At 45.8% G+C, this 144,179-nt stretch overlaps 1 protein-coding gene across 16 annotated transcripts; it reads left to right on the forward strand.

Moving 5' to 3' along the window:
• The first annotated feature begins 6,688 nt into the window (after positions 1–6,688).
• On the forward strand, positions 6,689–103,248 carry PAX2 (paired box 2). Of its 16 annotated transcripts, XM_057425693.1 has the most exons (13): positions 6,693–6,884; positions 7,106–7,254; positions 18,962–19,072; positions 22,808–22,976; positions 24,180–24,377; positions 52,762–52,847; positions 54,965–55,084; positions 76,902–77,077; positions 78,897–79,023; positions 91,253–91,462; positions 95,174–95,275; positions 101,214–101,300; positions 102,797–103,248. In XM_057425693.1, exons 2-13 carry the CDS (start codon positions 7,230–7,232, stop codon positions 102,916–102,918), a joined length of 1,533 nt encoding a protein of 510 aa, XP_057281676.1. In that variant the 5' UTR covers positions 6,693–6,884; positions 7,106–7,229; the 3' UTR covers positions 102,919–103,248. The 16 variants fall into 16 exon arrangements, with proteins under 16 accessions (XP_057281685.1, XP_057281676.1, XP_057281679.1 ...); XM_057425696.1 differs by lacking the exon at positions 18,962–19,072; XM_057425697.1 differs by lacking the exon at positions 18,962–19,072 and having other exon boundaries at positions 22,811–22,976.
• The last annotated feature ends 40,931 nt before the right edge of the window (positions 103,249–144,179 follow it).

The raw sequence follows: 144,179 nt of genomic DNA on the forward strand, positions 1-144,179 counted from the left end.
CTCAGCCCTGGAGCCGCCAGGCAGGTAAACGGGACAGACCTGCGCTCTCCCGGACAGTTTTTCTTTATGCTGCCCTTAAACCTCTCCCTGGCAGGACTCGGCAAATATGTATGTGTCCCGCTTTCCCATGGGCATTCCTCGATGACAAAACTTTCTTAGGAAACTCGTGGGAAGACCTAGCTCTTGGCAATCAGCTGCCAGAGTTGTCCCTTGACATCACCCTTCCGCAACACTTTCCACTTCCAAAACCAGCTTTCCAGGCTGCCCGTCTCCCCCTCCGTTAGTTTTAACTGCAAATCATTAATGCTTTTGAGCCAGAATCTGCGTTCGTTGGCCAGCTTGGAGGCAAGGCTGAGCAGCTGAGGGGATGGTGGGGAGGGAAAGTTACTGACATGGGTGGGACAAGGCAGGGGCGACTGCGGCCCTCTGCACCCACCCGCTGGAGTGACAGGACTGTGTCCCGCTCGGGAGATAATGCCCCGATCACGGCGGGCAGTGTACGACGGTGTGGGGGAAGAAAGCAGGGAAAAGGAGTCTCAGGCCAATTCGTCAGTTATCAAAGGACTCTTCCTGGACCTACAGACCTCAGGGGCATTCCTCATCTCAACTCCAAATAGGAGAGAAAAAAAAAAAAATGTAGTCAGCTATCTTTGACTCGAGGGCACATTTCACATCATCTCTCAAATCTGCATTTTTTATGAAGTGGCCAAAACGTGTGCTGTGTGCCTAATTTTCTCTCCCTTATAGGCAGTAAGAAGAGTAATGAGAAATCGGCTGGAAATTAACTTGCTTCTGCCCCTGCAGCCTTCTCCCCTCATGAGAGACTGGAACTTTTATCCCCCTCGCACACACTTTTATATCAACCGGTTCGAGCCCGGGGGCTGCCGGCGTGGCAGAGGGAGGGGGGCACAGCGGCGTGCGGAGACAGACCTGCAAACTTCCTTTTCTCCGCAGCTCCCAGACCATAACGGAGATTCTTGTCACAAGGACAATGGCTGTGTTCCCGGGATAAGGTGATAGGCACACGAGTTACATCTCCCCCATCTTTTACTCCTCCCGTCAATATTCCTCTCCCAAACCTCCCCGCCCCCCTAAACACTCTGAACACTCAGCGGGTCCCAGAGATCGGGTGACCGGGGAAGCACCGGGTGTAGGAGATCATTCATTTACTAGATTTTAATATAAGGAAAAGCATTATCATTGCTATCATTATTGTTCCGCTTATCATTGTTAGTGCCTGGAGTATCGGAGTTTTCCACCGAGGTTTGGAGTTTTCCACCGACGTGGAGGCCGCGTGTGAGGACAGGCTGCCTGGGAAGGGACAGCCACTTCGTTTCCTCAGTCTTGCGCACCTTGAGGTCTCTCTTTTGTTGTTCCCGCAGCCGTTCCCCAGCTCCCGCCCGGCAAAGAGCTGTAGAGCCCGGCAGCCTGGACCCGGGGCCGGCTTCCCCCTCCCCGGCCCTGGGACGCCGTGCCCCGGGTCAAGAGCGGTTCCTTCCCCTCCCTCGACGTGTGGGGGAACTGTTGCTCCCTCCCGCCGGGAACCGCGGGACCCCCGGGGCAGAAGGGCCGGAGCTGCTGCGTTCCTGGGCGCACAGGGGTGAACCTGGTGCCAGCGGCCGGCCTGGAGGCACTTGCTGTACGAGCGGCGTGCGAAGCCCAGGGTCGCTGCTCCCCTGCTCCGGCGGGCCGCGGTGGAAACGGGAAGTGAACCTAAAAAAGAAAAGTGCGGGGAAAATAATTCTTACAGTTCAGCACAGCGCTAGGCTGAGATTTAGGAGCTCCATAAAATGCCAATGGGGAAATCACCTCTGCGCGGGCTGCCATAAATGTTTCTGCTTTTCTGTTCTAATTCTGATGTCTACCAACTGTTTGACAGCTCTTTAAAACCTTTCTCATCTTTTCTCCTTTCTTTTCTTTTGCACTTTCATTTTCTTTTATTTCCTTTTCCCCTCATTCCCTTCTTTCTGTCCATGAACAGTAGAAAGGGGCTTTTTCCCCTAATTTTCTTTTCCTCTTTTTTTCATATTTTCTTTTTTTTTGCATTAAAATTTAATTTCTATTCTGTCCGTCCATCCTTTCATCTTCAAATTATGTCTCCTTCTTTATTCGGCCCTTTTTCCCGCTAATATTAGTAAAAAGTCAATGTCTGTCTATCTATTCAGTCATCCTGATTTCCATCATCTCGCCTAGTTCCAGCCTTCTTTTATTTACCCCTTCTTTTTAGTACAGGGCGGGCTCTGTGTCTCCAGCTTCTAGGCTTTTTAACGTGATTTTCCATTTTCCCCTTCCCTTCCTTCAGTTCTGGCAAAGGCGACCGCGTGTCCCCCCGCCTGCGTGCCCTTATCCCTTCTCGTTCCCCACATCCCCAAGGCCTGGAGCAGCCCCTGATCCCTCTTAACCCGGACTGTCCCCAAGCACAGGGCACCCGCTGCCGGCTCCCCTCCTCGCTATAACTTGTGTTGAACTACGCGGGGAAGGAAGAAGTGACCCCACCGACGTCACCTGAACCCGGGGAGAGCGCTCTTGCTGCCGCCCTGCCTCGGGGCCGAGCCGGACCAGCGCAGGGGCTGCGGTAGCCCAAACCCCGGGAGACCTTGCCCGGTGGCCGGGGAGACGGGCCGGGAGCGTGTAAACGTCGTGGGAAGCGCTCTTGAATGTGAGCCTCACCACAGCGCAACGACCGGCTCGAACTCCCGCTGCATCGCTGCGGCTGGGGCAGAACTCCCTGCCCGGGCAGAGGCCGGAGCCCCGTAAGCCTCGCTCCCGGCGGGGCCCGGCACTGCCGATCTGCACTGCCCCCTCTGGCGGGACGCGCGGCCCGGCAGCCCCGCCAGGAACGGGAGGAGGGCCGGGGCCGCCCCGCTGCGGGGACGCCGGGACCCTCGGACCCGCGAGGGTGAGCACACACGCAACACCCCCCCGCTCCCTTCGTGCCGGTGCCGGGGACCGGGTTCCACGCAGATGCCTGCCTTGGTACCCCTGGCCGGCCCCGAGCCGCCCGCACAGCCCGTTCCTCTCAACGCCGCGTCCCGCCCTGGTCCCGCTGGCAGCTCTGGCGGCTGCCCCGTGCCCTTCCTCCCTTTCCTCCTGCCAGCACCTCGATACCCCGCCGGAGAGACCCGAAGGCGGGGGAGCCCCCGCGGTGCCTCCCGCGGGCAGCCCGTTGGGTCCCGTCCGGCCACGGCCACGGCCTTTCCAGGCTCTGCGCCCACCACACAGTCTTCGCAATCCCCTTCCCACAGCACTGCTCTACCCCAGCCCAGCCCCCAGAGAGGAAGCCTCTGCCTGTGCCAGCAGCATCCCTCCAAATTCGGTGGTTCGAGGTTTTCCTGTCCATCCCACAGCCTCTGCAGAGAGCCCCGAGCCCGCGAGGAAGCCCGCTCCTTCCCCTGAGTCTCTCCCTTGTGTTCTCCCCAGCTTCATCATCACCGCCACAGGGCACCAGGTACCCCAGCACTAAGGCACCAGCAGGGACATCCCGCACCTCTGAGATCACCCCGAAACCCTCGGAATAGCCGGGTCTGCCCGAGCTCGGCCTGTGGATCCCCCTCGCAGCAGGTCCCCTCTTTAGTATCCTCTCTGTCCTTCTCAACTCACCCTGCCTCGGAGAAAGGGAGAAAAGACGCCGGACGAAGGGGAAGGCACCCACTTCCTCACTTCCCACTTCAAGCCAAACAGCCAAGCAGCGTGCGTTTCCCCTCGGCCCTGAAAAGCTGCCCTACTCCCCGGGTCGCTGGTGTCTGCCCTATTACCTGTTGCAGCCACTTTCTGCCTCGGTCTATGGGGAAAGAGCCTGCCTTCCTCCTGCATCCCCCAACCCCATCTGAAGTGTATTCCTTAAAACACCCGGTTCCGGTTGCTTTCCCCAAACTCGGAAGGCAGCGGAGCCCCGAGCCCTCGGCGGAGGGGCCGAATGCTGCCCCGGGGGTGTCGTGGCCGGGGAGAGGGGTGAGGCCGGGGCTCTCCTTGCTCCTCCGCCTCCCCATTTCCCTGGGAACTTTCTACTCCGAAGTTAACTATTAACTGCAGGAAAGCAGGCAATTTTCTTCGGAATGTGAACTATTTCCTTTATCCAGCAGATAGATGGTGTGATTAATTAATATGGAAATTGATATTAAAATATGGGTCGTAGGCAGGAACACTTTCCCTGTAGTCACAGCCACACGGCTACAGCTGCACGGAGGAACCGGCGCTCAGGGCAAGCAACGCACCCAGCTACTGCCCAGTGTCTCTTCCTGATTGTCCAAGAAAGGCTTTAATTGTGAAATACGTGCTGATATAATTATAGCAGCTCACGTTAATACGTTCTGAACAGTGACGAGTGAACAGGCACACGAGGGAGGTACAGGAGCACTCACCCAGAGGGAGCAACGCCGGGGGTCCCACCACAGGCCAGAGAGGTGTTGGGATAATGCTGTGGTCACCTCGGAAGCAAAGGCGGGGTGTGGGTCCCACATGCTGGTGGGGTCCCTGCATAAAGCGAAGAGAGTGCTGTATATAAAGATGCTGTATAGCCAAACAGGTACCTATAGCCAACTGTACGGTACCAGCCTGTTGCGAGGGAGAAACAAAAAACTACAGTAGGAAAGTCTGTAATTCTAGGCTCGAGTTAGGTAATGCTTCAGCACGGCTCTAAGGTAGGAAGAGATGTGTGTCCGAAAACGGACCCACAAGCCCTCCCTCCTTAATCGTTCGCTCCTTTTATTTGCGGCAGCACTTGTGCTCCTTGGTTAAGGGTCGCAGACTGACACCAAAAGGAACTGTTACACCCCGGCAAGGCGGGAGAAGCCCGCTTCTCGTTTAACCCGGCCCCACCATGTGTTGCTGTTTCCCCTCGATCAGCCCTGTGATCGGGCCCCTCTTTTAATTAAGAGGAGGACTCCCTCTGTGCGACCCCCGGCTCTGTCCCCCTGCCGGGCGGGGACCCGCAGCCGGCCCCGGCCCTGTTGGCCGCAGGGGTGCCTGGCACGGGCTCCTGCTCCTCCCGGCCAGCCCGGCTCAGCCTCCTGGACAGATTTTTCACCCTTCCCCCTCTCTGCCCATCCACATCTTATGTTTTTTGGTGGATCCTCCCCCCTTCCCCTCTCTTTATTGGGGGGGGGGGGAGGGAAGGGGGGAGGAATTTTCCAGCCTCCTTTGCTGCTTTTCCCTCTTCTCTGGTCTTGCCCCTCTCCCGCTTTTCCTCCGTTTCCCGGCCCCTCCCCCCCCCCCCCCCCCCCCCCCCCCCCCGCCGGCGTTTGTTTGTCCCGGTGCCGGGACGATCATCGCTGTGTATGAAGTTCTAACTGGTTTGTGTCAGCCAGCTCTCTCTAAGCAGCCTGGCGTGACGGATTAAACATCAACTAGTTAAATAAAAATTAATATCAACTGCCTCCTAACTTCTAATGTCATGTTGTTTATAACTAATGAACTGATTAGGGGATAAACACATCAGGAAGACATTTCTGCTTCCCTGCTCTTTCGAGAGAGATTTGCAGAATTCGAAGTAAATCTCCCAGAGTCCCTCCTGGGTTTTTCCCACATGGGTCTGGGAGGGAGGAGGGGGATTCCGTGGAGCTTCTCGGGGTTAGGTCGGAGGAAGCCGGTGCGCGTCTGAGGGTCAGCTGGACTTATTCAAACATCTCCCCGTGGAAGCAGGTTTCCAAGCGGCAGGAGCAGGGCTCGGGCTGCAGCGGGGCGAGCAGCCACTCCAGATAGATCCGGCGGCTGCTGCAGAGCGGGCTGGAGACCACGTCTTAGAAAAATACTCCTTGCTGCCATTATTGACTTTTGCCGTCCCATTTTAATATTTAAAATTAAACTTCTTTTTTTTCTCCCTTTGCTTGAAGCGACAATCGATGATTTTTAAGTGTTATGAAGGAAAGCGCTCCCTCCACCTTCTTTATTTTCGCAGTGCTCCTCTTGTCCGGGGCATCCTTTTCTCCAGTCCGCGTTGTTAACATTTTCCTAAACACTTTAGAAAAAACAGCACATGCCCAACAAACCCCCCAACAGCCTCATCTTGGAGAGATCCCAAGCTTTTAAATACTGTTTGCCCAGCACCGCCGGCTCTGACAAGACAATAATAACAGGGGAAGCTTTTTAAAACCAATTTAGCAAATGCAGAAATGTAATTTTAATGAAGAATCGATAGCAGAATGGTTCATTTTTCCTGGGACTCCTTGTTGGAGCTGAGAGAGACTTTCAATCAATGGGGAGATGGAAGAGGGGGGTTAGAAAGAGAGAAAGAAAAATATTCGCTCAGTGATGTCTTTAGCACTGGGAATTTTTCTTCTTTGGAGCTTTTTTTTATGGTTTTGTTTGTTGGTTTGGTTTGGTTTTTTGGTTTTTGTTGTGTTTTTTTTTTTTTTGTCGCAAAACCTTTACCAAAAACGCACCCGTAGAAGGGAGAAAGAGACGAGTGAACAGATAAATGCATGGGCAGATAGATAATTTCGCAGAAGCACAAAGCCAGGCTCTCACAGGGCAGACTTCACAGGACTGCCCCCCGCAGCCTCAAAAGTAAACGCCAGAGTCCCCGGCCCCGCCACCCCACCCGGAGGCTGCCAGGTCCCGGAGGCTGCCAGGTCCCGGCGGCTGCGAACCCCCCCGGCTATACCCCCCCGCCCCGGCCCGCTTCCCCCGCAGCAAGAGCCCACCGCCTCCCTTTTCAACTTGGAGGAAGTTCCTCCTCTGTCCCGCGTCCTCCCTCTCCGAGCACATTTTTATGGTAATAAGACAACAAATTAATCTGCTGTTGCAACAAGACTTCCCTACAGGTAGCCAGTTTGCGGGAGGGGGCAAGGGGAAGCAGAATCAAAGTCCAGACGCTGCCCCCCTGCCAAGATCCCCCTCCCCAGCCCCATTCCTCCCCAACTGCACAGCCCTGTACATTGGAGCAGGTGAGCCCCTCTCCACTTTTATAAGCAGCATTTGCTTTGCAAACGCGCTGCATTTGCTTTGATTGTTATTTATTTTCCCCTCCTTTTAGCCTGTCCCGGCTCAGTAGAGCGGCGTTTCTTTCTCTGTGGCTTTTTTTTTTTTTTTTTTTTGTGGTGGTGGTGGTGCTCTGGTGTGTGTGTGTTGTTATCTAAACCGTTTAGTTTTGGGTGGTTGCGCCTAGATCTCGAAAGTCAGCGGGGGAAAGCAAGACACCCAAGCGGGGAGGAGAGAAGCGAAGAAAAGGCCGCGGTGGATCTACTGTTTTGCAGCCGTCCCGGGGAGACGGGCCATTAGGCAGGGGAGCCATGGCTCAGAGCTCAGGGAGAGCAGGTAAGGGGGGCGGGGGGGGGCGCTGAATATTCAGCAGGGAGGGATGAGACCGTCACCCCCAACTCCCTCCTTTGGCAGGAGGCAGCCTGCTTCTGCTCTCCTCCACACTCACCCTCCTCGCCTCGCCAGATTCCCCTCTCTAACACTTGCCATCTCACCTGCTAAATACCCCCCTTCCTAACGGGTGCCTCCTCCAGCCTCCCTCGAAGGGCCGGTCCCCACCGTGGTCACCCTGCGAAGTTCGCAGGGACCCTCAGCGGAGCCTCCAGCCGAGAGCGGGCCCTGGGCCGAGTCCCGGGTCCCCTGTCCCCGCCGCCCCGGCCGCTCTGCCTCACCGTCCCCCGCCGCTCGGCCCGGCCGCGCAAGCCGCCGCCACCCGCCCTCAGCCGGATTCACGCTCCGGTTTTGGCTATTTGCCTCATCCCCGGAGCTCCCTCCCGTCAGCAGAGAGTTCAGGGCAACGCCTAAACTCTTCTCCCACCGCCTCCCTCCCCATCCCGTGGAGTTTTGCTCGCTCCGGTGGCTCTTTCGCTCCGGCCCCGCTGCAGGTCTCTCTGGCAGCCCGCGTCTGGCCGGTGTCGGCGGGGCCGGGGCCGCGCCGGTGGCTCTGCGCCCCCAGCCCTGCCCCGCCGGCGGACGGAGCTCCGGGTCGACCCCCTCTCCCCGTCGTCAATTTTATGATTTGCAAACAAAGCTTCAAACGAACCCCGCCGGAGAGGACAGGTTTGGTTTTCCGCGGCGTCTGCCGCTCGCGGTATAAAGGCACAATTACGCGGTTTGGTTCTCTCAAATTACGTATAGAAACGGAGCTTTTAATTTGGGAGACAAAAGGCACATGGAGATTTAAAATGCAAGCCTCGCCGAGTGTCAGCACAGAGCAGTGCTGCTGCCAAGCGCTTGCTGAAGGGGAGGCTTGGAAATAAAAGCTCCGGCGGCGCTGGGCACCGGGCTTGCAGCTCTGGTTTTCCTTTGTCAGCTCTGGCGGAGTAACAGGGAGAAATATTCCCGATCTAGAGGTGATTGAGGTGCACAAATAGGGACACACAGGGGAGTCAAGTGAAAACACCCGCCCTTCAGAAAAACACCTCTCTTTTCTGTCGATACATTCCCCGTATATGAGTGTGCACCACACCCGTAAATCTTAATATTAAATACGTTGTGTGCATGTGTGTGCATATATGTGCATATACACACGTACACGTGGGAGCGTATATTTTCATCATCGAATCAATTAAATCTATTATATATGCTATATATTATACATATATATTACAAAGATTCAGCAAAGCATAAGGGGAAAATATAAAGGCAACCGAAAAGGCTTCCTAAAAGAAAAGGCCACAGCAGCTTTTTTTCACTGTTCTGCACCAAAAATCTTCTAAGTCGAAACCGAAAAAAACATCACAAAGTTTGCAACCCCCTCTGTTCCTTTTCCCTTCTGTGTTTTTAAAGGATCTGCCGAAGTCCCTTTGCATCTGAGGTTTAAATAGGGAGATCAATAGAAAACAGTTGTAATGATCTAATTAATTATGGCAAAATTAAAAGCGAGTAGAAAATCAATCTCTGATGGTGTTGAAGATGGAATTAAATTGATAGTCCATCTGTTCACCTCCTAGACCGTATAAATATGCAACCCAAGGACGGAGCTAATGGGATCAAGCTGCCTGTGAGACTCTCTCTCAATCTCTCTTCTTTTCACTTGGTTCCTCCCGAAGTTGGGCCCTCAAGCCCCGGCAGTCCGTGCCCCCCTCGCAGCGCCGTGTTTGCCCAGCGCTGCCCCACTCGCTCAGATACGCACAAGGCGCTTGTGCCGAGCCGCCCAAACCGCCAGCACAGCCGCAGATCCGAGAGTAAAACCCGTGTGTCTGGGTTGGGGGGGAAGAAGAGGCTGAGGAGACAGCGTTCAGCGACAGCGTGTTCCCTCTCGTGCTGGGTTTAAATCAAGCAGACAGGCTTGATGATGATGATGGCTACGGAGAAGTTTGAAGATGCTCTCCCATCCTCCGAGCTTCTTTTCTACGTCTCTAGGGGTTTCAGAAGGCAGGGAGGCGACACCTTGATTTAGTTTTGTATGTCTGTTTTTTCTGACTCTGGGAACCTCTAAGGGCAGAGACCCAGTGGGAAGACCCCGGTGCACCTTGTCCCGTCGCCGGCCCCGGGCTTCCCCGACCAGCGCCTACCCGCCGCGCTGGTGCTCTTCTGAACAACCAGTAAGAACGAAGGAGAATCGGTGTCATTGCTAAATTAGAGGGAGACCACGGAATCCCTGTATTTTCCCGTTAAGAACTACAAAAAATAGTAATAAAGAAATCCCCTTTCCCTTCCAGTTCCCGCTGGTCTGCAGGTGTAGGGCGCTTGCCAGCAGCAGAGAGCCAGGAGGAGCTGTCAGTCTGGAGGAGTCTCCCCACCCCCGGCCCCTTTTCAATTGTGAAAAATGAAAGCTGGGTGCTGTGGTTCCCTAGAAAACAACCGAAAAAAACCATGATAGTTCCTGCCCTAGTTAGAGCTGCATGGGGCGGGATGGAGCGTGGGGAGGGGGGTGTCGTTTAGAGTGAAGCCTAAATATAAATCAGCTAAGACGGGGGGTCCCAGGCCCGGCTCTAACCGCGTGTGCGCCCCCCCACCGACGCACCGGGCCGTGCCTCTGGCACGACTATACCTCACCAGGTTGTGTTAATTTACCTCTGCCAGAGCCCGAGAGCCGACGGGGAGAGTCCCGCCGGCTTCGCCTGCAGCCCCCAGCGCCGAGGCTGGAGCCGGTCCCGGAGCCCAGCGCAGGGCCGGAGGAGGAGGAAAGGGGGGCGCCGGGCCGAGAGCTGCCAGCGGGGACTTCCCGGCCAAAGTTTGCTTTCCCTTCACACTTCCCCATCCGGCCAGAAAGAGTGCCCGGGGGGAGAAGCCTGCAGCACCAATCGGATTTATTAATTGATGTATTGAGAAGGATTGATTGACATCTCCTAATGGAAATTACAGACCCGCTTTCCTGCTGCACGCTGCCCTCCCGGCTATCCCTTCATAAATAAACCCTCGAGGCGAAAGGTAGATTTTAATTTAAAGTGCCCCCGTCCTCAGTTTCACAGATTAGATACATTTTAAACACAGACACACATATTGCAAATTAGAAGCTAATTTAATTATAAATCAAAACTGGGCATAAATCTGCACTCACCACAAAGGATCCATTTAGCAGAATGCAACCACCTCCCCTAACCCTGGAAAACTGCCTTGCAGAAATAACACTGTACATACACATTGCCAAAGTTATGGATTGTGCACAGTTCAAAGAGATCCACGGGAGATGATTTTTCCCCACGCTGGGGGAGGGGTATAGCCCCGCGTGTCAGAAATTAGCCGATCACATGGTGACAATTCCTCTTTCTCCCAGAGAAAGGTATTCTCCGACAAATAAAAGTTTGCATAGATGTAGAAGGTTGTAATTCTGAACTTACAGGCTGGGAGGGAGTCTGAAGCGGCAGATTTTTGAAGTCCAGCAGGTCAGGATCAACAAACACGCTCCCACACACGCACGCACACACACACGCACCCACAGAGCCGGGGGTCGTATTGATTGGTGACGTTGGCTTTGCAAACCTCAGAGAGGAGAGAAGGAGGGAAAGGACCGAGGTGCGAGAGAGGAGAAGGCGAGAAAGGCAGCCAGGAAAAGCGCTCCGCGGCTCGGAAGAGCTCCCTGCCTCCTTCCATCCCTCCCTCCATCCCCTTATCCCGGCTCCGCTCATCTCTCCTTTGCTGCCTGCCACTGTCCCTCCCAGCTGCTCCCCGGTTACGCTGCTCTCCGAACCCGCCCGGCTGAGGCAGCCAAGGCAACCGGAGGGGAAATGTGGTGTCGGCTCACAGTGCAATCCTTCCCCACCCCCTCCACCTTAGAGATCCTCTTTTTAAGGCAAAATTCTCCCTTTCCGTCCTTCCTTTAATCTCTCCTTCTGATCCTCCACCATGCTTAAAAGACCCCCCACTTCTGTCGGCCCCTCCGTTTCCCCACAAGCTCCATCCCCCTGCCTCTCCCCGTGAGACTTCCTCCTCAGATGCACTAAACTCCGAGGCCATTAACTGCTGATGTTAAAGAGGAATGACTCTTCCTGCCACTCTTTCTAATTAGGCGCCGAACTTGGGCTTTCCCGGCTCCCAGCCAGGGAAGGGAATGAATGAGTGCCCTTATGCTGAGGGGATATGCGGAGAGAGAACTGAAATCGCCGGTTTTCCAGCTTCCTCAGAAAGAGGGGAGGAGGAAGAAAGTTTCCTCACCAACTTAGGACCTGTTCCTTCTGAAGCGCCGCATACAGCTTCCCCCCCCGCCCCCCCGCCGCCTCAAGTAGTGCCTTACAAGCTGACCTCCCTCTCCTGGCCGGGCAAGCCCCTGCCCTCACCTGCGGCTCTCGCTCCGGGCGAAGGGGCCGCGTCGGATCCTTTGCTGGTGCGTTTCCAGCCTTTGTTTATCGGTGGAAACGAGTCTGCCTTCCCTACCCGGCTCCCGGGGCATCCCCCCGGCCCGAAGAACCGGCCGTGGGGGGGGCAAGAGGGGCAGAGGCTGGGCTCTCACAGGACCTTGGGGACCGCTGTCAGAAACGCGAGCGGGGCAACTTGCTCTGGGGAGGTGGATTCGTGTGTGTATGGAAATTGTCCGGGCTCAGCTTGGCTGGGATGAAAGATAAGAAGGGAAGGGGAGAGGGAAAGGAAGAAAGTTGGAGAGAGGGAAAGGGAAAGGGAAAGGGAAAGAAAGGAAAGGAAAGGAAAGGAAAGGAAAGGAAAGGAAAGGAAAGGAAAGGAAAGGAAAGGAAAGGAAAGGAAAGGAAAGGAAAGGAAAGGAAAGGAAAGGAAAGGAAAGGAAAGGGAGGCGAGGAAGAGAGGAAGAGAGGAGGAGAGGAAGGAGGGAAGGACGGAAGGAGGGAAGAAAGGAAGGAGGGAAAGAAGGAAGGGAGGAAGAAAGGAAGGAGGGAAGGAAGGAAGGACGGAAGGAGGGAAGAAAGGAAGGAGGGAAAGAAGGAAGGGAGGAAGAAAGGAAGGAGGGAAGGAAGGAAGGAAGGAAGGAAGGAAGGAAGGAAGGAGTGGAAGGGGAGGAGACGAAAGAGAGAAAGCAAGAGAAAAAGAGCGAAAGAAGAATAAGTGAGACTCGAGGCGTATCTATCACTTTCTAATGCTTTTGAGAAGTCTCTCTCAACTTCCCCCTCCGGCCGTGAGAAGGGAGCGGAGCGCAGCGGCAGCCCCTCTCCCTGCAGGTCCCTTTGTGCGATAGGTTTTGGAGATGCGAATCCCAGGCAGTCATTACCACACTTTGCCCCTCTGACTGCTGGAATTACCCTTTCCGGGGACTGTAATGGGCAAGCCATAGGGTTTTTCGCTGATCCGCAGCAGTTTTCGCTCCCTCCCCGTTTTTATGGGTGTATTATAGTTAGGGGTTATATAAATGTTTTTGCGTGTGATAACTGTAAATCCTAACATTTGCAAATCGCCCGGAGGCAAACTAACCTTGGACGGGCAGAGAGAGGGAGGGAGGGAGTGAGGGTCTCCCACTACTGCTGATTAAAAGGAGACTTTAATAAGCGTCTAATTCACTCATCGGGAGTTTTATGGAGAAATTAGAGTAGGACAAAAAAAAAAGACATCTTCAGTGCAGGGGGAGGAGGCAGCAGAAGGTGTGGGGGGGCTCTACCCCAGCGGCAGCCCAGGGCAAAAGGCAGAGGCAGCTGGGCCTCGCCAGTGCCACAGCCTCACAGCACGGAAGGGGCAGGAGGGTTCACATCTGGGCCAGCTCCTCTGCTCCCAAGGAGCAGCAGCATGGTGCCCCTTGCCCTCACCACCCCCCATCCCCGACTCCACCGCTCCGGGGAAAAGCAATGAGCAGGCAGAGGGGCGGAGGGTCCCGGCGGCCGGAGGACATACAAAAGGACAGAGACGTGGCGGGGGTTTTGCGGCGAGCGGGCGATGCCGGCTTGCTGGGAGCCGGGTCCGGGTCTCCGCTTGCAGCGAAGGCTCCCAGGCCCGGGGGCAGGGGCTGGACCGCGGCCCTGCCTGGCACCGGTAGCCCCGGGCCTGCTGCCCCTTGGCTTGCCCGGGCAGGAAGGGAGCTCGGGCGGCCTGCGCCAGGCTGTGCACGTCCCCGTGTGCCTGTGGCCCGGGGGGGCTGGAGACTCGGCCCAGGGCCGTCCGGCCCGGTGCGCTAAGAGGCGGCTTTGTTGCAGAAGTGTCTCTTCACATTGTTGGCTTTTCCTCGCTCGCTCTTCCTTTTTTTTTTTCTTCCCTTTTTTTTTTTTCCCCCTTCCCCTCAATGAGGCTGCAAAAGGTCTCCGGCTTGTCTCGTTTTTGCGGCAAACGCTCTCTTGTAAAGAGGAGAGGTTAAAGTGTCGGTGACTGAATAAAGAGCAGCACACGTGGGCTATTACCATTCAGGGCAAACAAATGCAGAGAAGGGAAAAGCCAGCAGCGGGCAGGGCAGGGGGAGCGCGGCCCCCCTGGCGCACACGGCCCCCGCCCCGCTGGCAGGGCCCGTTCGTCGGCCTCCTCACGGCCCCGGCGTCCCCCAGACATGCAACCCACCCATGGCTCACAAAAGAGCGAGAGAAAGAGAGAGGGGGAGACATGAGGGGGTCTTAGATGGGAAAAAAAGAAAGTAGCTTTAGGGGGAATGTGCTGTGGAGTGTGAAATTGCAGCCCGTGGTGCTCCATATTGTACCAGAAGCTCTCCAAAAACTCATCCTCCAACGTGACCAGAGGTGCTTAGAGGGGGAGAGAAAGGGGGAGAGGGGCTCGGAAACATAGGGGGAGGGGAAGGATGGGGGTCTTCTTTTCGCGCTCTTTCTTATTAATTGTTCGTTTAAACCTAACTTTGTGTTTATTTGCGTTTATTTGTTAAACTCGGCCACCAAGAGCAATCCCGGGTCTCCTGGGCAGAGCGGCTGGGGGAGCAGCGAGCGGCGGAGGGGCCCTGTTTGCTTCCCCTCGCCCTGCCCGGCCCAGGCAGCTTTGACCCCGCTCCCTCATCTTCACGCGGAAGCCCCGCACCTCGGCCCTGCCCTACAGCCCTCTGCCCTATGGGAAGATAAGACCTCGGAATCCCTACAGCCCAAGGAGTCATCCTGGTCTGGACACTCTTTTCCCCCGGATTCTCCCTAGGGAGAGGCAGTGGGATGTACTCAGACAAAGCACCCCAAAAGTTGCCCGGGAAGGTTTTATCAAAGCGCGCCTTTCCTCACAGACCCCTCTCACACACACGCTGACTCCTTCCCTTAAATGCTCACATCCCTGGGCTTGGTTTGGGAGGATTTTGTTTGTTTGTTTATCTTTTTATAACCATGGATTTCGCCCCCGACTTTCCCAGGCGAGGTTAAATTAGTTGTCGCAGGTCAGCAAAATACATATAGAAGGTCAGCGCAGATTTATCCTATAAATATGGTGCTGGGGATTATTAACAGCAGATCTAAACCCCCTTAAAACTACCAACATTTAGGCTGCCAGCGCTCGCCCGCTTGGCAAGGGGAAAAAGAGCGGCGGTGTGCGAGAAGAGGAGGTAGCGGCACCTCGATGTGTTGTTATAAAAATACAAAACATAAATATAACCACAAAACTTCCGGCCCCGCAGCAGGCAGCAGGTCGCCTTTAACTGGTTCCCAGCGCCACCAGAGACAGACAACCCATAGGAAACTGGGAGCCAACGTTCATGCAAGTCCTAGCTCTGTAGCCAAGGACTATCGCAGACAGCACAGTCCCGGGGCTCCTTCCCCGGCGGGCAGCCGAGGTGAGGAGGCAGCTGCCGCCAGAAGCGGTTGTTTGGCCAGCGCCCCGGAGACGTGGCGAGCCCGGCGAGGTGCGGGGGAACCAAACACACCTCGGAGACCTCGCGGTTATGTGTATTGGGGCCGGGGGTGGGAAATGGGATCAATGGAGAAGATTTAGGCTTGATCAGCTGGAGAAAGCCGTCTAATGAAGCAGATCGAGAGATGGCTATCGCCGCAACTCCCCCGAAAGTTTATTTTTCTTGAAATTTCCGCAGAGAGGCGGCCGCCTCTTTTGAAGTGTAAATGTTTCCAGCTTAAAGGAGGGAGGCTGGGTTAGCGAAGAAGGGGGAGATCCTCAGATCCTCTTTGAGAAAGAGTATAAGAAAAGGAGAGAGGGGAAAAAAAAGGAAAGGAAAACGAAAAAGTGTGAAAAAAAGGAAAAAAAAAAAACAAAAGATAAAAGGAAAGAAAAGGAGAGAGAAAGGGTCGTTTAAAGTGGGACAGGGAAAAAACCACCCAGGGCTGGTGAAGTGGGGCAGGCTGGGGAGCTGCGTGTGGAGCCGTGGCAGTGGTCTCGGCCTCGCCCGGTCGGGCTGGGCACACGGACCAGGCCGGGGCCGTGGGGCAAGGCCTGTGTTTCTAATCGGGGCAGGCAGAAATTGTTCTGTGGATTTAAATGTTGACAAAGCAATTCTTCCAGGAAGTATGGTGTGGGAAGGGGCACCAGGTGATACTGTGGTATGTGTGGTGGGGGAAGGGGACAGCGAGCGGGGAGCTCTTTCCTTCTTTTTCCTTATTTTCTTTTCGCTTTCATTTAATTTTCCTTTCTCTTTTTCCTTTCCTTTTTCCTTTTTCCTTTCCTTTCCTTTCCTTTCCTTTCCTTTCCTTTCCTTTCCTTTCCTTTCCTTTCCTTTCCTTTCCTTTCTCCCTTTCCTTTCCTTTCCTTTCCTTTCCATTTCCATTTCCTTTCCTTTCTTCTTACTTTCCTTTCTCTTTCCTTCCCTTTTCCCCCTCCCTTTCTCAAGAAAATGGTCTTGTTCTGCCAGGCTCAGGGCTTCCTCATTTTCACTGGTGCCCTCCGTGCCGTGGGACCCAAGCTTCGCCTTGCAGAGAGCTCCCGTTGTGTATTTCTTGAGTCTGTCATTCCTGCTTTCCTCTTCACTGAAACAAGGAAAAGTGCAACAGGGAGTGAGGAAACTACGGCAACACACATTCCGGGGAGGGGATTTGTGGTCCCCCGGCTCCCCCAGCCACGCTATCTCCTCGCCGTACAATCAACAGTTATAAAGGCCCAGAGCATCTCTGGCAGAAGACAAAGTGAACTCCCGAGTGTTTCTGATGGCCCAGGGCGGGAGGCAGTGAGGAAGTTGCCTGGAAGCCGGGGTGGCTGGGGAAGGCAGGTACGGGGCCAGGAGATACACTTTCCACCGGGCACTGCTGGGGCTGTCACCCTCTCAGCCCTGACTCTGCCGTCGCCGTTCGTCTCAGCCCGATCCAGAAGGCGCGGGGCGACCGGGGCTGCCTGGGGTGGGAGGCGAGGAAACGCTGCAAGGCGAGGAGCGACCGACCCCGGTCTGCGGAGGGCAGTTGCGAAGGGTGGTTTCCAGGCACGGGGGGTACCGGAGCGGCGGCCGTGACAGCGGCCGAGGGAGCGGTGCCGCTGCGGGACCTAGCGGCCGCCGAGCCCCGCCGGCAGGCGCGCGCGCGGGGACAGGGCTCGCGGGGGCCCGCCGCCGCCGAGCGCCCGCCGCCGCCTAGCCGACCGGAGGGCGCCATCTAGGGGCCGCGGAGAGGCGCGCCGCCACCGCCCCGCACCTGCGCCCGGCCGCCCCTCGGCCCCTCCGCGGGGCCTGCGCCGGGCTGGCGGGGAAGGGGGGGGGGGGGGGGCGGCTGATAAGAGACCGGGCGGCCGGGCGCAGGTGCGGACACCGGTGGGCGAGTTGCGGGCGGCGGTGATGGGGCACCCGGGCCGGCGGCGGGGCTGCCCGCGGCCGCTCGCAAACTTGGCGTCCGGAGGGAGCTCCGCGGGAGGCGGGGAGGGGAGAAGCGAAGAGAGGAGAACTGGCTTCTCCAGATGGGAGGCAGCGAGGGCGGCTCCTGGCAGAGGCGGAGAGCCCCTACTCCGGTGGAAAAGTCACCCTGCGTGGAGAGCTGTCAGGGGCTGAGCTTGCATTTCGGCGGTGCCCGGGGAGCTGAGAGCTGCCCCTCGTGACATGTAACCCTCGGCGGCGTTAAAACCGAGATTCTTTTTTGTTCTTCAAAATCATCCTTTTTGCACACAAGGGAAAGAGAGAGGAGAGAGGGGGGAGAGAAAGATAAAACATCAGCTGAAGTGCCAGAGTGATTTATGAGACAGTGGAAAATATTTCATAAAGATGTCTCGGAGATTCTTCACTTAAACCGGTTACAAAACAAAGGGGCTGGTGACAGATAGGCAGAGGGATAAGGAAGGAGGAAAAGAGGAGAAAAGTATATTCCAGGTGATGGTAAACTTAGTCCGAAAACCAAATCTAAGCTCAGAACAATTTCAACCCCGTGTCTTTACCCCCGGTTATCACCCTCTGAAGGCACTACTCCCACGCTCTGTTACTCTGCCACATTTATTTTAGCTGTAGTCGTACCTGTGAAATAATTTTAAAATCCCGATCTAGCATTGAGAGTAAAAAAAAAGGCAGCAGAGATGTGGAGTGAGGTTGGATTCGCTGTTATTTCCCCAACTGTGTGCGAGGGAAAACTTTGCCATGACTAAAGTGGGCCCAAGCTACCGGGTCAGAGAGAGGCGTAAAGCTCTCTTGTTCTCTTTCGTTCTTTCTCCCTCTCTCGGTCTCTCCAGCGTCCATTTATTTTCCTTTCTTTTTCTTGTATGTCTTTCCCTCTCGAGCTCTCCCTACTCTCCCTCTCCCCGTTTACTCTTTCCCCCCTCACTCCCTTTCTCTCCCGCCCGGCTCTCACCCCTGCTGCACACCACGAAGCCCTAGTGTGTATCGCTCCCATTTCATCCCGAGTAAAGTCTCCGTAGAAGAGAGCGGGGCGTGCGAAGGGACATGAAACTGCCGAGCCGCGTGTGTGTGCGTGTGCGGATGTTAAACACAGGAGTTAAAGGTCTAGAGCCACAAGGGACAACAAAGCAGGGCTCTGGTCCTCTCTCGCGGGCCGAGCAGACACGCGTGGCCAGGGGCGCTTGGGGCGCGGTGCCGGGGCTCCCCTGCCACCAGGTCCGAAGGCGACGCCCCCCCGCGCCGAGCGCCGCCGGCCCGGCCCTCCTCTCCCCTCTCTTCTCTTTTCCTCTCTCCTCTCCTCTCCTGGCCGCTCTCGGCTCGGCGCGCTGGCGAATCAGAGAGTGTCGGAATCTATTGCCTTTGTCTGACAAGTCATCCATCTCCGGGGAGGCGGGCGGGGGGCTGAGGGCGCTGCGGCTTTTAGAGAGACACACACCGGGAGCGGAGGCTCCAGTCTCCGGCCCCGGCTCCTCGCAAGCACTTCCCACCTCGGGCGAAAGTCCGCCGGGCGCCGGATCCTCCGCCCGGCCGAGAGGAGGGGGCGCGCCGCCGCTCGCAGCTTTCCCGGGGATTGCTACTCCGCTTTGAACTTAAATGAACTAGCCCCCGACCGCGGGAGGAGGAGGGAGAGCCGCGTCCTCCTGCGCCTTCTGCCGCCCGGCCGTCAGCCGGCCCTTGCCCCGGCACCCCCTCCCCGCCGCCGGGGATGCTCCGGGCCCCCCCAGCCATGACACCCACCTGCCCCCCGGCGCCGCCAGCCGCCCGCTCCCACGGACTCTGCTGACTCCGCCGGCCGGCCCCAAAGCACCCCGGAAAGTACTTCTCGCCCCACTCCGCCGGGCAGGGGGGCCAGCGCTCCCCAGCGCTCCCATCCTCTCCTCTCCTCTCCTTGTGTGTTTTTGTTGGGTTTTTTTTTGTTTGTTTGTTTGGTTTGTTTTTTTTGTTTGGTTTGTTTTTTTATTTTTTTTCTCCCCTAAGTATTGAAGTTGAGTTTTAGAGGCGACACGGCGGCTTCAGCCGATTTCTTCCCCTTCCTTTGCCTCCCCATGGATATGCACTGCAAGGCAGACCCCTTCTCAGCAATGCACCGTGAGTACTGGAGCCCGGCTCCTTCCGCTGCTTCCCTTTTCTCATCCCTCCATTCTTCCTTCCCCAACCATTCTTTCTCACCTGATCCTCCTCCAGGTCCATCCCTTCACCGCCAACCTCCCCTTCCCTGGCCGAACCCCGGCTTAGAGAGAAGGCAGGACGGGCATTCGCCGGCCAAGCGATGGTGCTGGTCAGCCCGGGCCGGGAGCAGCAATCCTTGCCGCGCCGCGCCGTGCCGGGGCAGGGGCCGTGGCCGGGACGCCCATCCCGGGCCAGAGAGCTACCTGCTGCTCTCCCCGTGCCGCGGGTGTGCGGAGCCCTCCGAACCAGACCTCTCCTCCGCAGCGGCACTTTCCCCATTGCCCCTCAGCCAGAACGAGTTTATTCAGACTCGTGTCAGTCCCCTGGCCGTACCCTGTCGCTGTCCCTGCCCCAGCTGACCAGGGCTTCCCGCAGTCCTGCGCGGCCCTGTACCCCCGGTTACTCCGCGATCCGATGCTATTCACTTTGGTTTCGAGAGGCAGTGACAGAGAGGGGAGACGTCAGGTTCAAATTAATGGCGGGTTGGTCGGTGGCGGTTCCGTGCTTTGGTCTGGTTTGGTCTGGTGAAAGGCTGAACTGCGGGAAAAATAGGACAATTGTATGGCTGGGAGATCTGGTGGCTTCGGAGGCTCCCAAGAAGTCACCGTCCCTCCTGGTTTATTTGCCAGATCCCCGGTGTGCATTTTAAACGCATTCCTGGCAGAGAGGGGAGTGCATTCGTGATATATTTTCACTTTAAAGAGCCTTTCTCTAAAAGGGGAACCGAGGAAAGCGAAAAGACGCCTTTGCCAGGGACTGTAACGAGGAATTTTCAGGGACTTTAATTTCATCGCAAGGAGGGAAAATATTTCCGAGATTTAAATTAAAGAAAAAAAATACAAATAGAAAGCTGAGATTGGGAGCCAGCTTCTCGGGTCAGGAAATGAATAATTAAGAGCAATTTGTAACTTTTGACACCGAAACTTTTGAGGACACGCCCTGCCCGCTGCAGCAAACCCAACCGAAAAATGGAAATGCTGGAAGTTTAAAAAATCCCGATTTTTGCCGTGAGAAGGAAGGCGCAGAAACACAAACCCATCCTCAGATCCCCAGACGGGGGTGTAGGCAACTGTCTTCCTGTTTCCAAATGAATGATTTCCAGGATACAATGCTTAAAACGTAGTGTTTAATTTTCCAAGACCTTTACCGGAAAACAGCTTCGTGCATTAGACATGATTTTTAATTTCCAGCGGTGCGACCCGCTTCCAGCCGCGATGGCAGTAATTCTGCCTCCGGTACGATCGGAACATGCAGCCGAAAGAGGCTTCTCACTGCCGCTGCTTTCAAAATAAAACTCCAGTTTTATTTTATTTTGGGTTCCGATTAAAAAAATTAGTAACAAAATCAACGTTCGATTTGTTCCATGAAGTGTATTTGTAGAGCGACAGACTGAGATATTAGTGAGCAATTAAAATACACGCAGGCACGAGCTCCTCACACACAGAACACCATCTGTATGGGAGAGGGTGTGTGTGTGCAGAGACATCGGCACTCACAGGCATATAAATACACACAAATATCTCGCTGCTCCGATAGAAATAACCTTAGAAAACCACGGGACAGAGCAAAACAAACTCGTGAAAAATATCTGGGCTGCGAGAATGTGAATTATTCATTTTTAATCTTTTTTGCATCTGTTGCCTTTTAATACTTTGTAATGCGAGTTATAAAAGGTGCCTTGAATTATTTATCATGGAGTTGCCGAAGAAATTGCTGTCCTGTAACTTTAGAGGCAACATGTGCAGAAGGGGTTCTGAACAAATGAAGAAAACACACGGCAACATACACCTGCGGGTTTCAGGACGATAAATATCCCTCCTCCCCACTGAACCCCTAAACATGTTTTAAGAAAGACTAACAAAAGAGTGCAGCGAATAAGCCCTGCTCCTGGGGAAAGGACGCGGAAGGCAGCCGGGGCCCGGCAGAGGCAGCTGGGAGGGTGTATGTGGAGGTGTTACTGCAGGGGTGAGGGAGAAGGAAAAAACTCTATTTGTGAGAAAAGGACTTGGATCGATCGCAGGGCAATGAGAGTTTCCACTAAGTTCAGAGCCAATAAGTCAGTGTCAGAAGCAGGGGAGAGAGGAAAAAAAAGAAAACCCCAGGGAAAAAAAAAACAAAAAACCTTAGCGAAAATACAAACAGACCATTTTTCAGCAAACTGCAAAACGAACAAAGATCTCTTCGCGAGGAAGATGCAGAAGTGCAGAAGGTTAGGGTTGTGTGAAAAGAAAGCTTTAATACAGTGTGCGCTCCACAGCTATATCAGCTGGCTCTTCGGAGATAGAGACGCGCAGGTAGCAGTGTTAGCGAAGCTGCACCGCTGCGAGCGAGCATACATCCATCCATCCATCCATCCATTCATGCATCCCTCCCGCCCGGGCAGGGCGAACCGCTCCCGTCCCTACCGCTGATCGCCCCGGTGGTGGTCCCGCCGAGCCCCCACAGGAGGTATTTCTCTTTATTCCCTCGCTCCGTTCCCCTGCCCGCGCTGAGCAGGTGCACACTTATTTTTTTCCCCCAAGTCATTTCTCGAAATGGAGAAAGATCGGAAAAAGGCGATCATAGCAGTTTTAGATGAGAGAAAGCGGGGTTTTGCCTGGAAAGGGGGAACAGAGGAAAAAGGAGCATTTTTAAAATTCTCTCTGAATTAGGTTTGTGTGAGGGAAAAAAAGAAAAAGAAAAAAGACAGACCAGCACGAGTGTGTTAGAATTATAATTTATTTTTACCGAAGGATTTTTCCTTTCAAGCTCGCAAGCTGGGTGAGGAGAGTGGGGGTCTGTTTGTGAACGAACACCGGCCGCGGGACACAAAATATTTTCTCTCTCCCTCCCACTCTCTACATTTCTTTCCCTTTCTCTTTCTCTCTCTGAATCCCTTCAACTCGCATCCCAAAATAACGGGAGAGGACGCGGTGCATGGGGGACATGCCGCGGGGTGAGGGAGGGCGGGGTTCGCCAGTAACTCTAATTGACAACGTGATAGAAAATCGTGAAAGAAAATGAAAAGAGAGAGGAAAAGCCCGGGAGCAGAGAGCAGGGGCTGCGGCGGGGCCGCCTGCGCCGCCGAGCAGCAGAGCTCGGGAGTTGGGGCGCACATCTATCCCCAGCCCTTGGGAGAGGAGCCGCCGGGGCGCTCACCCCCCTCGCCTGCCGCTCCGGGCCAAGCAACCGCCGCTCCGGCGGGGGCCGCGAGAGGGACACGGGCTCTCCCGCCCAGGGAGGGAGGGAGGCGGCGTTCGGCGGACAATCCCCGGCTCGTGAAATCCACTCTGCCTTCTCTTTCCTTCCCATATTTCCTCCTTTCTTCCCCTTTCTCTCTTGCTCACTCTCCTTTCTTCTTTTTTCTTTGCCTTGTCTCTTTACATTTCCTTCTCTTTACGTCTTTCCTTCTCTCTTTCTTGTTCTCGTTATCTATTTCTTCCCTCATTCTCTGTCTCTTATTCTCCCTGTTTTTCCCTCTTCCTTTCTCTCTTTCTTCCTATTTCTCTTCTTCTCTCTCTCCTCCATGTCCTGTTCCTTCAACCCCCTGCCATTACCCCCATCCATCTGTAGTGGCTGGAGATTTTGCAGTTATGAGTGGTGAAGAGCCCACGACTAACGGTGTGTTTCTGGTGTGCGTGGGTTGTTGTGTTTTTTTTATTTCTCTTTCCCCAGCAGGGCACGGGGGTGTGAACCAGCTCGGGGGGGTGTTTGTGAACGGCAGGCCCCTACCTGACGTGGTGAGACAAAGGATAGTGGAGCTGGCTCACCAGGGGGTGCGACCCTGTGACATTTCCAGGCAGCTGCGGGTCAGCCACGGTTGTGTCAGCAAGATCCTGGGCAGGTAAGGACAGAGGCAGCTCCTTCTCCTCCCCTGGGACGGCAACCGTGGGTCCCTTCCCCGCTCCGCTGTGACCTCCCTCCCCTTCCCGAGCGGCCCCAGCACCTCCGCACAGCTGGAGCCCGGGGCTGAGAAGGGCCCCGGCCTCCAGCCGCCGAAGACGGGCTTCCCCCTCCCCGTTTGTGTTTGGAAACTCTTGGGAAGACAGACAATTTGCGAGGGGTGGGCGGAAGGGCGGAAAAAAGAAAGGGGGGGGGGGGGGGGGGGGGGGGGGAAGAGAGAGAAAAAAAACGAAAGAAGGAAAAAAAAATCCACAACAACAACAAAAATCCACAACTCGCAACAATCCGCTAGCGGCCTTAGCAAACACACGGGTAAATAAACACACAACGGGGCAAATAAATAAATAAACACCCGCGGTAACCGATCGGCGCCAAATGTGGTGTGAAATAATCCGCAGAGCAGGCTGGGGGGGGCTGGCGGCCCGGGCCCTGCGGCCGGGATCCGGAGCCGTGTCAGCAGGCAGCAGAGCCCCGGGCGCTGCGTGCGGCTTCCAAGGGCCGGCCAGAGCCGCGGGCAGAGCTGGTGGACACGGAGAGATAGGCTGCAGCTGCCCGTTACGGGTCACGAGGAGGGCTGGGGATGGATAAACCGTGCTCCCGACTCACAGCCCTGCCAGCGCCCCGAGACGGGAAAGCTTGGCTGGGGAGGAGGTGTGAGCCCGGCACTGCTTGTGCTCCCTCCCCTGCCTCCCGTCCCGTCCCAGCGGTCAGCGGGCCTCGCCTACGGCCAGCTGCACCGGGGAGAGGGTTTCTATTTTGTTTCCCGATGCCTGGGCCTGAAACTAGTGTGTGCGTGTAAGGCGGGGGAAGGGAGAGGCAGCGAACAGCCCAGCGCCCCTCGCTTCTCACACATAGGGGAAAAAAAGAGGGAGAAAAAAGGTGGGCGGAGGGGAAGGAGAGTGGGAGCGAGCCCTGCAGAGAAGGGACCTCCCCAGCTTCAGCCCAGGAGGCCCGGCACCCCGCTGAGCTGCGCTATGCGGCCCCCGAGACGCCGCGGCCCGACGCCGCTCTCCGGCGGGCCGAAGCCAAGGTGGGGAGCAGGACCGGGGGCCGCGGGGAGCTCCTTGGGGCGGGCGGGCACCGGGTGCCAGGGGGCGGCGGGGCTGTTCCGAGCACGGCAGGTCACTGACCGTCCTTTGCGCAGGTATTACGAGACGGGGAGCATCAAGCCTGGCGTGATCGGAGGGTCCAAACCCAAAGTAGCGACCCCCAAAGTAGTGGATAAAATCGCCGAGTACAAGAGACAAAACCCGACAATGTTCGCCTGGGAGATCCGGGACAGGTTACTGGCCGAGGGCATCTGCGACAACGACACGGTCCCCAGCGTCTCCTCCATAAACAGGTAAGGGCAACCCCGCAGCCCTTCTCGCGGCTCAATCGCCTCTTTACGGCCCCATAAACCCCCTATCAACAGCGCAGACAGCCTGACCCTTCCTCGGCCAGGTTAGATCCAGACTGCTCCAGCCCCCCGGCCCGCAGCGGGAGCGCTGGCCATGGCCCGCCAGACCCTGGCCCCGTCCTACCGGGTGCTGCCTGGCCCCGCCAGGAGCCCCGAGCCCAGGCCCGGGCAGCTGTGAAGCAGTTCTGCCCAGGGGCTCGCTGCTCCTGCCGCAGGGCTGCGGCTTGCGGCTCCCGCACGGGCCGAGCAGGCGGCAGTGCGGCGGGAGCAGTAATCTCCCGGCCGAGCAACCGGCGGCGCCGCAAGGCCGGGGGGCATTTCGGGGTGACGGGTGCTGGAGCCAGGTTTTCCCCTGTCCCTTTTAACACCCCTCTCTGGAGGTCAGTGACCGCCAGCCTTGCCGCGGTATCAGGGCTCTGAACGAGCAGCTGCCCTTACCCGCTGCCAAGCCGTGCCTACAGCCCCGAGCCGCTGAGCGCTGGAGGGGGAAGGATTTCCTTGCACCCTCTCCCCCGTTTCACACCTCATCTCTATCCCGAGGGAACGGCTCGGCAGGCACAGTGGCCCCTTCTCCCGGCGGGGAGCGCTGCTCCCTGCGCTGCTGCGGCTCCGGCCGATCCCGGCCCTCGCAGCGCGCTAGGAAGCAGCAGAATCGATTCAGCCCTGGAGAACAATTTCCCCCCATGTTCTTTCCCAGGTGTTAGGGTGCGACTTTTGCTGGTGGAGGGACTGAGATTTGGTCTCAGGTTTGAGGTGACAAAAATAACCATATGACAGGCAAAAAAAAAAAAAAAAAGGAGGGTCGATGGTGGAGAGAAAGGCCGGTGATAGCTGTAATTAGGTACTAACACACGGCAGGGCTGTCCACATGTCTGCACATGCAGAAGCGGCATACATCGGATCTTCATACTCTGGCAACACATACACACAGTAAAAGTAATCACGCTGGTTTAGTGCAATGTAATGTACAGATACCTCGGCTATGCCCTCAGAAATACAACCTCCAGAAACAGGGTAACACAAGGGTATTTGCAAAAGGTACATACATAGGCATGGAATACCTCACCAACTGAGCAAGAACACACAAAAATTTGCATGCAATCCCAAATATACAGTGCTTCCCACTCAAATTAATGTATATGGGGTGTCGGTAAATATGCACGCATGCTCTTGTAGTGTCCGCATAGATAAAACTGCACAAGTCAGTATATTGGCCCTTTTGATATATAACAAGTTTAGCCAGTTCTTTTTTTAAAACCTGGTGTATTTATAGCAAGGGAAGCAAAAATTAAATAGCCAGGAAAACATGGTGGTATTTTTTGTCTTGCACTTTTCATGGCAGATTTATCAAAATATGTCTAATAACTCAGACTGTGTATTTCTAAATCTGGCATCCTATATAAATGGGTTTTAATATTTTGCAAATGATATGGAATTATCCCAAATCATCTTGAAAACAGCAGGTAGAATTAGCTAGTGGAATGTACCTTGGCTAAGAAAGATTCCCTCAGACATACTGTCTCTGTAATATACTGCTAGGCTACCCTAGGAAATTATCCCTGTGTGTGCCATCTGTATTAAAATGGTTATTAAGTTATGAACAGGGTAACATAATACTGATCGGCTAATTATACACCCTCCTAAAAAACCTCCAGGTCTCTGTTACTCTCTCAGTCAGGTTTTGAAATAATAACAGTTTGACATTCAGACACCTTACAAAGGCAGCTGTGGAAGGACAGCCAGCTATCCCTGAGAGGAATTCAGCTGGTGGTACAGAAGTCCAGAAGAATGGCTCTGGGCTCTTCAGAGGAAGAGCATATTACAGACCCAATGCATGTGCATACTTCAGCCAGCTCAAGTGATGTTAGCAGCCAAATGTTGCTGAAGTCCCAGCCTCGTGACTGGGTTGCAATGTCCCAGGCAGAAGGCTGACTGCAGGTTTTGTTTCCACCTTTGCTACCAGTTTGCGGCTGGGCTTTGGGTTTCTGTACCTCAGTTTCCCCGCCCTGTAACTGAAAACTGATCCTTCTCAGAAGCAGGTGGGAACAGATGTCAGATTGTGCTTATAAAATGCTTTGAGAAGGACAAGAACTTTGTAGCTACTAAGAGTTATTACATTGAAGAGGCTCAGCTGTGACCCACCATGTTTGAGTCATACTGTGATGGAATTTGAGTGTGTGGTCACCAAGGCACAAGAACATTTTGGCTTCCTGTGAGTAAGTCTCCATTTCTTTTAAAAATTCAGGCCCCTGCTTTGTGTGGGGCTCCTCAAAACTCACATCTATGAGAAAGTGAGCCCATCATATCACAGGTCATAACGTTTGCAAGTCTGTGTGTCGTGGTGCTGAATCCAGGACATTATGCTAGGCAAGAACAGGACAGCGAATCAGGAAAAAATTCAGTGGAATAGGAAAGAGCAAGCATATAAGGGCCCAATCCTGGTGCCGCGGAGAGTAGTATGAGCTTCATCACTCCAGTGACTTTTGTGACTCCAGTTCACAAAAACCACAAAACACAAAGACGGTCTAAGTTCATGATTTAAATACACATTTTCTCTCTCTCCCGTTGTCAAAATAGACATACAGAATTGGGTGAATCTCTTGTAACAGCACATCCCTTACCAGTACTACAATCATATATTGGAGTTAATCTAACACTCCAAGTCTCTGAGCAGTTTTGGATAGATGACAATTTAAAATCCCAACCTTCTAGAAATATCTGTCATCTTATTTTTGCAAAATATGGAATTTCCAAAGCAAAATCTGCATTGGTCCAGTGTCCAGAACTATTACTGCTCATCTGCGAACAGTTTAACTTCTTGAAACCGTAAGTGAGGCATTTATAGAAATACAAGTTACCTGTGTCCTCAGATAGACCATGAATATTGTACTTCAAAATGGAGATCCTTGTACACACTAACAAAATACTTTTGGTTATGCTAAGATTTTCTGAAAGTGTATTAATTACATTTTATTTTCTTTCTGGGGATCCATCTAACATTACTAAAGGCTTTCGGGACAGTGCCTGCAAAACAGTGCATTTTCAATTCCACTTTTAGAGTCTCCCTAAAACATTTAAAAAATCTATTTTCTACTAATTATTTTTGTGATATATAAATTCTGTGTGCCTGTGTTGCACTTATCTGCCAGTATTGCACTGAGAATATCAGGAAGCATTTGGGACTGCATGTAATTCAGTACTGAGATTTATCAAACACTTGCTCATACCAAACTCAGGCAGATAAAGTCTAGATGCAAACTCTAGTGAAAACCATGACTTAACTACCCTGTCAAGAGTCAGGAAAAAAAATTTAAGTCTGCTATGCAGTAATTTTCCTTAATTATGGCAAAAAAGTCTAGAGAGTATACTACTTAATAAGGAAAGCACATCAGAACTGACAGGATCAAGAGAAAAGAGTTATCTCTGCACTGGGAGCTTTCCTGTTCCCACTTCATACATTTGATACGATACAGTATAAGCCTGTTGTGTGTGTGTAGGTACACACATGTATACACACATACATGCACTATGTAAACACACATATACATAGCGCATGCAATTGAGAAGCATGCAAGTGACAAGCACTTAATTCCCTGGTAAGCAATTCACGCTTACTTTAAATCACTTGAGCATCTTTCTTCTTGAGCACCCTGCCAAACTTTTCCATTTGTCATATGAATGTAATAAATGAGTTATCTTTGGTCACTTTGGGTTAGAATATTTCAACTGGACTTAGGCACTGCTGTGAGCCTTGCGGCGGTCTCCTAAGTATGAACTTGGAGGCAGAAGTTAGTGAGAATTTTCCCTTTGTTTTGCAGCATGTACAGTTAGTCTAAGAATACAGGTTTCCTGAGATAATAATCACCCCACAAAAATCTTTTGAATTAGGTGGTGTACTTTAGTGGGAACAGGATGGAACACATCATGACATGCGCTCACGGTTATGCAGCAAGTGATGCAATTGTAGTTTAAGCATTATTTCCTGCTTCTTCTAAATTAATGAATTCTTTATAGGCCCAGAAGGGCAAACTCCCCCCACCCCCTCCACCCCAATTTGTCCCTCTATCTCAGCTCTTCTGTGGCTGGGTTCCGTCCTGGAGAGCCCCGGTTTGTCCTTATCCAAGAAATGTCAAAGCCAAAGTACTGCGGAAGCCAGTCAGCTGAATTAATACACTTTGGACTCTGAGTTCCTGAGAGTAACCCTAATTAATACCCCACAACAGAGAATAGAGTTTAGTGGATATATTATCTCAGTCAAGCTGTTAGGTGTTTTTCAGTCTTCACTTAGGTATTGGATATACATTAAATTTCTGGTGTTAAGTGCTTGGTTTGGGGAGATGTTTTTCTTTCATTATATAACAATCAGCTAATGATTCCTAGTTAAAGTCTCCGATAATGATGTGCTTTTTAAAAACACATGTGGGAAGACACACACACACACACACACTGATTCAGGTTGTAATGACCAATGAAATGTACATTGAAGTGCTACTGCTCATGTGGCCAATTCGGTAGCTGTGGGCAGGACTGTAGTTTAGGGCAAAGAATGGCGTATGAGGAGAATGGATTTCTCTTACCACTAACTTTCTGGTTGATCTTGGGCTGGTCACACGGACTCCTTATGAGGCTGCTTTGCCAGCTGTAAAATAAAAATAACAGCATTTAGCTACCTTTGTAAAACTCAATGTGACTTTTCACTAAAAATGCCCATGGAGTTTAACATGTAATGAGAAAAGGTTCAAAACTGGACCCAGGGTTGTTCTACATCAGCTGAGGTTCTAGCCCATGCAAGAATTGAACAGAACCTCAATTCAGGTAAACATAACATCTCAAGACAATCAATTGAGTCTGGCAAAAAGCAAGTGATTTAGGGCAGGGGCTGTGTCACATGCGGAAGAAATCAATGTTATGCAAACAGCTTTCTGAGTCACTCTTGCTAGCCTCCCTTGAGAATTTTCCCAAAGGACACCCTGGCCAAAGTCACTTGTGAATTTCACCGTCTTTCCCACAAAAAAATGGAATTCCTGGGGGACAGGTAACGAGTCTAGGGAGAAGCTGAAAGAGTACAGAGTATCTCTAATAGCACCTCGTTCATAGGGACCAAAACCAGTGACAGCTGCATGGCCCACAGTGAACACAGGGTGAATCACAGAGTTTTAAGTGGCAAGTGTGTGTGCGTGTGCAAGTGTCACAAAAACTTACCACCACCATCAGTATTTAGTAGCTACAAGTCAGCTCAGTAGAGAGGCCAAGAATTAGACTGGCCATGTAGACTGGATTAGCCTCTGACTGACCATGTGTTTGTTGGTGTAAGGCAGGGGTGAAGAAAACTTGTCTGACACTACTCAACAGAGTTCAGCAGGCCTCATAACATGGCTCTTCCTAGCACACACAGAAGAAACTTGGGATTCTATCAGGATTCCTCTCCCTTAGCTGATGCTGAGTTTAAAGTTCCCATGCTGTTTTCTGTATCAGGGCACGCTCTCAAGGTACAACACCTCTACTGCCAGCTGCTCTCAGCTGAGCAAAGAAAGCGTTCGGATCACACAGGTCATCATTACAGGGAATATGCTCCTTTAAATTCAGATTCTTTTCCATCAGACACAAACCTGGCATTATCTTCTTTTTATCATTGCAAATAAAGGACAGGCTCATAAAGCAGAGGTTACAGACAATGTTACTGCAGCTGAAAGAGTAAATGAATGCTCACAGCATTTCTCTTTGTCTTATTCCTCATATCTGGCCACTGGAAGGTTGCATGGTGGGAACTACAATAAGCTAGACGCATTTTTTTCTGGTTTTCATATTGCAGAGATATTAGCCCAACAGAGGTAGTTAGCAAGTAAAATTGGTTGTGCCTGGAAAGTTTTGAGCTTTCTGTTCTGTGAACCTTGAAGTTCAGAACCACATTGGTCCCTTTATCACCTGAAAATCCCATCCCTTCTTTTTTTGCATAGATGTAGAGAAAGCTTGATTTTTGTTGGAAGTTAAACATTTTCAAGCTTTTGCATCTAGTGAGTGATTGCTGCATTCTGCCACAGAGGTAGCTGTATTTCAGTGCTGGGTGAGTGAGTGTTATGGAGCTAAACCTCATTTACCAGAATTGCTATTATGTAAAAAAACTCATTTGACTTTGGTAGAAAAGAAGAGAAAATATAAGTGGCTTGGCCAAGCAATGATGAAGTGGTGAGAACAACACAGTGATCTGAAGGACACAGTTCCTCTAACAGGAAAGGAATTATTAGTGTTTAAACAAAGCAGCATTGCCAGGAGTGAAGGGAGGGAAATAAGAAAGGAAACATTTAAATGGTAGCAGAAGGTATCCCCTGATAGGGATGTCCATTAAGTTGTGGAATTGCATCCCATAGGAATTCCTGATTTCTTGGAATATATATGGCATATATAGATGGCATTAATAACAAGCAAACATACAATAAGCAATAATCTTGTGTTGGCTAAAGAGATAGATAATGCTCTAGCAGACCAGCTAGACCATTTATGATATGATGACATGATGCATACAAAACAAAATCATGTTTTCAGTTGTACATCAAATATCCTAGAAAACCTGTCTCTGATCCTAAAGCCCATTCAAACAAAAGATTTCCATATTACTTGAATAAAAAGACATGACTTCTAAACAGTTGGACAAGGCTGAGCTTCGCTTATATTCCATGGTCTTCAAATTCAGGCATGTTGAAATTCAAATGGAGTTTAGGCTCTCTACTTACAGTTGGCAAAATACTCAGGGATCCCACTTTTAGGGAGGGTCTCTATAAATGCAAAGGTAGAGACTTCCAAAAGTGTTTGTCACTAGCCTGACATCTGCACAGCTAACTAGGGCTTTAGGAAATCCCATCTGTGTGTAAATGGCTCAGATGATGAATACTACTCATGAAAGGATCAGAGAGGTTTGATTTTTTCTCAAAAAAAAAATATTCTTTAAACAGAGAGCTAAGAGGAATGAGGATTTTTCCACTGTAATCCCAATTAATCTATTCGACCCCATACATGCATGGCCGTGTTTACCACTCCCAACTGTTTAAAAATGCCAAGGCAGTGCCTAAATCATGCAATTGGCATAAAAATCACTAGTAGTTGTAATACAGTGTGGGTTTGTTTTTGTTTTCTGTTTTCTACCCTAAATTTTAAAAGGGATTTGGATATCCGACTCCCATTAAACAATTTTAAAAACACCTTAACTATGCAGCCCTTTGAGTCTCCAGAGAGCTGACAGGCCCCTTTTCAAGCCCCCCCGAGCACTGGAACATACTTTATTAAATGAGAACTGAAATTCTCCCGCTATCACTTGACTAGAGGAGCTGAAAAACCCACAACAAATACCGTTAGGCTTGTGATGAAATACTAGACAGTAGGATATTCAGCACTAGCCTCCAATTTTCTCTAGTGCCAGTAACTGAGAGCTGATTTTGTAGCACTTATATGGCTATCTACCCAGCTGAAAATCACAAATCTAATCACTCCGTTTCCAAACTCCTCAGAGTGCACTTACAAATATTCATTTCCAATCAATTTGCACCTGCTAATATTTCTCAACGCTCACATGTGATGACAGAGTCAGAAGCAATGCCAGTGCTTACTATTTCTATTGCAATAGCATAAAGAAGCTCTGTGCATAGATCACAGCCCATTGTCCAAAACAGGCATGGCATAAATAGGAATTCCTTTCAAGAGGATCTTTTAGGAAATCTCTATATACACACATCTTTCTTTACACCATTGCCTTAGCTTCTACCAGGCTCATAATTCAGGCAGTCCTCAAGGTTTCAGGGATCCTGAAACAAACATCTTTGTTGTAGGAAATGAGACATCTGGCCAGGGCTCACCCACCAAGCCCAAGTCTAGGTAAAAGGCAGAGCAAAACTGGAGAGCCCTTTTCTTTGGGCTCGTACCTGACAAGACAGAGGCTGAACACGAGCCAGACTGCAACGGCCTCCCCCCTCTTCCCCGATAAGTAGGCATATAAATAAATAAATAAACGGCATCCTAACTGCACTGAGAACTCAATAAAACAATCACATCAAATATGAGGAGGTATAAATCTCATGTCTGCACAGGTAACCCACTCAATTGCTTTTATTATGGCTCAGCCTGACTCCATTTATTACCATCTGTGGCCTGGGTGAAGGATGTTTGCATGGAGGGTGGTCTCCTGGTGAAATCCTATCCCTGAAGCAGTGACAATCAGCCCATATAGAGGTGGATTTTGGTGGGGAGACCAAAGGCAGATCCATCTGTCTGCATGAAAACCAATCAATAACCCTGTAACTAGACCCCTTGTCACTGGGAAATGGACAACACAATAGTTCAATCTGGAGCCACAGGAGAGGAATAGCTGTGGTAGAGGTGTGAAGAATGACAGGATGTGCACATGAAGTGTTTGAGACATATGGACAGAATATGTCTGTCCATATAGACATTGAGAGGAAGTGATGGAGTAGGAGGAGCATAGAAGGTACATTTATATATATAGTAACCAAATCTGAAAAGTTGATGTGCTCAGAGGAGGGTATGGGGAAGGTAAAAGCAGAGTTATACTGCATTTTTTTATAGGACATTTATAGGAGGACTGTGAACGCAATGCAGATAGGCGCCTTTGGGGAACTGTGCCTGATGGTTGGAGACTACACATGAGTGGATCAGTATATGGCAGGGAGTGTGTCTCTGGGTAGGTACATAGACAGTGACACAAAATGCTGGTAGGCTAAAGGAAGCATATGTGGGAGTTTGATGTGGTTGGGGAAGGATATTCCTTTGTCTGGCTTGGGATTTATGTGTGTACTAGTTTTGACAGAGAGGAGGCAGAGTGATGTGCCAAAAGGCTGAATTAACAGACTGTGAGTTCACAGATAGGCTTCCCAGAGAATGCTATGTATGAAACATTTACCCAAACCTCACTGTTAAATCAGGAAGGGAGATTCTGGTGGCTTGTCTCTGCCTGTATGAAAAACAGGACATTTCTTGCTGCTGTCATCCCTTAGCTCTGCAGTTCCTGTAGCTTTTCTAAAATCTGCACAGCGTACTGATCCCCAGGCTTCTAGCAACTCCCCCAACACACGCACACATGCATATATACAGAGAAATCTTGACTTTGCCTCTATTAATTGTTCCTGCCTGAGGCCAATTTAGTTTTTATTCTTCTGGCTCCATTTTGAACAGTTCCTCCTCCTTCCAAGATAAGCACCCTTCCATCTCTGCAGGGTCCAAGGCACAGAGTTAAACATCCATCTCTGGCTGGGAGGCAAATTACATCAGGAATTGCTATCAGCTCTGCTCAAAATGCCCATCACTGTAGTTCAGTTGAGAGGGTGGCATCCACGTTTTGCAAGACAGATTAATGTCTGTTCATTAGTTTATAAAAGGAAAAACAGAGACTCTGACGAGAAGACAAAATCACAAAAGAAACCCTCACATACCTGTCAGACAGGACGCCCTGCACCACCTCTAGTTTCAGGGTAGTTTAGAGGGTTCCGGTAACAACCCAGTCCCTCTTTGGTCATGGACTTTTTCCAGCCCTTCAATTCCTCAACCTAGTCCTCGTTTTCTTCAAGCTGAGCTGAAATATGAGGGCAACCTCATTGCCCCACTGCCCATTTTCAAGCTTTCACTTAAAAATTGTGGAAGTCTTTGGGAACTAACATTTGGGCACCTCTTCAAGGGTCTATTGCCTTTCAACATACTCATATTTCTCTAAAACTTCTTTTAAGAACAATTTTTGGTCATCTGCCTTAAAAAAGTAAGACCACAGAACAATGTAGCTATGTAATAGCTCCTACTTTAATATTTTCTTAAATTTAGTCCCTTTGTTGGTTGTTTAAATGTAGATTTTTGAGCTTGAAAAAATGTACATTAATACATAAATCATACATACACAAAAAATATATACACATTAATAAAATCAATATGGAAGGGAGGAGATGCAGAAGAGGAAAGGAAGGAATATGATTTCTGAAGAGAAGGACATGATGTTTGCATACTAAGGGCATGGGGGAAGCATATTTCTGGGACGTGCGATGTACAAATGGGCCAAACGAGCAGAGTGGAAACTGCACAATGTCACAAATTCGCTCTCTCTACGGAACAAACAGCAAATGCAGAGTTTTAAAGAGGCGGTATTTGCGATGCTGAAGGAGGAGAGAGCAGGAGGAGAGCTGGGTGGAGTTGGGGGAGGAAAGGATAAGGATGGAGTGAAAGGCTAAAGCAGATTTTACTTGGATACTGTTGAAACCAGACAGCTGCATTTTTACATGAGGCAGCCTTGGCCACTGTGCCAAATAAGATGCAGAGTCATCCAGTACTGACATCCAACTCCCTTAAGTGGCTTTAACAACTTTGGGCTCTGCCTGTGCCTGTGTCAAGGGTCTGCGCATATGAAGGCAGCCAGGATGGGGACACAGGAAGTATATCTGGCTGTGTGCCAATTCTTGTGAGGTGCACAAGCTGGAAAGCAAGGAGGAACTTCAGGGTGATGGTGTATGCACATGAGAGCATATGTATGAATTTGTAGAGATGACTGCCATAATTCTAACCCCTTTTGCAGATGACATGAATTTCTGTGACCTCCAAGTATTTAAAGAAAAATATATGCCTATGGGTGACTCCCTCATGGGTCTTGGTGCCCATCAGGCAAAACTGGTGGGGCTAGTGGGACAAGAAGACATGGAATGGAAGGGAATGTGGCCCATTTCAGGTGGATATGTATACAAGGAAATGCCTGTGGCACAGTGAAAGGCAGTGTATAAAGTGATCCTGGGAAATCCAGTCTTTAGAAGAGTGTGAGAGGAGGGTGTCAGCCCTGTAAGTGAAGCCCTTGTGCAGCTCAGAGCACCACCTTTCCAAAACGAAAGTGCCTTCTGCACCACTTGCATGTGCTTTGGAATCACTCTGGGCACAGTGAGGTAATTTGAGCATGGAAACCTGGGTGCATTTGTGCAGATAGGCCTCTGAGTCTCTATCGTTCCACCAGACAATCTTCTCTGTAATAGATATTTGGGCGAGACATGCCCTATATCCCATGACATGTGTATGAGGAGGAGCATGGGCCTATCACTAGGGCAACATGTCCAGTTGAGAGTATAGACTTATAGCAAGTAGGTATTATTGGTCTGTGTAGCAACTAAGAAAAGTCTTATCCATGGAAACAACATCGTAACTCCATAGTTACATGCAGGGAGTCATAGAGGTGAGCAAAGGCACGACAATACATGTCTTGGAAGCCTGTCTTTGTGGGGCTCTGCACAGGATTCTGCGTGACTGCTTCCTGATGGCAAGGCAGTCACATGAATGTACTGATGAACTGTGGCTGTGATCAGATGATTGGGGGGGGGCTAGCAGTGCTCCTCTCTTTTTGTCAGCAGTTCTTTTGGTTAGACCTGGGGATAAGGTGCTATGGCAGGCATACCATCAATGTGCTGAGGAGAATGTAGCTGGTGAGATGGGCAGCGTTAGTCATATAAATGTGTGTGAGTGTGCGTACAGCAGGGTGGCATCTGCTGAGGTGTGTGAACACAGGAGGTGTGTGGCAGGATGGGTACAGATACATATACACACAGACATCATGTACAAATGCTGGAACATGTGCCTGTGGGGGTACCTAGCGCATCTGAGGGAATGGGGGGTGTATATGGCATGATATATTTGTCAGGGACTGGATGTGTCCTAGTTCATCTGACACCCAGGGATAGTGGGGGCAGAGGGGTTATGCTAAAGGAGGCATTTCTAATGACAGCCATAGTTTAATGCACTGGACTCTGCCCTCCCTTCCTCTTCCCTCCCCTCCCTTCATACTCTTCTCCTCATTACCCAGGTTATCTTGTTTGGGTTAAGAGGCCAATTTCAACAGACTATAATTGAAGAGTGAAGAGAATCTGATAAGATAAGGAAGGGACATCATTCCTCAAGGGATCAATAGAGGTTTCATGTTCCTCTTTCCCCTGCTGTGTCCCTAACATGCTAACACTCTGTGTCCATGGGCCTGGTTTATTTGCTCTTCTTGTCTGCAAGCGCAGAAAGGAAGCGTGGGAGCAGGGGGGGCTGTAGCCTCATCTGTCACACAGCCAAAGCAGGGGCAGGGGCAGAAGCAAGGGACAATGGGGACACTGGTGGTGATACTGTCCCCTCCACCTCTGGGGGCCAGGAGGAGGCAGGGAAGTGACAAGCCTGATGGCCTCCTGGCTCTGTCAGAGGTATGGGCTCACAGACGAGTGTTCACCTTTGGCCTTTTATCTCGGCATTGCAAGGGAAGGATATTGATAATTTGTCTAGATTTAGACTTGCTTTTCCTAGAATCCCCGTGCAGACAAGCCCAAAGCTTTCTGTAAACACTCATGGGGTGACCTCTTAGGGCCCCGCAGGGTAAGGGAGATATAATTATCCCTACCACAAGGAAGGTGGTAGCTGCTCCTGATTAGGTTTATGTTAGGATCTGAGGTTCAGGCTTGACAGCCCCAGTATCTTACAAACCACATTTAGTAGTTTTTTGGACCAAACCAGCATTAGAGGATCCCCTTAAGAAACATGGAACTGCCTCAGCAGTGAATAGAAGTCCCTTCATGACAGGGCTCCCACGCTGCACAAGCAGTTTGCTCCACTCCTGTGTCATGCTTCTCAGCAGGAAGATGCGCACTTCACACAAGTAGTGTGAGGTCCACACGAACCCATGCGCAGGGAGCAGTGCTGCCTGGGTCAGTACAAAGACATCTCTCCGGGAGGCCCAGCCTCTCACATCAGGCAAGCACTGCGGGTGCTTCCCTGTCCCCACAGCCAGCATAGGGATGTTTGGCCATGGGGAGATGAGCTGACAGGTTAGTAAAGTGCAGGATCCAATCCAGATCCCATACAACAGGGCTGGGCAAGTTTCTGGAGAGCCTGAGACACAGAGGGGTCTGGGGCTCAGATATCTTCTTCCAGCTGATTTCTCTTTTATTTTTTAACACCCAGAGAAACAGATGCTGAGAGCAAGTCAGTCATGCAGTGAGCATTTGGCAGAGTTGGGAATACAACCCAGATCCCCTGACTCCCAACCTCAGGCTTTAACCACTAGACCATGCTTCCCTCTAAGCCACCTTGAACTTTCCTCAGTGAGGATGGGGGCTACTAAGCCTCTGTGGGCTGCAGTTTACCAAGCTGTCAGGAGTGTGCTCACTGGACCGCCTCACCAGAGACAGCCTTCCTCACGCATGCTAAAAAAGTTGAAAAGAAATTCATTTCATGGCCGGTGGTTGCTTAAAAAAGGCGATTCCAGCATATGTATGTGATAAATGTTAACTGTGCATTAATCGCATTAAAGAGGACCCTATAAACTTTTCATTTCTAATTAAATTCTGGCCGGTGATTCCGGCGAAGCCAGCACACTCCAGGCCTTTGTTTATGTGGAAAATTAAAATGCAAATACAATGGAATTTATTTCCATTACTAGAGTGATATGCTGGGCTCCTCTGTTTAACAGCCTCCAATTATTCTCAAACAGGTCTCTCTCCCTCTCTCCCCACCTCTCTTCCTTCCTCATTCCCTCATTTTTTCCTCCCCTTATTACCCTGATTCTGCTGCCCCAGTGTGGGAGCTGGTAAAGCAGTGGGTGGCCAAAGGATGGTGTCATCTGTTCAAGGTCAAAATGCAGGCAGGAATACCAAGGAGGATGGGGGGGGAAAGAGTGGGAGAGCACAAGCAAGGGGGTAGGGGAAGTAACAAGGCTTGAGCTAATAGAAGGAGGAGTAAGGAGTGACCTGTTAGCAACCTCAATGAGAAATACAAGCTGAACTTACTGGCTTGCTAAATCACAGCTATATAGATGTCCTGGCCGAGAGAGGTCATGGATCTTTCCCTGATGGGATATTTTGGTGAGAGGGTACAGATGAGAGCTTGTTCTGGAAGTTTCCTGGATCTTTCACAGCCTTTTTTGTAGATTTTGTCTGGATGTGTCTGCTGCTGATGGCTGAGGAAGCACAGAACAGGCCCAATGCCAGACACATTGCCTGCTCAGAGCAAATAAATCCATGCGGCAATGACACATAATCATCAGCTGAAAAATAACTGAACTATCTTGTTCATTTCCAAGGGACCAAATGTACTACACTGTCTTAGGGCATTAGCATACAATATCCACACAAGTCAGAAGCCATTGCACAAACCAAGAGATTCATTGTACATTTAAAATTTCTTAGCACATATATTTACCGGTAAATGCTGCTGACACAGAGACCTATTCTTTCTTACATATATAAGAGACCCAGGTCAGTTCAGACATGGGAACACTGCCAGACAGTCAAACACAGATCAGAGGCATCTGCTAACTGACACAGCTGCCCTTCTATGCATCAATATAGAAAGTCACACAGAAGACCCTTGCAAAGGCAAGTGTGCACTTCACTGTAGACATATGTTGTCATTTACAGATCCCTTCACACACACAGTCAGATCTATCTGAAACTGCACAGTATAATCTACTCTTGGACATATTTGTGGAGAAACCCAGCATATGGAGACTTATCCAAAAACATAACTGAAAAGTCTTATCAAAACCCCTGAGTGCACCAGAATGTGCACACACATGTAAACATGTTCACATAGCCTTAGCTATATGCTGACACACAAGAAAGTGGTCATTTGAGGCATGTGGCTGAGAACCAGCCAGATGTGCCACCCTGTGTGTCACACACACACATGAGCAGTGCATCCTCAGCACATCCCGCTGGCAGGGAGAGCTCGGGAGCCAAAGGGATATTCTTTTAGTGCATGTGAGCATCTTAAGGAATCACCCAGTGTAAATGATCCTGCCCCAGCCTAGACAGGGAAACAGGAGAAGGACACATTCACTTACAAGACTGAAAAGAGGCCATTACCCAGTCAAACAACCCAATGCCTGACATCATTATTCAATACACAGGAGCCCTGAAATGCACACTAACTCAATCACAAAGACACATGATTACAAAATAATACTAATGGAATCAATGAGACAGACATGTGGTCATACAAAGCACACCCACCCTGGTGTTAATACATAATAACAGCCACCCAACAAGCAAATATAAACCAGCCATTCACGACCACAGTGGCAAAACACGGGCCTGCATTCTCAAAGGAGATTTGAAAACACTGTCACCAAAACCCACCCTTGCCAGGTCTTTGAGCAAAACTTGAGGTGTGGGCAAAATCTGGCTGTTGTCAGCCTAGTGAGTGACAAAGAGTAAAAGCATCGGCGAGGAGAACACTGAGCACACTCATGTCTTAGTGAGGCTGGTGAGCACCCAGGGCACTCAGGACCATGCAGGACTGCACCCATAGCTTTCGAAATAGGCTGGTTCAGTGAAGAGACACCTTTGCTCAGTGACCAAAAGCATCATGCAGTCGCTTTTAACCACAGGGATGCATGACTCACCGTAACACAAACCAGCGTAAGAAAGTGAAACCTGCTGAATATCAGAAACATAACACATCCATGCTATGGATGGATGCAAACGCAGTTCAGCACCCAAAGCCACAGAACCATCTCACAACATGCCTTTGCAAAACAGTCCAATCCTCTTCCCAGACCACAGCAACACACCCAAAAGACACAGCACTAGTGTCTTTCCCCTTCTGGAAGAAAAAAAAGCAAAGTGCCACATAAAACTTGCTCATAACGGCACAAATAGTCGACCTTCCTTGCACTTGCAAACTATGCCAGAGCATGCTAACCCAAGTACTTAGCACAAGGCCCAAATGGCTGGCTACTGCAAATCCTGCATGATCTTCTTGGGAGGGAGACAGGGAAACTGGACTCCAAGACCTTTCCCTGGCGCAGGAGGCATCAGCACATACCACACTGTGTGCACAAGAACATGCCATTATTGAAAAAGCCAGCAAGGCTGGGAAAGACCGCTGTGGTTGTGTGTACTTGTGTGCGTTGTGTATACAGGAATTCCCCTTCCTCTGCCGAGTGCCAGTGCTTGTGGCCATTAAAAAGCCTAGGTCCTCATGCTGGGTGTTCAGTGAGTATTGATTCAGTCTGCAAGCAATTTTAATATTTCTTCAGGGACTTTCCAGCAACAGCACAAGTCATTAATTCACCCTCCCAAATTGCTTATTCAATAGCAGGAACATGGCTCCTGAATAAAGTCCCAGAATTTATGTGACTCACATGAGTCAGGAGGTCAAACAACTGTTATGGAGCGAAGTTAAAAATCCAAATAAAATATTGACACTTTTTTGGGGAGTGAGAGGAGGGGGAAGGGGGAAGGGAAAGAAAAGGTATTTAAAATAGGGTTTTGTTGCAATGCCCCCAGGATAAAGAACAGAAAGAGATTGAAGACAAGTTGGAGTTTGTAAAATCAATGGGATTTATTGCATATCCGCTTGGCATTTAATAACTCCTTCCTTTCCACCTCCCCCTGCTCTGTATGTACATGAAGGAGATAAACTCTTCAACAAAACTACAAATAGCCAGCCACAGTGTGCACAGATGGACACCCAAACAACAACACTTGAAGGCAGGCATGCAGGGATAGGTATTACTGTAAGGCAGGGGCAGAGCATCAGCAGATCTTCTCAGGACCCAGGGTTTTGACTGAGCTAGACAGAGCCCACCACACACGGCATTACATATGCCCATATAGTGGCAGACAATCTACATCCACAGTCTTTGTAAAAGAAAGATGAGAGGGAAAACTGAGGCACAGAGTGGATTAAAAGAGCCCACCATCAGGGTGGCTTGATCAGGATCCAGGTCTCCCAATGTTCAATTCGTGTTTTTCACGGTGAAGGACTCTGCCTTTTCCGGGAATGAAAGCACACACAGTGACCGAGATCAGACCACAAGAATGCATCTATCTCACAGGAGGGTCACGCAAACCACACAAGAATAAACGCACCCACAGACACCACAAGCCCATCCGTATGCAGATAGACACACACACTGATACAAATACATACACGCTTTTACTGAACTCATTGCTATTCGGAGAGCACCACAGCCAGATTACACACACAAGTAGAAACATACCTGCAGCCAGACATATGCACAAATGCCTGCCTACAAATGCACAAGCACATACATGCACACTGATATATTGGTATAGCCTCATACAGCTGTATATCCACACTGAAAAGGTCATGCAAACTGGTGTGTTGCTACAAACCTAGATTTTACTTACAGTTGTATCTTTCTAGCTAGCCACACATAAATGGGTGCCCCCCCCCCCCAAGGCATTCTGCACAAGCATATTAACGTATAGGTTTGACTCCTTATTATATTATACTGGTAGCTGTTCCAGTGAACCTATGCTGATTTTCTACCAGTCAAAGATCTGAGACTATAGTAGCCATCAAACAACATTTATTCATTAGCACTAACTCCATAAAACCAAGCACACAAAAATATAGCCTAACCATCTAGTCAAATATTACTTGATGGCTTGGGATGTTTAAGTGGGCTTTCTTTGATTTATTTGGGCTTTTGTTTAGCTGGTTGACTTTTCAGCAAAGATTTAGGGCAGGTGCTTTCTCTGAGCTGAGATTTTCTAAAAGGCAATTTTTCAAGGGCTTTTTTTGCATTGTGATAAAAATAGTGTTTGACAGTATTTTCCCCCTGTCCTTTCCTAATATGTCTTTTGACCAAATACACAGTGTGGTTTTACAATTAAACAAGGTGATGAAAACTTAGGAATTTCCACAATGATGGTTAAAAAGGATTACTATTTTTGCATTTAAAATATGGTTCTGTGTTATTTCTATGATTGTTTTTTTTCATTATTGATTTTGCAAATGCCCTTTAAAAATGGGAAGATAGACTCTTTGGGCCACTTTATGCTACCTCCTGTCTTCTTAAACTACAATTTATTCAAGAAAAAATGTAAAGATAGTATATGTTCGTAAATACCACTGCCCTTGTTCCCCTGTACTCCTCAACCTATGAATCCTCATTGCATCTGATCTTGCCCAATCTAAGTTAGATCAAAAAATGAAATACATGCTAATTTACACCTGGAGGTATTCCAATTCATTAGGCGAACAAGCACTTAATTTGAATGAAGGGGACAATGTTTTGAAATAATGGAACTAGATAAATCACTAAAATTCTCTAGAATACTGTGATTTTCAGAAAGAAGATCTTGAATTTGAAATACAGTATTGCACTGCAAAAGCCTAAACTGAAAATCTTCCACAATTAATTATTTATAACTCAGGTTTTCAAATAGTGTTAAAAAACTGCTGGACCTCTTCTCTGCTTACCCCAGCTAGCGCCTGGCTCAGAGTGTCAAGCTCTGGACAAATCAGTCTTAAAGATCACTAAAACTCACAGGGAGAAAAGTTGCCTGCATGGGGATGTAGGGATGAGGAAACACTTGCGTGTGGGAGGATCATTTAAACTGCTGCTCTTGGGAGTTGGTTGTCAATTTGGTGTTGCTGAAGGAGTCTCAGCTGAGACAATTTCATTGACAGGGAATAGGAAACAGGCTTGTTTCCATGGGCAAGTGAGAAAATTAATCTGAATTAACTTTGCCTGTTCATTGGTTAAAAGCATTAAAACATTGTTCGGATGCTCATTCAAAATTTGAGTGTCCTAAATTGAATTTAGTTTACTCCATTTCCAAAGTGAATTAAGCTAAACTAAATTAAAGCTGCCTTAATTCTAAACAAGGGAGTCAGAGGTGTAATGTAGTTTAACTAGACCACTCTAATTTCATGCATTCAGTTAATTCACATTAGTTATTTTGCGCAGCCGTACGTAGGCAAACCCTTAGACTGCTAGCTCCTATGGACAAGGACAGTATTTAATACAGAAGCCAGGAAAAGGGGATCCAAATGTCCAGTGTATTCAATCAGCCATTGTGATAGTGACAGAACAAGATAGATATTACGGGTTGCTGAAGGCCCACAGAAACCCACAGCTCTGCAGCTAATCGGGTCAGTACCAGATACGAGATTTAGAAATAGAGCAGATCTGCACTCACAAACTTATACAACTATGCAAATATACACACAGGATGAGCCTCATAATACAGCAAGGTTCCGCATTAATTATGTATCAGTGTTCAGATATGTTAGATATTACATCAGGGATATTACAGCCTCGTTATGGATGAGTTCTAGGTGGTTATGACTTACTATTTGTAATAACTTTGCTTGGTGCTGTACAAAAACATCCAAATAGCTAGCTGGTGACGGTCACAAGCCACAGATCTGAATAGCCTATTTGCCTATTAAACTCTGTTAAAAACTGTAATGGTTGAATAAATATTTATTAATTCTTCATGGGGTCTGAATATATAATATGTGACCCACATGTCTAACTCCATATAGCCACAATTATAAATGCAGACCTATAGCCAGAGATAAACAAGTATGTACATTATGTGATAAATTAAAACATACTAAGAGATAAATGCTATTGCGTTTGCAAACACATTATAGATACATAAGCAAACATATAGCTCATATTCTCTAAGCATGAGACATGATAGTGACTTACATGAGCCAAGCAGACTGGCTACAGATTCGGCTTTTCATTATAAAAGATGGTTTTGTCCTATAAATATGAAAACTAGATTGTCTTCGGCAGAGATGGGCACCAACTTTATGCTGGGAGCCTATGGGGCACCCACACCCTGAAGTGCACTCCTGTGTCTGACTCCTTTGGGCAGCGTAATAAAGCAAGAAATAAATACGAAGAGCAGTGAGGACTAGAACATAAAAGATTCAGGTTCTCTGTGGAAATTTTTCAACTTCTCAACATGTTTTGAATCAGAACTTTAATAAAATTCTACAGGTACATTTCAGAGTAGTTGGAACCTGCTGTTTCAATAAAATCTAAATATATTATTCTATTTTTTATTTTTTTATCACAGTCTCTCATTCACCCTAAAAAAGTAATTTTAAAGGGAAAAAATACTTTCCATTCTGCTAAGGCTTGAATTCTCACAATTTTGTTAATTTCTATAAAACCCAAGTTTAAAATAAGATTAGATCTAAACTGACACATTTGCAGCAGAGTTTTTCTTTTGATTTTGGGAAAACATGTTCTACTTGTATGGGTCCACCATGAAATTTCACCAGTTCTGACAAAGGTAAAGGAGGCACACACAGCACCACCCCCATAAAGGGAAAAATTTACTTACCCAAAACACATAAGTGTATACTGCAGTGCAAGATAGAGATAATACACAGTTAATACACAATGCTGCCAACGCCAGCAGTTAAAAAGTTTTGAGTCAATACCCTCCAAAAGGAAGAGATTGGCATAAAACTCACAAGGCTGTAACTAAGAATGTATTTGGGTTTCGTTCCTTTGTCTCCAGTTCTGGCCCCTTGGGAGGCAGCCAGGTCCCACTTCCACCTGGTCTTTGCAGCCATGAAAGCCAGAAATACCTTGGTATTAAATGAAAACTGAAATAATTGCTTATCCTCAAGATCTGAGGTTCTACACAAAATACCAGCTATGGCATAACTTGCAAGAGAGTTGAGAATGTTATCTACATTTATCTAATTCCTCCTAGTTCAAGACTCCTTTCCTAGTACACACATGTCTTCTGTTAATCAAAATGAATGTCCACAAGGAATTCAGCACAGACTCCTGAATTTTAATAACTGGAAATGGGCTCAAAGCAAAGCTTTCAATTAAAAGTTCCCTTACTCCAGATTAAGATATTTAACCCTGGAAAGCCCATGTGTTTCTGTAGGTCTTCCTTACTCACCTGCTGGCACAACTGCTGTTGTGACAGCTCCTGTCCATGCTGCGTGGCAGTCACCAGTGTCCTGGCAGCTCATGGGGCTGTACCCTTCACCAGCTCCATGACGCTGCAGCAGTGCTGCTAGCAGGAAGCAAGCTGTCCAGCCTGCAGGTTACAGAAGATGTCACTTTGAACTGCAGTCATTGTGTAGGTGTACTCTGAGGAAATGATTAATTCCTAAGAGCTCAAAAATTTCTGGGCATTTTGTGCAGAAATCTCTTGCCAGTGAAGGGGACCCAGCCACCAGCAATGCTTCTCTCCTGATTTCTTGATGTGGTTTGTCATTTTTGAAGCTTTTTGGTCTTTTGTTGCAGAGTTTATGAGTTTGTTGATGGGAAATGGCAAGAATGTAGCTGCTGGGCTGGATACTTTCATGGGTGCTGTGAGCTGAATGTCTGTTTTACGGTTGCTTATAATAGCAGAATTTGGACTTCATGATGGTGGTTCCTTCAAGACCAGCAGAACACTTTTTGTCCTTTAAGATTTCCTTGATTTACCTTAAACCTGGGATGTCAAGCATCTACACCCAGAATCAAGTTTGCTTCTAATATTTTGTAGATCGTATGACATCCTCTAGATGTTTGGGTTTTAATGAATTTCTGTCTTTCCTGACTGCAAAAAAAAAGCCTTCCAAATGCGAACTGAGTGTAATAAAAGTAGAAACACCTGCCTGAGGACATTTCTATGCTGCAGTCACTGCTTGTCTGCAGCTCATGTAGATATACTTTAACCAGCTTTAAGCCAGCCAGCCTGGCTCTTGATTGCTCTGTAGCCCCAGCGTTGCACAGCACAACAACTATTCAAGCACACCTTCTGTTTCCCAGGTGGGGTTTGAACCTTAATACAAATCCACTCGAATGAATGGGGAAAATGCTTCATGAAACCTAATACCAGGAGTTCAGAATAAACAATCAATACACACGGGGCTGACCACTGCCAACCCCATCAATACCAGTGGCATGAAGTTGTCTGTTACTGCCCAGAAAAATGTGTTAGCAGGCCAGCTCCTGCCTGGCAGATCTCCTCCCTCCCAGAAGGCAAACATCTTCACCTTTATTTCCTGCCACCCCTCTTTCTTACGTCTGGACTTGTACTGCGTAGCACAGCAGAACCAGAATGGCCAAAGATATGCTAGGAGCCGAACGTTAATGCTTTGCTCAAATTAAATGAAATAAAACCATATGGTGTCATCATGGGTCACTGATTTAAAACAACAACAAAAAATCGTAGCTCCTCTCTAAGCCCTTCTGATAGTAAAGCTGCTGCTGTGAATTCTGCCTCTCCTCAGAGTGCACCCAAGAAATGCAGTGAGAGAAAAGGGCAGGACTGGGCTTTCTCTTGTGTTTGGAGTGAGCAGGCTGACCTGGATCAAAGTGACACTTTTTTCTCCATGTCTTTAGGCATGATGTCCGTGTAGTTCCAGTGAAGTTGATGGAACTACACAGATTAGGAGCAGATAAGGAGTCAAATCTTCTCAGGGAGTGCTAGGATTGTGTTTTGAGATATGAAAAGCAGTTCCATTTTGACCTCTCATGTATTTGAAAGCTTCATGAAAATAGATCTCTCTTCAGGCACCTTTTAGGACTATCGATCTACCTAACCAATCTAATTAATCTGTTGTAGTTGTTCTTATACACTAATGTAGCACAAGATCACCCTTCTCCTCTCTACCTTTCCAAAAGGTAGGGAGAAGGAAATGCAATTTTCATAGAAGGAGAGAGTCTGAATGTGTGAGTATTGCTCGTGGCCCCTGAATATGGCAGTTTGAAGGCATTCTGCTGTGTTGGCAGGGAGCACCAGAGCCTCAGGCCAGCTAGCAAGGAATCTGAGTCTGCTGCTCCTGCCAGTGTCAGCTGTTGTTCTGAGGGTTGCAAGTGTTGTGGTAGGTTTTGAGAGCAGTAGGAGAAGCTACTGCCCCCCCCCCCCCCCAGTGGAAATTATGTTGTAGCTTTTGCGGGGGCAACTGCATCTCTGATCTTCCCAACTGCATCTGCAAATTCAAACGCAACCACCAAAGCCAGTGCAGCTGAAATACAGCCTCTGTTGCCTTTGCCTACCTTCCCCTCACGTACAGCCACTGTCAGCAGGGTACATGTCACTTCTGCTTCAAGCAGGAGAATGAAGCCAATACTGTGCTACAGCTCGCTGAAGCACTTACTTGGCCCCTGTTATTAGTGAGTCTGAGCCCTTCACTCCTCCTTCCAGCTGTCCTCATTGTGCCCCAGGTGGCATGGCAATGCTCCTATCTTCACACTTCAGGCAGGAAACAGAGCACAGAGAGAAATGCTATTTGTCCAAAGTCTTGAGAGGTCCATGACAGAGCAAGGAACTGAAGCCCTTTCCCTGAGTCGGATTAAGCTCTAACTATCAGACTTATATTTCCCTCCCTTCACTCCCCAAATCCCTTGGTTGTTTTTCCTCACCATGCTATGAAGCTTGCTTTGTGCAGAGAAGACTTTTTATTCCTCTCTTGCTCAACTGTGAATTCAGCTGCATCTTGACCCATGCAGAGAAACATAGGACTCTCTCCTATTTGTCCAGAGCTCTTTTTGCCTGCACAGCGCTAATTTGCAGGTGGGATATCGTTGGCACCATAGGGGCTGTCACCAAGGAGCCCAAAGCTGCCTCTTTGCATCCCATGCTCTCCCTTTTTTCCTCGGGCATGCTTTGGCACTAGCATCATTGGGGTGGTCATGAGCCCTTTTGAAGGAAGCAATCTGACACAGGGGAGGCATCACTGTCTCACTTAGCCCCGCACGAAGTCCCCTGTGGGCTGCCTTGTCTCTGCCGCTGGCACAGCCTGTGGGTCAGCAGTGCAGCCCTGCGCCAATTAAGCCATGCAGCACAGCAGGGTGTGTGTGCCTTGGCCATCACAGCCTCCCTTGGACACTGCAGAGAAAAGGCTGAGGCTTCGCAATGTTAGCCTTCCAAGAACCACTTTAATTGCCCAGTAATGCACACCCTGGGGTCTTGTAATGTGCTTCTAATATGGAGCATTTAAAATATGAATAACGTCAAAACAATTACAAGGAGTTTGGTGCTCTGCTGAGTGTATCCTTCCACTCCAAAAAATAACCCATGACAAATACGATCAAAGTGAGGATACCAGGGCTTTCTGAAACCTGGCAGGGTCTCTCTGTGGCAGCAGGACTCAACACTCTTTCACTTAGTGCAACTTTACTCTGTTCTTCCAGGATTAAAAGAATCACTAGATTTGGGCTCCAGATGGTTCAGACCTACCTTATCTCCCTCTGATCAGCCCTAGCATAATTTTGTTTAATTTGGGATATTGTCTAAAGACTCTGCCAGCAATAGTAAGAAAGGAGAAACCACAGAATATGTCAGGCTGTAAGAGAGTTTGGATAGAAATGTCAGAGAAGCAAGGGGCATTTCCTATGATCTGTTATTCTTTCAGCAAATAATTTTTGGATAGGTTTAGAAGTGATTTTTTTAGTTGCTTATTTATAAAGAGTGAAAGAAAGTTCTGCTTCTCAGGAAGGACTATGGCTTAGCTAATTTATCTTCTAGTGTTTCTCTACATTCTTAACCAAATTTGATTAGAGCTTGTTACAACTGTCATACTAGGAGAGATGTTTTTTGTCTGTCCATCTGTATTCAGAATCAGCAAAAAGAATTGCATTAAAACTGCTGAAAATGATGAAATAGAAATAAAAAAACTGAAATTCATGATCTAATGCTGAACGTTTAAGAAAGTTGAAGGCATTTGGAAACAGGCAGTTTCAGCTGGAGCTGTATGCAGTATTAACTCTAGAAAGAGTTACTACAAGCCAACTATGGTAACTCATGTATTTCAGAAATGGATTTATAATTCACAGTATGATACTCTGTACTGTAATGACATTATATGCCATTACTTAAGATAATATTGCATATTAAATTCAGATTGTGAAATGAAGTTCAGTTGCTTTACTGCAATAGAAGATCTATAAATGTCCTGTTGCTGAAACCTCAGAAATATTGTGTTAAATCTGTGTATATTCTCTGAAACTCAAAGTAGACAACCTGTGCAAAAACCTCCCCCTGGAAATGAAAAATGTGAATTTGCAGTAAGTGCCAGTTTGTGCCCCTAATTAAACACAAATGTGGTTGTTGGAGTCACTGACTGTGATGGAATTAGAGCAGGGATGAATTTAGTACTAAGTGACAATTTCTTTTGGAGAAAAAAAAAGCGGTTTGAAATACTGGCATTTACCTCAAGAAATCAGCACTGCTGACTGGTGTTCCAGGATCTGTGTGCCTAATGCTTTTGGGAAGGGCTGAGGAAGCTTTCTTCAGAAATGCTTGTCTTTCTCAAGTGTCTGGATGCAAGAAGCCATCAAAGGCAGCAAGAGATGAGCAAGGCTTTGCTCTCTCTTGCACAGCAGTAATCCAGAAATCCAAGGTTTGAGGCAGCAGAGCTGGGTTAGTGTGTATTTCAGTCTCCAGTGAGGGTGAGAAGCTTTCAGAAATCCCCAAGTTTAAAGACAGCATTATTATGCTGTGTCTGTTGCTACAGGACCAGGTCAGCTCTGTTCATCTTTCATCTGCTGTTTCATTAGGTGGTCTCTTATAGGACAGACACACTAGAAGCCTCTTAAAGCAGCAGCAGTGATGCCTAGCTATTCTGCTGTTTATCGCTGCTCCTAAATGAATTGATCCAGAGGGATGCACTGCTATATTCCATACTGAGTGTTAGGGTCCTGAAATTTTTTGTACTTCCTTACAACACTAGAGTTCAGTCACAACTATAGGGCAAAGGAGAATCACTGGAGAGAGCCTCTTCATGACCTGCCTCTTCTTTTAGTCATAGGAAATACCTTCTACCTGAGACTTCATTAGATTTGCTGTGCATTTGATGCCAAGAATTATTTGACCTAAGACACTGGAGGTTGCGCAACCAGAACTGCTCCCCTTTGCTCACTGTTTCCAGAAACTTCCTCTTGACATAAAACCAGATTAATTCTTGGGAGGGGAACGTTTTTGAGCAGAGCCTTTCACCTCTGGGTCACTAGATGAAATCTGGCCCTGGTCAGTAGTGACTGAAAATCATTACCAGCTGACGGCTACTTGGGGAAATGAGATGGTGAGTCTCATTCCAGTTCCTAATGGACACATCTCAGCAAACACAGTCACAACTGGCACTAACTGGCATTCTCAGCTGAGAGACCACAAACTAAACAGCGAAGGAAATTGAACCTTCCTCTTCATCCCTTGCCTGGGTTTCAGAAGCATTATGGACATGCTTTCTATACCACCATTGTTTCACAGGCTGGGTTTACTCTAAATGGCTTTTCAAAACCTTGTCATTTTTGTGCAGCATGATTCAGCACAGCCTGGTCAGCTATCCCAATATAATTAGGCTCATGTATGGCTCCCCTCAGTAGAAGCTGAGCTGCCTGATGCCACCTACCAGTACGAATGGCAAATCTGATGTCATATCTCAGTATGAACGGAACTGTCTGATGTCACCTCAGTGCTAATGGGACATTTTATAATATGACATCTAAGGCTGCAGGGGAGATCTTCTAATCCATTCACTGTGCCACACTACACTAGAACATAACACAGTATAATGTGTAGGTTAACTTAGGAACCCTCAGGCAAATTTTGGATAGATGGACAGATGGATGGATGGATACATTTATACAAAGTATACATACATTATATCACTCTATTGATTTTTAAAAAGTTCCAGGTCTGCCTGGCTATAATGAGATTTTTGAACTTTGTGTTACGATCAATGAGGGGAATATTATTGGCCTGGAGAATTGATATACCCGCTCTCTGTGGCTTGTTCTGCTCCTGGACTGCCCCTGCCCCCAAGGTGTACGATTCCATCAGACACTTAACCTCTTTTACAGTGTCATCAGGCTAAAAGGAATCTAATAGTGACACGGGACTTGTGCTCAGCACTCTGGCACTATTGCTTTCCTGTCACAAATAATTTATAGCTTTCTATTTCCATCCCTTTGCCTGCACCCCATCCCCTTTTTCTGTTTCTCTGGGCTGGGGGAAATCAATAAACTCACACAACCAGAGTGGCACTTCAGGGGGTTTTAGGGGGAATGTGAGAAAAGAGAAAAGAAAAGAAAAAATCAGAAAAGAAGAAAAAAGTTGTATTATTTGCCCCAGCACAGACTTCTCAGATAAGTTCCTCAGCTAGTGCAAATCAGCATGACCTCAGAATCTGGCCCTGTGAGGTTCTCAGACACCTTCTGTATAGGTCCTCAGCAGCTCTAGATTAGGGACCCTCATACCACTGACCTATATAGGGTGAGGACCTGGACCTCCATCCCCAGCTAGAACCTTGATATTCCCTGTCTCCAGCTATGTCCCAGGCAGCCTCTCTGCCACTCCAACAACTGCCCAGGCTTCATTATGTGTGTACCAGAGTTTTGTAACATACTGATATGATACGCTCTAAAATACCTTTCTTCTCCCAAGAAGGTTTCGCTCTCAGGAGTTGTGCCCTCTCAACATCTCTGCCTATCTAGCCACTAGCCACAGATGTGCTCTTTGAAGTTTTGCCAACTTATTCTTTAGAATGAATCTTTAAGGGAAGCTCTCTCTTTGGTGGAAAGGAGTAATTTGTTTTCACTTTCTGGAGAGATTTTGGGGGAGAGTTTAAAGCTAATATAATGCAGGGCTGAGAGTTCCAGAAACTCAGGCTGAAGAACATCTGCAGTGTTCACCCTAATTGGAAAGGCTCGTTTTAATCTCAAAGGAATTTGGTCTCAATGGTCTTTGCAGGTCATGGCTTATTTGCAAAGTTCCTTGGTGAGGCTCCTGAGTCACAGATACCCACACCTGCCAGCAGGCAGGGACCTTGACAGTCAAGTACTAGGTGCTAGTGATTTTCTTTCACCACTGACCTCAGCTGGGTTTAAATCAGTGACCTAGAGGTGAAAGATTTAATGTAACAAGAAATAGAGCACTGACAATTACAGTTTATTTTCATTCTTGAGCTTTGTGTGATTCACTGAGACATCTACCTGAGTTCCCATGCTGAGATCATTCACCTCCTGATAAAGACCAATTTTTGCCCTCTTTGCTGAAGCTTCTTTTTCCTGGTTAACTATATCCCATCACCACTTCCTACGGATGCCTTCTGCTCCCACCTTCTCATTTATGAAGGGCAAGGGCTTTGGGCAAGCCTTCCACCAGTTCAAAGCATTCAGCATTCAGTTCTATGCCAGAAAGGTATTTTTTAAGTCCACAACAAAATTAAATCTACACCACTTGTAAATCCAGCAGTGGCTCTATTATCTGCAAAGACTGCCTTGTGTTCATGCTGGCAGATCAGGTCCTAAATGATAATGCAGTTGCTAAAACACAGGACATCCTAGCTTGTTACCTGAGCACCAGTTTTGCAGTGAATACCCAGGTTTCGGGGAAAGATGACAGAGCAGAGCAAGGACAATCTCCTGAGAACTGGACCATTGAAGCAGTAGAGTCAGGACTGTGAGAAGGCAAATGAAGTGACTCTGCTGCATGCAGAGCTCAGGCCAGATCTTCAGGTTCTCAGCTGGGATCGCAGGTATGCAAAGGCACATGGAGAAATTGCAGTAGAGTTCTGAACGTGTTCTGCTCTTTTTCAGGATCATCAGAACCAAAGTTCAGCAACCTTTTCACCCAACACCAGATGGGAGTGGGACAGGTGTGACTGCACCAGGACATACTATCGGTAAGGAGACTGGCACGAGGGGTGGTGACAGGACAAGTGGAAATGAGGATGATGCTTAGTTGAGGGAACAAAGTCTGACAAGCGGATGCTAAGCAGAGCAAAAGCGAGGAGGGGTGGGGGTGAGGGGGGTAGGGAGGAAGGAACCTCAATGGACATCAGAGGTTTCTGTTCTTTATTTCCCTCCTTACATTGCAGAGAAGGGAACTGTGGCAGAGAAACCAGCCCAGGGTAGGGGTTTGCTCTGCCTTAACATCCATTTCATGTTCACACTCTTTCCTTAGCTTCCCTAGGGAGAAGCATTTGCTGCTACCCTGTTTAAGCATCAGTCTTCAACAGTTGTCTCCTTACTCTGACTCTCTTTTCCCCCCTCTCTCCCAATTTCTTTTCTCTCTCTTTGCTGGAACTGGTCCATTTCTTAGAGCTAGTAAAAACAGACATGGGTAAGATATTCCTGATGCCTCATAACTGAGTTCTTCATTGTTCTGGCTCTGCAGCCAGGTATCCTATGGGTGTATTTCACAGAGAAAATGCATTTTCTGCTGGGGGAAATGGGTTTTTCAAGGTGAGCAGAAGATGGAGGCTGTAATAAAGTGACCAAATATTGTGTTTAAAGGTACTGTGCTAGATGTGCGATCAGGTACTTTTCACTCTGTGGGCTGTATGGTGCATATATTGTTGTAGCTTTATACAGTAATAATTCAGAGCAGGAAAAAACATGCAATATTTTGGGATACTGTGATATACAGTGGCCTAAGACACTTTCTGAAATACTGTTGGTTACCAAGAATTAGCTGCTATACAAAGATTTACTGGAGAATACAAAGATTGACTGGAAAGTGATGGTCTACATGGGACAGAGCTGGCAGATACAATTCTGTACATGAATTGTGTTCTGGAGCACAGTGGAATTTATGGGCCAGTATGGAAGAGCATTTCTGGATGCCCTTTTAATCCGGACTTGCTCATTGGACTGGGAATCACTAACTACAACAGATGGAGCTGGCAGATACTATTCCTTCTTGGAAAAGTAGTGGATGTCTAGGGAAAGCATTGGTTGAGCTGGGATAGGAATTGCAAGTGCTGCTACTGGAGTGTTTTATTGCTCTGGGATGTACTGGGAAGTGTGGGTCTACATGGGATACTGTTGACAGGTTTTGCTCCACCCTGGAAGGCTTGTATTGGAGGCATTGATTTCTTCAGGACAGTGCTTTATGAGTTGAATGATGGGTAGTGGCCTGCAAGAAACTTGGGATATTCTCTCCATTACTGGGACATGCTGGGACATAAGGGGCATGCCTACTGGATGCATAGCTCTGCTTGTTCTGTACTCGAAAGCCCTGATTATCATGAAGTGATCATTTCTAACCTGTATGACTTGTCATTTCTGAGATATTGGAAACTCATGAGCAGTCTTGGACAGCCCTGAGTGGCAGGAGGAGTCTGCCTGTTGACATTGGTTAGTACAGGAAGGAGACACTAGATTTTTATTAATCTGTTCGTTAGTACAAGAATGATACACTATATTTTTATTAATTTGGGTTGGAGTCTGTATCCCCAACTCACCATTTGGTCCAGTAGGGAACTGAATTTATTGGGCCAATACTGAAGTGCTTCTAATCCTATGCTAAGAATGTAATTTCTCAATGAGTGTTTGGATGGACATGTGAGAGGCTGGTCTGGCTAAGACAGAACATGTGCACTCCTGGTGGAAAAACGCTGAGAGGAAATGATCTGGCAAAATATGGATGTACTAGGAAGCCACTGGAGAATGTGGGCTATGCACCATTGCACTCCGTTACTATGGCACGCACTGGAAAGCCTGCTCTGAACTGGGATGTAACAACAAGGTTTAGTTAGCTTCTTGATGGAATATACTTGCTTGTTATTAATGGCCCTGTACTGGAAGGCTGTTGAGCTATGGTATAGGAATGACAAAGCTGGGATGCAGTAATGTTAGCAGTAGAACGAGTATGAGTCTTTCAGTGTGAGGGACTGGAAGTCTACTTAGTGCCCAGGCTTTCCTATGAGACTGGTGGCATGTGTAGCTTTCAGCTGTGGGATCCCTGAGTGCTGTGCTGCTCTCCTCATGGCCCTTTTTCCCTTTTCCTTTTGTCCAGTGCCCAGCACAGCATCCCCTCCCGTCTCCAGTGCCTCCAATGATCCAGTGGGCTCTTACTCCATTAACGGGATCCTGGGGATTCCTCGGTCGAATGGCGAGAAGAGGAAACGTGATGAAGGTAGGGGGAGGGGAGAAGTTCATCCTCCCTTTTATATTCTTTGTCCCCATGTACAGGCTCCAATTTCAGGCCAAGGTTTGCAGCTGCTGCAGGGGCTAGATCAGTTTTAGCAACAGAGACCAGTTCCCCACCACTGCCCTGCTGGCTTGGAATTCTCTTCTTCCGAGGCCCTTTCATGACAGGCTGCATCTCCAGACATCTGCTCAACAGGCAGAGAGCCGTCTCCATTGCTGGAGCTGATCCCAAGTTCATTCACTGCTGGAAATGGCTGGAACTGAACTCCCCAGGTGCCAGCAGGTGCCCGGACTTTGAACTGCGGGTAAACATGGTTTCCCCGACTCACTCGTTTAAAAAAAAAAATGCTGTCTTGGAGAAGCACCAGCAATGTAGGAATTATTTACCATTCCCCTTGCAAACAAGTTCCTGCCCTGTGAAGTGCCATGAGCTACATTAGGTGGTGATTATAAGGGCACAGTTTTCAATGGATGGCATCTACCGCAGCAGTACTGCCATGCTTGCAACAGTCTGAAAGCAGAACAGGAGGTCTTCCGAGTACTGTGGCCCTAAAGCTGTTATCTAAGAATTTCAATAGGGCTCTAAGGAATTAGGATTAAGCCATCTCCCTTTCCTTCCTACCTGCTGGGAAGGACTCAGAGCAAAGTGAAATGAATCAAAAGTTGGAGCCTCAGGTATAGACAGACTGAGTCAGGATGGGTGGGTGAGGTCTTGGTGCTCTTACGGTGGCTTTGTAAACTTTTTTTCCTTAAATCTTGTTCTTTTAATTTGATGCATTCAAAAATTCAGGATAGTGACCTTTTCTAAGAGTAGTGCCTGACCAGTTTGTTCAGTACAGCCCTGCCTCCAGTATGTTGTTTTCCACTGTTGCCTGTTGCATGGGGACAACCTCTTAGCAGCACTGGTGGGTCAGTGTACTGTGTGTGCTGTAAGCCCCAGACTGCGTGGTACAAGAGAGCATGAGGGTTCTTTGTGTGATATGTGGTGAGAAGAGAAAGTTCTTCTGAGAGAGATGCTGTATTTTGGGAGTTTGCTAGTGATTTTCTCAGCATTGGTTCTGGTGAGGTTTACATATGCAAGTTTTTGATCCAAATAAGCACAGTAATTCTAAGGAAAAAAAAAAAGAAGGCAGTGATCGTGACCCCTTTCTTCCTAATACAAGGTGAAACTAGAGGCAAGGACCCAATCTAGCTCCTGTTAAATGGGAAGATTTTTGCTGATGTCATTGAAAATTGGATCAGGCCCCAGAGGAAGATCCATTTCCCAGCTAGATGGCAGTAGGGCCCAGCTAAGAGAAAAGTGTAGCAATGGAAGGGCTGAGTCAATGCATCAAAGTCAAAAAATGTCAGGAATAAGAGAGTGCAAACATTACAAACCCCTCCAGCATTTCCCATCATTACATATACAGCAAATAGTGACATTTCAAACTCAGTGACAAGTTTCTTTAATGTTTGTGCAAATCTCTTGGCAGTTATTTGGAGTTTTATTGAACCCCACCTCTCACACAGTCCAGAGTGGTGATCACCAGCTCTCAACATGGGGCCTCCATATCTCATTTTGAAATGAAGCAGTTCATTTGGCTTTGGTGACCATTCTTTCCAAATACCTGCAAAGATCATGTCACTTTAGATGCAGCCACACAGTCGCTTTCAGCCTCAGAACCTGAGCTTTTCTGGAGCAGTACAATTAAACACAGAAACAATAGAGCAGCTATCTAAGACTGTGACAATTCACAATAATATACTGACAGTAGGAACAACTCTCTGCTGTTGTCTGTCCTTAATTCATCCCAGATTTGATTTATGAAGGGCAAGCAATATTCTGCAACTCTCTGCTGTTGGCCAAGGGCCCATATATCGGAATCAAAACAGTATCAGACAATCCTGGAGACGTTGCTTGTCTTTAGCTCTCCAGAGTTTTAGGCAGCAGTTACATGACAAAGCTGCAAGCACATTAGAGAACAGGCTTCCTCTTGCCATCCCAGGTACCTCCTTCAAGGAGATAGCGCACTCCTGTCCCAGAGAAACCTCGCATGAGAACCCCTGCCAGCTGCTGAACACCCCTAGCCAAGGGTTGAGTTATCTGGGCTCACACTGGCCTTAAGAAATGCTGAAAGACATCATCACTTTGCAGGGTTGGGTCCTAAGGCTAGAAGGGTCCATGGGGGCATTTGCATAACCAGAGACCTGCACTCACTCCTGGGAAATCTCCCCTATAGCAGTGATGACTCTTGTTGCTCCTAGCTGAGAAGGGGATTAGCAAAGCCTGGCAAGAAATCCAGTGCAGGTATTTCTTTCATGCTCTTGCTGAATACATACACCTCCTCAGTATTTCCCAGAGCTTCTGAGCACTGTTCTGTTCCAGTTTCTTAACTGCAGGGTTTATCCTCATGTTGAAAAGCCCTTATGCGCTCCCAACACACATCTGCTTCCCAGCATTTTGGGGATGGCTCTTCCCTAAAGAAGGCAGAAGAACCAGCACTGCTGTCTCTTTTCTTTCCGCTCTGTTGGACCAGCTCTGCTTCAAGGATTCCTCTGTGAGGAATGCAGTTCAGCAGAAAGGGGGAAGTACCAAGCTGCTCCTGAATCCCTGGTTCTGAAAACCTTGTTAGCAACCTCTGTGATGGCTGAGGCGAACAGGGTGGGAGAAAGACAGAGGAGCCTCTATCTGAGCACACCCCCTCCCCCAGGTCCTCCTTGCTGCAGCTGGTGCCTACATTAGACAGTAGCTCAAATGATTAAGAAGAGGAAAGATAATTATGTGTCAAGATGATGTAGCAGAACTCCCGAGTTGGACAGAAGGAGCCAGACAGATGCATGAGGTGGGCTCAGCGATGGACGTTGACAGCCAGGTGTGAACCTCACAGGGAGTTAGAGGGAAAAGAGAAAATCCCAACCTACCAAATCTGCTGGTTACAACTGCAAGGGTAGCCTGGGAAGACTATGGCAGTGAGAGAGCTAGCAGGAAGGTAGCTCTGAGTGTCTACTAGTCACAATAGGGAACTGTCAGATCACAAGTCTTCCCCCAGAACTCAGTGTGTCTTCCTCAGGTGAGTGCCTAGGAAGGATGGTCAGGATTTGCCCTGTTGAGCCTATGCATTCCTTTTGTTTCCATTTTTGATGAGTGGTTGTAAACCCTCTGACTTCCAGACAAAGCAGAGAGTTGGTCTCCTATGGTTATAAAAATAATTTGGCTGAAAAAGTTCACCACCACTTGTCTAGCACAGCGTGTGCCACTTCATGCAGTCTATGAGCGCTGCCAATACTGATGTTATTTCCCTCTGACCTTTCCCACCATTTACACACACCATCTTCTAGAGGCAGAAGTGGCCCTGCAGCATGTAATGACTTTCCCAAGACCACCAGGTCTTGCTGCAGCTGGAAACAGGAATTCCTGGCTCTTCACAATCCTAACGTTGTAATATGCTGTGATAGCAAGCTAAGCTCAGCAGGGTCACTGTCAGACTAAGGAGCAGCAATAAGAAATCCAGAAGAATAAAGGAGAAAAATAATATGCAAATATTTCTGTTGTTGCATAACCCCGTATCCTTTAGTTGATAGCTAAAAGGAGGAGAACGGGGATAGCTTGGAAGCACTAACAAAAAATAAATATCATTCATACTGTAGTCTTGAGTACTGTGTAAGGAGAAAAAGGGAGAGATGAAGAGAAAGAGAAGAATGGATAGATAGATGGACAGATAGATGGACAGATAATTAGAAAATATGAAAACAGTAAAACAGTATTTCAAACTGTCTTTGCACGCCACAGGATCTCCAGCTGGGTGAAGCTTGGGATCTTTACAAAACACTCTTGCTAGAGATTAGAGATAGCTCTTTCTCTCCATACCAGTCTACAGACTTCCTCTATAGACCCAAATTCTCATTTGGGATTCGTCTTCCAGTGAGGCTGGTGCTGTAACATTCTCAGCATCATTAATCTTGGTCCCTGACAGTATCTGAAGTATTTGACAGCATTACTGGCAATAATATCTGCAGTGCTGACAATGGCAGAGATAATATCCCCCAGTATTATTGGCATTAGCAGGGATCATATCTGCAGCCTGTTATTGGTGGGAGCAGACATAATGTGTCCAGTATTATTAGTATCAGTAGTAATAAAACTCATAGGCTTGTTAATACGATCAGTGCTAATATCAGCAGTAGGTTTGTGGGAGAGGAGGGGATGGAGTGATTGCTACTGTAAATGGCAATAATACTCGGGCTGTTTGCAGTAAAGGAATCCCCAGTGGAGATGGGGGAGCAAATGTGAGAAAGCAAAAGTTCCTCCTTTCCTTTCTTCACCTGGGGATCTGATGATCAGACTGATTTACACTGAAGTAAGCGATGCGGACTACGTCAGTGCAGGAGGACAGTAAATGGTCACCAACATTTTGTCAGGTCTGTGATGGTGATGTTTTCCAAAGAGTGTTAGTTCTATCAGTGCAAGTAGTTCACTGTACACTTCAAAAAGGGGTTGAGCTATGCAGAATAGGGTGCTGCCTACTAGCACTGGGAGCACTTACACTGTTAGTCATGTAGCTGCAGGACAGTCAGCATAACTGCCCTTCTCATTGGTGCTACACACACAATTTTCTGCCATTACCACAACACCTCTACTGAGAAGCACTGCTTTTGTTATAGGTGGCTTTCTCTTCCCTCACTCCAGATGGGAGGGCAGGGGTTTGGCAGTGTTCAGCTTGGGAATTCTCCTGCCTGGCCATGATCTCATTTTCCTACAAGGAAAGCAGAAATGTCTCCTTCAGGTGGAGCGTGAGGCAGGGAGATCTACAGCAGTCCCAGTACCGAAAGTCATGTTTTTCTAAATACTGCCCCAGGATATATATTGTCTTGAAGAAATTCAGTTGTTTAAGTGAAAAGTAGTGCAGAAAGATGTGTAATGTGTTTAAGAAGGTCTGAAGTTGTGAGCAGATACACAGCAGCTGTCACATCACTGCAACTATGATCCTATTTGTGCTGTTCAGAGTGCCAATGATAATAAAATTTCAGAGATGTAGGTGTGACATTTCAGGTGACTTTGTGTCATTGTCAGTGCCATCAGTATATGTTTGCAGGCAGTGTGGCTGTGGTTATCATATTGTAACTGTACCACTACAGGTTGGGGGTTTGTGATACTAACGATGAGATTAACTGTATCAGTGCTTGCTATGCTGCCCCATTACACTCGAGGCCATTTCACTCTTCACAGGTGGTTGTGAATTGTTTCTGGTGGTATGCCTGCATCATTGCAGACAGTAATGTTGTTTTGATGTAATTGTTGGTACACTGGTGCAGGCTGTACTGTGTTGTGATTGCAATTCATATAGTTGTTACTGCAGCTGACATAATGTATTGATGACAACGGACTGTCACCTGGCCACGAGTGAAGTCAATACAGCTATGTCACTGCAGTGCTGCGTTGAGAACTGTGTGTTTTCACAAAGTATGACCATACTGTTCCACAGCATACTGGGGTTGTTTCAGGACATACAGTATGCTTATGCTGTCATCTGCAGGACGATGATGCTTTACCAGTGCTGTAGTTGTACTAGGGCAGAGAGGTCTAGCCCTTAACTGTCCTGTAGGGAAATACACTCATTTTCTCGTGCTGTCTGCATACATTCACAAAGAGTATGAGTGAGTTATTTCACTTGACTGTATCATGGCACCTGATGTATGTTCATCTCTGGGCATATTAGATTTATAATTGTTCTCCCAATTGTTGCATTGTTGAAGACAAGAGAATGTGTTTGGACCCCCTCAGGTAACACAACAGCACTGCTGTCTGTGCTGTGTCTGCGTTGTTCCATGCTGTGATTTCTTGTCACCACAGCTGATCTGTTTGCGTTATTCTATATGATTGCTTTATTGCAGGTCAGCCATAGTCTTAATGACACTGGAGACACATGCAGTTACATTGCTCCAGGTGCTAACCCCATGTTCCAACCATCACACGCATGGTTGTAGGGTGTGCACCCAGCAGTTTATGGCTGTGCACATGGAGTGAGCCGTTTCTGGAGTGCTTCATGCTCCCACAGTGTCTTCCTCCTACTTTCCCTGGGACTGTGTTGTTGCATGCAGTGTAGCTGAGTTTCCAGCATGCAGTGATGGTGTATCACTGCAAAGCAGTGGTCACAGGGGCCATCCAGTCTCACTGTGACTATACACATAAATGTGGGTAACACTCCTTCAGTTCTAGATGAAAATGTAAATTGAAGAGGGACTTTATTCTCAGCAGCCACTCACTTCTCCCTCTGGAGGGTCTTTGGCTGGTGAGACTCCTAGAAGCACATAAGAGAGGTACCTGCTACTCATCCTGCACCTCTCTAAATAAACTGCAGGAGGATGGTAAGAAAAGGGAGAGTATGTGTGGGAAAAGAGAGGAGGGGGAAACCAGATAAAAGAGAGGATGATGAATAAGCAGCACAGCACTCTCAGAAATGTGGGCTGGAGGTCAATCTGTAAGCAAGAGAAACCGTATGTATGTGCGTCTGCACACATCCTGGGAGTTTGGGGGTACGCATTGCTCAGTAGCACTTCAGGTAAGGGAGAGTTAACAGCTTACATCACAGAAAGCAGTTTGGACAGAATGCTCTGCTTCTAAAGCTTACAGTGCTGCTTAGTTTGGCAGGGTTTGGTACTAACTGAAGACAAGCTGGTCTGGCTTCAGCTGCATTTGTGTGCATCTCTGCTTATGTATTTGTGTCTCTAGAAATGCATGCCTCTTTGTTTTTGTATTTCTGTGTTAGAATCCCTTATCTGTGCTTATATACTGGAGTGAGTGGCAGGTTGGACCCATATTTTTGTGCATGCCTATGGAGACCTGGAAAATGTGTATGTTAAGCTGTGTATAATATTGCCTAGTAGAAGAATACATTCTGTGGATCATATGGATGTCTGGGCATGTATGGCTCAGTATTAGTGCTATGTATTTTGATGAATGCCAGGTATTTGTATTCACATTTGGAGTATATATGTGAATGTTGTATATTTGTATGTATATTCTGTGTGTATGTGTTGTTACATACTTGGAGTATCACTGTATCTTTGTGGTTGCTGGATATGAATATGTAGCCTGTTAGTGCTGTGCACTTCTGTATATAGTTTGTACAGATGTGTATTTGCATTGGGGTTATATATTTATGTGTTTGTTGTATATATATATATATATCTTGGTTGTTCTTGCTTGTGACAAGGTTGTTTATTTATGTAAATAGTGTGTATTTGTTCACATAATTTAATTTTTTATCTGTGAATTTAAGGAATTGACTTGAAGTTCCAGGTTTTTGTTTAGTTAGTGTCTGTATATTTTTGTAAGTTATTTATTTATTCAGAAATTACATGTAATTGACACACACCTGCATTAGTACCTCCTTGTGTCCCAGTCCACATTCTTGTGTCTTTAAATGTTATTGGCTAGATTGCATGAGTCTTACCTATGCACAGAGCTTTCCTTTAAGTTTATTTGGGTGAGTGCCACGAATGTGTGCTTGTCTGACTGTTTATTTATAGATATTTAATTTGTGGTTAGATCTTCCACTTTGACTCATTTCTGAGAGGGGCTGCTGCAGCTAATGTGTCAGCAGGAGTCAGGCAGCGACAGCTCCTCACAGTGCCTCTGCCTATTCTGCTTTCCACCTGAGCAGAACCTGCTCCAGAGCTTGGCTGGTGCCTGTCTCTCTGCATCCTCTTGCTCACTCTAGATGAGTTGTACACTGGGTCTTTCTCACATTCAGGGAGGTGACTTGCATTTTTGCATGGTTGTAAAGAGCATGGGAGTAGGAGGGAGCATGGTGCCTGGGTCCTTGAGGATCCCAGGTTAATGCACAGTGGATGACAGAATAAACTGCTAAAAGGATCAGGAATAGCTAGCAGTGTGCAGGCAAATGGTATTTTAGAGGGTTGTTGGTGGCTGGTATAACAGTGCATCAGGGTGCCATGACAGAGGAAGACAGGGATGACACTATTTTGAGGTCAAATGACATGGCAATGAGACATAAAGGCAATACTGCTATGAAATTCAGGTGACATGGCACTGAGGCACAACAGGGACCAAGGTGACATGCCGAAGACCCAGGCTGATCTATTAGAACAGGGAAGGCTGTGAAACCTCCACTGAGACTCAGCTGAATGAGGCACAGGAGAACAGGAGGAGCAGGGTGAAAAGATCGAAGGCAAATCAGTGGCCTGTACCATGGCTGTAGGAGCCAGGTCACTGGCAGTGTGGGACATGCAGTGTCTCCACAAGGAGATCAGCTGCATCACAAAATCACAGAACTGCTAGGATTGGAAGGGACCTCTGGAGATCATCTAGTCCAACCCCTGCATCCTGGTGTGAAGAGTTGGGGCAGTCTGTTAGCAGTGGCTGTTCACATCACAGTGATGGAGAGCAGGGATAACACAGTGATGACATCAAGTGATGGACATATCCTGTGATGGTAGCCATGGACCATAGGGACTGTGTGGGCAGGGGCACTATTCCCAGTTGTTGGAAAAACAAAGAACCTAACGGGCAGTAAAACAAAAACAAAGGAGACTTGGAAGCACCTGACAGCACTAATTCATCACAGCCCAAGATTTTTTTTTCCCCCTCATGTTCCCATTATATTTGTTTGTAAAAGTGGAAATCAATTTTGAAGGTAATTTTCTGGAAAGAATGGAAGGGAGGTGGGAGGGCCGGATAAGGCAGAGATGGCAAGAGGAAAAAAAAATTTAGGCCAGGCACAGCCCAGGGGCAGCTCTTGGCAAGGTGAAAGAAAATTGCATATTCAATCTCCATCCATGAATCTCCCTCGCTGCTGCCCGCCTCCTGCTCGAAAACAATGAAGGCTTTCTCCCCTGCGCTGCACAACGCCCGAGTATCAGCGCTCACTTTAACTTCAGGGTCATTAATTCACCTGATTATTGCAGGAGAGGAGAGGGTTGCAGAGGCATCCGTTCTAAAGAGCCCTCCCTTAGCTCATCCTTTGATTAGTTTGGGGTGGGGGGAGTTGAGATAATGTGTTGTCTTGGACTCAGTTTTAAATGGGAGGGGTCGAAGAGGGGGTGGAAGGAGGTAGAGGTGGAAAGGGAAAGATGTGGCCCGGCTTGCAGTGGAAGGGAGGGTTGGAAAGCAGTCATTCTTGCATCCCTCTGCTGTGGTGTTATTGCAAATTAAAAGTAGCATGTTCCACTCCGTAGCTATCTTTCATGGAGGGGAGGGGCATGGGTATATGTCGGCATGGGGATTGGGGGGGGAATCTTATCATTGCTTCTTCAGCAGCCCAGCGTAGTGTCACCCTGTGAGGTGACATTTGAATTTACAATTCCGCTGAGAAAAGCCATTAATTCACAAATTAACATTTCTCCCTCTCTCTCTCTAGCTCTCTCTCTCTTCCTCTCTCTCTCTCTCATGGATGTGCAAGCAATTGAAAAGACAAAGGAAATAGCCTTAAGGAAGAGACTTTACTGCTACTCTGTGCAGAGATTGCTACTACTGCTTCTAGATAGATAAACCAATTACCTGAGCTGCTCTGCTCATGGCAGCCTGCTATTACCTCCTTTTGTAGAGCTGACTCCATTGCTGGATTACACTCTGTGTATCTCATTAATGTAAACCAGCACAATACTGGGTACTGTCCCTGACCCTTCTTGCCAGAGCCCATTGCTCTACAGTGGAAGAGGGAAGTGCGAGAGGAGTGAAGAGCAGAGGTGATGGTAGGCACAATGTACTTCCTAATGCACAGGGACCAGGCCACACAGAGAACCTGCTTAGAAATACCTGTGTTGAGCTTAAAAGAGAGATGGGAGCTTCCCTTTTATAGAGGAGACAGCATGACATTAACCCTGGTCTCTTCCATGTCTTGGTGAGTGGTGAGCTCTGAGAGTGATGCACAAGAGCACCAGGTATGGGCAGCCACTTACAGACCAATTCTCAGCATTACTCTGAGTATGAAATCGAAATATGCATAATGGTAGACAGATGCGGAAGTGTGAGTATAAATGCTGTGTACACATAGCTATAGGCAGATGTAGCTGACTGCACCCAGGAGCTGACTCACAGAGGTATGCAACAAACCTCAGAAAAAGAAGCAAAAGTAAGCACTCTATCTTACAGACTGAGAGGGTCAGATTTCTCTGTAGTGCAACACCACTGCAAGCCAGTCAGTGATGCCTGTGGAGATGTTCTTGTCAAAGCCTGGATGCTACTTCCACACAGCCGCCAGTCCTGTTCTGATTCCCTTTTGTTGCACTCTCTTGCCATGTTCTTTCTCACATGCTTCTGCTGTCACTGCTGCTATGGGTGCTTGGACAGCACATGTGTACAGTACACACACAAAGGCACTCAGCTGCTTGCTGATGTCAGCCCAGGCACACATGTGTGTCACTAGCAGCCCTGCCTGTGTATATTCACACCCCTGTGAATGGCTCCAAGCCTGCCTGCTGGGGTGCACACTGGCCAGCAGCTTTCTGAGCACCTTCTGGTCCTCTCTGCAGACAGCCTTGTAGGAATATGCCTGATTACTCCTGTCCTTTAGCTGGGTCACACAGCTATGTGTGTTTAGGGAGAAAATGTCCTAGCAGTGTGGTTTACGTAAAGGCTCGCATGTTCGTCTTTGCTCACAAAGCATCCTACCTATATTGAATTGAACAGAAATGTTCACCAACAGGTTTTTCACCCCGTAAGGGTTCATTAGGCCCTGTTCAATCCATTCTCCTGGCTTTCATGAAGGGCAGAATCTTACAGGGGGCATTTCTCTGTGTAGAAGAAAAGATCAGAACTGCTGTTTCTAGAAACCTGGTCTCCACATGCTCAGCACATGGAGTACAAGTCTTTCCTCAGCACTGCCTCAACTTCTTAAACCTTCCAAAAAAATTATCCTCTTAACAACAGCATCTGCCTCTCTTGCAGTCCCTGTGCCCCACACCGTGCACAGCACATGGCTGGGAGCAGCATCCTGCAGCCAGTGCTGGAAGACGGATCATGATCAGTGGAGGAATCGGCAGGCAGTGCCAGTAATTCAAACCATCCTGACCGTTCAGTGAACCCGAACCTGCTGACCTTGACAGCACTACACAGCAGCGGCCTCAGGAATCCCAACCTTTAGAGAGTCACTGGTGGAGGATGGCTTCTGCTCCCTCCCTTTCCTTCTCTCTGTCTCTCTTTACAATCACATCCTAGCAGCCAAGGGGGCCAAACAGTCAACCCCCAGTGCACCAATTAGCTCCTAATTTGGCTATCTCTGCACTCCCATGTCTATGTCAATGTAATGTTAAGCATCGCTTGCTGCTCATAGATGTAAATCATTCCTGTAGAGGAGTGTCTTCCTGTGCTAAAGGAAAACTCAAAGCACCTTGTTCTCAGTCTGGGCCAGAGAGAAACCCATCCTTCTCCCAGAATGAGGGCTGCTGCTGCTTGGAAGAAAAGCAGGAGCTCTTTGCTTCCCTAAGTGATAGCATCAGATCCTCCAGCCTTGCTTCACTGGATCCCAGGGGGGAAGCAACAAGATCTTACCTGGTGATTAGCGTGTGAGAATCCTGGCTGGATAGATGAGGGGCACAGAGGCAACCCAAGTGAAAGGGAGAGCAAAAAAAAAACAAAAACAACAAAACAATTTTGCTTCATTTTGTCATCAGAACTTGCATTAAAGAAAAATGCAGTTTGTGAACATTTTAAGACCCTTCCAAGGAGTACTGGATTTCCTTTAGCTACCTCTGTAGCTGCAAAGCAGGACCTGAAACAAACAGCATTTTGTGTTGGCCTGCAGAGGCTAGGCTAAGCTCTAAGACCTTGCATATGGAGGACAACTCTGTTTACAGTAGGTGGCCTGAAAGAAGCAGTTACAGATACCTATGTGTCTATCAAGACACAGCAGATATGTCTGTCTTCTGTCTCCATCCATAATTCTCTGAAGGTGATTTTTCCATGCATCAATCAAATAACACTTTGAATAGGTGTAAAATACAATTCATGCCCATTTCAAGTCTTTTAAAATGTCAGAGTTTGTCAAGTGCCCTAAAAATAATGCCTAGTTCCACATTTCTCCCTGGCTTTTTCTTCATCCATCTGAGCATCCTACTGCTTATATCCCATCAGGTTCAAGGTACAAAGTCCTCTTCCCACACAGGTCAACAGCTATGGCAAAACACACAGGGGCAGAGTGCCAGAACAGGAGCTAGGCCATGGGTATCAATATTTGCAGTAAGATATGGAGTAGGTTAGGATTTCTTTCTCTCACTGGCTCTCCCTTTTTTGGGAGCTCAGAGATGTCATTCTGCTTTACAGCTAGGGGATCTGCATCGCAACAGCTTTGTAGGTGTCTGATTAAGCCTTAAAGAGGTAATCATTGTGTATGAAATGTCCATCAAGTCTTCAGTGTCTTCTAGTCCTCCCTTAGATGCTTTAGAAAAGGCTGTTATAAAGGACAGGTACACCTCCGTTCTTGGTTTCCCAAAGGAGCTGTTGTTTTTTGCTTTATGTTTTGGTATCTAGTATAGGAAGAGGCAGGCCCTGAACAGAAGAGTTGCCTTTGCAAGCAGATCAGAACTAGAGTTTGGGACAACTTTACCAAATCCAAGCAAATTAAAAACCAAAAAACCAAAACCTTCCTTAGCTAATCCTCAAAGACACTTATGGCCCCTCTCTGCACAGCTTCTTGTTTGTGAAGCTGATTGCTAACTGTGACTGGGCCCCCTCTTGTTTGGGGACTACCTCTTACAATTTGGAACACATCTCCAACATACATCTTACAGAGGTCGTATCAGTATAGGTTCCTTCATTTACCAATAACGGCCTTTTCATGAGGTCATGCAGAAAGATGCAAAATACTCTATTAATGATTTACAATTATTATAGGAATGTGCATGCAAAAAAAAAGAGTTAGCAAGGTGGCAGTCTGAGCAGATTGCTGCATATTGCAAGTCAGTAGCTCTTTCATTGCATGGCATTCTGCAATTACCCATCCTGTACCATGTATTGTTTATTAACCTTCCCATTCTTAAGATCTCATTTACCACTGAAATGTGGCTGACTCTCAGGTGGACCATGGCAGATGTTGAACAATACAGAGCAGCAACTGTGAAATTTTGCTGTGCCATGTCCAAATGAAACCACAGGAGAATTAAGATATGCTGTGGGTAATCACTCAGGCTGGATTTTGTTCAGGACAGCCAGGTTAATGTCTGCACTCTTGCAAAAAATGCCATGGGAATTTTAATGACTCTGAATGATTGGAGCCTTTGTTTTATGGCACGTCAAAAATGGCAGCTCTAAAAACACTCTGCTTGAGCACTGGTTTAGTGCTGACTCAGAAGAGCTTCCAGTAACATGATTCACTAGCATCTGGCTGAGGGGCAGGCACAGCCTTCTTTGACTTGTGAGGTTAAAGTAAAAGAGTGTATGAGGGGAAAATAAGGCAGAATTAAAGGAAGGGGAAGTCTAGAGAAAGGGAAATGTAAGGAAAGGAGGTATTAAGAGGCATGTTAGTGGGGGACCAAGCCAATGGAGCCCAGTAGGAATTCATATTTTCCAGACAGTGCATTAGAGGTATCCACAGCCTGATCCAGTTCTGCTGAGCCCTAGCACTGGTGGCCTCTCAGGTGCCAGTGTGCTCCACAGGAACCTCAAGGATCTCCCAGAAGCTAGAATATGGGTCTGGATGGGGACAGCCCAGCTCTGTGCTCCCTCCCTTGTCTCTAGCGGCCCTGATAGCAGTGTTGATTTGCATGTCAGGCAAAGCACTGCTTGAGAGGAAAAAAAACCCTCCAAGTGTGGCGGTGTCAGCGCTCGCTGTTGTTCGACAGTGTAAAATTAAATTAATAAAGCCCCCAACACAGGAAAACATAACAGGAAATTAATGGCCTTTACTGTCGCTCTGATGCAGTCATTTGCAACCCTGCTTTCCGCACCAAAGACTTCATAAATGCAAGCAGTTTCTCTAAACAAGCATAGTTAGGGCTGCATGCGATGTAATTTTTTGCATTGCTTCTGTCCTTTGGAGCTAACAAAAGCCACTCTTTTTTATGTGCTCACAAAGGGGGATTCTGCCAAGAAGCAGCTCCCCAACAAATGGGCTTAGGAAGATGAGGGGTGAGAGCTAAGTCGTGCCAGTGATGCTAAGAACATCTTCGGCCCTGGCAGAGGGAACAGCACAGCTCCTGGTGCCCCGCTTCCCTGCGGCAGCAGCTCTCCCTGAGGGCTCTGTGCTAAAGGCAGTATTACAGACACCACAACAGCATAAACCAGGGTAACCCTTTTGATAACTTTCATGACGTGTACATCAGTATAACCACTGAATGCAAGAGACTTACAGATTTACACTAACTAGAGGGTCTGGCCCGCTGTATGACAGTGCTGCTTGCTACCCTGCCAATACGAACAAAGCAAGTGTATTGTGTGCTGGAGGCAGCTGCATCTCTATCTGGCTAACAGTCAAGCCTAATAGTGCTAGCGAGATATGGGACCTACACTCTGTCCCTCATTACAATGGTATAAATCCCCAGTGCCTCTTCTGACGTAAGGAAATCGTGTATCTCCAACAACCTGGCTGAGAGCAGAGTATGTCCACTCACCTCCAGCTTACCCAAAGGTCACAAAGCTGTGCTGACTGCTTGCACAGAAGCCACCACCTTAGACTACCCAAACCCACACCTCGTCTGCACACCCATATGTGCTGTATGTAGTACATGCTGCACACACCTCTGAGGCAGCTGCTTGCATCCTAACACCTGGAAAGGCCTTGACTAATATATTCAGTGAGGCCGGACATACAAAACCTAACACACAAACCTAAATCTGTTCAGACTTAGTTTTCCAGATGCTCTGGGCTGAATTTGCAATCATACACTTAGATGCTGTAGTAAATACATATGATTTTCATACGCATACACACACTCGTTTCCTTAAATGCACTTTGCATGCTCGCATGATAATCCAAGACAGATCCGAGTACACACTTCATTACACATTTGCACACACAATTCATTTCATTTACATTCTCATTGAGCATTGCCATTTTGCTCATGTAAGCCCTGCATTTAAAGCTGCACTGCCCATTCCTGCTTCATCTGAGGTGCTCTGTCATACACAACCCCTGTGTTAAAAGCACTGCAGACCCCAGCTGTCAGGCTCCAGCACACATCCCACTCTTTGGTCAGGCACGCTCACTTCCCTGCATGAGCAGCCTTCTTTGCTCACCGATTCCTCATCAGAGCTATACCCTCATTTCAGAACGTAAATTCGCTTTGTTTCTGAGCCTTTCTGCTCTGAGCCTGAGCATGTAACAAATACAGACAGTTCATGTGTTGCTGACACACTTAAATTACAGAGACACACTGATCAGCACAATACCATCAGTTAGCATACTCAGCTTCAGGCTTGCAGATTCCCTTGAGGCAAATGGACACAGGAATCTGAACAACTGTAGAGTTCACGAAGGCCGATATACTTCCTTGAGGTGATATTACTCCAGCATTCGTCTCCCACTACAGCTACTTCTTCAGGATACTGTAAATAACCTGAACTTGTACTGTATCTTCTTTCACTACCACAATATAGATCCCTGGTAACACTCCTTCTCTTTGCACTGCTGAACCTTGCCAGCCCCTTCCATGCTCTGTCATCAATATCCTGCACTCATTTGGGATCCTTTCCATCTGAATTTGAGGTTCATCTTTCTACTCCCTGTTCAGTTACAAAAATCAAAAGCCCAGCCAATTCTTGCAGCATTACTACATGCTGAACTACAGAACTGACCCATCTGGAGATGACACCTTCTTTCGTGCTGCCCAAAGGGCTGCAAAATGTCTTCTGGAAGGAAATGTAAACCAAATTTTATAGCCTTCCTCTTCCAAACCCTACTGAGTTGGCAAGAAAGTTGCACAGGTGAAAAGATCTCCAGATTAAGGCTGCCAGTGCTTGCCCTTGTCCCTAGTGTGGGGAGTACAGTATTAGTTTAATAATCATTGAGGATGCAAATGGAGTCTCTAGAAACATTGTGACAACCAGGCTGGATCAGCTTGTGCAGACCAGGACACCAGGACCAGATACTTCTGAAAATGGGTGATCAGCTCCCTCAGCCAGGTCTTTCTCCTTGATCTCTCCCTTGGTTGGCGTCAGCGATGCAGGAGGTCTGCTATTCCCAGCAGGAGCTTGATGCCAGGGTCTGAAGACCAGATCTGATAGCACTGGGCTCCTGGCTGACCCGTGCTGAATGCATGTGAGGGTCTGCACAGGGCTGGCTGCCGTGAATAACAAGCACTGGCTATCGATCGCGTTCTGTACTCGGCCCAGCCGATAGAAGGTAATTAATGACTCCATTTGCCTCAGTACTGAGGAGAACAATTGAGTTTGAAACTGCAACAACTGGCGGTGCAGGGAAAGCCCCCCTGGGATGGCCAGGAAAGCTGCCTGACAGGCCTGGGCTGCATGGGGACATGAGAAAACATCAGAGGGGGAAAAAAGGGAAGGGAAATCGGATAAAGGAAAAGAGCAGTCTTAACACAAAGAGTGACTTGGGAAAGGGCAGCACATGTAGCCATGAGTGCTCACAGAGTGGGACAGGGCTGCTCTAGGTAAAGCACTGCAGCAGGGACAGTGACAAAGGCAGGCCGCTCTAGGTAAAGCACTGCAGCAGGGACAGTGACAAAGGCAGGCTGCAGGAGAGGACAGGGTTGTCTCCCTGGCACAGAGGGATGGCACTGCAGCACCAGCTCAGCACCGCTGCGTTAGACAGATGCATTTCCCTTGGAGGCTTTGACAATTAGATGTGTTCTGCTGTGTCACCTGGCTGGCAGTTCTCATGCCAGTCACATTTGCTTTTATTATGACTGTGATTTTTACTGATAGTACTGCAAGGCCCAAGCTGAGAACAGGGCCCTACGAGGCAGCAGGCAGAGCGTCATGGGGGTGGTAATAGCCCCTGCCCTAAAATAGAACTGTACCTCCATGTTTGTGTGCCAGCTGCACAGCTCATGATCTTCCTATATGTTTCTGTGTCACAGAGGTCTTCCTGAAACATCAGTACTTCTGAATTACTTGTTGAGATGGCCACATCCCACCCTGAGCGAGGGTCCTCTCTGTTACCTGCAGCTAGCAAAGCAACTGTATTATGCTGCTTTGTGCTACATGTACATGATGGAGACTTTGTTTTGCAGCTATTTAACAGGCATATTCCCTGTCTCAGATGTAGTTCAGGTTGTTCCCATGTCCTCTGGCACAGCATTTCCTTGTTACCTGTCAGGATACTTCTGTGACACCCGTGGAGCATTCCTGTGTCTTGTGTCGAAGGTTTACATTTGAACACGAGCTGTGTGCTCTCCTTTGGCAGCCCCTTGGGAGGAGAGATGTTTCCTGTCACATGCACAAGGCCAGTCCTGATCACTCTGATAGCAACTGTGTGCTCTTGTAAGGGATGCAGTGACTGAGGCCATGGTTCATCTCTCAAGCTGTTTGTTGAGATGCTTCTGATTTAAGAGAAACGTGTCCCTGTGTCACAGTACCACAGAGGTTCTCTCGGCAGTAAAAGGGAACTGGGAAAGGTGGTGATGGTACCTAATAGCACTAGCAGCACATTTACTTAGGTGGCATCCCCAAACTCATGCTGCAGCTGAAGCCTTGCTTCACCACAGCAACCCTCTAACAGCTGCTTTCTTGGCAAATCCCTGTGCCTTAAGCTTTTACTCCTAACATTATTCTTCATCAGTTGAAGTGGCTGTTGCCCATCTCAGTGGCATTCTTCATGGGATCTGCTAGTCTGTCCCAAACCAAATTTTCCATGTGAGCCCCCTTCACTTTCATCCACAGCCGTTTGATGGACACCATCTCTTCCCCAAAGTCTTCTCTGCTCCTTACTGCCAGCTTTGCTCAAATCCACTCAGTTGTCACCTCCCATATTTTGTGTATTATGATATTTGAGGATTCTCCTGACAGTCCAGCTGACAGTCATATGCTGAGATGGGAACTGCAATTTTTATCTAAAACCAGATATAAGTGTTTGTCCCTTGCAGTTTCAGGGAAAGAATGAAAATGCATCCTCTATAGGTTTTGACACCAGAAAACAAACACAGGGGATTTACAATCCTTTGGTTTTGAAGAAAATATAATGATCCATGACTGCAAACGTCTCAGTGTTAGCAACACAAGACATATAAATCTGTCTTTCAGGATCATCTGTGTGAAACTTTTTCTGCTTCCTAAGTAAAATCCATATGCACAGCTCATATTATTGCTCTGTGAAGTTTGGGATTTGTGTACCCTATCATGATGAAGTCCAATACTACTGCAAGCTGTTCAGATAAGGTCCATTGTGAGGTAGCCTACAGACCTCTCTCAAAAGTTTCTCTTCTTTTGTAGATTTTAAAGCCCAGTCCACAGCAGAGCCCTCCCTACCCATCCAGAGCTCCCATCTAAAGCATTGCCTTTCTCCTTTAAACTTTTCCACCTCTCCCTATCATTCCCTATCTGTTTGCTTGCTTTGATCATTCTGATTTCTTATCTAACCCTGTTCCTTCCACTTCTCCTCCCTTCATCCCTTCCTTTTATTTCCCCTGACTACACAGGTCTTTTCTTATCAGCTGGTCCTGAGTTTCCCAAATACACATACACACTTACGCACACACACATACGCTGACACAAATAAATAAATAAATAGAAAGGTCAGTGAGCAGAGCAGCAATAACCCCTAAAACAGTACTATCAGAGGGACATGATTGATCAATTGAATTCCATAGCGGCTCAAAAATGTGGGATTAAGTAGTGTATTATACGCACAATGAGTTGAGGCATGATGTTCATTTCAAGTTCATTTCGCCAGCCCTCTGCCACCAGATCAGGCAATCAATAGGGGCAGCAGATATCATATATCACCTCTCTCCGTGCTGGGGAGAGAGCACCATAATCTCTCGCAAATTTAGAGTGACAGATTTGTCAAGAACTGAAGGGCCCCTGAATAAATGAAGGAAAAGAGACTCCTACAGCGGCTTGGGAAAACTGTGGTTTCAGCTTCTTCACACAAAGGCATGGCCTGTGCACACCCAGGAGACACACGTGCACAGGGCTTTGCAGGCAGACAGGAACGGCAAACACATGTGCATGCACGCACTAACCTGTAAACCACTCAGGACAATGCACTGCGGTAAAATCTGGTTTAATGATGATCAACAGAAGTTTGATTGGATAAGCGAGCACCCATCCTCTCACACCAAACACCACGCATGTTGTAGAGCTGCCATTCTGGAAAATCAAATATAGCCTAAACCAGTCACCATGGACAAATGGCTGCTCAGGCATGTACGGTGTTGCAGAACCTAAAGAATACAAGAACAATGATCTACTGCAGAAATACCCACGTGTATTAGCATCGTGGTGTGCACAGTCATGCACACTGACTGACACACATGGAAAAATCCTCAAAGACAAAGAGCTTCACAGGCTGCAGACAGGTTGCAATAAGGGCTGATTCAGAAACACTTGTTTTTTTCCCCAAGCCTGGACCCAGTTGTTCTGTGCCAGCTTTCTGCAGGGACGACCAGAGGGAAGGTCCTACTGGAACTGGGAACATGAACCTTGAGGACTACCCTAGTCCTTCCAAAAGCCACCCCCTGCAGTAACAACCCAGTCCATCTAAAACTGCACTGACACACACAGTGTGCAGTCCACCAAGCCTGGTCTTTACTTTGTTTTCTCTTAGTTGAATCCGTCATGAACTCCAGCTTTCAGGAACTTGAGAATTTTCCCTCATGCAAATATGCCTGAGGAGGGGACAAAATGCCAGGGATCAGTGCCAGTGAGCAGCTCTGCTCTGGTCAGTGGAAAAGAAAAAGAGAAAAGGCTGTTTGAGGGAAGGCTGCTGGCTGGGACAAATCAATATGTAATATTTGCTATGGTCTTGCGAGTGGTACTGTACTATGTTACTGTATATAATGTACTATTGATTATATCATATCATATAATCACCTATAAACGGATATATCTCATAGCCAGAAGGCAGCAGGCTCAGTTATAACTCTAGGCCACCAGTCAGACATTACTGTGCCAGGAAAATACCCCTTGGCACCATCCACAAGCTAAAAGCCAAAGTGGCAGAGTGGCATGGTTTTGGCTGTTGCACAGTGAATGCCACTCCAGGCTCCTGGGAGCATCATGTGCCCATGAGCATCTCACAATTGCATGAAGGAAGGAAAAGATCTATACAGGTCCCTCAACTACTGTCATGACAGACAGCAAGTTTCTGAGATTCACAGACTGAAAGCCACCAGGGAAGGCTGAAGTATGAGGAATAATAGTGGAAAACCGGGCAGGTAATTGCAGCGACAGAGTGAGAACCTGATCTTAGCTTAGAAAGGGTGATAAGACAGTCAGACTTGTGTCTGATAAAGCACAGTAGGTAGAGATTCAGCATGGAGGGTATAGAGGTATATCAGCATGGATGAGACAGGGGATTATAACCAGTCTCACCAAAGTTAGGCTGAGAGGTGACAGCAGAAAGATACTCAGCACAGTTGGAGAAGATTATAATGAGCAGACTTGCCTCAGATGAGATGAGGGATTATGACAAAGGAAGATACACTTCAGCTGGGACAGGAGGTTATAACAGACAGACTCACCTTGGATGTGACAGATGCTAATAGCAGAAGACTCACTCATTTCAGATAAAAAGGGGTTATAACTGAGACAAATGCACCTCATTTGAGGTGGGGGATAACAGGGAAAAAAAAGCCCCAACAAAACCAGGTGGGTGATAAGATGGTTTATCACAGGGAAAGATTCACTTTGGATGGGGCAGGGCATTTATAATGGACTCACCTGGGAGGGGTTAAGTGGGCTGTAAGAGACATGGTGTGGCACAATAGAGACAGACACCTGGAACATGACAGGAAGCACTGCACTAAGATTGGACTGTGTCAGAGAGCTATTGCAGGGACAGAGATGCAAGGCTTCTACCAGAAAAAGGCTTTTTTCCTAGTAAGGACAAAGGAACACCAGGAAGGCCAATTCTTACTGAATAGGACTAGATTTGTAATACAATAATTCAGTTTGGATAGGAAGGGGGACTGACAAAGATTCAATCTCCTTTTGGAGGGAATTTTATAACAGAGATATGGGTTGTGATAAATCACGAGCTACACACAGAAGAATGGGGTAGAGATTATAACAGAAACCAACATATGCTGGATGGGACAGACACTCCACAGAGGGAGACTTGTCTGGTGAAATATGGAGTCAGAAACAGGATCATTTGTGTTACCTGAGGGGGATGAGAGAATGAGATGATCCCCTTATACCCTAGGTGCCCATTACCTGGGCTATGAGACAAGATACAACTTCGACTGGGACTGGGGAGCTACAATAGAGACTGACTCCCTTCCAAGCCGTAAGCCCTCTTTCAATTCCAGGATTCCTCAGCCCTCTCCAGTATAGGTCCATCCTCAGCTCTTTGGTTTCTCTGTGAGCTGCCTCTCCAGTAGCCTTCTAGCGATGCTAATCGCTGTGCTTTGCTCCCATTTTATGCTCAGCAATGGAGATTTGGCAATTTTTAACACAGAAAATCACTGGAACCGAAACTCATCTCTGAGCTGAGCTCCATTCTCCACAGCCTCACTCATCCTGGGCTGCAGAGTCCCACAGAGCCCACAGGAGCAGGCCGGCTGCCCCAGCAGACAGAAGGGGGCTTCCCTCTGGTCCCTGCAGCCTCCTCTTCCCACAGGAGTGGCACAGCTCCCTGGGTGGAGGTGGAGGGCCCGCTCTTTCCCACTCTGTCCTTGTCCTGCCTCCCTTTCTGATCCAAGCCAGGGTGGTGCTAACTCCCTGTTTTCTCTGTGCCCTGCAGATGTATCCGAGGGCTCAGTTCCCAACGGAGATTCCCAGAGCACCGTGGACAGTTTGCGGAAGCACCTTCGAGGAGACACTTTCACCCAGCAGCAGCTGGAAGCTTTAGATCGAGTTTTTGAGCGTCCTTCTTACCCTGACGTCTTTCAAACATCAGAACACATCAAATCTGAGCAGGTGAGGGCCTAGCCTGGTACGGGCACCGACAGGCACCCATAGGATGATGGCAGGGAGATTCCCTCACTGAAATCACTCTCTTCCTCTTCACCCCTTGTTCTCACCCTAACCTGTAATTGCACATACACCACATTTACATTTTACAGCACCTCCTAGTTCTAAATATGTCCCTGTGCTAATGCATGTGTATATATGAGCTCTACCTTTCCTTGTGAACTTGCCATATGCGTGCACACTGTGTTCTCCCTAAATCCCCATGTCTGCCTTTCCCTCTGCACACACACCTGGAGGTGTGCAGGCGTGTTCTTGCCATGACCATGCAAATACTGCCGTGCATGTTCACCAGCACACAGCCCTGCTTGGAAACTCCTGCACTCTCATATCACATTGGGGACTAGTGAGCCACAGGGTTGGGCTTTAATGGAACATTTTCCTTTATGACTCAGAGCTGAGACTGATCCCATCTCCAACCTAGTTTTCTGCACTTCTGCAGCTCTGCCCCCCTTTCCCTTACTCCCCCGCTCTCCTTGGCCTTTTATCCCAAAAGCTGTTTGTCTTAATAAAATGAAAATCAAAAGTCTTTTTAAACCGCCCCAAGCCATAAACCAACAAAGGAAGAGAAGGAGAGGCTGGCTGTGGACTCCCTTCATCCCAGAGTCCCTGGGTTTATTACAATGAATAACCTTTATTTACTTTCATTAGACTATTAAGCACCAGCACAGTCATTTTTCCCCCTGAAACTCTGAGCAGGGCCCATAAAGCAAATCCGAAGCCTAATTGAGTTCATTTTAATTTCTCTCCGATCACAGCGAATTACTCTGGTGATAAATCAGGGGGCAGGCTCACCCCCAGTAGAAGGCCTAATTTGCAGCTAATTACAAAACTGATTTCTACAGGAAGATCAATACAAGAAGGAATTGGAAATGACTAGGCAGTCCTAGCCAAGCAGGGACAGGGGCGGGGAGGGGGCAGTGTGTGTGGAGCCCGCTGAAGGAGGGGGAGATGTGGGGAGGGTGCTGGGGAAGCACATGGAAAAAAAACGGAGCAGAAAGAGCAGAAAATCAGATTTAATTTAACGTAATATTAATCAGAGCAACTTTTCCTGCTGTTTTGTAGCCTTCCTGGTCTCCCCAGCTCCTGCGTCTGGTCCGGAGGCTGCCACAATAAAAAGGCAATTACCAGAGCCTTTCGGACAGGACACCCTTTCAGATTCAATGGCTCTCCCCCTCCCACCCTTCTGTTAGCCATGTGGCTCCCCCCTCCCCAATTTCATACCCCAATGCACAGAGTGACAGAGGCAGGGGATGAGGCTTCTTTGTTTGTTTTTAAAGAGCTAGGACCTAGGTAGCAATGGAGGGGAGGCAGAGGACTCTGCAGACAGGCTGGCTACAGCAGGCCAACACTGGCTGCTTCCTACAGCCTGCCTGCCCCAGTCATGTCACTGCAGTCCTTGTCACCAGGGCAAACACCTCCTGGCTCAGCCAAGAGGAGGGGGCATGGATTTCCCCTTTCTTCTCCCCTGGACTGGCACAGGCAGCCATCTCCACAGCACTGAATGAGGGCTTGGTCATCCCACACATAACAAGCAGGGTCTCTCACTCCTGTTCCCCTTCACAGCAGCACACTGACGGGTGGGATAGTTTTCATCCCAAGAACCCCTCACAACCCTCTTGTCACTTCGTCTTCTCTGTTTCCTCCTCCTCCTCCTCTTCCATCTGTGCAGGGGTTTGCATCTCTCCTCTTCCTCCCCCCCATCTGTACACCCTTCCCATTCTCCCGGTGCATCAATAGCGAGCTGTCTTTCTCCTCTCTTCCCCAGGGTAATGAGTACTCCCTCCCAGCTCTGACCCCTGGTCTCGATGAAGTCAAATCAAGTCTATCCACCTCTGCTAACCCAGACCTGGGGACAAATGTGTCAGGACCCCAGACGTACCCTGTGGTGACCGGTAAGCTGCCTGACCAAACAGCAGAACCAAGCTTTTTAATTTCCCTCATCACCATTAGCTTCTGCTTTTTCTGCTAATGCAAGATATCCCTCTGTGGCAAACATGGAAATAGACAGAAAGACTGTGGAGGACATAAGGGCTAAAGAGAAGCTTGACATTCAGAGTATTGGCAGTTGCGGGTACACCGAGAGGTGTGAACCAAAGGCAGGCAAACCCAGGCACGCATCGGGAACTTGTGTACCCAGATGGGGCTTAGGGATGGATGTTGGTGGAGGACAGATATATCCAAATAAGAACTGTGAATTTTTCCTTTGTGTCTGAGAACAAGAGGGTCGTGGCTTACCCGTGATCTGAGCTTGGTTTTGGAAGAAATAATAACTTAAGTTTTATTCAGCACTGGCATTTGGAAGGGGCATTTGCAAACTAAATACTGAGGTCTGCTGAATGGTGACTGCTAAACTCCCTCTTCCTCAAGCCCATGAGTCTCTCATCCCCCATATACCTCAGGGGATGTTATATGTAAGGGGCATACAAATTTCTTTTGCCAAGAGAAGCCATTCACAGCCTTCCCTCACATGTGGGGACATTAAACTCAGGTGTGCCTGGAAGAGCAGGAAATGAGAGTAAGTGCATGACAGCAGAGGAATTGGGATACACAGAAGGAGAAAGCAATTTCTGCAGCAGCTGCTCTTTTCTCGTGTCACGTGCAAGGCCTGGGCAGCACAGGGCTGTCCTGTGGCCACGAGCATGCCAACCTAGTACAGGTGTTAGACTGGCTGCCCTGTACATGTTTACAGCTCTGATGAGACATTCTGGTGCCACAGACCTTCTTCTGAGACTTTAGTTGCCACTGGTCCCTGCTCACCCAGCTACCATAGACTGCACATCTCTTCCTGGCTAGCTAAAGCAGCTGGTGAAGCCTGAGTGACTTGCTCCTCCTTTGTATATCCCCTGTTTCCTACAGCTGCTTTGGCTCCTTTGGAAAACTCATGGTGTAAGCTGACAAATAACTCATGACAGAGAGGTGAAAGTCCTGTAAGCAAGGGAAGGAGCTGTTGCTTCTTGGCCAAAAAGCTGTTCTCTGATGGCAAAGAATCAAGAGAACTAGAGTCTGTATCTCAACATTTTCTTGCAGAAGCCCCAGCTAATAGCTCCTCTGGTCAAAGCAGTTCATGGCCAAGGCAGGCAGTCATTCATAGTTCAACAAACACTTAACAAAGGCATATTGTTGCATGCAACTTCTGGCTACCACGAACTTTGGGACTGAGTATCAGTAACAGTTACCCCAAATACAGAGAAGATCCAGTGTGTGGTCTGCAAAATATCATGGAGAACCACGGGAAGGTGAACTGCATATTTAGGGAGTGTCCAGAAAATGTGGCATCCCCAGGCTTTCATGGCTTTTCCTGCTATCAGACTTGATCCAGGATCCTTGTAGCTATGTGGTTTCTTAGCCAACCAGAAAAATATGACTTAGCTGTGGCAAAATTGTTCCACCTTCCGTTATATTTGCATTTGCATATGCAAGACAAAACTCAGCTGGCACCCATCTACTATTTAGTAGATCTCCATCTCTTATAGGAAATGCTTTATGGTCTATGGAGGGCAAAGCCAGTAGGAGAGCAGTACTGTCCTTCCTTCATGGCAGGAACATCCCCGTAGCTGGATATGAAGGTGAGGCACCTAAAATCAGTTTAAGATTTAGAGGGGCATTAAAATAATTCTTTTTAGTCCTTCTGCCTAAGTGAAGATGGTGCATTCTAGCCTGTTAATAATAGGAGCAGAATTCCTGAAGGCCTGGGACACCACACAAGCTTTGGACAAGACTCTCACAAGGGGACAGCAGGAGACAGATTGGGCCTCACAGAAGACGCTGTGGGCTGAGACAGAAAATCTTCTTCATGTCCCCCCACCCTGTGCCTTTCCCACTCTGTTTCCTGCAACACTCCTAGCTGAGCTCAAGAACATCCCCATCTGATCCATCTGGATCCAAGAGTGAGAAAAGTTCATTTCAGACCCAGCTTGACATTCCCAGGTGGCAACTTAGCACTAACATCTCAATCTGTATGAGACATTTCAATCAGTGCAGAGTAACAAAAGCAGAACTATTAGCACTGGGAGCTGTTCACTGGTGGTAATGATGGGGAAACTCAGAAACTGGAAATGGAGAGGGGAAAAAAAACCCTCAACACCATGGAAGGCAGAAGGGGAAGAGGGGCAGAAATTTTTTCCTCTACACTTAGGCCAGGATCCAATGTTTGGATTAATGGTGCCATTACCCAAGAAAGGACTTCAGATAATGCGCATTCTTAAAATGTTTTTGCTGGCAATTAAATGGTTGCAGTTATTGATCTTCATCGATCTGATATCTTCAATTTGCATAATCTATTAAAGATGAATGATTCATGATATGTTTGCTGTGGGGCTGGGCAATGCTTTCAGGACCAGAGAGCTGAGGAACTCAGTGCTGCCCCCTGATCTACCCCAGGCAGGAAGGAAGAGGCTGGGAGCAGGCAGATTCCTTTGCTGTCACCCAGATCCCTCTCCCAAGAAGGGATATTGGAGCAATAGCTAGTAGTACTGAACTGCTGACTGCCTGTTTTGCTGCTACAGTATCATCTTTGAAATGCCTCTTTGTTCTTCTCCCAGAGCAGTCTGTGAGCCCAGGTGGTATCTGAAACAAATGTGAAACAAGTCCACCCATGCAGAGTACAAACTCCCATGTGCAGTCACTTCAGGATGCAAATTTATCCCAGTCTATAAGAAAGTGTTCCCAGCTCAGACTTCCCAGACAGAAAAAAAGTGTCACTAGCTCTTTACAAACTAAAGCTGTCTGGCGCTGGATTCTTGCCCTCTGTGAAGCCTTCAGAGAAAGTACCTCCTTAAAATCTTGGAATGCAGTGAGATAGTTAAGTACAGATGTTGCTGAAGTCCCTTGATCTGTCTGTGAGCTCCCTAGAACTGATGAGCTAGAAATGCTGCGAAACAGGCAGCCACCTCCCCAACGTGAGGAAGGTCTTCCTCAAAGTCCTGGCATCGATTCAACACACAGCTTAGTACCACACTTACATACAGCACAGCCTTGCCCAGTGCTGCCAATATCAAATACTCCCTTTCAGATGATTATTCTAGCGCACCTTAGATGGTCCATTTATTACTCACACCTTCTAAAGCAAGTAAACAAAAACATTTGTTTATTATGGAGCAGACAGGTCATCCTTATTTCTCCCTATTAAGTGTCTGCGAAGAATTCCCATGAACAAGCTGACACTTAGGGGCTAGCTGGGCACTAGGCTAGGAAACATGCTCTCTCTGTGCTTCATACAGAACAATGCACAAGTTTTCAACTTCCTTGTGAAGTATCAAAGAGACAAAGCTCTTAAGAGCTACCTGAGAGCACCACCTCACTTCTTCCTTCACACAAAGCCCATTAGACCAGCTACAACTTGCCTTGATGTTGCACGGCCATTATAGATAGACTGGTGTAGATCCTTGACAGTTTCTTGGACAGCATATTTGGACACCAATGAGATTTCCTAGAAGCAAAAACTGAAGCCTGAACATTCCAAGATAAGGCAAGCACATGCAGTTGAACACCAAGACAAGAACTCTGTTGTTCAGAGATGCTCTTCTTCAATTATTTCTATTGAAGGTGAACAGCCCAGGCCCAAATATAAACCTACACAGGGCTAAGTAAATACAGAAAACTTCAATAGTTTTCTTTTTACTCAGCAGTTTCCACAGATCTTTGAGTCTGGAAGGTACTCAGTAGCTAACACCCAAGAGGTGAGAGGAGGAGAACCTTAAGATTTTGACACTGGCAACAGGAGTCCTCTAAAGGCACAAGGTTGTTCACAGAAGCCTTGAATCCTTTGAGAACAAAGGTTAAGTTCCTCCTATAAGCACCATCAGAAGTCACATATTTTGGAATAGGAGTGCATGGAAGAAGTGAGGTGTCTTCAAAACAGGTTCTGAGTTCCAGGGATTTAGATTAAAAGTTTGGCAGCAGAGTTCCAACTCAATTATCTAGCCCAAAAGCTGCTCAACAGAGAGCAACTATGGGAAATAAAACACAATGGACTTTTAATGTATGGTTTCAAACTTGCTTATTAACAGACTACTAAACAGGAGGATTTACCTACTAGATGGATCGTAAAATTACAAAAACGTAAAGAAAAACTTCCCTTAATTGAATCCTAGCACTTTTAACTAAACAGACCTTGTTTGCCAGCCCACTACAGCCAGTGAGATCTACAAAGAGAAGGTAAAAGACAAGCCCAAGAAAAACAGTGCAGACAAAGCTCTTCAGGAACTTCCACCATTGACTGAAATGGGAGTAGGTATCCCCTTCTCCTCCTGTGAGGAGGTTTCTGAGTGCTTCTGTTCTATGATTAGCACCTATTAACAAGAATAGGTTACTTTTAAAATCATCACCACCCACCAAAGCAGCTACCATGTCCTGTATAGAAAATATTTCTTCCCTTCTGGGAAACAAATTTTTCGCTAAAGCAATGAATATCATTCAGGGTGAGAAGTCTTGATGACAACTCACAATGCATCAAAAAAAGGCACCAACAAAGCACAAACCCCATCAATCTCACTTTCCTCCAGACCTCCCCTCTCTGGCATAGGGTCAGATTTTTTTCAGTTTAATTTTTTTAATACATACATGAATGTACGCAAAAAAAAAAACCAAAAAACCTCAGAATTACTGATATAAAGGCTCCTTTATGTATGAAAGACATACAAAAATAGTACTTAATCAGCATCTGATTTCTATGAAAGTTGTGATGCTAAGGAAGGGGAAATCACTGGCTCCAAACCTGAATCCAAAGTTTTTCTGAAATGATAAACAATCTTTGGAGAACTCCAGCCTCCTGCAAGGTGAAAAGATATTATTTCCTTTGTTTCAGCTTAGTGAATGAACAAAGAGAATTTTGTTCAGTTCAATAACCAGGTCATTCAAAAGTAAGAAACAAACTAGGATTTGAAAAAGCAGGAGCATTTGTTTCCTCTGTCAGTGACTGAATTAAGCTTGGTGTGAAAGGATAAGATCTATTAGTTCTAAAATCAGATTTTGAAATCTGTTCAAATTCCTCTTTATATATTCCCCTTTCCTTCATTTAAAAAGTCATTTTAAAAGTAACCTTCTTAGAAAAGCTTGCTTTTCTGTTCCAGTATGTTTAGGAAGTCAGGAACTTGTGGTCATTTTATTTAATTGGCATGAATAATTACAAATACTGTTTTAAATTTAATTCTAATTTCCATCCAAATATACCTTGACACAGATCACAAGTAAAAAGTTAATAATCTAATAAAATAATAATAATACGAACTCATCATTCACTATTTTCTCATATTATAATATGTAAAGACAAATTATATTAAGCAACATAATTGCTTGAATAATTGTGCACAGATGCAGTTCATCTACTTAGCATAAACTGAAATAATCATGTTCAGTGTAAAGTTTGTATTTGTCAAAAATATTTGTTACCACCCATAAAATTCAACCTTTTAGAAAACAGCCTCACAGAGCAAAGAAAGGTAAACCAAGTTGATCCAGCCTGCCGTTTTGAATCATGATTAAAATTGATCATTATATTCAGTTGTACTTATATCACTATGTTGTCTCGCTCCAATCTAGTTTAGCTTCTGACATCAGTGAGCAATGACCCTGGTCAGGGCTTGACTGAGCTAGCTTAAGAAAACCTCTTTAACAAACTGCTATGGGCCCCAGATTGACTTTGGTGAGGGCAAATCCTGCAGATGCAGACCCATAGCTGCCAGCAGTCCATCAGCCTGTTGGGCACGTCTCTGGATGCCCCAATGCCATGAAAATGGAACATGGTAATAGTTCTTGTGGCTGCTACAAGGCTGTTATTGTCCTGCCTCATCAAAATGAAGGAGGTTATTTTCTGTGAGCAAGCCTCTCCTCTATTTAAGATGAGGAACTGGCAAAAGTAGAAGTCTGCAAATTTCATCAACTGTTTCCCATCCCTAAGAAGAGATAGTATCTTCTTATCTAATCATGGAATTTGGAAAGGCAAAAGGTGTTACTACTCTTCCCCAAGACCAAATGGCTGAGGGTGATAGATGGTCAGATGAATGATCCCTAGAATAAACAGGAATAGCTGCGGGGGGGGGGGGGGCGGCGGTGTGAAGGAATCACATAAACTATTTCCATGCATCCAGTGGAAGTTTCACTGATAATAACTTTATGATGCTGAAGGCTTCAAAGGCATATCGAAGTGAGGAACCCAGAAATGGATGGGCCTGAAAGAAATAATGTCTTCGCTTCCCTTAAATTAGCATTTAAGTGAACAATAGCAGTGAATTACAATAATGTCATGCAATGACAATAGCAGTGTATTGGTATTCCCAGTCTGATTTCCCTCAGCATAGGGACGGGACTGCAGGCTGCCACATATTCTGCTGCCAGACAAAAGCGACTCTTTTAGAGAAAATAACTTTTTCGTCTTCCCAACAATTCAGTTTTTGCCTTTTCTTTTGAGGCTAAATGAGGGATCCAGTGAGTATGGCTGTGATGAAAATTTGTGTGATGTAGAATTTTGCCCACTGAGAGAAAAGACTGTGCTTTATATCTGAGCTATGCAGCACCTGTCAGCAGATGTTAATAACTTTTGATCTCCATCAGCTATACTGGATTTAACCAGGCCAGCTGCTTGTACCACTGAAACTGCCCACTGCAGCCTTTCAGAGAAATGGAGACCTTGTGGCAATCTTTGGCCCTTTTTTGTAGATTTAGGATTACTATGAGCTAACTGGGAAGATCTATCCTACCTTATGATCAGTGGAATATCATTGTGATGAATCCTTGGAGATATACCTGTAATGAGGACTGTGTGAAAAACTACTGTGTTCTAACTACATTTCCCAGCATATATTTCAAAAGCAGCTTCTTTAAGAGGTAACATTCAAGTTCAACCCACCAGGGAATACGCATATGCTACAGTTTAAGGCAGGAAGTAGCTGCCCAACTGATGGGCTGGGATTCAAGAAAGAGGACAACAATATGAACTCAGCTGAACCTCTCTGCCAACTACACAAATTGCACATCCCCAACTCCCCAACTTTAAAGTACATCTTTCTTCATTAGTTCCATTTCAAAGAAAGGTACTTAGAGCCACTTGAAGCTGACTTCAGTGGAGTTCTCAAGTGATTAACAGAACTCAGCCTCAAAGAATGAGCCCAGACTACAAGTCTACTGGAAGCTCCATGTTTTATTCTGTAGGAAGAGTATAAAGTTTTTCTCTCTAAAGTAACACACAGACTTAGCAGGTCAGTTTACCTGGAGAGCAGCAGTTAAGACAGATCTGATCTTAAGTTAGATCAGACACAAAATCTAGGTTTATAAATTCAGTTGTATAAAAAATGGGGCAAAGAGATTTCAGAACTTGCCATCAGTGATATCACAACAGTTTTGACTCTCAGGGGAAAGCAATCCAAGGTTGTTTCTTTAAACATGTCCTTCAACAACCCACAAGTAAAGTATTGGGCTAAGAACTTGGATGGATCTGCACAGAAACTGAAAATAAACCTGAACATGCAAGACTCATTCTCCAGTCATAAGGAATACAAAGAAAAGACAAGAAAGGTACAATGAGAAGCGGCTTAGTCTTTATACACTTTTCAGTTCTAGCAAAGTTCTGTTATGATCACAGAGAAAGGAAAAAAAAAATAGGATGATCTTTATCTTCAGTGCAACTTGCATAATGCTTGCAAAAGAAAAGCTAGAAAACTAAGAGGAGAGAAAAAGTGGTTCTTCTGACATGACAGAAAACAAAAGTGAAAGATATGCTGTGTCGGTCCATGGTTGTGTTCTCTTGCATGACATCTAGGATTTGAGACAAGATTCTTATGTGGGATAAAGTGATATGGCTCCACTGCCTCTAGCGTAAACTCACCACTTTATGAATGCTAAAGAGCCAGTCATATTCTGTTTGCCCTAATGAAACTTCTCTAAGAAATGGCGAACGCAAATATGGAGAAAGATGTTTCAATGGTGGGTACAAGCATAGGATTCAAAACACCTGAGACAATATTCAGCTTTGGCACAGGGCTCCTACATGAACATAGGTACGTCTTCTCTGAGTTCACTTCCTTGTGGATAAAACACTGATGCTTATGGGATGCTGTATGGATAAGTGCTCTAAGGAGTGAGGTGCTGGGGTATGCAAATAGTTGATAGCTACACCAGGAAAAGATGAAGAATGCTAACCACTGTCAAGGTGGTGAGCAGTGTTGTTAAGTGGGTGTGTACAAGCTATCCCTTATGCAGGGATGTGCTATCTTGATATTCCTTGTTTACTGAAAGATGCAGGTTTACTGGATGCAGGTAGCCTTATCATCCAGGAAGCCATCAATGAAAAACAAGCAGCTTATCTAGTCCTGCACCCCCCCCCCCCACTTCCCTTCCCTTCCCTTGAGCAGCAGAGAGCACAATAAAAGCTGAGACGAGTCTCTGTAGCAACCCAAAGCTGTGAATCTTCCTTTCAGTCTGTCTGGCCAAAATCCCTTCATTCACAGAGGGAATTTAGGCCAGAGATCACCAGTTCTAGCTCTCCGCCAGAATAAAAGAGGAGAGGGTTAGAAAGGAAGGAAAACAGCCATAACTCAGCAAGTACAGTCAGAAGGAGTAGGAGATGCACAAAAGACATAGTCCTCTGCTGTGTTTCCAGCTATATCCTCACCCTCATGCCCCTTTCAAATTTCCCCTCCCATGACATTGAGTGGTATTTTATTGTCACTTATATACAAGGATATCGTTTGCCACTTAGAAGAAGAAAGGAACCTGGGATAGGAATAGATTTCCTCTGCTTTGGAAAGAGGTTGAAAACTCATTCCATCCTCATTATATTACAGAGTGGTATTCCAGCCTTAGGAATAAGACACTGACAGATACTCTGGGGTTCCCTGATGCAGCCTTACTGAGGGATGCCCCTTAAGACACAGACAAGCCAGTACAGCACTGCTCCACAGCTTGCTAGAACCAGCAAGACTTGGGAGAATAACGGGCAAGTTCAAAAGTATGAAAGAATTAGAGAATGGAGAAAAACAGAGGTGAAAACAAAAAAGGTGCAGCTGAAGTCTGAGGTGGTTAAAATGAAAAATGGGACTGTGCCATTCACAGGTAGATAGATAGATCAATCAACTGATGTCATCTACACTGACACACAATTCACTGCTGGGGCAATTATTCCAGCATAGCAGTGGCAGAAACTATATGGGAGACAGAATTCAGGGGCTTTTAGTCAGGGGAGAGTTGGACAACAAAGGAGTAAAAAATGGTAAATGTCATTCCCCAGTAAAGATACATGGGATATAACTTATGACTGTGCAGTTGCAGAGCACAGAGAGAAAGATGGACAGATAGACAAATAGATACATAAAAGTCTGAGTTTTGGTTGTGCAATCATTCGCTGTCTGACCTTAGCCTCCCCTACTCTCCACAACTCTTAGAGGGAAGAGTGTTTAGCATTATTGTGTCCCAGTCTCTTTGCTATGTTACTGTTGACTTCTTTATCCCCCCGCACTGAGTAAGTGGTGCTGCCTGTGGAAGGTACGAGGAATTTTTCTTCATAAGCCTTGATGTGTTCAAGAGAGGGCTGGGCTCATCTCTGTCATGAGCCTGACAGGGGCTTTAACAGCCTCACAACACTGGGACAAATAGCTCCTGGTCCCTTAACCCTTCTCAGCTTTGCAAGGCAAGGCCTAGCACTGCTGTTCCCATTGCAAGGGCTTTAAAAAGTCTTTCAGGCTGAAATCCTCTCCGTGGTGGCTGGGCAGAACGGAAATCCAGGGGCTGGATCAGATTGGCCTAATGCTACAGCAGCTTAAGCAGTCTGTTTTACCAGAGATTATGGTTTCACTTACACAGAGCGCCTGAAAAATGCTGTGGTTTAGGAAGGATTATAGCTGAAAATTCCATGCTTTAAAAGAGAAATAAAGCAGGGGAGGGACTAGGAAACCCAGTGTGCCTGAGGGCTGTGCAAACAGGATTAACCTCTGCTCATAGCACCTCTTGCTTCTGCCCACCCATGCTTCCTGTGTCCATCCCCTTCCCTGCCCTTTCCTGCCCAGCGGCTCCCACACCTTTGCCCTCTTGCACTACAGAGATGAAAAAGGAGCCTGGAAAATACCCAGGACCAGAGTATCCCTAGTTTATTTAGCTATGACTATCACATGCCTTCCTTGAAAAATACCACTCCACTTGCAGCCCCTGAAAGCCAGGGGAACTTTTGGCCCCCTGCCTGCACATAGATCCATTCATCCAAATCATCTAGTATCAACATTATTTGGATGAAGGCTTCAGCACCCCTAGGCTTCTGGTGGTGACTCTGCCTGTCTGTCCTGAAGGTAAATCTGTGCACTCCTTGCCATCTGATGACAAAGAACGCAGGAGAAAAATAGTCCTGTGGATTCTCCATCTACAGAGACCAGCATGTGAAGCCTCACTGGTAGGACTGTAGGAGAGTATATTGGTGTAAAAAGCAGAAGCTGGGTGCCAATGTGCTGTTTACTCTGGTGTTTTTAATTAACTGTGCAACAAGAACCAGACACTCCAGTTTCTATTCCCCATACCCACCACAAAAGGTCTTTGCCAAACAGAGCTTCCTACAGCAAAAAGGGAAAAGAAGTTACAATCCTTTCTTAGCATACCAGAGACTTCATGTAAGTGAAATAAATAAAGATGAACTGTACACCTTTTCGCAAGGACTCATCCTTCCCAATCATCTGAACCATGAACATATGTCTCTGCTGCAAAGGCATCTCAGTAATCAGAGACCTTTGCTGGCCATCCTAGTTAAGAGGTACTTGGAGAAGAGCACAGATGGAAAACTATAATTTTTGCCAGGTAGCAAACCTTTAGGAAACAAATGCCTTAGGATAAAGAGCATTTGCAGATAGAAACTGCCCAGCCCTTTATTGTCTAGGTGAGCACTGCAGCCTCGCAATAAGGTGCCTAGAGTTAATTAAGCCAGTTCTACATTAATGAAGTCAGATTTATGACCTAATTATATGTCACATTTATATTTCTCTGTATAAATCAAAACCACCAGAACTAACTTATTTCATTGGCCATTGGCAACACTTGTCATCACAGCAGAGAGATGACTTTCCTTTATTGACTGTAATGTGTTTACCTGAGGGTGGAGGGTTTGCTAGACAATTTGAATGGGATCTGATCGTATCATCCATACTTTGTATTCAGGTGTTCAAATACAGGACTATATAACTGCTGACCCAACCACAGTGGGTGTTCATTGAGCTCTCCAATTCCTAAGCCTCTTCCTTGGCTGCAGTTCCAAACCTGTATCTATTGTGCCTATTCGAATCTGAAAAATGGAGGTCCAATGCAAACAACAATATAAATAAGACCTTTTATATGTCTCACACATTTCCTCTCTTCCATTATATCTCTCTGTCAAGGTACCTATCTGGCAACACTATACTGCAGGAACAACTAGAGTCAGCACTGACAGCTTTTACGGTTAAAGCTCCGAAGTGTGCCACTGTGAACAAGATTAATTGATTGATCTGTCTACCCACCTATTAGTTACACAGTCCCATTCTTACTTTAACCACCTCAAACTTCAGCTACACCTTTTTTGTCAAAGCTTTTATGGAGTTCGGCTTGAGAAGCTTTGGCCATTACCCTGAGTATCCTGTTTTATAGATGCTCATAATAATGCAGCTCTCCTGGGGAAGGTTACCCTGGGCTGGAAGAGGCAAAGCAGTATAATTCCCTAGATCAAACTGCGCAAGTGTAGCATCTTCACATGCCCTTGGCCCACAAGAGAAAGCAGCAGGAAAGGGAGCACAGAAGCTTCTGAGCATTCTTCTCCTTCCCAGCCCTATGCTACCTCCTGTCCTTCCTCTCCTGCACGTCCCTGCCCTCACCTCTCCTTTAACTGCATCCCATCCCTCCCATCTGCCACTGCACTCCATTCTCCTCATCTCCTGCTCCCCCTGCAGTCAGAGCCTAGCCCCCGGGTGCATTTACTGCTGTTGTCTCAGCACTGGCTCCTCTGATCTACTCCTAACCTTTTTATTTTTATTTTGTTTTTTAAATTAATTTCCCTGTAGATTTTAACCACTCCATTTTCATTTACCCATTTTGTTCTTCCTCTCCTCCCTTCCCCACCCTCCTCTTCCTCCCCCTGTTCCCTTTGTCTGTCTGTGTCCATCCCTTACCCTACCACAGAAAACCTCTCCTCTCCCCTCAGTATAAAGCAAGAGCCTCATGGAGCCTCTCTCACCCCTTTCACCCCCACCACGCCGGTCGGCTCTGGGCAGGCTGATCTTCAGCCCTTCCACATGGCCCTTTCAGACGATGCGTCCACGCCTTGCTACAGTGCCTTCCTTCATCATGGTGCCCACTTTGGGCAGTCCAGCAGCCAGCCTCTGATAGCAGGTAACTGGCCTTGGCCACAAACTCAGTGGGAATGCTGCAGGAAAGGGGTGCAGTTTTGCCTGATGGGGAGACCAGTAAATGCTGCAAGCTCTTTGAGTGCAATTGGGACCCAGAGTAGCCATGTTCCAGTTCTGTGTATGCAGCATGTGTGCTCAGCTCCATGGAGGGTCACAGAAAGATTTCATGCCAGTCCTTAATTTTTTAGAATAAAATGGGAAAAGAAGCTGTAACTACTTAGAAGGATGTCCCAGTTGTATGGGTCTGGAACTTACTATAGAAATACTCATAGAGCAAAATCCTGTGTTGCCTCAAAAGCCGTAATGCCCCTGAGTACTGTAGTGTTAGCAAGGGTACTGTGTGCTAGCCTAAAGTAGATGATAGCAGCTTGAATAATTTAGCCAGCTCTAGGATTGACAGGGACATTCAGCATGGGTTGTACAAACTACTAAGCTAGATAAATACACTGTCATAGCTATGTTGTGAGCAGTATTTGAGTCACCTGGTTTGAGAGTGTCAATGTGAGCTAGTGCCTTCACACAGCAGACCAAGTAGCTAAGGAAAAGGGCATCACATCTGAACATCAGGGCCAGGAAGAGTGGGTAAGAGACTATAATGCCTTAGAGCCAAAGGAATACAGGCCCGGGGTAGATGGCCTTTAAGGGAAGGAGACAAGTGAAGAAATAGGTTGCAGAAGATCACAGCACTTAGAAGCAGCAGGCTGGAGGGGAGGGTGGGGAGTGAGGGTAGGTTTCAGGTAGGTATTAGGGGAAACTCATGTGCAAGGTGACTTAAGCAACATTGCAGCAGAAGCTCAGGTGTGGCTTGGATGAAATGGTGGGTATCATTTTAGGTGACCATTGAGGCTGTTGTCACTTCATTGTCAAAGAATATAATTTGGGCTTTTTCAGAGCAGATAGTCTTAGCACAGACCACAGTTCCTAATGCTCAAGAAACACATCTTACCTTTGCCTTCTTCATTTTCCTATTTTTCTCCTTTGACCTAATGTCCTCCCTTTGTCTTGTCAGGTGAGATTTGCATTTCTGAATCTCCCTGTAGGAAAGCATCAGGTAACAGCAGAGAAGACTTTTGTGTTCATAACACTGTCTTGGTCTAATCTTACTGCAGCCAGTAAGAGTCTCTGAGCTCTGGGCACTTCCTAAGCCAAGGAGTCTCATAACAGATTCTCTCCAGCAATACAGTTCTCTAGGGATGCAGTCATATATGAGCACCCTCTAGCCTAGAAGGCACTGTGTTTCAGGAGAGGCATCTGCCTTAGGACCCTCATGGAGAATTAGACATGGGAGAAAGTGTTCCAAAGCTCAAACAATGTCATAGAGATGAAGGTACTGTTCCTCACTTGGAAGGCTCATGGGGAGCGGAGAATGGCTGGAGTTGGAAGCATGTTATGAGCAGGATAGGTGCTAGCTTTGTCAGCCCTGGAATACAAGAATTTAATAATCCTGTCACCTGTTGGTAATGACAGGAGGTAATGGAAGGGGCCTGCCTGCATGTAACTGCATTTTGAGAGTCTCTCTGTGAGACTCATTCATGTTGCTGATACTGATAACTGTTTGTTATCTTCCTTCTGAAGATTGGGATTTTGACTTTCCAGTAAATTTTCTACACTGAATTTTGAACATCAGCCTCTGTGTGCTCATGTCTGAATAAAAACACAAGGGCACATGTGCACAGATCGGGCAGCAGAGTGAGTGTGTATGTGTTCCCACCGGAACTGAAGTGTCAAAATTAATTAATTTTGCCTGCTGCTATGTAATGTTCTAACTGTTCAGTAACATTGTCTTCTCACTCATCACCTGTTGTTGTATCTCAGGCTAGTCAATAAATGAAACCTAAAGAACATGAATTTTAAGCATAAAACTTTCTCACCTTTAAAGAATGCGAAGGGAAAGAAAATATAACCTACATGTAGGAGGTGTTTATCATCCAGCTTAACACACAACTACCAATCCCTAAGAAATGAAGGTTATAAAAGAGTAGAAGAGTGCAGAATATAAATCCCTGAGGCATTATATATTTATTTTTATCAATATTGGGGAGTGGCTGAAAAATGGCTCAGCCATGAGACTACTCATGCCTGGTAGTTCTGTCCCATTATCCAAGTGCAGGTGAGACAGGAACATCAGCCACTGATTAGGAACTCTTCAAGGAGAAAGAATGAATTTGCATTTCTTTTTTCTTGAGCAAATCACCTCAGTAATCTTTAGTCAAGACCTGTGAAAGCAATGAGGTAGTTTAGCCTACCTCATCAAAGAGTAACTTCCTCCCTTCAGGTCAATGCTCCATGTTGATCAGTTTTTGCTTTGCTGTGTAACTGTTACGTATTTCTGATTGCCCAGCAAAGGTTCATGCTTGTTGCAGGGCCTGCTTTACCAGTTATCATTCTGCCATTAGTAGAGCTAAACCAACTCTTACTCTTCTTTCTCTGCCATACCCGAGCATGCTACAAGTGACTCTAGTGGTGTTAATACCTAACCTGTCACTTCTAAAGGTGATCACATTCCAGTCCTCCAATTAGAGCAGACAGGAGGGACAAAATTTAACAAAGGAACAACAAATGGCACAAATTTCTTGAGGAGCTACAGGTCACCTAGGGAATGTGAAAGGCTTTGGATGCCTGCAATAGGCTGAGATCTCAGTAGGTACCGTTGGAGGTTGAGTTATAAATCTCTCAGCAGCTGTGGGGGAAAAATTATCTTAATTTATGTAGCCTTTTTTTGTTTGGTTGGTTGGTTTGGTTTGGTTTTGGTTTGGTTTGGTTTGGTTTGGTTTTGCTTTGGCTTGCAATTCCCAGCAGCTTCTGAGATTATTTTAGTTCATTTAAATGCAATAAGCACTAACAGCAAATGCCCTTCTGGCTGGCCCATTTTCAGGCTAACAAGTCCAAATGAAGAAATGCCTCTGGCATCAACCAAGAAGCCTCCAGCTGCACTTCCTAAGAGATGAAAAATACACTACAACCATCCACCCAGTCCACACCCCTCTCTACTTTGGTGGAGAAAAGATAACACTTGTACCTGCGATAAAAATGAAGTGGGACTCAAACTAATTTGCATGATTCTATTACAGTATATATTACACTAGCACCTGGAAGGAGTCCAACTGGTATTGATCTAATGCTAAGCACTGTGAAAATGTATTAAGTGTGCCCTTGCACCAAAGAGTTTGCAGCATAAGAAGCAGCACAGAGATGAAGTGACTCACCTAAAATCATCATCAGGTGAATGGCAGAGGTGGGAAGAGAGACAGGCACAGAAAACTCCTGGATCACTCTCCAGTGCCTTGCACATTGATCATGCCCTAAAGCAACATCCTACCAGTTTTGGAACTGCATCCACTGCAGATAGACAGGACTTCAGCTACTCTGGCAAAGAATATGCCATCATTCTCTGTGCAGCTCAGGGCCATTTTGATTCAGTTAAAATAAATGCAAAATCTACAATGAAACAAATTCTTTTGAGCCTCACAAAGCTAAGTTTTAACATCCACCCTTATTATAGTGCGAGATCAAAAATGCCATGAACTTCCCCCAGAATTTTCAGTGGATGAACAGCACTTATGCAAAAGAAGTGTGCACAGCATTTGCCTATCAAGCTGCTAGTCACGTGACATTGGGAAAAAAGGTGGTATCAAATCAAAATTGAAAAACCTTATCCCCATTGATCCCCTATCCTGATTCTTTCCCTTTCCAGGTCGTGATATGGCAAGCACCACCTTGCCTGGCTACCCACCCCATGTTCCCCCAACTGGACAAGGCAGCTACCCAACCTCAACTCTTGCAGGAATGGTTCCTGGTAAGTCAGCCCCCAGACTTCAGTAATGCTGCACACGTGTTTAAACAGTATACTAGTATTGTAAGAGCTTTCACAGTTGGCTTTGCTATTGCTTTGCTGATATTATGGACTATTCTTTTCATAAAGAAATCATCAGGTGCCTATAACAATTGCAGCTAACTTTTTTGTAATATGTCTCTTTCCCCCTAGTAACTGATTCACTGCTGCTGTGGGCAACTAGCTATCTATAACCTGTGGCAATTAACTGGTAATTAATTAACCTTAGTATTCATTAACTAATGTAATTATTTTCCAACAACCCCTGCAGATTATTAAGTACTGTTCATGGCTCACGATATTCAGCTATCCACTAACTTAGGGTAACAATTTACCTTCCATCTAAAGCCAAGGCATTAAACTGAAAATCATCAATGATAATATAATACCTGCAATTTTTGGAGACCCACTGTCCATAGCCTAAACTAGCTAAGAACTCAGCAATGACTAACAGCATTTCAGAAGAAACTAACTATTCCCTTTTAACAACCAGCTACCTACCTGCCTCCTCTTTGTAAGACTGTGCCTCCAGTCCAAGAAACTTTGTAGCTAATCCTGCACCTAAAGGCAAACTGTTCCTTTGCTACCTGATTTATTTGGAGAAGTATTTTCTATTGGCATAAACAGAAGGATTCTCCCTCTGTTTAGGGAGAAGAGAGGACCATTTACCCTAGGGCAATTGAAGAGTTTATTACCTCAGGCTCTATTCCCCATTCCTCAGATGACAGTTATCCCCAGCAGATAAATGAAGAGGCAGGATTTTTGTTTCTCAGCCACGGTAGCTCAGAACTCAGAACTTCATCTGCCACTGACTTCTGCTTCTGTTACTGCCCTGGGCTGTGAGTTGTGATGGCTAATGAGCAGGTACACAGTCCATTCTGCAACCTCTGCTACTGAAGGGATGACTCCAGAACCAAAGCAGCAGAAAGCTGAGGACAGAAAGCTCTTAAATCACTATGATATGATTTGCCAGGGCTTAGGAGTGAAAAGCCTAAACACCCTCATCCAAATCTTAGAACAGCTAGCTATATGAACATACACTGCAGCAACACTATATGAACATACACTGCAGCAACACAACTGAAAATATCACTGACAGAAATATTTGCCGGTTGAAGTCTTAACATCTTTAAATGACAAATCACTGCTCATATACCACGAAGTACTGGCTATTGCCCATGGTCACATTCCGCAACTAATAAGCTACCTACTGCTTCTGATCCTAAGGCACAACAAAATCTCAGGCTATGCTGTGAAGATGATGTGATTGATCTCCAGATCAGGAAAAGATAGTAGATTGATACTTTCCTCACCTCCACTTTAGTCCCTTGATATAGCTGACCAGCTTGCTGAACTGGGGTGGTGCAGAGGTGGCAAATTTTAGGGCATCTCGTTCTACACTAAATTTTTCAGATAGATGGTTTGGCTCCAGAATCACAGAAGCAGTAAGACAATATAGATCAGTTTAAAAACCCCACACAGTAACAGTAGGTAGACTCAGTTGTCAATATTTAAGTCAGTTGTACGTCAAAACTTAGAGAAGATCACAGCATGCAGAAATTATTAATAACTTCAAAGTAGCTGACTCTTTGAATAGACACTTCTAAAAAACAGGCTCTTCTCAACTTCTGCCTGTTCTCAACTGTTCAGTGACTGCTATGCAAGTTTAACACCCTCATCACAAGGATAATACTGAAATCTAAACTGTAAAAAAAAATTAAGGCCACTAATCACAAGGGTCAGTTATCCAAGAATAGTGTATTTCATCTCCTTGGTGTGGACGCTACTTATTTGTAAAACGGCAGTGTCCCTTGAAGCCACACAGATGCCCCCTAAAAGAAAAGAAACAGGATGATAAAGAAAAAAACCTGAGTTACACTTCAAAGAAAAAAAGATTCTTCAAGTCAAGTGGGTGTCTTTACATTAAATCTGATGTCAACATTCAATTAGAAGAAGTTTTTCCAGTGGCCTACTTGGGTATCCTGCAGTAGTTACTGCATATTTCCACAAAGCCCTTCTATTCCTGTCTTCTAATGAAACTGAAGCCAACAAGCTGGAGAGATAAAGAGGCTTCATGAGAAGGAACAGAAGACTTGGCTTTAATGGGTCATGCTGCAGATCTCCTCAGCTACAGGGCAAAAATGAACGTCTGGGGAAGGGTGTAAGAATAGAGCAAATGTGTATTGGTACTTCACCAAAAGATCTCCCAGCCTCCGACAAGTTGCATCTCAGAGACTTCCTAAGCCGCACTTAGTATCTTTCTATTTAATTTTTACACGTCCTCAGTAGGTTTCACCTCCACAGATTTGAACAGTGTCTCTTGAACCCATATAAGCCTTTAACATCTGTAGCAACCTATGGAAAGAAGTTCTGTAGCTTAACTACATACTGTGTGAAAACTAACTCCCTTATTTGTTCTGAACCTGCCACCTGCTAGGCTCACTTCATGCCTCATGGTTTCTGTATTAGAAGACTAAACGTGCCAAGATTTAAATACAGATACCAAGAAATACTGCTAGTAAAGGTTTCTAGAGCACGGATTGCACAGAATATAGGCCTCATGAGATCAATCCCCTGTGCTTGCTTGCAACCTCTGTTAAGACACCAGGTTGAATAGAGAAAACAAATATGATCTTGCCAATGGTTTTTCCCATACCCCCAGGACAAGAAAGATCATGGGCCAGTGCTTTAACTACGCTGGAAACAAGAAATCAACAAGATGACCCCTCAGGGAGTATCTTTAAGAAACATACTCACATGCAAGCAAACCTTATTGTCCAGATGTGAGTGAATATGAGAAAGAGCCTCTGTTTTCTCTAGATAAAGGTGCAGAGCTAAAAATAGAACTGGTCAGAAACCAGAATTTCCAATCCATACAAAACTCTGATTCTTTGACATTTGTTTTCATCTTGCATTGGTATGAGGAGCCAGAATCTTGAAATAGTTCAATTTGCAGACATCAGGATGAAACATTTCAATAACATCAACATGTTCTAGATGTCAAGACATATTAAAATAATGAAAGAATTGAAAGGAAATTAAATGAGATGAGAAAGGCAAAATGAAACAAAACAAGAAAGTTGAAACATAATACTTTGTTTCAATTTGCAATCATTTCAGAACTTTTCTTTCCAAAACTCCATTGAAGCTGACAAGCTTTTGCAAAACATTTTCATTTTGATGAGACAGCATTTTCCAGTGGAAAACTGTTTCTGAGAAGATTGTTTGACCAGTGCTAACCAAAGCTGCTTTGCTCTATCCATGACAACCTTTCACTAGACTTCTACTTGTGTAATCTAGAGAAGAGCTTGTCTCTGGTAGCAGCACATCCATGCAACATGGCCAGTCATGCATGCAAATATCTCTGAGGTTTATGTTCCATGATGTGGTAAGATACATATCCTGCATCTGCCCTCGCCTGTAACTGCAGGTCCCAGTCTGTAGACATGGATGAAAGCCAGTAGTCCCTGAGCACCAGGGACTTGAAAAAGCAGGGGTTAGTCAGTCAGAGAAGGATTAATCAGGTACTGTGCTACACACTTAACCTGTGTGTCTGAAAGAAGTTTCTTGCACAGGGAACAGAGCACCTTTGCTCCCTGCCTCAATTCTTCATCTTTCCCAGAAAGACCATCAAGTTTCTGCAAACTGTTTTGGAGAAGTCAGCATCTGCTAAAAGGGAAGTGCAGTTTACCCAGAGCAGCTAGAGCCTGCAGAGGGCTGGTGATGGCAACGGCAGGGAGTCGTTAAACAGAATCCAATGTTGATGAGGAAATTACACTTGTTTCATTAGTGATGGAGGAAAGCGATAGCTCAGTTCCTCTTGGTCACAGTTGAGCTCAAAAGCTCATTATCCTGCTGCATGCATGCTTTCACTCCTCGTCAATAAACACTGTTTCCAGTGGCTGCCCTCCCTCCTCCCCAGCTCTCCATAACTGGGGCTCCTTCTCCTCTCCTTAACCCATGCTTTAAGAACACTAGAAGCAGTTTAGGGTGACAACTCAGAAGATGGTGGGAGAGAAGCCTTGAAATGTCAGAACTTCTTCCCTCTGTGCAGTGAAAAGATGTTTATATGAGGTATTTCAAAGCAGAAATTCTCATTTGGATGCTTTTTTTTCCTTCTTATTGCGGGCAAACTCACTCCTTTATATCCCGCAAGCAAGTCACTTCAGTAGAGATTAATTAGGATTACACATTGCTTTTTGCCTTTGTATCCTATCCCACAGTGTCTTGGTCACCTTGGCAGGTTTCACCTATTCCTTCCCAGCAAGCTGTCAGAATTTTCAGTGCAGGATGTTTCTAGATATGGAAATATGCTGAGTTATTATCATTAAAAGAGTATTTAGCAAGGTCTATCACACAAAATGAGGTTTTATACTGAAGCTAAAAACTGCTGCGACCAAAATACTTTGGATAGTGATTGGTTTTTGATACATGCAACTTTTCATACTGACTACTTTGGCTATTACCCTGAGTTTCTTTAAAAATCTTGTTGGACAGATCCTTCTCAAGTTTAAAGCAGTGCAAATCCCCTGACTTCAACAGACTTCATTTCCACCATCTGAGAACCTGTGGTTTGGCTTTAACTCTCCAGTGAGGGGAGATTTGCAGAGATTACAGTATAATTAATTGACATTTCTTCAGTAATTGTACCACAGGTATCCAGCGGGTCTCGCATTGCCTTCTTTCCTTATTCCATGGTACCTAGAAGGAACCCCAGGTGCTTTCCAAACACTTCTGTTGTAACAACTCCTCCCCTTGCTCAGGGCAAGACCAGAAGCTAATAGTCACACATTAAGTGCATAACGCCATTCAGATCACAGTAATTGTCCCCAGTCTCTTGGTACTAGATTAAATTATGAACAGGTTATGATCAGATAATGGCATATTTTTACTTAGCAGAATCATAAATTTTTAAGTTTTGGGAGATTTATTTATTTTGAATGCAGCACCACACCTCCTCAGTTACCAAATATAATTCCTTAGCCCTGTGCAGCCCTCTATAAAACAAGGAGACTCAGCAACTTATGCACAATAAAACTGAATATTTAAGACCCTACAACGTTCAAAGCTGGGGTCAGACTCTTATTAGATCACAAGTATTTTGGCTTGGGTCCGTTTTACTGAATGTGAAAAAGCTCAGCTTGCCTTTCAGATTCAGAATAGTACCTAAATTATTAGAAAATTATTTTCTGGAACTAGAATAGAGCAACTTTTCTCTGTAACTCACTAAGCACAAAGGTGGGGTTAACGATACATGACTCAGTTTTCTGACTAGCACCATCTATACAGGGAGTAGGAAAGATTCTTATGTTTTTCATTTTGATTTATATTTAAGCCCACCCTACTCTCACTGTATTCATGGAGAAATTACTTTTCTCCACAAATACATCATCACCTGCAGTACCCTACAAACAAAACTTAGCAATACATATTGCCATCAGCAGCCCTGCTAGTTCCAGTGAGTTTATTGTGAGCTTGTCCCATCAAGCTCCAATGCCTGGTGTCTTGACTCTACTGCAGAATCTTACATTTTACTTAAAAGAAAGCTGATGGTTAGTTGCAGAAAAAAGCTTGCATGTGCTTTGTAATCTTTCTGCAACCTGGGAAACAGAAGTTGGAAGGCAACAAAAAATAAATCACTTTAATTATTTGTATTATTGAATTTCATTATTTTAAACTAATTTCTTGAGTCTGAAGAGGCCGATTTTTTTTAATCGTATGGGTAAGCAGCATTGCACTGAATAAATACTACAGTGTCCTGAAGGGTACAATCCCAGCAGAGCAAGAAAGCTACACACACTAGTTTTTCTGCAGGCATACGATTCAGCTTGAACGCTAGCTCGATGGAATAGTAGATCTAAATCTCTTAACTGTATTTCACACCTTCCTTGGTTTGTTCCAGGGAGCGAGTTCTCAGGCAACCCCTACAGCCACCCTCAGTACACAACCTACAATGAGGCCTGGCGGTTCAGCAACCCTGCATTACTAAGTGAGTATCTCTTTCCCACAGCACACCCCCAGCCTCGCGCTCCTTCTGTTTGTCTCTTTGTTTATTTTCTTTTTTATTTGTTTCTGGAAAGGGTTTTCAAGTATTCAGGCAAGTGAGAGGCCTTTTTCCTCCCTCTCCAGTCCAGTGTGTAGATGGGTATATACCTCATGTGTGTTTTGTATCTGTTCTGAAGCTGATTCCTCTTTCCTGTGACAGTTCAGAATTCCAGTTCAGCATGGGCTTCTCCGTGAACTACATCCACAGTTTATTGCAGATTAGATCAAAAGTTAAACTCAGGTTCTGCTATTCTCTCAGGCTGCCATCCATATCCTTTCAAAGTATGATTAAAATTCCAGATGAGGTTTCACTCCTCTCTGAAGGTAAACCCAGAGTCAGTTCCTGGGGATCTGGAAATCCCACAGAAGTTCTTCCTATTGGACCAGTTGGAACTGTGTCCAGGGTGGTAGATGGGCTTTATAACTAGATCGGTAATAGCCGATAGAGTTTTCTAGAAGAGATATATCCATCCCCAGTTCCTAATATGCCTAGAAACAGTTTTTTTTTCAGAGGGGAAAAAGCCTCCTATAAGACCATATCTTCTAACACAACATTTATTTGGAAGGGAATAGGAAGAGATTTATTATATGTAAAATAAATCAGCTGTGATTATTACCTACGTATTTACTGAGGTTTAACAACTGAATAGATGCACATTTTATTCCAGTGTTGTTAAACCTCAGTAAATGTGATCTTAATAATCAATCACTATTTAACACACATTCGATAGCCGTCTAGAGAGCTTTCATGCCAAATGTGACCAAAATCCCACACAATAAAACACTATAATTTTGTTTCACTTCTCCCCTCCTGGTTTTAAAAGTGACCCATTATACCTCGTCAGGTATGCTCAGAACATCTGGCCCTGACACTTTCCCTGTGGCTGCAGATGAGGTGTGGAGTATTTGTGCTGCAATGCTCATAGGCTTCTCTCTCAGTAACTTATTGATGGTCATAACTTATTGACAGTCAGAAGGAGCAAAAAGATTTCCTTCCCACTGAGGGGCTTCAAAGCCAGCGGCCACAGTAGCATCTCTCCACTGAAATGCAGCCCTTGGCTGCCTCCATTTACTGCATTTCCCTAATCCCATTAAGAGCCAAGCCCCAGGTTCCTTCTTTTGGTTCCTTTTGTTTTCTTCCTTTCCTTTCCTTTCCTTTCCTTTCCTTTCCTTTCCTTTCCTTTCCTTTCCTTTCCTTTCCTTTCCTTTCCTTTCCTTTCCTTTCCTTTCCTTTCCTTTCCTTTCCTTTCCTTTCCTTTCCTTTCCTTTCCTTTCCTTTCCTTTCCTTTCCTTTCCTTTCCTTTCCTTTCCTTCCTTTCCTTTCTCCTTTGTTTCTTTTCTTCGTTTGATTTTTTTATTTATTTTTTTTTTTACTGTTTGTCCTTTCAACCAGTCCATTCTTCTCCTGTGTTAACTTTCAGGTTCCCCTTATTATTATAGTGCCACATCCCGGGGCTCCGCACCTCCCACTGCTGCCGCTGCCTATGACCGCCACTAGTTACCATGGAAACCACATGAAACTACAGGGCGACAGCTTAGGCCTCCACATTGTACCTGTCTGATCACCTCCCCCCATCCCTGGGAAGGGTGAAGAATTTCTCCATTCCTCCCCACAGTCCAGTTCCTTCCTCTTCGCCACGAAGGCACCGGACCAAGTGCTCACCACGCAAGACTGAGACCCTCACCCTCCCCTTGCCCTCTGCCCCTCTGCTCCCCCCATGCCGGGAAGAGCCTGTGGCCAAGTGGCTTCTCCTGCAGGAGCCCTCCACCACTCCTGGGCAGAGTGCAGCCACACAAAGGCCCCTTAGCTTCCAGGACTTCAGGGGGACTGGGAAGCGATACAGCTGGCAACCACTGCCTTACAGGACCCCCTTCCAGGACCGGTGAGGGCAGGGAGAACACCACTCATGAAACACTGTTCCCCAAAGATACGCTCTTCTGTGGTGGACTCTTCAATGTGTGCAACACGTGATGCTCACCCTGTTTCCCAGGACAGAGGGAACAGTCTGGCTAGAGCAGAGATGGCAGTACAGAGACCTGGCCCATCTGGCAATGAAGAAAAGGACCAAGTACCTATCTGCACCCCATGAGGGGTTCTCTGTGCACCTCATCCCAACTCTCCAGCATGGCTTCCCCCATAGTTGGCTGCACCTCACACGTGGTGACTTCACAGGCCAGAGTCGGAAGGAACCTCACACATACACCCACAATTTCTGTGACACACAATCAGCTCAGACAGGAGGATGGAGCAACATTTACAAACCAACCGACAAAATGAAGAAATATATAAATAGATATATAAATATAACTGTGTTTTTATGCTTTGTCATGAAGGTCTGTAAAAAGAAAAAAAAAAAAAAAAGAACAAATTCCAATTTTCTAAAAAACCCAAGCAAACAAAACCAACAAAACCCCCAAAATAATAATTAAAAAAACCTACAAAAATAAAACTCCAAGTCCCATCCCTCCCCGCCACCTGAATGGCAGACGAGTTCCTCTGACGTCTGATGCTCCTCTTTCACTCTAGGGTTTTGTTTCCTTTCTGTTTTGCACTACAATGGGATGGTGGTATTGGAGAGGATTGGATGCCAGCTCCACCCCTGTTGCCTCCTTCTCCTCCTCCTTTCCCAAATCCTGTCTCTGGGGAGCAGTATGGACAAGTCACATCTGACAAAGTTACCAAACACATCAGTGGACAAAAAAGCACTCTGAGTCAACAAACGTTTTCCATGTCACTGGCTGGCAAACAAAGAAAACAAGCCCAGCTGTGCTCTAGCTGCGCTGTGTGGTGGAAAGTGTGGGGCTTCATGTGGGCCCATCTGATTGCCCTCTGGACAGCTGAGACTGAGATGGACAAATTCAGGATTGGCTGGGATTATTGCTTGGTTCCCTAGCCCTTAGCCTCCACTCCTTTTACCTTAACCTCTGTACCCGTGATGACTTCAGCTCACCCACATCCTGACTTTCACAATTTTAGATATGCCCAACACCCATTCTCCGGATCCCCACTGCTGGTGATAACAGCCTCATTATTCTGTGCCCAACACCCAATTTCCTAACCACTATAGCCTTGCTATATGGGCCCCCTTCGTTTCCCAGTCCATCTGCTCATACACCTACTAATTTATAGGCCTCCATTCAAAGCCGTATGCCTGCATCCCACCTGCCAGTCCCAACATACAGTCCCGTCTTTTCATCTTCAATCCTATATTGTGTGTCCTAATATTTACCCCTTATCCCAAATGCTCACTTGATGATTCTCTAGGGATTCTCTGCTCTTTTTGGTTCCCAAGTGACTGGCAAACTCTGTTCTGAAAAAGGCTAACTGTCAATAGAAACGCTTATTACTCCTGCATTGTCAGCAAACTCATAAACTGTTCCTTGAACTGACACTTCCTAAAAACTACTCAAAGAAAACATGAAGGCAGCTATAGCCTGTCCCCAGGGCATCAAGTCTGCCAAAGTAGATCCTTGTTGTTTTAGAGAGGTTTCAGATAAAACTCATGGGCTACTGTCCATGGACAAAGACAGGATTGAGAATCAACCCCACCCCCCCCCCCCCAGAGGGCATAAAAGTGAACAGCGGAGTAATCTGTACAGCCAACATTATGTATAAAATCCAAAGTTCCAAGCCTCAGAGGAGATGTGGTTGTGGACTCGGTATTCTGTCTCCAAGTTTAACTTGTATGTATTAAATCCATCATCAGTAAACAGCTGTGTTGATCCCAAAGGCCCCCTTCACCTAACACTTTTAGCCCTTGCATGGCTCTAGCTGATTATAGGTCTGTGTCTTCTTTAATGGGGTGCCCAAATGATAATGGTGTTTGGGGAGATGTTTACATAGAAGATATAGAACTAAAATCTGTTCCTGTATAGAAGAAAATCAAAGAGGTTACTCCTAATCTATTGAAAGCGTCATTCTGCACATATTACCTCTGAGTAACCTGCTGCAAAGAGCAGTCACCAAGACCCGAATTTGGCCTGTTATCTCATCTTATATGAGAAGAAATTTCTGAATAAATTCTAAAAAATCACTTTCACCACTCCTTCTGTTTTCCTCCACAGACAACAAATAGATGCTGGACCCTGTTACTAAAGTCTCCCTCTTAGTCTCTCAGTACAGCCTTTGCTCTACATGTGCACCACCAAGTTTCACTCAGCAAGTGGTCAGAGCAGAGACACTAAATCACAGGATGAGGAAGCAGAACCTCATGAGGAGGCTAGAAAAGACTGTCACACCTCACACTTGACAACTGCAGTCCAGAGGCCACCTCAAGAGAAGCTAGCAGCTCAGAAATGCTTATTTTTATAATGGCGTTTCACTAAACTTGAGACATGAGCTTGGGTATGAAAGCAGGATGTGGTTGGCTTACTCATGGCTGGCTTGATTTGACCCTTGGAGGGCCAATTCCATTGGGGGAATGTTACTTTTATCAGTAACTCCACTGATAAAAGAGGATTTCCACCAGGCATGATTGGTCTGGAAAGTTCATAAGTATGGCATGTAATTTGACCAGAAAAATGAAAAGGAAAGCAGAATTATGCAAAGGACTGGGCAGTCTAATCCTCTTCCACCACCATCTGTAGACCCCAATGCGAATGTACTGAATTACATTTGCCAAAGAGTTTCTTGTGTTGGTTGTTTTGATTTACAGTCGGTGGATGCATTGTAAAGCAGTATTATAGCTAAAGTCTAGTAGCTGACACAGGGATTTATGTGGTGATATTATGCAGAAGAAAACCATCAATATTCATATAGATTCCATTAGACTGGACTATGCAGGAAAAGCAAAAATTCTACCAATTATTTAATATTATGTTATTTGCAAAAACAATTGCTGCTTTGTAGGAAGATAATGTGTGTAATGTGAAGGCAATTCCTCTTGTAAATAAGTTCACCTCCATCTTCATCATGGTAGTTATTAAAACAGCCTCGCCTCATCCTGTAGATAAGGAACACGCTGTCTGTACTGTGCAAGTCTCGTTGTGCTCACTGAAAACAAAACAATGTGTTCAATAAAGCACAGCACAAATCCAGAACCTGAGGGAACAGCCAAAACTCGGAAAGACCCCTTCCCTAACAGGCCAACAGTTGCTTTCTTGTAGGTGGAATTGTTTATTTTTTTATTTTTTAATTTTTTTTTAAAAAAAGGTTTCACAGGAAAAAATGGAAAAGAATTGGAGGAAGAAATCACTATGCAAAATCCAGTGAAGTCTGTGACTCGCATCTCTCTCCTCCATTCTGCTGCCTCTTCCCTCTCTCCCATTTCTTTCTCACACCCTCTTTCCACTCCATTTCTATCCCTCTCTTTTATTATTGTTCGTTCCCAATGCACTTTTCTATCCAGAGAGGGAACAGCATTACTGATAAGAGAGCAGGTATCTGGGACCTCAAACTCCCCAGTTCTCCTTGTGACTCTAGAGAACCTTTGTCAAGTTCAATTTCCCCTCTATGCCTCAATTCCAATCTGCTGTAAAGAGGGATAACAGTAGTTCCTAGTTCACAGGGGGATTGTGCAGCTGAATTAATTAGCACTGGCTCAGTGCTTTGAGATCCTGAAATAAAATTCTATCAAAGTGTTAAGTATTATTCTGAATAATAATTAATGTTTCCATTACATTTCTCTTTTTTCTTTTTTTCTCACAAATCATTCTTTGTTTCTTTATTCTCCTTTCTTAGCTATCCCTTCACTTCTTTCTCCTCCTATCTTTCATAGCTCTGCTGCTGCATTTGCTTTATCTAACGGACCAAGCACAAATGTTGTATGACTGGATCTCCTTCTGTTACCATTTCTTCACAGGGGAAGAATCTCGTGCCCTCTCACATGTCATGCTTCACTGGAAGCAAGAGGGACCACGACACTTAAAACTGGGCAACACTTTTGAGTCCTGTTCTCTGAAGCTCCTTTTGGCCCAATGGGATGTGGGGAGGTTGCACGGGATAGATGCATTAAAGCTGACATCCTTGTAACCTGTAAATCTGTTGGGGAGGGTTGGTGGCAATAAGCCCTACTGTGGAAACAGAGAGAAGTCTGCATGATTCAAACTCAGAGTAAGACTTCAGAATTAATCACATCACGAATGCGAGGATGTTGAACAAACAACAAAAGGAAAACAAAAAACTCTGCACCTTTTTCTCCTCTTGAGTATTACATATGCACACAAACATTTTCCTAAAGGAATTTTTGGTTTGCTGAACTGTTGGAAAACCCTCACCCTTTCATCCCTAAGGAAAAGCAGCCCTCCAGGAAAAAAAATTAGAATCATAGATGCCCCCTTTGGCAGTGACAGAATGAGGGCTTCTGAGGGACCCCACAAATACCACAGTGTGCTTCTTGGCTGGGCCCTGGACAGTGGCAAACTTGCAAGGCAGAAGGAGGGACCAAACAATGACAATTAAAGAACTGATGACAACTCAAACCCTAACCAGCTCTGCTGATGCTCTCCAGGCTAACTTAGACATAAGAGTGTGGATGGGAGGGGGCCAGTGCCAGGTGCAGGGTCATTCCAGGCTACTGCAGCCACTCTTGGCTTTTCCTCATTGTTTCAGTTCTGTTTGACTTTTTTCTTTTCTCTTTCTGCGCACATAAGTAATAAAACCAATTTTTTTTTTTTTGTATGTCATTTTGTGGCTTCCAGCTTGTTTTTCTTTCCTCTCTCCCCCCCCCCCCCCCCCCCCCCCCCCCCGCCTCAGCACTTCTCTCTCCAGTGGATTCCCCTCCAGGTCTGCAGGATGTTATATTTGCTACACCTAGCACCCTTTGGGCACCATGTAAACAGCACTATGATTGCTAATAACCACCACACTGTGTGATGGAAGGCTCCGCACAAGCTGCAGTACTGTACAGGGCAATCCAGCCTCTGAGCCCCCACCAGCCACCACTCCTCTCCTATTCATTGCCAGCAGGACTCCCTCTTCTATTGATCTCACTCAATTGACTCCCAATGATCCATAACACATCAGGTGTCCCCAGGTAGTTCATAAAATCAAAATGCTGTTGGGTAGCCACAACATCAGAAAGACATGGGATAACCCAGAGCCCCTTCCCCTCTGTGCATGTTTCCTCATAGTCCCAGCTGGGCACGAGTAACATCAGTGCACCTCTGGGAGGATTCTAAATCTTCCCAACTCAGCCCTAATGCCCCATCTCTTGCATGCCTTGCACCATGCAAGGTCTCAGTGAGGGGAGGGTGGCGGACAGCTCTTACCCCCGCTTCTCTGCTCCCCAGTTTCAGTTTCACAGGAGGAACTGTCAGCCTGATGTTTTATTATGACTTGCTCTCTCTTAATCTGCCTTGGTCAAGCAGGAGGCAAAACCAAATGCTAAGTCATTTATAACCCATTTTTCAGGCTATTCATTGTCCAGCTAATGAAGAGTGAGGCATTATATTAAGGTATGCTATAAACATATCAAATACTGAGGTATTCACTCGAGTTTTCCTTAGTCAAGCATTAGTTCTCTATGAAGTCAGATGCAGTTCAAGGTCATAGAGGCGGAGTAAAAACATAGTAAGGAGTCAGGCTAGGCTAAATCAATTTTGCTTCTACAATTTTTAGTAATTTAAAAATATTTTCACAACAGCTAATGAACGCCAGTGGTCCGCATTTTCTGCTGGTGTGCGTGCATCTTAAGGAAAGCTTGAGCAGAAGTGCTGTCATGAAATCAAACCCTTTCATGAAGCTTCTGCTCATCAAGAAAGTTAAAACATTTCTTTTTGTTTTAGTTTGTATCTTTCCCTTGCAGTATTAATAGAATAGGCTGAAAATCCCCCAACAGGGCATTTTCCATAAGTGAAAGTCAATTTGTTGAAATCCAAGCAGTCTGTAAAAGCAATTTAATTTTCACAACACCACAGCAAAACTGCCTGGCAACTATCTTGAAGTAGGAGGCCTCCAGTTTCCAGGGTCTGCTGCCTGTGAGACAGACAGGCCTAGGGTGTGATGCAGGGATAGGCCTGCACTCAAAATCAGAACAAAACTGGACTCCAAAATTCTTAAATCTTCTATGTATCAGAATTATCCTTCTCTACTGAAGTTTAGGTGATGAGAATAAAACAGTGGATTAACAGAATCACAGAACCCACTAGGTTGGAAAACACTTTTAAGATCATCAATCCAAGTCCACCACTAAACCATGTTACTAAGAACTTCATCTACATGGCTTTTGACCCATGATCTATGGGATGGTGGTAGATGAGATCTTGGATGTTAAACTGACCGGAATCAAAGGAAATAACAAATGTACATTTTCTGTGAGAGGTGAAAGACAGGCTAAGACAAACAGACATGTGACAGAAGAAAGCAAAATGGATGTTCAAAATTCATCCTGGCAAAATACAATTAGGAGAATGTTTTAGAAGCTAGCATAATCATTTCATTTTTATCCCACTTAATACAGCCCAGAGAAATGCATGCTGGCACTCCTGTGTAGGTCTCCTTAACTGATAGTGGAACTATAGCAAAACTTTTTCAACTTCCAAGAACTTACATCTCTTGCAAAAATAAAAACTTGCATGAAAGAGCCATTTCTACCATTCCAGCTAGTATTATGTTCCTTTAATTATCCTGCATAATTAATGGGAGTTCTCAGTGTGAAAATGTTATGTGATAAAACTAAAAAGAGCACCACAGTCTGTCTCCTAATGAGCAAAATGACATTGTAAGAGATTATGCAACACTAAGTAAAGAAATCTTTATGATTACTCTAACATAAAGAGAAGTTTGAACATTCTGAGATGAGGACAATCTTCTTTAAAAATAAATACGTTCTTTAATGAGGTGTAGGTAAGAAAAGGTAATACACACCTGAAGGTATAACTGAGGTAGTAGATGAATTTGCTGGACACACAATCAGTACTGAAAAATTGGAAGGACCTGGGGAATGATGAAAATGGAAGAACAGCAAACATGGCACCAGTACTTTAAAGGAAAAAAAAACCCTGAAAATTATCATCTAGTAAACTACACAGTGCTGCTCATATCCAAAGGAAAATACTTTAAAATATTAAGGGAAGGATTAACTCACTAAACAAGTAGCAGTTAGTGAAGATATGCATAGTAAACAGTCTGTACGTAAATTCTTGTCTGCTTTAGAAAAAAAGCTGGCAATACTCTCAGGATGGTTAACTTTAGTGATTCAGGAGCTGTCTGCAGAGAAGCAAAGGAAGTTTGTGAAAGCCTTGTACTCTAAGTATTACATATAATTGTAAGTATTGCCAGCTCCTTGTACTTGAAAATCATGAACCAAGTACACACAAAAATCATAACGCTGACTGGAAATAATGTAATTGGTATATAATGCCAGATACCATTTTGTATATATATCTACATACATTTATATAAAATAAAAACAAAAGAAATTTCATTTGACTTCTAACTTTAATGTTCTCCAGACATCTATAGCTACATTATGAATTGTGCCCCTTCCACCGTGAGAGTCAGAAATTAATTTCTTGCAGTGAAAAGTGAGCATCTCTCTGCATCACAGGGAGCCTGTGGTGCAGTGCTTTTGGAAGCAGATCAAATGCCACAAGACCTGGAAATGGCCCTGTAACTCCTGTCAAGGCTGACAGAGCTTTACAAACACAAAATATACAAACAAATAACAAACTTGTCAAAGACTTGTTTTTTTTTCCCTGCCTTCTGCTGTGTGACATTTTGGTGAAACCTGCCCATACAAAGCATGTTTGAGCATTCTGGGTTCAAAGTCTTGTGTTTTGGTTCTTGTGCTGGTTGAAGAGAAGCTCAACATGAGCCAGCTTCCGTGTGCACTCGCAGCCCAGAAAGCCAACTGCATCCTGGGCTGCATCAAAAGAAGTGTGACTAGCAGATTGAGGGAGGTGATCCTGCCCCTCTGCTCTTGTGAGACCCCACCTGCAGTCCTGTGCTCAGCCTGGGGACCCTCAACATAAGAAGAATGTGGACCTGCTCGAGCGAGTCCATAGGAGGGCCATGAACATGATCAGAGGGCTGGAGCACCTCTTCTCTGAAGGTAGACTGCAAGAGTTGGGCTTTTTCAGCCTGGAGAAGAGAAAGCTTCAAGAAGACCTCACAGCAGCCTTCCAATACCTAAAGGGAACCTATAGGAAAGCTAGAGAAGGATTTCTTGCAAAGGCCTATAGAGACAAGACAAGGGGGAATGGCTTTAAACTAGAAGAGGGTAGATTTGGATTAGATACTGTGAAGTTCTTTACTGTGAGTGTGGTGAGACACTGGCACAGGTTGCCCAGAGAAGCTGCGGATGCTCCATCCCTGGCAGTGTTCAAGGCCAGGCTGGACAGGGCTTTGAGCAACCCAGTCTAGTGGAAGGTGTCCCTGCGTGTGGCAGGGGGGGGAGTGGAACTAGATTAACTTTAAGGTCCCTTCCAACCCAAACCATTTTATGATTCTATGATGACTTTCAGCCTGAGACCAATTTCAAACACACCCTGTTGAATGCTTCTGAAAGGAAGACAGAAAAACCTATGCAGAAAACTCAAAAGGTGTAAGACTGCACAGTGTGAAATTTCACACAAAGTAAAATTCTGTGTACAGAAGAAGAAAGCATTTTTCTTCATGTCAGCTTCCACGAGCCTGCAGTTTTAGCTACAGACCTGCATTTGGCACCTCCTTAATACTCCAGCAATGGTTAGTTATAGCGTCTAGCTAATAAGGCAGCTTCCACATACACACTTTTCAGACTCATTCATGAAAGTCAAATCATCATTAACAGGCAAATCAATCCAAAGCCCCTTATTATCATGCTCCTTTCACCAACATCAAGACGAGTAGTTTATAACTTATGTTTTTAAAATCTCCAGTTTATTTTGAAGGAAGCTGCTTTTAATGTAACTGGGAAAAGTGAGCTTATGGACCTAATGCACTATACTGGCAGCTATACTTCTACTGATTGTTTTTTGTTCTGACTGTTTGCTAATTGAAAAAGACCGAAAATCACTTCTCTAGATATGCTTCAGATCTCAAAGCATGACATAAAATCCAGGAATCCAAATTTCTCCCAAGCAACGTCTAGCTAACAGTTAGCTGTCTAACCCATCAGGAAAGTGTATGTATCTTGCCCCCCTGTTAAAACTGAGTAGAAATAGGATAGTAGCTTGCTAACGCTATCAGCTGAGACAACCTTTTATCTCAAGCAGACACGGTCCATACTCGGAAGTCCAGACAGACTCTGTACAGAACCATTCTCCTTAAATGTCATGGATTGCCTGTTTCAAACTGAAAAGTCCTAGAGAAAAAAACAGCAGTAAAAGAACTGAGCCAAGGCTGCAAAGCTGGGTGCCCAAAAGTGAGTGTTGTAAAAAAGGAAGACTGGGCAGAACTCTGCAGGCAATGTGCCAAAGGTAACAGGAGAGAAATTGAATGAACTTGTCATACTCTTTGCTCTCTAACATTGTTGAGTCTATTAGTAACACAAGGTAAGATTACCACAGGAGGTTCACACCACCGTGAACAGAAACCCCACCTTTTGCACTGGTCTCCTCTAACACCCACCTTTGTCCAGCAATCCATTTACACCATGCAAGTGTAATACGCTAATAGGTGAAATTTGCTAATAAACCAGGGTGTGAGCACGTTATACCTACTTAGTATTCAGTTTGCTTTTATATAAATGATTTGGTAGAGAATCAGGCCCTCCTCTCTCTCTCTAGCTGACTCTCATCTGATTCTAATTCAATTTCTCTGCCTATTGTTTATTTCACCGCTCCCCTGTGAAGTGTCAAATGCTGATGTTCCGTCAGCCTAGAACTGTCGTTTATATTTGTCATTCAGTCCTTGTTAAAAAATAAAACAGGACTGTGCCTGCCTTGGAGCGCTCTGCCTGGGAATTCCCTGTGGTAAAATTAGTCCATTTAGATGGAAAGTTTTGTGTCACTCCCCTGTCTAAATTGGCAGATCTGGCTCTTTTGCAAAAACCAATAAACTGTGAACCTTGATGCATCTGTCAATCAAACTCATCTTTCGTGAGCAAAGCCAGATGACAACAAAAGCTGGGCAGGCTCCTCCGATTGGTTCTTCTCATTTAGGCATATCAGGAGGCACCTGTCACTCCTCTGGCTCAGCATCGTGCTCAGAGGGACTCCACGGAGAGAAGAAGCCTTACTGGGGGCTGGGTTGGGGCTGGGATGGGAAAGGAGGAAGGGGGAGGTTACCCTCCTCACTTCCAACGCAACTTGCAGCTCGGTTCTTTCCTCACAGCTCTGGTGAGAGGCAAGGAACTGGCATCACCTTTTGTTGTGGACATGTTTGGTTTTTTTTTTCACATCTTAAGTAAAGGCTTTGATTTCTTAAACTATGCAGATTTTCTGGTCATTAAAAGGATGTTGCTGGAGAGGTAAATGTGACATGCTACATCCCTGGGGCTCTGGGGACTGAGCCACAGTGGCACAGAGGAGAGAGTGGACATATTCCAAACCCCTTTCTAAAGCTGCTGCTGCTGGGTGCACCCTGCCTATCTAGTTACCCACTGAGGAGAAGCAGAAAGGGTATTTCTACCTCTCTGCTAGGCAAGGAGGGGATCACAAACTGATTGAACAAGGCCTTGCATGTCAAGGGAAGCATTTTTTATAAAGGCATAAAAAAGGAAGAAAAAAGGCAGTAAAGAGCAACAGCTCACACCATGGTGCTTGAGAGGAGCTGGGGCTCTTAGGAGTTGATGATACCTGTGGCAATGATCCCCAGAGAGATCAGATTTCAGGAGAAGTCTTCATCTCAACTTGTCCAGTTTTCTCTGGAAAATTCTGGACTCTGCTGTCTACACCAAAGAAGGGTGCCAGCTTTTTATTAATTGTCTCTTTTGCATTCAGAAAGAGAATTTAACCTATTTTCTCAAAGTGTAATCATTTGCATATTTGCATTAGGTTGCCACTGAACCATTCAGGAAATTTGTCCTTCCATGGAACTACTGCTTGTTGATGGATTTCTGTTGCCTCTTAAGCACCCCATCACAAACCTCACCTCAGGCACCTGTATTTTCTCTTTCCACTTTGCTTTGCTCAGAACAGTTCTGCCATCACATCATACTGTTTGCAAGTACCAATGTAACCGTCTTGGCAGTGCAGTTGCCAGCCAGTTGTCTCAAAACCAGAATATGGTACATAACATTCTCACAGTTGCCTCACAAGTTCTCATCAAAGTTTTGGGCTTTTGCTCCAGTATCAGGATACATGATGTAAGATTAAAATCTCAGCCTTCCTTAAACAGTTGTGAGTTCATTTGGTTCGTTCTACCATCCAGTTTCAGTTACAGGCTCAAAAAAGACAAGACAAAGACCTTAAAAAAAAAAGAGCAAAAAAGCTCCTTATGTCATTTAAGCACAAATCGTTGTTCTTGCAGGTGGAGGAAAGCAATTCTTGCTTACTAAGTGCTTGAGATTTGCCAAACTGAGCATGCAAAGTACTGATTTTCATGTGAGAGATGAATTTGGTAAAACACTGACCAGGTGATGCTGGTTTGCACTCATATACACGTATAAGGTCAAAATACAATCTGCGTATCATTGTTTGGGGTCTTGAAAAGACTGCTGAAAGACAGTTTACAGCAGGCAGCTTCAGGGGTACTGAATGAATACAAAAAATAGCATAGCCACAAGCTACAGTCATGGAAAGAAACATTACAGTCCCTATGTACTGTGGTTATGAACCATGTTACAACATCACCTAGAGATACTGAGACAATGACTCTTGTGTGTTATATACTGTACAAAGTAAGACATCATTCCTGTCCTGACCAACCTACTTTTCATTAGACAAAGCAGAGAGCATTAGACAATGTGAGTCATTCAATGCTGCTCACCTCATCATTGGCAGAAAGGGAATGACACACAAATCTCACCAGCCATGCCAGCACACTGGATCCTCCTTATGCAGGTACGAATACAAGCAAAGGGGAACATGACCAATTAGCCCAATTAGGAGAAGCATGCTGGAAAGCAATCACATTCTGGGAAGAGACAAGAGGTGGCTGCTCAGACCCACCTCACTGACGTGCTTCAAAAAGTTTGCCAGATTCTTGAGAAAGTAAATGGAACAAAAGATAATGAATCTTCAACACAGGTTTTCTACTTGCTGCATCCTTTTCTGGCAGGGGAATACATACACATAACATACAGAATGTCTAAGCAAAAGAGCTGGAAAACGCTGTCAGAAAATAGAGAAACTCTAGGATGTTACATAATGGAAAGAAAGTGCTAACAGGTAGCTCACAGAAGCACACTGATAACCCAAAGAAGGGCCATAAAGTGATTACTATAGGGAGATACTTGGACAAGATTCCCAAAAGCAGCTATGTGAAATGTAACCCATATTCAGGGATCTAACCAAACACCACAACTTTTCCAAATGACCAGCACTTCCCCAGTTCATGAACATCTGTGCTTGTTGCAGAAGCACTCAGGAGTGGAGTGAGATTTCCTTCCATGATTTATTGCTACCCCAGCGCTCTACTTCGAGGATTCACTGCCCATTGACCATAAGTACCTGGCCAGTATTCTTAACCGCATAATCTTTTGTTATTTGGGTTCACATTTGTCAGAATATTCCAAAGGCTCAGTTTCTACAGTTGTGACCAGCTCCTCAAATGGCTCCAAATGTGAACTAAGCATGTCCATATGTACAGCTCAGTATTTTGACCAGGAGACTTTGAGAAGTGTCTGGGACTCTCAGCTCTCCATTACACATTGAGCTTTTCTGAAAATGTTTGTAACAACAACTGCTTCAGATGTGTCTAATCACACCTCAGCTTTAATTAATGAATTTGTTTTAACTTGCATTTCCTTTGGAAGTCCATGAGGAAAAAATCTTCCCCTGCTCTTCTACCAGCTAGGATACATACTGGCCATCCAACTTTTTTTTTAAGTTTTACTATAAAGCAGCAGGAACTTAAATTATACCCTGTGCTCCAACTATTCCACTGTGCTCCCCCTTCCGTCTGTACCAGGTGATCACTCTCACTAGATGAAGGTTATTACTGTCTGTAGCAGGAATTCTCTTAGTGCTTTGTGTTTGCACAGCAGGTGATGTAGTGGGCTCCTGGCACACACCAGAGGTCTCAAAGAGCTACCACAAAGTAAACTGTAAACAGCAAAATATATTTTTTTGTGAAGGCCACAAAGTACCACTCCTGGGAAACATCCTGGTGATGTCAAACATTTCTTCTCCTTGGAGACAACTTCTCTGACTTCCCAGAAAATCCCACTCTGAGTGAAGGGGCCACATGAGACGTTCCCCCCAAAAGCAGGGGAGAGACAATGGAAAAACTAAAGGGAACTCAGAACAGACTTTGATTCTGGAAACTTTGCACATCTTTACTGATATCTCCAATACTGTCTTGTGTGCCTTCACAAACCAAGAATGAACACAAACATCAGCTGCACCCTTAGAAGAGAGAGAGACAGCAGAACATGTGAGACCCATGGTGAAGGATGTGGCGGGGGAAGGCAGATGCTTATGTGGGTATATCACAGGGCTGGCCTTCATCATTTTTGTGTTCCATTCAAAGCTGACTAGGAGGAAAGGAGACAAGGCTTTTTGGAGTCCTTCCTTCTGAGTGAGTCATACATCAGCGAAGGTGCTAGGTTTGTGTCATCTCTGAACTACAAGGGCTGTAACACAGGAAAAGCAAAATTGTTGATATATCTCTTCCCTTGCGCAGCCACTCAGAATACAGAGAAGTCAAGAATGGACTATTTGATTCCATATGCACAGAACTCCATGAGTGTTTTTTAAGCAACATGTATCTAGCTCAGTTAATCCTACAGTATTGGTATGACAGGTTACTTGTGCCCTGCTAAAGACAAGAGATGTACAAATATCAGTGAGAATATGTCAGTTCTGCTTATGACTGATTATCCACTTGGCTGGGAGGTTAGTTTCCTGAATTTCCTTCTACATAGCCAGACTTGGTTAAAGACTAGTGCCACCTGTAGCAACATATTGAGGACTCCTGCTTCTCTCCCAAGATCAGACACTGGTGGTGTCTCTTAGAATGCCTCTGTTGGGATCTTTAGGAGCAACAGACTTCCCACAGCTTCAACAGGAATCAGAAGCACACAGAAGGCATGCAGGGATCTCTATCTTCAAACAACCACAATAGTTCTTTAAAGTCTCACACGACTACAGAAAGCTCTTGTTTCTGATCAGACCATCTACAACTTTCGGTAAACTTCCAATTCAGATTAATCACTACATAATGAGGCAAAGCATTATCATCACTATTAGAACCCTAAGTATACAAGGATTTTTATCAAGTTCTTTTGGGCTCCAGGCAGAATTCTTAATAGTACCATTCACTCGAAGATCCTTCCAAATTCAAATCCCTTTCATGTCTTCTGGACTTCTCTGTTCTGTTTTACAATTATGTCATTTTCTTACCTTTATCTGTCCTCCAAGTGGTCTGTTGCTGAGCTGCTAAACGCATTCTTTGACCTCTACATCCCCTGGTGTCAGGAAGACTCTTAATTGGAATTCATCAAAATAGCTCTTGAATACTCCCCAGAAGGCAAGCCAGAGGCTTCCTTTGCAGAACCAGACCCTGCAGGTCACAAGAACACAAGAAAAAGATGACATTTGATTACATTACAAAGCAGCAAATTCAAAGGTTATTAAAATTCTTCCCCAACATTTTGTATTTTGACCAACTGAATTTGTAACCACAGGGAGTTACCAAGATTCCAGAGAAGACTAAAAAGTTTTATATGTATTAAAAAATTATCCAGAGTTATGATCATTCAACAAGCATTCTGGAAAGATATGAACATTAATGGGATTAAGCCAACCTGCAGATTACTTGAGCTCCTAACAAGCTGCAGGTGCTTCCTGTGCTTACCCACTGCACAGTTCTGCCTCCCTCTTAAGAATCTGTTGAGTCTACTGCTCAAGATGGTATACCAGACAAAATATGAGCTGTGCCCAGTCTCACAAATCCTATATTCCTAAATCCAGAGATTTAGCATTCAAAGTGCAGAAACTCAGTCTGCAACTCTGGCCTACATTTCTAATCACAGCCACTGCTGCAGGAGTTGCATATTGAATAATGTTTAAGTCATCTGTCTTGCCACATTAGTTACCTATTATACCCTGGTTAGCTCTGAATGTAACCGTCTTGGAGTTTATTTTGGTCCATTTTGTCTCCACTGTTTCATGCAGACTTCACTTTTCATTGCCTTTTCAACTACAGGAGTTTTTCATCTCCATTTCACAATGCAGGAAGATTTGTATTGTTTCAGGGTTTACTCTCTCTTCCCTTTTTAAGGATTTTTTTAATAAAAATGCTTGTGTTTCTGTCCCAAAGGTTCATTGACACAAGTGAAAATATGCCCATTTACTCCATTAATGTGTCCTATGTCATGTTCACCTGACTGGCTCAGGTCAATTTGATCATAACCATTTTTCTCAGAAGTTTGATTTGCCTTCTGTATCCATTACTGTCAAGCAGAAGTCTGAAGTCAAAAGTTACACTTATGTAAACAGTGTGTAAGTGAAATTGGAATTAGGCATTGACTTTTAAGACAGCAGTTTTCAAGTTCATTGCCACAGCTACCCTGGAGGAGACTCCTAGTGCACTGTGATCATCTTGTCTGCCCTCTGACACAGGCTACCCATAGGCTGCTTTGAATTACTGCTACAGGTCCAATAGCTGGGATTGAGCTGGGGGAACCTGTTACTGAGGAACATTTGCTACCAAGTACTAGTAAATACAGTGAACCCAGCTAAAATACTTTGGCAGGTGACTACTTGCACTGCTGGAAATATGTGCATTATTTCTGGTTGCATTTACCTACTGTCAACTTACAGCTGCTGAAACCTATCATATCTTCGTATATCGTGTTGCAGAACTTTTGCTACCAAACTGTATGTTCTTACTTTTGATTCATATTTATAAATTGTAATACTACTGATCTTATTTTTAATGAGGAAAAAAACCCTTCATAACATATATTTAGGCTTCATGTCTGTGTGGAGGCCCTCTTTTTATAAAAAGACACTTAACTCTTATGTAAGCACCTTCTCATTAGCAATCAACAATGTTTCTGTTCTGTGGGATCATAACCAGCATCCAAAGATGCCCCCAGGCTCAGGCTGGTCCTTTCCAAGCACCACACACTTCTTTCAAGTTTTCTGATTAAGCTCTGTTTGCATGACTTACATGCAACAAAATCACTGCTCAGTTATTATTGCCACCATTGGCAATTTGTGTATGTCAGTTCCTATACACATTTTGTTGTTTAAGCTACAACTTAAAAAACTTTTGTTGTCTTAAACTACAACAAAGAGCAGGTCCTCTCTCTCAAATAACTTACATTTTAGGATCCCACATAAAAGAACTGCAACACTCATGTTTCCTTCTTAAACACCCTACTTCAAGTCACAACTGTTATTTATATCTGCTCATCTAGGGTGGGAATATTTCTAGGTTTGAACCCCTGCAGTACAGATTTATTTAGCTGAGTTACTACAATGGAAAACTGTTACAAAAGCCTTGAAAAGAAGCTGCTTCCACCATTTCCTTGGAGTGATCATATGAAAAGAAGGAAAATAAAAGTGTATGAAAATAAATTTTCCCTCTATCCAGTATGGCTTTACTTGGTTGTCACTTCCTGTACACTCACTCTTAGTGCAATAACTTCAACTGGCTTTCTAGTTGGCAGTAAACCAGTAAACTTAGTGGCCCTAAAAAATAGTCTCTCACAAATCCTCTGCAGTTTGATTGTGCCAGTTCCCTATTTCCTACATCTCCTCACCCTACCTGCTCCATTTTAGCACTCCAGAAGATCTGATGCTCAGATGTTCTCAGGTAGGATTCAGGCTAGAAGCTTCACCGAACCCAGGGTAAAACCAAGAAAGACAACCCTAAAGAAGCAGTCAGTCTCCCCTGTGCTCAGTTGCACAATTTTTTACCTGGTGAGAATTATATTTACATTTGCATTGTATCTGACTGAACAAACTAAGAGAGAAACCATCTACCACCACATTACTTGTGTTTCACCACCTCAAGCGTGGGTTTTGCTACTAAAATTCAGTTCTGCCTCCAGACTGTTTACGATATGGACACTCATTTTGTCAACTGGATTGATAACACCTTCGGTCCTAAGACAAAGATGATGACTGAATGCTGGAAAACTGAGCCATAGGGCTCTGAGAAACAAAGGCAGCTCCTGCTAGCCTGCAGCTAAAGGCTCAGGATGGTAATTTCAGGAGTGCCAAGCCCTGACTTAATGTTGTTCCCAGTGAGATAGTGTTGTGAGACAGGTTAGTTTAACCCTACTGATGATGTGTTGTTGCAATAGTAATCCTGCTCAGTACGAGAGGAACCGCAGGTTCAGACCCCTGGTGTGTGCATTTGGCTGAGGAGCCACTGGCATGAGGTTACCATCTGCGGGCTTATGACTGAATGCCTCTGAGAACCCGCCTAGACACTTGTGCTATTGTGTCATCGGTCGCTTGTGATTGACCTAGGAGTTGACAGTCTTGTTCAGAATGCATGGGTAAAGGTCTTCCTGAATCTTCGTCAGTGATGACAGGCCTTCCTCATAGGAGAAGGAAAACTCCTATCTTCAAACCTGGGCTGCTGGAGCTCGCCTTGTACGGTCTTCCATCAAAGAGAAGAACACTCTTACAAAACCTACGACCTGTGGACTTTGCTGTCACCATCCTAGCTAACTAGGCCGTGGCAGTTAAACCTCAGGTGTAAAGGGAGGGGCCAGTTCTGCGCAAGCTGCGCCTCACCTAACAAATCCACTGCGCAGGCTGGAAGGGCTCGCTCTCACTTGTCTGTATGGACGGGCGAGGGTGGAAACTGCAGGGGACAAGGTGCATGGGAAGCTGCAGATCCAACGCTGCATGTGGGGGGACCAGCGCATGTGTAGCTTGAGTTAGCTCAGGAGTTGACAGTCATGGTTGGACACTTCCTGATTGCCTAAGCAGCCTTTTTTTCCAACCAGATTTGGATATCCCACATGCCCTTGGTCATCGTGCTTGTAGTAAGCGTGGTTAAAGCCCTTCCCAAATCTTCGCTCGCGAAGCCAAGCCATCATCAAGGAGGAAACCTACTAGCAACTCTTCCACTGATCTCAGCATTGAGTAGTCCAGAATATTGCACTCACAGTGTAGGGAAGGCTGGGAGAGGACACAGGTGAAAAGATACTGATGAAGACTACCCTCTACACATGGATGCCACCAACATTTCACAGACATACCTCTCTATGATCAAGTCTTTAGTACACTTCTTTAGGTCACTCAAAGTTTCCTGGAAAAGGCATCAATTTAAGAATTTATTTAATCTTTATTCAAACACTTTTGTTTCATTCAAACTGAGTTTCTTTCTGGCTTTGGTTGGTTTTAATGTTATCCATAGTGCAGCAATGATCACCTAGGTTGCACTGACTAGAAACTGAATCCATACACCAAAGTCATGACATTTAAATGACATGCAATTACAATATACTTTTAATTATTTTGGGAAGTCCCTCATTGTCCCTATCTTGGATGATGTGAAATGTTGTCTTTGATGAGGTGAGATCACCAAAGGAACATATGGGACCAGGGACCTCCTTCTGACCCATACTGAGGGGAACTGGGAACCCAAATCACTGATGTTGTTTTATAAGATGTGATTCCTTCTTGGCTGTCCTTGACTAGTAGACACAATGGCAGATACTAACACATTGCGAGGTGCTGGACACCACTTAGTACCTACTGAAACAGTATTTGGGGCACATATCAGCATTTTGAGGGTTAGCCAGATTTGTCCCTCACTTCCCACGCACTTTAGCATGATGGAGAAGGAGATGTGGACATTGCATACGAAGGCTTCTGGCTGAGAGCCAGAGACACCAGATAACTACTACCTTTTACTGTTGGCTGTTTTGGGGGGTTTTGGTTGTTTGGTTGGGTTTCTTTTCTTTCCTTTTTTTTTTTTTTTTCTCCCAAGCCATGGTGCAAACTGTGGAAAAGCAGCATCCTGACTCTCATCATGAGACAAGTGGCACTCCCTTCATCTCCACTTCTCCTCATCCCTCTTGAGCATTAAACATCACACTGAGTTGGACCTGAGGGAGCCAAAGAGGAACAGAATTTTTCCTCTCTCCTTCATTTTATTTTTTTAAGCAATCTCCTCCTCTACCTCCCCTTTCTTCTACTCCTCTTCTTCATCCTCCCACCCACCCCCACCCTGTCCATCTCCCCTCATCCCACTCAGACACCACTCCCCCCCTTTCCCGGTATCCAACACTGTCAACCCAAACACATGATAAATTGCCCTGTCAACAGAATTCATTCAGGGACCAATTAATTCTACAGAAATGAACCAGGAGCCATCAGTTGCTGAAAAACTCCAAGTGCAGGGAGCGAGGAAGCTGGCTTTGTGAGTGAGAGAGTGAGAGAGAGAGAGAGAGGCTTGGGAAGTTAGTCTGACAGAAATTGGTCATTTAATGCTTAAGTGCACCGTAGACAGCCCTGTCATAGCAGCCAGCATGGCAAAAACTCCCCCAGTGCTTTATTTATTAATTATGTGGAGCAGCACGGGGGTCACTTCACTGTCTCCATACAGACTCATCAACTTAACTTCTTGTCACTGGAAGAGATCCCACAGCATGTGGGATAGAGGGCCAGGCCTTATCCTTGTTCCGTCTCCTGCCATCCTGACACTATACAGGCTAGAAGGAAGTTTGCACAAGCACCACTGTGCCCTCAGTGAGAGTCGGAAGTGGCAGGCAGGGACACAACAGCAGTCAGAAGTGGGAGGCAAACCATTATTCTGCTGCCATCCAGCTCTGGAGCAGAGGTGGTGGGAGCCTGGAGATTTCATTTGCAAAGCTTCCTCATTATCCTCCTTCAAATTCTCCTTAGCCATGATGCCTGCAAAAACCTGACAGCAGTTATGCTGCTGATGGTATTATGAGTACTGCCTATCCTGCTGATCAATAGCATCTCATTGCTCCTCACTGTATTCCCTCAGCTGTCCATGCTAGCCATTGCTTCTTGACTCGTATTTGTAAGCTAAGGGCAGGACCATCTTTCTCTAGCATGTGAGTACAGCACCAGGCAATGCCAGATTCTGCCGTGAGGACTGCTCCTAGAATGGTTGTAACAGAAATAACAATTCTATCCTTTTACAGAATAACACTATCCTTTTACAGAATATGCTGCAGTTCCATCTTGGAAAACAGCTGTTGCTTTTACCTCTCCTAATTCCACCACAGTCAGCTTTAAAGAGGCAAGGAATCCCTTCCCTGCCTGTCACAGAACACAGAGAGGAGAACAGACCTAGCAGTTCACATAGACCCTTCAGCACATCAGATGGCACATTAGATTAGGTTAATGCCATAAACTATAAAATGTATCCTCCTGATTTGGCGCTACCAGTCAGATTTTTCCAAAGCTTGGAGAACATCTTAGAGGGATACCCTAGACTGCTCCCTTGCACCCATCCCTATCCCAGAGGCAACCTTCCAAGATCATAACTCCACAACTACCTTATAGCAGCATGGGTCAGCTGACAAACTGGAATAACTGCCATTTGCTCTAAAAAAGAAATGTTTTACACAAGCCAGGGGAAGATACCTATTCTGTCCTCAAGACCCAGCAGTATCTCCAAATAGCATACCTTGAACAACAAAAGCCAGGAAGCAAACACCTGATCCAGTGAAAATCTCTATTTATGTATTTATCTCTATTTATGGCTCCACTCTTTCAGTGTTTATTCAGTAAATGATAAGTCTTAGCGTGTTACAGAAGATACAGGAACTCAGTTGATGAAAGACTGTTTAAGTCACATGAGATCCTTACTAGCAACCAATGTTTCATGGAGAAATTTAGGTGAAAAATGTCTTCTCTTCCTTAGTTTTATGTGAGAAGAGGAAGAGTATCATCTGACGAGTAATGAACACCAATAAAGGTGGGTTTAGCTGATCTATAGGATGTACAGTCTGCAGTGATCCTTACCGCTGATGCTTTGGTAATTGCCTCCAATGTATTAGCATGCATGCAGAAATAGCAACCACTCCCTTCACATTTTGTCATCATTACAATAGAGTATTAGTCAGAAAAAAAAAAACAAACAAGTCATTTTGTCATGGAAAAAACCCTAGATTCAATAACCCCAGTGATCCCAGCTCATTCTGTTCATTTAATTGTTGTGTTTCATCTGAAAAGTGATGGGGAAAACAATGAATTTACAAAATGAAACTTAGGCATATAATTGTCATTTGTTGGCCTTTAAGAACCTTTTATCTGAGATATTCAGAATGGGGATCATATTATAACCTAATTCTCTCAAGTTACAGCCAACAATCAGAATGGAACGTTTGATTAATGTATTTTTCACTAGATTGTAACTTCCTTGTAACAAGAACTGTGAATGCCAAAAACCCAAAAGTAATGCTGAGGTCACTCAGATATTGTAGTGACACTATAAAGAACCAAAATAACAGATAAATATATATTTTTAAGTGTTCCTAGTTGGTGTCAAAAATAACCTACCCCTTCAAAGAGCAGGCATGACAGGAGAAATCAGATATGAAATAGTTTTGATAGTGGAGGAACCAATAATAATTAGGTAAAAAATTTACTTTTGTCTTGGGACAGACTTTCTTAGGGAGATGCTAATCTCCTTTATTGTCTAAGATAGACAAGATAGGTAAAACACACTCTGTGGAATGAAAGGATATTTTGGGTTTCCATTTGCCCAGCCCAAGAGACACTCCCATTACAGGAGCACCCTGTATTAAAATCGTAGAATCATAGAACAGTTAGGGTTGGAAAGGACCTTACGATCATCTAGTTCCAACCACGCTGCCATGGACAGGCACACCTCACACTAAACCATATCACCCAAGGCTCTGACCAACCTGACCTTGAACACTGCCAGGGATGGAGCATTCACAACCTCCCTGGGCAACCCATTCCAGTGTCTCACCACCCCCACAGGAAAGAATTTCCTCCTTATATCCAATCTAAACTTCCCCTGTTTAAGTTTTAACTCATTACCCCTTGCCCTATCACTACATTACCTCATGAAGAGTCCCTCCCCAGCACCCCTATAGCCCCCCTTCAGATACTGGAAGGCTGCTATGAGGTCTCAACAGCCTTCTCCAGGCTGAACAGCCCCAACTTTCTCAGCCTGTCTTCATACGGGAGGTGCTCCAGTCCCCTGATCATCCTCGTGGCCCTCCTCTGGACTTGTTCCAACAGTTCCATGTCCTTTTTATGTTGAGGACACCAGAACTGCACACAATACTCCAAGTGAGGAGAGCAGGGTAGAGGAGCAGGGTCACCTCCTTCGACCTGCTGGTCATACTCCTTTTGATGCAGCCCAGGATACAGTTGGCTTTCTGGGCTGCGAGCGCACACTGCTGGCTCATGTTAAGTTTCTCATCGAAAATTCTGGTATTACAAGTTTGTTCAGTGCTTTGCCCTCAAATTGCTCACTCTGTAGGGTGAATACCTCAGTTACCACGTCCTTGTGCTGCACCTCTACTGTGGACATCATGCCTTATAATTGCTTTCTCTCTAAAGCACACATTTTCCTCAAAGCATCTTCTTCTGCCAATATGTGGCAACTTCTCTGCCTAAGCTAGAATGCAACAAGTCATCAGTCCTACTGTGAAAGTGTCAAATGACTTCACTGTCTACTGCGGAGTTATTCCATGATGCAGCTGATGATGATTTATGAGGGAGGGCCTGGGGCATTTCAGTGGGTACAGACCACCACCATCTGCAGTTAGACACAGGCCTTGCAATACAACCAGTACAGACAAGCAGGGCAAAACATCATGTGATTCTAGGAGAGCAATATGGACTATCATAAACACTACTGCTGCTGCTACCTTTTCTTGCAGCCTCACTCTGTAAATCTCTAGGCTGTTAACTTAGTCAACTGCAAAGGACAAAAAGTGGGATTTGGTTGACAAACTCTCTAGTGATGGGGGCTGCTGGCTGCAAGTGTTTAACAATTCAGAAGACAGCCTTAAAATCTCAGTAAAAAAAAATGACAAGAATAACTGAGGGTTTCCTTCTCCTTTTTAATCCTTTCACCTTCTCAGCCACATGGCGAATAAAGCACCATTCTAAAAATGAAAATTACTTTTTAACGTAATAATTTGTCTCCTGGTGCTGGCATTTAAAAGAAAAAACCTAAGAGATTACAAAGGCATCACAATTAATAATGTTGGACTGAGTAATCCTAGCCTTGGATATGCAGAGGGCTTAATACGCAGAAAGTGGCATGAAGATTGTTAAGCAGTCTCTCCTTGTAAGACAGCTGCATCTACCAATGATACCTAAACAGCTTTTCCAACACAGGGGTTGCTGGACTCATCCCCCAGAAGAGGAAGATACTAGGTAGCTCAAGAACAGCAGAGAGCTCTGACCCTGCCTCACTTAATGCTTCTCAAGCCACTTTTTATTTCTCAGCTGTTGTGTGGCACTGTATGCTGTGTGCCCCTGCTCTTAGTGTGGGGAGCAGTGCTGGGGCCCCATCACCTCAACCAAAAGAGCTCTCAGCACAGTGCCCTCATAGTCCTGGAAGTCTCAAATTATGGAATCTATTTGATTCTTTTAAGCTGAACCAAATCTTCTTACCACTGATACAGCTGGAATCACTCAATACCATCCAGGTGGGTTTGCCATAAGTTATTCCTGAGTACACCTACTTCCACATATCCAGAATACTGGGGAAGGCAGTAGCAATGCATCAGTGCAGGACTGCAAGGAAGGGCCCTATTAGACGCAAAGTACCTACTGAAGCCTGTAAGGTCTGAAGGCCCACATGTTCAAGGCCTGTATGTAAGAGGCTGGTGTAACAAGAAGAGAGAACTGCTACAAAGGTGGCAGGAGCTGCTGTCTTTGTGTGAGCAGGGGAACCTTGGTTTGGCCCTGGAGCTTACAACAAGTGCTTGTTTTCCACCAGGTAGAGCCAAGCTGCCTTCACTTTCTGCATGATGAGAGTTTTCAAAGAGCATCTGAATAATTCAGGGAGGTTTTGATCTGAGTGCAGACAGACACAGGCATAAACTGTTTCCAGAGCCAGCTGGGAAGCAGTATTCCTGGCACTTCTCACCTTCTGCCACTTCTCCTTGACATCTGATCCTAGACCAGCAGCTCTCCCCAGTTCTCATTGCACTGGCAGCTCAGTGACGTGTTTGGTGTCAGTGGAGACCCCACTGCTCTCTCAGTGTCTGATACGCATTTACCACTTGAGAAACATACTGGGGCATGAGAGCACAAGCTGCTCCACAGGCCTCTGTTCAAGGATGGATGAGATTGCTCTTTGAAGAAAAAGGGCCAGTATGTCCACATTGCTGCTTGGCAGAAAAAGCCTCTGATCCAGAGGTAAAGGTCCTGCAAGGGATACTCAAGGTCTATTTTTGGGTTGGGAGAGAGTCAAAGTTGAGGTAGGTGTTTTGTATGCAGCCATGAGAGAAGATGACAAGAGCTTTTACTAAGCCTCTGTGGTCTCCTTGTTGTTCCCTTCCTTTTCCTACAATTCTGTATCTTGAGTCAGACTATATTCAGCCTGTCAGGGTTCACCCTGACTCAAACAAGATGATCTGTGACTTACATCAGCCCAACCAGGAAAGAATCTGATTCTTTAAAGCTACAAGGTATATGCCTTTCATAGAGCATTTACAGTTTCTGGTGTAACGGTGACTTGATGCTACACTGATGACTTTATTTTGTCCAAGTACATGAAGAATATATGTTGAAAAATAATTTTTTCATGTTGACTTTAACAGACCAATGCTGGATTTACACCATCATGAGGAGAGTGAGAATTATATTAGTGTGAGCAGCTGCGCTCAGTGAGACAGAATCACTTCTTTAAAGTATGCTTTTCTCTCTCTGACTAAACTATAAATTACCATAGGAGCCATGAAAGCTTTTCTGATGTTGCTGTATCTCCCTGTATTGATTTGTATGCCTGGACATTGACTGTGCTAAGAAGCCAGTCTGCAGTTCTACCTTCTACTGGACGGTGTGCATGTTCTGACCCCAATGGACGGGGATGAACAGTATAAAAGCAGAAGTTACTATAACCTGAGGGTCCCTATGCAGGTCTTGTGTCATGTAAGAGCATGCCTCTGAAACACAAACAAGACACAATACAGTTCTTCTCTCTCAGAGTAACTGCCTTTCTAGCAGCTTTCTCAGGACACGTTTGAATGGATCCCACCACCACACTCTCAGCCTTGCTCAGGCATTACTTTGGCCTCAAACTAACACAGGACTCCCCAGGAACACAGAAACATGCCCATTTTACAGCTGGGGAGCTGAGGCATAGGAATTAATTACTGTGTGTGTGGTCACTGCAGCCTGTAGCTCAGCAGAGAATCGAAGTAATGTCATTTAGATGCCACTTAATGTCACTTAGTATTTGGTCTGCTAGACTGTTCTTCCCACAGCTGATCACCCTTTTGTATGTAAATCAGCCACTGGAGCTGGAGGATAGGCACTGTGAACTTAGATATGGAGAGAAGGAAAGAAACTGCTGGAAAAAAACGTACCTGGCGGGTTTTGCAAAGGGAAGGAATATGCAGTGATTAGCAGCTGAATGAACAGAGGTATGGAAACTTCCCCTTGTAATGCTGATGGCTCTGCTCCCTAGGTATTTCTGTCACCTTTCAGCCAAGCAGTGACATATGTCTGTGAATACAGAAATGGGTTCTTTGTCCCAAGATGAGAGAAATGTCCTTCAGGACCAGGAATATATTTTTGTTGTGTATTGTGCATTGCTTGTGCAGTGGGGCTCTAGTCCTTGATTTTTTAGGAATACCAGAAGTGATAACTTTGACTGGAGAAAGACAGGCTGGGTACATCCAGACCTGCAATTCCCAAGCCTCTTTTCTGCTCCTCAGTTTACTGATCATGGAATCATAGAATCACAGAATAGTTAGGTTTGGAAAGGACCTTAAGATCATCTAGTTCCAACCCCCCTGCCATGGGCAGGGACACCTCACACTAAACCATGTCACCCAAGGCTCTGTCCAACCTGACCTTGAATACTGCCAGGGATGGAGCATTCACAACCTCCCTGGGCAATCCATTCCAGTGCCTCACCACCCTTACAGTAAAGAACTTCCTCCTTATATCCAACCTAAACTTCCCCTGTTTAAGTTTTAACCTGTTACCCCTTGTCCTGTCACTACAGTCCCTAATGAAGAGACCATCCCCAGCACCCTTGTAGGCCCCCTTCAGATACTGGAAGGCTGCTATGAGGTCTTCACGCAGCCTTCTCTTCTCCAGGCTGAGAAGAGCATGGAATGACGAGTGTCATAACACAAGGACAAGAATAAGACCCTGTGTCCTGAGAAAAGTTTAGGAGTAGGAGTTAAGGAATGGAGTTAAAGAAGATAAACAGTCCTGAAGCGCAAAGATGCTGGCAAGCAATATTACCTGAATATGTTGTCCCAGTCAAGCCCGTAAGTCTATTCAAAGGAGTATCATTACATAACACAGTATTTGCAAACTCAGGCCATGAACAAACAGCAAGGACATGTAGCAGCCTAGGAAGAAAAGCAGTGGGTGCTAAAATGCTTAGCTGTTTTTCTTTGAGAAATCAAGTGTGCTTCAAAGATAACAGGCCATGAAGATCAAGCTGCTGCTGCACCAAAGGAGAAAAGCAGATGGAGCCACCAGCGCTGCCACAGATGAGTACACAGAGATGGTTAAAGGCTGGAGATTTTATCAGCTCTTGCTCAAGGAGGACTGTAGGTTTCAGCTGTGGAAGGTGAAGAGAGGTAAAGAGGGAAGGGGAGGAACATGAGGTAGAAGGATTTCATTAATTAAAAGAGATTAATTAGCACCATAAAAGCAGGCACCATGGATTACAGCAACTGTCAGCAAAGAGCAGTGACAGCTATAGCAGAGCTGGCCGGTCACCTCTGTCCCTAGTCACTGGCCACCTCCTCACCTCAAGGCACTGGGGCAGTAAAGTGAATGAGCTCGGGAACCACAGAGTGCTCCCAAAATGAGGGGTAACTGGGAGAATGGATCTCATCTGGACAGTAGAACGAGCTGGTGCTGGTTTCTTATACTTTCTATGTCACCTTGAGCAAATCACTGATCTTGCTATGCTCCGCTTCCTGAAATAGGGAGATATTTCTTCTGAACTGCCAATTTAAATTGTAAGACCTTTGGGGCAGGGAGTAAGGCACACCTATTATATTTAGAAGGGATCAGTAAGCATTAAAGAAGTGGTGCAGCAAAGAGATAGTCATCTGGTAACCAGAGTCTAGATGCATATAGCTAAAGTTAGAAAACATGGTCATGCACTCCCTCCCCACCCAGTATAGCTTTCACATCAATAAAGTATTTCATCATCTCACTATGTCTGAGGTATTTCTAAATTAAAAATCTAGAAGAGAATATTATCAGTTTATTTTCTGATTAATGCTTGTGCTTTTAATGAAAACATTTTCACTTCAATATTTTCTATTTGTAGAAGATCAGAATATGGAAAGGCTCTAATAACCACAGCATCTTCACTTTGCAAAAAGGAAATATTTAAGTGCTCTTAAAATGACTTAATTCTGTTCAAACTTCCCAAAAACTCTTCTTGTTCTGGATCATACCTTTTGATGCATCAAAATTCCTAAGAAATTCTGCATTTACAACTATCATTATAACCACCCCCAGCACATTCCACTGCAGCACCACTAGTAAACATATTGTTCACATGTGAAGCACCTTTGTATTTGCTCCTCAGCATCTATTATTCCTGTAAAAACATATTTAGTACTATGGGGTGCAACTCAATAACATATATGCACAGCACTGGAAGATCTGATGTCCACTAAAGGTCCCATTTAGTCCTTAAAACCACAGCAGGTACTTCCATGTACGTCAGAAACAGAGACTAGAAATCTCAGGGGAGAGACTCCTGCTCTCAGCTTCCTAACTCAAAGACACAGAAGAGACCTTGCAGAAATGTCTTAGTTTCTCCACACACAAAATGAAGATAACAGCTAATCCATCCTTACAATATGTTGTAGGACAAACATATTTGTCTGTATCTGTGGGGCAGGGAGAGGCTTAGGAAGGAAGCACAAAGCAATTGAAATGGAGTTGGTACCTCCTAGTATGGAAACCAACACAGATCTTCTCCAAAAACCTGAATGTCTCAGGCAGACTCTGAGAATCTTCAAAGGCAAAAAACTAAACCCCAGCAATGAGCTGCCTTGGGTTTTGCCTTTTTTTTTTTTTTTTTTTTTGGGGGGGGGGGGGGTGTGTGTGTTTTGTTTTCTTTTCCTTCCTCTGCACTTGCAAGTCACACACATCATCTGGGCTTCAACATGGGGGAAAGGAAATATGAAAACTGTGGGTCCACTGCTGTTCACCCTGACATTTGGATTGTAACTCGTGAGGGACCTGCTCTTGGCTCCAAGCACAGGGTGCAGAACTAGGAAATGAAGCAGTAGATTTACTATATGACATCAGGTGAATCACTTCTCTTTCCCTGTGTCTCAGTTTCCCCAGTAGCAAGAAGGAGAGGGAGGGAGGTGAATGACCTACCTCCTGGGATCACTGGAAGGATACAGTTCATCTCATCCCAAACACACAGTGTCTACCAGAAAGATGTGTCATAACCATCTTCTGACCCAGACCCTCTACTACCTGTGGGAGCTCCCTTCTCCTATTGAGGTGCTGGAGCCAGCAGTCCTGTAAGACTCTGTACCTGCCTGCTATGCTCGCAGCAGCCATCTCAGCACAGAGAGTCAGACTCTGGGCTGCTCCAGTCTATTTTATCACAATTTACTTGGTAACAGGTTACAAATGTGGCATCTGATGAAAATAATGAGCCTTGATGTCACTTAGTGCACAAGGCTCCCTGCGTGTGTGCAGGGAATAGCAAACAAGAGCAGGCTGGCCTCCTCGCAGGTGCCAGCACAACTGGTCCCCCAGCAGCATCCTCCCACTGCACTGCCTTGTGAGCCTCACCCACCAGCCCCCTTCAGCGCTGTCAAAGACTCACTGCAGCATCAAGGTCAAGCCCAAGGCAAGCCACAGTGGGGCTGCTCTCTACTGTGAAAGGTCCATGTCCCTTAGGGAACTCACCCAATGGCCAGCAGGCCAGGTCACAAGGGTCCTAGTTATGTCCCCAGTGCATCTATGTCCACTTTCAGAGGTACAGGTCAGCCAAGGGCAGGAACCAGCCCAGCGTGAAGAAATGGTTCCTCTTCTCTTTACTCGAGGGGAAAAATCTTAAATGGAAAAAATCCCATTGAAAATCTAGAGGAAGGTTACCTAGCCCTTAAGTGACTGAGTACTGCTGGTCTTAGGGGCTAGTTAAACCAAGCTGTACTGAAGACTTCATGTAGCCCTTTCCAAAGGGTCTTTGCTTTTCAGAGTCTTGGGGTTTCTTTGCTGCTGAATGAAGCAGCATTCCTATACTCCATGAAATGGCCTTGAGGGTAGATCTGATAAAGACAGCCTGAAGCTATGGACAAAGACAAAGGATCTAGTGGCTGGTACAAGCAGAGGGAGAAGAATCATAGAAGGCAGAAAAACCATGGAAAAGAGTACAAAACAAAGGCTAAAGGAGATATCAGAAGGGAAAGTAGAAAATGAAAAGGGAAGGGCTGTGGAAAAGAGCCGGGAAGAGCTCTTCAGTCATACTCCAAAGTTTTTGCCCAGTCTTCCCTTCCCCCCCCCCCCCCTTTTTTTTTTTCAAGATGGGTTTAGCAGAGATTTGCAGTTTCTACGTAAGGAAAAAACAAAACAAAAAACCACCACCACCAAAAACCCAAACCCCAAAACAACCACCCCACGCCTTCAGCTAGGGAAGTGGGATTTAGGATTTTGGCTGCTTTGGCAAGGTGTCCTGACCAAATGTCTGACCAGATACTGTGCCTGGAATGGGTCATATTTAGATGCTTGAAGCCCCCCTAGAGGAGTTACCTGCTCAGAGGAAAGGAGCCTTGTAGCCCCTCACATTTACTATTATCACTATTAACATTTTATTTCAATACACAGAAATACACCACAGCTACGTGCAGACTCCTGGTCCCTTGGGAACAGGCGAAAGTACGGGGGAGAAGGTGGGTGGTGGGGGAGTGGAAATTACCATTTCAGTCTTTTCCTGCACAGCAATACCAATTAAAAAGTTATCCAAGTTACAGGAGGCTCGTCCAATACCAGCGCTGGACTAATGGGCATGAGGTGAGGGCTGCAGTTCTCATTTTGCTCTCCACTGTAGGTTCAAAATCCAGGTTGGAATTCCCTCTGTGTGAGGATACAGTCTTCCCAAATTACAGGCCATTCAGATTATAATGCCTCTGGGATATAATCTTCTTGCCTTTTTAAAACAAAACAACAAAAACCCAAGCCACACAAAACAAAACACAAAACCGATTATGACAAGGGCTCTGATCTCACGAGAGCCTCTCATTGCTACTGTAATATAAACACTAACCCCACTTCTCTCATTCAAATCTCGTCCTCTTCCCCAGAGCTTCAACATTGCTCATAGTCAGGTCAGGTCACTGCACATAGCCCATGTGTAAAGGGAAATGGCAGCAGGACAAGAGAGGGGAGATAAGGACATGCAGAGTACTTGTTTGTTGAGCTGGTCACAGTGACATCTAGCTTTATTTCCTGAGCTGACAGCATAAAGCATACAAGAAATGCAAACCATAGCTTTTGGTGTGCACTATCTTGCATCAAGTCTAACACAGACATATCTGAACAGGAAAAAAACAAACTATGAAAGCACTTTTTTTAATCTAGCAGAGAAAGACTTCAGAACCAGTGGCCTGGAAGTTAGAACAAACGAATTCAGATGAGATTTGAACAAAGTGCCAACTGAAATAGTGAATTCTTACTCTCTTCATCTGTACAACATGTTTCTTATACAGGAGGGCAGAGAAGATGATTTCAATATTCCTTCTAGGTGTAAATCCATTCTTTCTGTTACCTACCCATTCACTGCTGTCAGATTCTTCAAGTTCTTTGTCATCTTTCCTGATCTGGATCAGCATACCTACCTTTGTCACACCTCAAGTTCCTCTTCTCTTTGTTCATAAGCAAATATATTAACCAATGCTGGCATTGGTACAGATCACCTGTTTAGCCCAAATATTTCTTTCAGCAATATAAGGGTTCTACCAAATCCCTTGCCAGTCTGCTTCCAAATGGATTCTTGTATTTGGACAATTTTTTTTCTACTACCACTTCAGTGTATGGGAGTCTCTAGGATATGGCAGCTTAGGCACTTTCTCTAAATCTCTGTCCACAGTCATTTGAGAGTTCCCCATCTGTAAGGAAGTCTGAGCATTCCTATTTTACAAATGTTAAAGTATGCCACAAGAGACCAATGTCCGATGCACAAAGCCTTTAAATGCCTAATTCTTACTGATGTCAGTGCTGAGTTACCTTATGGATAAGAACTCAAATGATTTCACTTAAAAATCCTCTGTCTTATCGAAAGTGTTTTGGAAGCACAAACCCAGGCCCCAACCCCAGAGACCCCTCATGCTCACCCACACACGACATTGTGCAGTCAAGAGACAGACACGCTAAAGCCAACATGAGAAGCAGTTACCATGCCTCTTCTCTTCACAACACCTGCATAACCAAGGCCAGCTCAACCCTGTACCCAGAGAACAGCCTTCTCTGTCTCTACATACTACAACCCCTAACCCCTGGGGCCTGCTGACTGCGACAGATAGGAAAGCTCTCTGCAGCAGAGTGTCTGCTGGAATGTTTTTTAATTATCTCTGGAAAGTATGGACTGTGTATCATCATTAACTGGACTAAACACTGATGGTCAGTGAGTCAGGTACCAGTAAACGGTGCAATTAACAGCCAGAGGAGAGAAGTGTATTCAATCTGAAAGCTTTCTTTCTCAATCCATCTCCACTCATCACCCAAAGTGCTGAGCAGCGGACTTTTACTTTCAATTACATTAATCAGGTTAATTCCAAGTTAAAGTCAACATTTTAATCAAGAGGCAGCAAACGCACAGGGAAGTCGAGAGCTAAGGGGAAGAAAGGAGGGATAAGAGAGGCAGCAGGAAGAAGCAGCAAAAGGGAGGGAAGGGAGGGAAGGGAGGACGGACAAAAGGTGCAGGGAGAGAAACAAGGTATTATTGTGACAGGCACCACTGAAGGAATTAACTGTGGTAAATAAGGAATAATCTTTTATATTAGACCTTTAAGTTAAAGGGCGTAAGCATTTCCCTCCTTTGTAACTTTGGGATGCTGGCCTGTTGCAGAGGGAAATCTGAATGCAAATCAGAGCAGCCCCAGGCAAGGACTGTCCATAATATCCTCTAAAGAGTCTGTAACAATGAGAGTCACAGACCCATCCCACAAGGACTTCTGTTTGCCCAGGATTAACTCTCCCACATGTCCTATGGTGAATAAAACCATTATGTGCCTAAAAACCCTACCAAGTGCTGCAGAAATCCTACCTGTACCTGCAGCCAAATCAATCACATTAGCACTACTAGAGGATCCAGTAGTGCATGGATCAGATCCTAATGACTGAAGAAATATGGCAGTAAGTGTTTCAAAGAAGCCTGCTCTGATGAGCTTTATATGTCACTGCTAGGGATTTTTAAACTAAGTGAAGGATGAGAGATGCCCAGCTTCCACTGGATTTCAAAAGGACATGACAGCCCTCTTTTACACATTGAGTGATCCAGATCTGCAAAGGAAGTCATGGAAAGGATGCTGGAAGTTCATCTGGGATAATGGTTCTCACTCTTGCCAGGGGAAGGAAGCATAATGTGTGTGGGTAAGATGCAGAGACTTAAGAGTTTTGGTTCTGGCCCATCACACCCTTTCTTTCACAGTTAGAGTAGTTCACAGAGGAAGTTCAAGGTGCAGCTCCTGTCCCACTGAGCCCTACTGCGTCCTGACAGAGGAGCAGTCTCACTGTAGTGTTTCATGACTATCTCCCGGACAATGAAGCTACTAGTCCTCAGACTGACAGAATCACAGAAGTCACTCACGCTGGGCCTGAGCAAACCTTGATGATCCTCACAGCACAATGCCAGTTTATTTTCTTAGAGGCTTGCCTGAGAAATCAGATGGAGATTTGGAAGATGGGAAAACGGAAGCTGGAGGAAAGCCCAATTTCTACAGACCATGTCGCACCTTTGAGCCATCCAGACAATATTTTTAACATCTCAAAAAAATACAGAATAATTATATGTTAAGAATCTGAAACAACAAAACAGTGCAAAGAGATTGAGAAGCATATAAGGAAAAGATAGATGCAAAGTGAGGAAAAGCCCACAATGGGAAGACGTCTGTATGTGTTAGCTACTAAAATTCAAGTTAGGGGTCTTTCAAATAGCAGCAGGCACTGTAGTTCTGTCCCCATGCTTGTGAGGTTTAATAACATAATGAGAGCCATGTGCCCAAACAGGGCAGAATGGTACCTGCCTTTGGAAGGAAGGAAGCGAGACAATGAAACACTGCCATCCCTTCCCAAAAGCCATCAGGAGCAGAGCTTCAGGACTTTGTCCCCAGCAGGAGCTCAGTTCCAACACGTCTGAATTTAAATTTCAAAAGTTCCTTGCTGTTTCACTTGAACAGGGAAACAAATGATGCAAAAATAGAAAGTTGGAAGTAAATAAAATAAGAGCAAGCAGTTAATTAGCAGGTCTGATCAAGAATGCCCTGCCGTGCTCATTCTTCCTCCAGCATTCCCCACTCCCACTCCCCCCTGTGCTCGGTGCTCTGCTCAGACCCACACTGCAGCAGCAGACACATGCCCTAGATTGCCTTCTCCCCTCACCTCTGCTCACCAGTTCAGATCTGCTTTGCAGCACAGCTGGAGCCAAAACATCCCTCTGTGCCATCTTAACCAGTACTCCTGAACACCAGTCTCCCTAGAAACATCTCATTCCTTCCTCTCCCTCCTCTCACTATCATGGGGAAGAAGCACAACAGGTTTCAGCAGTGGCAGGAAAACACCTCTTTCTTCTAAAAGTAAAGGTAGGTAGCAATATGATGACTTAGCAAACTAGTTTGGGATCCTGATAGAATATGACCTGATAAGGAAAGATTCTACCAGGCCAGTGGAAACAGCAAATTCCCTTTGCCTGCAGACAGCCTCCTGACCCTCCAGCAAAAGGGCCAGCAAAAGCAGGAATTTTGGCACATGAGAGCTGGAGCTCTGGGCACACAGTTCAGCTCCTGGCTGCACTGCTGAGCTGTTGGTAAGCATGGCTCAATCACTCTGACACACCAACTGATGGTCTAAGTCTCTGCACAGACTTTTCCCAGGCTGCACACCTCTCATGGAACAACTCTTCTAGCTAAGATTTAAACCTTAACTAAGAGACGGTTGGAAAAAACACACCTGAAGATGCAGTAACAACAGCAAAAACAGAGCTATAACCATAGCTTGTTTCACTTGGACTCTGTAGGAAAGTTTTGCTTTAAGCTCAGTTTTGCAGCCACAGTAGAAATGCTTCACTGGTACTTTATACTGGTATTTCTACACCATTAAAATCTCTGCATGTACATATGGCTTTACCAAATGCCTGCAGATAGCCCAACTCTTGAGAGACCAATTCAATGGGCTACTGAAATGCTACTAAGAATAGAGTACCTTCCTAAAAAACCTAACCCGTGTCTTCAGTGCTGAGGAACAATCATTTCCACCTTATGGCAGGAGAATGCCATCACACCCTAGTGCAGGTAGGGAAACCAAAATACAGGAACAGAAAAGAGTGATCTTCATGACAACTCTATTCTCCTGATCTCTTCTTTCTACTCAGCAGTCCTAACCATCAGCATCCCCAAAGCAGGGTTAGGTTGCTATGCTCACTAACTTACTTCACTGCCAGCTATGTTGATTTTCACATTCTATACCGTGGCCTTCCTGGGGCTCAAATCTTCATCTTTAGCCCTACACATACACCTCATGACTTACACACCAGCCTGTCTTACTGTGTGCTTTGAAAACTGGATCCACATTGCCATGATGCCTGCTTATTCTTCTCATCCTGACGCTCTGGAAAGTGATGTGGAGTGGAAAGCAGAGTTAGTGGTCCTGAACTGAACGGCAGAGCTCCCATTTCAGTGTAGTCCAAGGTACTGTAAATCATAGTTCCCAGGGATGGAAAATGTCTGGGAGGTCACATTCTCCTCTGAACACACTGCACCCTACTGGGGGCTTCAGGGCTCCCAAAACCCTACATTACTCAGAGTGATGTGGGAACCTTACATTCCTCAGTGGTGTGGGAAGTTCAGGGGAGAAGAAAGGAGAGTCTCCTTTTCCATTCCCCCTTCCCTGCTGAGAGTCTCTTGTCAAAGGACAGGCTATCGATGCCTCTCCCTCCAGCCTGTCCAGCAGCACGAGGCCTGGGCCGGATGGAGTCAGACTCAATCATAATTCCATTTGCATAATACATTTTACCTTTCTCTCCTGTTCTGTAGTTTTCTGAACTTGCCAAGTTGCAAGCTGACCCTGCGAGCCAAGGCATGATTAACTGAGAAATTCACGGCAGCACCACTTTAATCAAAGGGGACAGAGGTTACAACAGCTCAATATTAGTGATAACCAGCCTTTGATCCACAGAGCTAGGCCAAGCCTGGCAGGCAAGCTGCAAGGAAATGCACCGTCAGGGCTTTTGTGGGAAAATAATACCTTATTAACCCCTTCATTTAACCTGCTGTGGGTGAGCAGGGAGAATCACCAGAAAAAAAAAGTCTCTTCCAGAGTCTTAATTACACCCTGCAAAGCTGCTCCTTTTGAAGTCTATACCTAAAGGTGCTAGATTCTAGCAAAGAATCATCTCCACCTCATAAGACCTATAGATGGACTCGTAAGGTCAATGACAGCTTCTAAATGCTCCTGCTTCTACTCCAGGCTGACCACCGATCGAGTCCAGGGATGGGCTGACACACAGGCAGTGCAGGTGATCAGCTGTAGCACCTCCCTGCAGGTCCATAAACACAGGCTGTCTTTCCAAGTCCACCCCTCATTGTTGTGCAGTCTGAGCCAAGTCACTCAGCCCCTGTGCCCTTCCTTCCCCTTCCCTGCTCCTGCACACCTTCCCTGAGGTACAGCCATTTCTTAGCAGGCAGTTCCAGTAGTATTTAAAATAATGCAGTTCATTTGATCAAACCTGAACATGGTCCTCTACAAATAATTAAAGATCATTCTCATAGTCAGGTTGTGCCAAAGATAATATGAAGTCTAAACAATGGGAGAAATACCATTTGCTAAGAGATTTGTTAAATTCAATATGTAGACCTGAAACAGAAAACAGGCTCAGAATCCATGGGGAGAAGAGAGCCCCAGTTATGGGATCTATGAAAAAACTAAAAATTCCTTTTTTTTTTTTTTTTTTGAAAACTTACCGTTTTGAAATTTGTTTAACCTATGACTGGAAATAATCCACACAAAAAGAAATGTCATCAAATGAATTCCCTGGCAGAAACAAATTTGGGTCAAAATGTTCTATTCCAGTTAAAAAAACAAAAATGTTAAAGTTCTTGTTTAAAAACTCTTCTGAATATTATAGAATCAAACACATTTTTGAACAAAAGTTTTGCTGAAGTGAAAATCCCCTTTCGCTTTCAAACGAGTTAAATAGAAGGTGACAATGACACCGAGAGGCTTCTGTCAAAACATTTTCTGAAACAAAGTCTCAGTGAGACTGACATTTCAGTGCTCAGTTTCTGTTTCCAGCTGAACAGTCTTTTCCGGTGGAAAACACTCTTTTAAAACAAACAGCTCCCCTGATCATCTTTTTTTTTGAGGGGACACAACTAAAATGTAATGCCACCTTCCTGAATGCATTTTATTCAGCCACTCTTACCACCTTCCCTCAAACAAAGACCTGACCAGAGGCCCAGGAGGAAGTCTCACCTTTGCTGCACAGACTGAAAGGACCCAGTTTCCCAACCAAGATCTTTGTCCAACACTGTGTAAGTTGTACTCCCAAAGCAATGTCATGTGGAACCAAAGTATTCTCCCATTGAAAGTCAGTCTTTCCGATACAGGCACATTATAATTTTGGGTGATGGCTGTCTAAAACGACTTGGGTCCATGTCTGAAGGACTGTCTTTAGACACCTTCAGGAGTCCACATTTTTGAAAAGCGAGGGTTTGAGAACCACACAACTTTCCCAGACTGCTATTGTGGCTGCAGACAGCTGCAGGCAACTCTCATTTAACAGACTAAAGCCTAGCAGGGTATGCAAAGGCACACACACCTTAGCTGAGGGAAGTCAGCATTGCATTGGTTCCCAGTTCTACGGTCTCAGTTCCCTCCCCTCATTTTCTCCTCATCACTTCCTCGTGGACCATTCTCTGCTATTTCCATGACTTCTAATTTTCTTCTTCCTCTTCAATGCATTGTTTCTGTGTCTCATTCACCTCTGCATTAGACGTCTCTAAGAATATGAAAGGGAACAACAGCAAATCTCATTCTGACAGAGTTAAGACATTTCAAGAAAGGCACACTGTACACCAAAAGCCTGCACTGCAGTTTCTGTTCTCTCTCCTGTACCTTGGCAAAATGAACAGACCATCAATTACCAATAACATGAACCAATTCTCTCACCTAGCAAGTGTGAGCAGCCCACCTATAGAGGATAACAACAGATATCACACTCGGTGATATCTCACTGACCTCTGGCTGCTTATATACTAGCACAAAGTTTCGGCCTTGTCCCCACCCCTTTCTTCTCCACCCCCAAATCCATTCATTAATTGATCCCTGATCAACTCACGCATATATTTCCCTCTTTCCCCAGGGCAGGTCCACCCCTTTTCCCTGTTCTCTGCCATTAAGATGGGTCTCACATCACCATGCACAGCGGCATACACACAGCTCAAAACACCTCAGGGCAGGCACATCATTTCCAATTGTGAGCAAATGCTGCTGGTTTTCATTAATCTGCAGACACTATATTTGCCAATTTCTCCAACTTTTCTTTCTCACTCTCTCTTTCTGCTCCGAGGCAGGTGAGTGCATCAATTTTCTTCTCATCTGTGGCAGTTAAATTAAATGGAATCGGCCTGATTGCTGAAAATCAAAGAGAAGGCTGATAAAGCAATTAAATCCCTCTAATTCCTCCTCTTGAAAAGGTGCAGCTTGGCTCAGAAGCTAATTAACTTCATAATGAAAATCCTTCTTCACCCTTCTAGTCTTTCTTTCCTTCTTGTTTTTGGTAGAGGTGGTAGGTTGCCTGTGGAAGAAGGGGGATGCTATAGCGGTAAACATGGCTTCCTTGGGCATGGCAGACAACTAGGTGCATGCATCGTGCCAGAGTATCTCCAAGGGCTGAACGTGAGCAAATTCTGCTATACAAGGCAGAACACACCATGGTGCTTGCTCTGCAGTTGTACAAAAGCTCTCTGGATAACCTCATCGCTAATTTTCAGGTTTACCCTGTGCCCAGCCCATGAGGACTACCGAAGCCAAATCCATTTGTAACAGCTTAAGCTACGGTCATTTAGATTTTTAGCTCTGGGATTCATTTGATAAAATTTCTTATATGACAAACAAAACAGCAGCTTCACATTAGACATTTCAGCTTAATTGTAATAGAAGAAGCAAGCATGGATCTTTAGAGCTATGCACTCTATTTCCTTAATGTACTTCTACCTAGCACCCAGCATTTGGATGTTTGCTCCTTGCCACTTCCCTTCTGCTGGGAGCTGGAAGGCTCTCTCCCATCTAAGCAACTATCTCTCAATTTTCTTACTCTCTCAAGTGTCAGCCCACATTGGACTATCTTCTGCTTTTCTCTGAGCATGCTCCCCTTGGTACCAAAGTATCCTACACTGTCACAATCCAGTGTGCAAGTGGTATCATCCTCCCCCTGCTCCAGGGCAATACACCACACACATAAATCTCATTCAAGTAAAGTATTTCAGTACTCTGTGGTGTGCTGGTTCTCTAGGCAGAGCCTGGTCCTTTGTGCAGCCATGTTCCCTTTAATTTGTCATTGTGGGAGTCAGTAACTCCAATGAAAGTTAAGTGGACAAATCTATCTCCTTCAGCATTGTGCCACTTTAACTGTATATGAAATATTACAAATGTGTAAGGTGAGCACAACTGGTGCATTAGCTTCCTCAGTTCAGGATACATCTCAGACCACAACAGCATCCAACTTCCCACCAGGCAAATGTCTATCAATGTTTCTACTTTTCAGACTTACTCCTGCTATTAAAAATCTATGCTTCAGGTTAAATTTACATCCCCTTTGTGGTAAAATCAGCTTCAGTTTTCCAGGTTAAATAACTTTTTACTAATTCTTGCTAATTTTTACGAAATACATAATTAATGTATTCTGTATTTTGCCATTTACTGAAATTTGGCCAAATACCAAGGAAAGTATATATTCTATTAATATTAATGGCAATACCATATCGCCCCTGGAAGAAGATAATTTTGCTGTTACTTTTCTCTTTCTGTAGAGAGGAAGAGATATGAAATTTGTTCAGAACAGAAGAGGGAATTTCGCTTCCTAAAAATAATTAACTGTCCTGTCACCTGTCCCTGATGAAACTTGCCATGGGGTTTTTAATTACCACAAATGCTCTGATCAATGCTGCTGTGCAGTACACAGAGAACAGAACTCTTAAAATAGCACAGAATGCCCAGCAAAGCCTGAAAACTATCTTTTGTGTACACTGAAAAGACTCTTCTTTTGGCATTGTAATTGGGAGCAGCTGATTTATAGGACAGAAATGTTTTACAGCATAAAGCTGAGACTAGTTCTTTTTTTTTACCTAGTCTGGTATTTGCCAGGACCTCTTAGCACTGTATAAAGTAATATTCAGTGAACTGCCTGGTGACTCTCCAGCACTTTCCCTGGCAGCCCTGGAAGTAGCATTTCTGAATGGACTCCAAGACAAATCCCAGTGGAACTTCTGTCCCACCCTGCTTGGTTTGCGAGCTCTAACCAGATCACATCCCAGGGTGGTGTGGCCTCAAGCTGTTGGCATCCCTGTGTTATCCTCTCTTTGACAAATAGTTTATTTTTGCTGCAGCAGTAAATGTGGCAGCCGTTGTTTACTCCTCTGTCTATGCACTCGTCAGCAGGAATGTGCGCAGTGCTGCAGACCCCAAGCCCTAAGCTAACAAATGGCTGTGTACTCCATTAGTGCTCACCCTCTGCCATGGAGATCCCTGCTCTCAGGCATCGGAAGGTATGCAGAGGGAGCCTCTAACCCTGAGCCAGACAAATGGGGACAGAGGCTTGGGTTCACAGAGCCCAAGTCATCAACCAGAGCAGCAGCCACTGCCTATCATCCAGTCAAGAGGGCAGACCTTTTCAGTCAGATCCTACTGTTACATCCCATTCTTTACTGACAGCCAGGATTTTGCTTTTAACATCCCCAGAGATGTTCCATTACCTAAGGGAAATCCATCACATGCTTGTGTGTGATTCTTAATTGCATGTTTGGTTATCAGCAATGTTAATATTGTTAAAAAAATCAATACTTTGTGATTGCCAGTACCACTTTAATCCAAGGATCTCAAAATGTGTTAGCAATACTTGCCCTTTGGCATCTGTGAGAGGTAACCCACTGACAGCTGCCCTTCCTGCAAATGAGGGAGGCATAAACACACAATCCTTTGTCAAGGTCACATAGGAAACCAGTGGCAAAGTAAGGATTCAGGTGTCTTGATTCTAAGTATGTGCACTAATGAGAAGATGAAACAGTTACACATTTAATCCAGCACAAGGTAAATAGGGTACGGAAGACACAGAAGAACCTTAAATAGGTATACTGTACTGAGGCTGCTTAAAGGGGAGAATAATAGATACATCTACAGGCACATATGTGTGTCTCTGCCTGATGCACAGTTACTTTTGTTCTACAGTTGTGATCCTGCACCCATTTTCCCTAGA

Source organism: Pezoporus wallicus, unplaced genomic scaffold, assembly GCF_028554395.1.
Source record: "Pezoporus wallicus isolate ANWC-B61680 ecotype Strahan unplaced genomic scaffold, APGP_CSIRO_Pwel_v1 contig_7892, whole genome shotgun sequence".
NCBI lineage: Eukaryota > Metazoa > Chordata > Aves > Psittaciformes > Psittacidae > Pezoporus > Pezoporus wallicus.

Coding starts and splice junctions, on each gene's coding strand:
- PAX2 (XM_057425687.1), top strand. CDS start 22,153: ATGAAAAGAGAGAGGAAAAGCCCGGGAGCAGAGAGCAGGGGCTGCGGC. Junction 24,378..52,761: donor AGCGTCTCCTCCATAAACAG/GTAAGGGCAACC, acceptor GCTCTTTTTCAG/GATCATCAGAACCAAAGTTC. Junction 95,276..101,213: donor TCTTGCAGGAATGGTTCCTG/GTAAGTCAGCCC, acceptor GGTTTGTTCCAG/GGAGCGAGTTCTCAGGCAAC.